General features: G+C 49.1%; 1 protein-coding gene and 1 pseudogene across 2 annotated transcripts; both read left to right on the forward strand.

The window, feature by feature from the left end:
* Window positions 1-13,809: 13,809 nt before the first annotated feature.
* LOC144805788 (uncharacterized) lies at window positions 13,810-120,967 on the forward strand (annotated as a pseudogene). Its single transcript, XR_013605599.1, has 6 exons — window positions 13,810-13,975; window positions 52,529-52,587; window positions 52,683-52,771; window positions 81,102-81,219; window positions 102,915-103,085; window positions 117,502-120,967. The product of XR_013605599.1 is annotated as an uncharacterized LOC144805788 (transcript).
* Window positions 82,895-109,123, forward strand: LOC144805792 (uncharacterized). Its single transcript, XM_078672276.1, has 3 exons — window positions 82,895-83,109; window positions 106,737-108,034; window positions 108,981-109,123. The coding sequence occupies exons 1-3, from the start codon at window positions 82,895-82,897 to the stop codon at window positions 109,121-109,123; spliced, it is 1,656 nt and encodes a 551-aa protein (XP_078528402.1).
* Window positions 120,968-144,179: the final 23,212 nt, after the last annotated feature.

The raw sequence follows: 144,179 nt of genomic DNA on the forward strand, positions 1-144,179 counted from the left end.
TTTTCTTCCTGACACATTCATGTTTTCTAAATCTTTGTCAGAAAATTCTGCTCTATATGCTTTCTGTAATACTTTGGATTTCCCTTTGTCAATTCCCATTTCTGAAGCTAAATTAATCAATTTCTCATGAAATATTTTTGTATTTCGGGTGATGCTTCTGCATATGAATAACAGCGCTTCTTCGCTGAAAGTATTTAATCTTTCTACACCTACATTTCCAGCCATAATTTCTTCCAATTCTACTCTTAATTTAAATAGAGCCAACAACTTTGGCTGTGTTTTTGGCTTTTCTATTTCTTGTGTCCATCTTTCTATTTCTTCCAGGGTTACTACAGTGGCATTTTTTGTTCCTGTGGGTGTTTCGATCTGTACCTCTTTTGAGCAGCCGGGTATGACTTTTCTGAATGAATTGTTTATTGGCTCTTTTATTGGCAAATCCATTACGGAAATTATCGACTCACACTCACTTGCCTGATCATCAATTATTATATTTTCTTTCCTTGGTTGTGCGATCGGTGTAGTCAGGATAGGTGTTTTAGGACAATTTTGCTTATCCCCATATAAGGGAACAACGGGACCTATAGTCACTTGTATCGTTAGTGCCTCAGGATTTGTATTTAACTGGGTTATTTTCTAAATTAACTCACTTCTATTGTTATTTATTGCTTCTCTTTCTTTTTTTTGAAGTACCCTTTCCATTGTAGTCTCATGTAGAACCTGTGGAACTAGAGTTGTTTTCAGAAGCGGGCACTAGGTGTAATTCTATTTAACTCTTCTTGGTAAGGTGGAGGATTTTTCACTAAAATATCTTCAAAATAATCATCTTCTGAATCTCCACTACCAGTCACTAAATGTTTTGTTTTCTCTGTACATTTACATCCTGTAGTTTCTTCTGTAGTCAGTACAGGATATAACCCTTCTACTACCATGGCCTGTCTCCATTGTTTCATCTGATTATCTTGAGTTTCTCGTGGGTATCTAGGATAAAATGTACTTATGTTACCACTACATCGTGATCTGTCTCGCTCAAAAGCCTCAGATTCCTATTCTTCTAAAGCTTCATACTGTGTTAATCTAGGTCTTGGTTCTAACTCATTCATGCGAATTCGTAAATTGTGTAACATTCTTCCATTAAATGTTCCGTACTCAGGGAATGCTAATACCCCATCATCCTTTGTGTATTCTATCCAATTTTCTAACCATACACAAGTGTGGTAGTCTCTTTCTATCATCATATACGATGCAGGTGTTTTCGGGGGAGGAATACTAATTCCGTCTCTAGTTTTAATGGGTTGATTCTTTTTAAAATAATTCTTGATTCTCTACATAAATGACATTTTCCTTTTCCCTCTGTACATTTTGGGTGGATTTCCTCTAATGAATTGCTCGCGGGCAAAACCTATAAGTCTTCTGTCTGGACGGGTCCCTATTATAGTAGGATCTTGGCTCCACATACAATTCCCACTGTCTATTAACACCAAAACTTCTAATTTGACAATTAATCAATTGTTTACTTCTACACTAAGGCTTCTCCAATACAAGCGCGTCTTTTATTCTGATGACCAATCAACGTTTAGTTGACTTATTTACTTTAACCAATGCTTGCGTGGCTTCTCTGTGATGTCAGTTTCGCTCCTTTGTACTCACCCCTCCTTTCTACAATTTTACCTCAGCTACACACCCGCTGCCTCAACCAATCCCAGAGCAGCTCTTAATGACGTCAGTGCAGCACCCGCGACTGACCCCTCCTTTGCAAGGTAATGTGAACACTCAATTTCTTTTAAATTTTAGTTCCACATTTCATTAATTAACAACGTAAAACATTTGCTAATGTGCCTGATTAACTAAATTCAAAGGAAAGTCAATTTCTTCCACTGCGAGTAAAACCTTTCCGTTTACCCTTCACACACTACGAGTAAAACCTCTTCCGTCTACTCTTCACTGAAGCATCAAAGAACCTGCTACTCATTCAGTATTGCCCTTTCTAGGTGATATAAGACCAAAGTTTCACCAGTGAACTCTTTTGCTACCAATCACTCTTACTTTTATACAAGAAAAAACACCTTACAAGTGCTTCAAGTTCTACCTAACTTTTCACACTTTCTTCATCAAGGCATGTAACCTCACTGCAGTGTGGCTTCCATTTATGTTATGTTATGTTATGTTGTCTTGTAAAGCGCATGGCTACCCCAGCAATGGGGCGTCCCAGTGCTGTAGACCACTGGGGAACCCGTCCTGGCTTTCCCTGTGAGATGATCCCTGCTGGGTATCTCCAAGGTAAAACCAGGCATCCCCGGTGTATGTGGGGGGCCGTTGTGGAGATGAGGCAAGCTAATGCCCAGAGTTGCCGAGTGTGATCCCTGGTTAGAGTAGGCACCGAAGCGAGAATTATCAAGTCCGCTGACCCTGGTCCACGACCCTGCCGCGTCGGGAATTGAACCCTGGTCCCGGGCCGTCCTCTGCTTCTTGGTCTGCTGCCTCTAACCAGTGAGCCACACCACCCACTATTCAATATGCCCGGGGACTTGTGGACAACATGAAACAATACATACGGGTTTTGGTTAATACATAAATCAATATTTTAATACACAATTTACTACCTAACTTAACTAAAACCTAACCATAGCTCTGCTACCAAGACAATACGCTAAAAGACCATACTCACCTGGGTCCATAAAATACGCGCTTACATAAGCTGGTAATCTACCGCTGACGATCAGGACTTATATTTACCTTGTGATAAAATTTACCTTAACACCATTTCTTATCAAACCTTATCAATTTAGTACTCAATTTCCTCTGGTCAATGGATCAGGTTGTTAGCAGAATAGGTAGAAATGACATTTACTTTCAATTCTTAGAAGGACCACAGACTCTAGTGAATTTTAAAACTTTATCTAGGCAATAATTTTGTGAGTCAAATACCAATACATGTCAAACAACAACTTTTAAGAAGAAAACAATCAGAGTAAAACATAAAGACTTAATAAAATCGCATGACGTTGGTACCTGGGAAGGGTGGAAAGGTAAAACCGTAAAGGACATACCACACAGATTTATATTGACCTAGGATGGTGTGAGGACCAACCCCTGGCCAAAGAGCTGGAAAATGGGACTCTCGAGTAGTCAGGAGCGAAACAGTTCAGAACAGTTAGGACAGGTAACCTCTTCTAAGTGCAATGCCAGCGTCGCACCCCTCTCTGGTACTGCTCTCCTCAATTCTTTCCCCATCTAGATGGACAGGTTCGTCTTCTCCAGCGATCTCTCCGATGACTCTTATTTCTCTCTCTCTCCCTGTCTCTCCTTTCTCGATTCTTCTGTCAGAGTGCTCGAGCAGCGTCTCTGACCTCCGTAGCATCCGCCGTCGTCTGCTTCAGTGATGGGTCGGTGACAGGTCTGTGACAAGTCTGACAAAGTAACTGACTGAGCCTACCTTAGTTATACTATTCTCAGTGTATGTACCACCCCCAATGTTTCAATATTCATGAATCCCCTACTGTTGATTGGACAATGGGATGGGGAGAGGTCATCACACCATACTAATGTAGTGTCATTTTCTTAGGTTTAATTGTTCTATGTTCCCTTGCCTTAATTTAATTTCCCATGCTTTATTTCTACCCGAATTTCATACTAGTTTTATCTACAATGTATACAACTTTAGATTTTTTTCTCCTTCCCCTCTCCGGGTCAAGAGGTGATGTTCCCAGGCACATCTTCTGGTTTAACTGTACTTGGCTGAGTTTCAATGTCACAGCTCGAAGTTTGACACAGTCCAACGCGCTTGCGCATAACCCCGCAAGATGGAGATTTTAGTCACCTTCCAGGCCCAAATACAAACTAATAATAAAGTCAATGAAAACCATGTTAGAATACAAAAATAAATTAACGCACTGTATACCACTTATTTCTATTCGAATCCCTTTAATTTATTTTAACTACTGCATTAGCAGTTTAGTAAGACGTGCAAGTGTTTAGTTTAAGCACAGCATGTGCATTAGCATGTGAGGTTCAAGCGGCCATCTTAAGTACTACTGCGCAGCTGCAAAGAATTCCCACCTAAGTGAAAGACGTCATACTACGTAGATGCAGTTGACGCATGTGCAGAAGATTCCCACGTTTTCTGCAGCCATATTAAGCCACTCTGATTTACTTGTTAGTAAGTGCATTTAAAAGCTTCCTCTCGATAAAATAAAATGTAGTGTAATGCAATTCTTAGTTTCCACAAAACATGTTGGTTACATTATTACATGTTATTCGAGAGGATTGCATCCGAGCAAGTTTCTAACGTATGAAACCTTGCTACATCACCTTCACGGGTCTTAATTAAATGACTGAGTTATCAAAGGCTTGATAAATTGCTCCATACATGAACCATACATTGTGATTCCTGCTTATCCATTGAAAAAGTTCATTCCCTTAAACTACATCATCAGGAATGCACAGCATAGATGGATTCCCTCTCGGAAATGAGCCCATAAGCTATTGGAGGCTTTGCTTGGACCACAAGTCCCAAGATCCCTTGTGGAATATTCAAAAGTTAAATGACTCTAACAGGAAGTGCCCCTGTTGTTACTCAAGCGGAGGAACATTGACACAGAAAGCTCTCCTATAATGAAGTAAGTTTGCAAGCTCCCATTGTATTCAAAACCAACGTTCCTACACGCGGACGTATTGGTGACTGTTTGTTTTACACTTGGTTTTTAGAAAAGCTAATTCACCTCGAGATCGAGATGGCAATGAGTTGCATGTAAAATTTAAAGAAGTACCGTTGAAGGTATGTCTTGTAAGCCTAAATGAGCATCTATACTACCTCAAAATTGTGTTCGACGAGAGTTGGTTAACCAGTAATTATCACATCTTTATTTCAGAACACGTCCCAACACTTCCGAGCTTGGAATTGCTCCAAGTTGCAGAATAATACTGGAAGGTACATGTTAACAACTACAGCTACATAAGTAGCGTACACTCCTCAGTTAAAGAGAGTCTTTTGTAATGCCCATCTCCTGTTTTCTGATTTTTCTAAAACTGGATCCTCACCGCGCATACAGAAAAATTGCCTGGAGAAAGCAGTAAAGCTTTCCTGTCCCTACAGCCAAGGTAGGATTTTTTACAGCGCGCGTCGATATGCGTGTTGTGAAATCATGCACATATGGATTTGATAATTAGTTCTCTATCCGAATAGGGCCAGATAGACCTTCCTGTCATCCAACTAACACGGGCAAACTTCTTCCGTCAGGTATCATTCCTTCTTTATATTGACTCTAGAGCACGGAGAATACTAGAGTAGTTCTAAAATTAGTGATATATTTGTTTTATGTTTATCTGTTATAGATCACACCAATGTTTATAATTCAGAAGCCCTGATGAGAGTCCCTGGAGGTTTCACAGGTCTCGAAAGGCGTCGGCATTTTACCCTGCGCCGAGGAACCTTAAAGGATAAATTTATGTGTAGTTTGAGGTATCTGGACTGAAAGTGGCATCCCCACCTGTCTGCATAAATTGTTCCCAGTGTTTGATATTCCTTTTTCTTGGTCTCAAAGAAATGCAGAGTAGGAAAGGGTCTATCAATTGTTGAATTAATATTGGTGGATGAACACACCTTTCTTCTTTGTTATTGTGTATATTTTGTAAATATATGTAAATTGTTCTAAATGTATGTTAAATTTTGGTATGTCTCTCTGGAATGAATAGGAGGTGTTCCTATTCACACATTTATGAATGTACATAAATACAAAAAAAAGTTTCCTAAAAAAGTTTAATAAATAACCAGATCATATGGAATGTTGTTCTTTTGATCTTTGCTGATAAGTGGCATAAAAAATTGAAAGATATCCAGGCCTCCCCCGTTTTTATACTTTAAGAAAGTGAACATTTCTTTCTCTGCTCTTACAACTCTATGGGCCTGAAGCCTGTCTCTAATACACATCTGGGGTGGGTGACAGCTACAATTTGTGCATTCCCTCTAGACAGCCAAAAACACAGGGAGGTTAGGTGTGTCTGCGTACTCATATGCATTCTGATGGCTCTTCCTGGGCAGGAAAGGAATGAGGTGCCGACACTTACACCTGAAAAGGCAGTGTTGTGTCCCCACACAAAGGGTTGATTCCCCCCACAGCTAGTCTAGAGCCAGAGCTGAGAAGAAAGGAAACTTGTGCACTTTGAAGACCATTCTTTGAAGTCAGCCCCAATTCAAAGGCACAACTGGGTATAAGTACTGGGTCTCTGACCCCACCAAATCAGACACTTCTGGACCTGTGTTGGACTTGGCCCTCCTGGCAGGTTCACCCCTAAACTTTTTGCTTTTAATGGTGACCTAGTGATGGTGATTTTTGGTTTCTGCGCACTTTCACTGTGTCCCAGTGGAAAGTGCGTGCGCACTCTGAGTGCATGTGGTGAGGTAGGCCTGCCCTCCCATAGGAATGCATGGGGAATGTATGTGTCCCTGGTAGTTCCTGATGAGTGGGGTGTGCAGGCTTGAGTCTGGTATGTGCGGACTCGTGTGATTGAATGCTGCACAATGATGTATGCAGCGTGTATGTGTCTAGTGTGGAAGTGCCACTTCTAGACATGGCTGTGCGTGTGCTGTAAAGGTGCTGGCGTGTGATTGGCTGGAGCTGGCTGGGGTGCCAGGCTCAATGAGTCATGATGGGTCTGCCCGGTGGTGAGTGTTGAGATTAGCATGTGTGATGTGAGGGAGTGGTGCATCTGGGTCCTGAATAGGGCTGGGCTTTCCCCACACAATGCGGGCTCCGCCCCCTGAGGTGTGTCTAACGACCCTAGCCCTGCCAGTGAATAGAGTGAGGGGCTGAGCACATCAAGAGTGCTCACAAACCAGCTGCGACTGTTTTTTCCCCTCACCCTGAGCTCAGACAAAGGGTTTAACTGTATAAAAAGGGGCTGTGTCCCCTTACAAACTGTTCTCTTCCAGGATCCTTTTGCTGAGGGGGGCTGTTGCTGTTGGGCGCCAGGAGGACCGCCACTTGGACTGCCTCCCTGCCTGGAGGCCCAGTGAGCTGGCTCTCGGCCCAGCCTTGTCCCCCTGCCTGCCTCCAGAACTTTGCTGGTGCTCTATTTTTGCTGATAGCGCCTGGGAGTGCTGTATTTTACTTATAGCGCCTGGGAGCGCTTTTCTCTTGTCCTTAGCGCTTGAGCGTGCTTCCCTTGTTCTTCGCCGGTGCCCATCCGGCATCTGACCCGTTTTTGCTGATTTGGTACCCCGAGCGAGTACCCACCTCGATTTATTATTTACTTAGGAAGAGCCAGTACCCACCCGGCATTCACCCCCGTGATTGTGCGCCTCTCGAGGGAGCGCTGCCAGTGAGTGCCAGGGCGGGCCGCCGCGCTGCCTGCGGTGACCCGAAAGCATTGCCGGGCAAACCGGAAGTCCCGCCCCGCAGCCGCGGAGCAAGGAGGGACCTGCGGCTTGTATCCTCGGCGAGGTTCTCACGAGGGAGAAGCCCGCTGCCCAGGAGAAGCGCCGCCCTGGGAAGCAGCTTGAGAGGAGGAGCAGCCCCCGTCCCAGCAGCCGGTGAGTGGGGCCGGGGGTCCGTTCCCTGAGAGGAGGGCGTCGGGGCACATTGCCGGTGCCCGCCCCTCCCCTCTAACGCGTGGGGCGCTGGTGGTCATAGAGGTCCCGGGAGGGCCCGGGCAGAGTCCTTGAGCGGCCCCGAGAGACAGCGGGCCGCTCCCACGGTGTCTCCGCTCCCCCAGCGAGGCCGCATTCTTGTTTGGCCCACGAGGGCCCCAGGGGCACTTTTGTTGGTTTCCGAGCCCTGCGGGGCTCAGTGGTATTTCTTTGAACCCCGAGGCTCTGAAGGGCATTGTTGATTTTGAGCCCAGAGAGGCTCAAGGGGGCCGATTTGTTTTACGAGCCCTGGGAGGCTCTGGAGTGCCATTTTGTGATTGAGAGCCCCGAGAGGCTCCAGGCATTCCTTAAGTTGCAAGCCCAGAGAGGCTAGTGGGGGCATTTCTTTCTTTAGAGCCACGGAGGCTCAGGGGGCACCTTTTCACTTAGAGCGGCCCCAGAAGGCAGCGGGCCGCTCCCACCCTGCCCACATTGTGTTTTTGAGCCCAGCGAGGCACCAAGGGGCCAGTCCTTTGTTTAGAGCCCAGAGGGGCTCAGGGGACAGTCATTGTTGTTCTTGGGCCCACGAGGCTCCAGCGTTGACCCAATCATTGTCTTCACAGCTGCCCAGCACTTAGTGGGCAGCTGCTCCGTTTAGGCCCCTGACTTTGGGACACAGGGCGTCCTAGCCCCAACAAGGCCAGTTGGCCTAGGGACTGCTACAGGTGGTGGCTTATGTGAGTACTGCGCAACTGTTCTTACACCGCTGAATGTTTTTAGGCATCATGTGTTTTCCTTCCCTGCACCTCTGAATGTGTTTTGATGCGTCATGTGCCTTGTCCTTACACCGCTGAATGTATGTTTATGCATCATGTGTTTAATGTTCCTATGCCTATACCCCTAAATGTATGGTGAAACTTAGGTGGTTGTTTTCTCCTAGTACAGGTGTTGCTAGGGAGGTCCTGGTTCCCTGCGCAATATTTTCCTAAGGTGGTTAGGGTTGCGTAGGTGGTACTTACCTGTTACCAGTGATTACTGGTGGTGTGCTCTATTTTCTAATTTGTGCCACAGTGGTTTTATATTCTATGTTCTAAGTGCTAGTTATTAAAGTGCCTATTCCTGACAGTGGTCCAGGTGGCCCTGTCTTGTACATATCCCCTGTAAATTCTGCCTGTGCCTGTTGGCACATTGTAAAGTGTGTGTTTTTATCTGATGTGTTTTGGTATAATACAAAGGCTATTTTTACATACAACCTTGTGTGGAGTTTCCTTTGTGGTGGGCCTTGGGTGTTGTTGCTGGGGGTGCACGCGCAAACACTTAACTCACATTGCCTCCGAGTTTAGCCTTACTGCTCGTGCTACGTTACCAAGGGGGTGAGCAGGGGTTATCTTGGCGTGTAACTCCCTTGCCCTGACATGGAAGTGGTGGTCTCTGACTGACTTTGGCGCAAGCCCTGGCCAGCCAGGGATACCATTTCTAACAACCTGTAACTACACTGTCGGAAAAACTGCTGAGCTACTTGAAGGACTGTCACTCTGCTTCGCAGCTGCCCTGGAAGTACTGCTTTTCTCATGTGCTGCCCTGCTGTCTGCTATTCTCTGACCCTGCTGAGCACCAAAGTGATCTCCAAGGGTTTGCTGGATTGCCTTCTGTTATTGAGACTCAGGGAGATCAACATCTCTACACCTGATTCTGTCCCTCATTTACTGGAAGCGTTTACTGGAAGCGGACGCAGATAATTGCTTCAGGGAAACTGGTGCGTCCACTGACTGCATGAGCAGAATTCGAATCATTGTCCCTGTGCCAGAAGCAGACCTAGTGCTTCGCATCGGAACCGAAGCATCGCCTGCAGAACTCATCCCTCGACTGTGTGGAGAAACCGGTGCATCACTTCGGAACAAACACATCTCGGTTTTGGAACTGACGCTTCACCACCACTGCGTGAAGAAAATCGACGCACCTCGCTGTTGTCCCAGGATAAGATGCTTTGTTCACCGAGGCCTGCTTAGGTTCTGTAGCCGCCCTTTGACTTTGCCTCTGTCCAGCATGACCAGATAACCCGCACTGGCACTTATTGCTTCTAAGCACTAGAACTCTTTTTATTCTTTAATAATTCACAACTCGACTTCTACTAATTGGATTTTTGTCTTTTTGATCTTAATTTATTTATTAATTTATTGTCTATTTTTCTAAATGTGGGTGGTGTGTGTGTGTCTGCATCTGCGTGCATGCATGTGTGTGTGTGTCTGTGTGTTGCACAAATACTTTATACATTGCCTCTTTAGATAAGCCTGACTGCTCTGTGCCAAGCTACCAGAGGGTGAGCACAGGTCCTCTTTTAATGTGTATCTAGGTTACCCTACCCTAGAACCACGCTAGTCAGTGGACATGGTGCTTACTTTTGCCATACAGAAACCCCTTCTCTCCCTGCCCTTTCCTGCTACATTTAATTCATGAGGAAGTTAAGTGTCTTTTTTTATTGTCACTTGAATACACATATTGCAGACTTCGTTTTAATTAGTATTTTTTTCAATCTGCTCAAATTGTGCATATAGCATATTTTTTATGTTATTTTACAACATCCAGTAGATAAATATTGTAGATTGAGATAATATCTCATAGCTGGAAGTTTTTTAAATATCTGTATATGACTGAGCATACCACCATCTGAGTGGAAATATTCTTGGACACTTAATTATATAGTAAATAACTATAACTCATTTAGAAATGGCAGCAGTTAAGCAGCAGTAATAATCTAGTGTAGTAAAGGGCTAAAAACATGGGAGCGTTGTTGTTTTGGTCTTTGCTAAACAAGGGTTTATTGAGTGACGCACTGCCTGCACGTAAAGTAAAGGACAAATGTATCCAGGTTGTTGTCAAATATGCACTTTCAGCCTGTTCTGTTTTTTTTAGCAACACATAAGCTTTCTGAAAACTTGTCAATTTACTTTTTCACTGGATCAAAACCATCAAAAGTGAGAGACACCATCTTGCCTGCCTCTTTCTTTGATGCTCAGCAGTCACAATGAGTTCCTCCAAGTTCTTTTGTGATATTTGCCTGTTATTGTAATTTATCCTGCATAATACTAGACAAAGCACGTTGAGAGCTGGAACTGTATCCTGTTTTTAATTACACTTATAGTGGACTGCTTGTTGCAAAGAAAGAGGCAGTAAGATGGTGCCTTGCTATTTTGTCAACACTGGACACTTCAAAAAGAAAACTCATAAAATAGTTTCAGAATAATTGTCCTCGTTTCTGTTCTGCTGTGAGACTTAGGGTGCATTGGCTGCCCAAACTGTTAGAGGTAAAGTCCATTTATGCATTACGGTATCCGCAGTCTCAAATTTCACTAGATATTTAAGACTGTCTTCAGTGAAGGGCATATTTCATGGAATGCTAAGAGGTTTGCCCTTGTACCTGCCTAAAGCTGAAAAATACGTAACATCGTTCCTGGCAATTACAACATTAATACTGTTTATTTTGTGTGTGCATTTCCTTGTTTTGTAATATTTGCAACATCAATACTGTTAATTGCTGTTGCGTGGCACAATGCTATATATTCTCGAGCGACACAGAAAGAAACAAGCAGACGTGCACACACAAGCATTCCACACATTTCCTTTAATATCTTTTCCAAGAGTGTCTCTATTCGCTCCCCTTTCTCTCATATTTCACTCACACAAAAACAAACACAGGCAAGCAGATACACATAAGCAGACACTTACACAAAAGAGTCAGGTGGAATTCAAGCCATTTGAGCCTTGTTACCCCATGGCTTTCTTGATAGCGCTGTCACCGGGCTGCCTCGATTTCTGTGTTTGCAACACAGCATGATGGCGAACACCCGGACGGTATGCGAATGAGCCCAAGCTGAATAGTTCAGCGGGGGCTTGGCTCAGGTCTACAGAAGTGCCTTGGCTGTCATAGAGGCCGCCAGCACCAGCGTTTCATGAGTACCAGTACTCTTCTCAGCAGAAGAGAAGTGCTGGTACTCAGAGTGATAAAACTAAGAAGTGCCGGCACTCAGAGTGATAAAACTAAGAAGTGCCGGCACTCAGAGTGATAAAAACTAAGAAGTGCCGGCACTCAGAGTGATAAAAACTACGAAGTGCTGCTACTCAGAGTGATAAAAACTAAGAAGTGCCGGTACTCAGAGTGATAAAACTAAGAAGTGCCGGTACTCAGAGTGATAAAACTAAGAAGTGCCAGCACTCAGAGTGATAAAAACTAAGAAGTGCCGCTACTCAGAATGATAAAAACTAAGAAGTGCCGCTACTCAGAGTGATAAAAACTAAGAAGTACTGGTACTCAGAGTGATAAAACTAAGAAGTGCCGGTACTCAAAGAGATAAAACTAAGAAGTGCCGGTACTCAGTACCTGTGAGTACCGGCCCATTTAAAGCTCTTATTTTAGCTTGAACTAAATGGGAGCGTCCCATGTAAATTGAAAGTGTTCGATTCTCTATAGGGTGTGTTCCTGCAGAAGCCGCAATAATACATGGGATACCTACACACCATGCACATACGTTGCACTCTTAAGCAGCTTCATCTTGGGACTTGCTGAGCGATTTATTTGATCAGCAGATGCAGAAAATGATGCTCTTGTCTAGTTCAAGAATAACAACATGAGTGCGGCCCCCTGGGGGTGCTCAGCTGTAGAATTTAAAAATATCCTGTCTGCAGTGAGACAAAGACCCTTGGTCCTCAAGAAACACGTGCCAAGTGTGGGTGAATCTGTTTTGATTTCAGATTCCACTGGGACGGACCCTAGCGGGCATGAATGAATGAATGGACACGTGAAAAGCGCATGGGTACCAAAGGCCTCCCACCGCTAGAGAGTGCATGGGAGTCTGTCTGCCAGTGCTGGTAGCTGCTCAGCCGTGGGGCTGCAGGATTACTTTCATGAAAACATCCTGCCTGCAAAAAGAAACTCTTTGCCACACTTCAGCCTGACCCATGACCTTCTCAATGCTGGTGGTCACCAGTGCAGCGCATGGACTTTACTGTATCACTCTGACTGGGGCGGGCATGGCAAGTTACCAGAAAGCTACCGCCTGTTAGTGGTCAATCTGATCCCGCGTGGCAACAGCTGGGTGGACGCCCTGTCGTAAAACAACAACAGGGAAGGCGCGGGCTCCCTGATCCAAGGGGGTGCTGGCTGCAGGACCTGGAATTGTTTGTGACAGATGCACTCAAGCTCAGCTAGAATCATTGATTCACCTGCAGGCACCAACATGCCTTTATGAGGCCCTGCAGTGTAAACAGTCACTGCCACGCGAGGCAGCAGGCTGTTGACCCAGCGCAGGCCAGGATGAGCAGGCAATACTGTGAAGCTGAGCAAATAGAGAGCGCCTCGTGCCGGGGTCAAGAGCACTATACAGGCAGGCTGATGCATGTTAGTGCAGTGAGGCAGTCACCAGCGTGAACATGCGTGAGTCTAACGCCGGATGCGTGACCTTGGCAGGGCTGCCCCTGCGCTCAGTCCAAACACTCCCGATTACCCAAGGTCCCAAGCGGCCACTTCAACATATTGTGGGCCTGGAGGCTCGAGGAAAAAAAAGACGAGCAGACTCAGATGCATCTGGACCCGCTTCCAGCCTCTGTAATTCCCACCGCTGTGCTGACCACATCACAACAGCTGCATCTTCCACGGGGCTCGAGACGCACCGCTGGGTGACGCTCGCGCCGGGTACATATACAATAAATACATACAAAGATGGCATACGCGGGCACAGTACAACTGTGCAATGTTGTCTCCGGCTCCACGCATGCGCACAGGTGGTTCAAGTGTCTCTGAGGTCTGAGCATGCGCAGAACAACAGGAAGCACGAGGTCTCTAAGAACGGGCGGAACGGCAGAGAGAATCATGCGCAGGCCTGCGAGACAAGAGCATGCGCAGAAGTGCCTGGCCTTTGAGTTATGGGCATGCGCAGTACAACGCTTCTAGGTCTGTGAGATAACGGCATGCGCAGAAGAAACTGCCCAGCCTCAGAGATGTGGGCATGCGTACGAACCGTGATTGTATAGTATTCCGTGTAAGGCACATGCGCAGTGCAATCATGCATAATTAGTATAACATTGTGGAGTTTGATAGTATACCTGCGCTGGACATGCGCAATACTGACGTTGGGAGCCCGTCCGTGCAGTGCGCATGCGCATTACGTCCATCAGTGATTAGTATTCCAGCTGTGATCCTGTGCCAAGAAGTCGTGAGGCATTAGTGTACCAAGCTGAGCGCATGCGCAGTATATTAGTAACTGACACCGCTCATGCCCGTCGGGAGGTTAATGTCGCCCGGAGCCCCCGTGGTCTCCTCCGCTCTCGGGATCAACTCGAACTCGGAGCTTTCCCCGCCGGAGATCAGGAGCGGAGGGATCCACCCGCCCCCCTTGGAGAGGAGAGACCGAGGAGGTGAGTCTGAGGGAGATCAGGGCCTCTCACTGACCCAGACTGACGTCACTAATGACCCCCAAGACCTGCTGACGTCACTACTGACCCCCACCAGTCCTGCTGACGTCACTACTGACCCCCACCAGCCATGCTGACGTCACTACTGACCCCCTCCCTGCTGACGTCACTACTGACCCCCCAGCCCTGCTGACGTCACTACTGACCCCCTCCCTGCTGACGTCACTACTGACCCCCCAGTCCCCCTGCTGACCCCATTACTGACCCCCCCAGCCCTGCTGACGTCACTACTGACCCCCACCAGCCCTGCTGATGTCACTACTGACCCCCACCAGCCCTACTGATGTCACTACTGACCCCCACCAGCCCTGCTGGCCCCACTGCTGACCCCCCCCAGCCCTGCTGACGTCACTACTGACCCCCACCAGCCCTGCTGCCGCCATTACTGACCCCCATCAGCCCTGCTGGCCCCACTGCTGACCCCCCCCAGCCCTGCTGACGTCACTACTGACCCCCACCAGCCCTGCTGGCCCCATTACTGACCCCCCACCAGCCCTGCTGATGTCACTACTGACCCCCACCAGCCCTGCTGCCGCCATTACTGACCCCCATCAGCCCTGCTGACCCCACTACTGACCCTCACCATCCCTGCTGACGTCACTACTGACCCCCACCAGCCGTGCTGATGTCACTACTGACCCCCACCAGCCCTGCTGCCCCCATTACTGACCCCCCACCAGCCCTGCTGACGTCACTACTGACCCCCACCAGCCCTACTGACGTCACTACTGACCCCCACCAGCCCTGCTGATGTCACTACTGACCCCCACCAGCCCTGCTGCCCCCATTACTGACCCCCCACCAGCCCTGCTGACGTCACTACTGACCCCCACCAGCCCTACTGACGTCACTACTGACCCCCACCAGCCCTGCTGACCCATTACTGACCCCCATCAGCCCTGCTGACCCCACTACTGACCCTCACCATCCCTGCTGACCCCACTACTGACCCCCACCAGCCCTGCTGACCCCATTACTGACCCCCCACCAGCCCTGTTGATGTCACTACTGACCCCCACCAGCCCTGCTGACGTCACTACTGACCCCCACCAGCCCTGCTGACGTCACTACTGACCCCCTTCCTGCTGACGTCACTACTGACCCCCCAGTCCCCCTGCTGACCCCATTACTGACCCCCACCAGCCCTGCTGATGTCACTACTGACCCCCACCAGCCCTGCTGCCCCCATTACTGACCCCCCACCAGCCCTGCTGACGTCACTACTGACCCCCACCAGCCCTACTGACGTCACTACTGACCCCCACCAGCCCTGCTAACGTCACTACTGACCCCCACCAGCCCCACTAACGTCACTACTGACCCCCACCAGCCCTGCTTACCCCATTACTGACCCCTATCAGCCCTGCTGACCCCACTACTGACCCTCACCATTTGTTATTTGTTATTTTGTTATTTGTTATTGCGGGTTTATATCGCGCCAAATCACCTGCAGGTCTCAGGGCGCTTTTACCTCATGACATAATAACCAAGGTACTGAGAAGGGTAGAGGAAGGGACAGGATTTACGCTAGGTTGTGTGCTGTTCTGAAAAGGTTGGTTTTCAGGGCTTTCCTGAAGCGGAGTAGGTTACCCTCCTTACGGAGTGCCTCAGGCAGGGCGTTCCATAGGTTCGGTAGCACGACCGAAAAAGATCTCCCTCCCATTGTAGCCAGTTTGAAACGTGGGCAAACAAGGAGTTGGGCGTCTGAAGACCTAAGGTTTCTTTCCGGTCTATATACCTCAATCCGTTCCTTGATGTAGGCCGGGGCCTGCCCATAGATGGCTTTATGGGCTATACAGAGGTTTTTAAAGGTGGACCTCTGCCCGATTGGCAGCCAGTGTAGACTCTTTAATAATGGGGAGGCATGCGCTCTCCTCGGGAGATTAAAAATGAGCCTGGCGGCATCGTTTAGGACTACTTGGAGTCTGTTAATTAGCGTCTTTGGCAGGCCTAGGTAGAGCGCATTTCCATAGTCGAGTCTTGACACTATGGTGGCAGAAACCACTGTGCGAAGCATCGGCTCGGAGAGGAGAGGAACTAGTTTGCGCAGCTGTCTTAAAAGACCAGTGCAGGTACCGACTACAGTGGAAACCTGGTTGGTCATTGAAAGAGCAGTGTCTAACTTAATGCCAAGACTTTTGACTGTAGTGACTGGCTGTGGAGTAGGGCCCAGCTCCTGGGGCCAGAACATGTCACTCCAGGAGGAGCACTTGGTTGGTACTATCAGCACCTCTGTTTTTTCCGGGTTAATTTTTAGCTGGTTAGTAGCCATCCAGTGAACTGTGTATCTAAGTATGTCCTGGGCGTGTGACTGGGCTTGTACGGTGTCATCTATGCCCAACAGCAGCTGTGTGTCGTCGGCATAGTTGAACACCCGACAGCCCATCTCCGCTAGTGTGTTAATCAGAGGCTGCAGATATAGGTTAAACAGGAGTGGGGATAGCGCTGAGCCCTGGGGGACACCACAGGTCAGACCTCCCACTCCTGATATGCTATCTCCCATCTGGATTCTCCCAGATAAGAAAGATTCCAGCCACCGAAGAGCTGAGCCCTGAATCCCAACCCCAGCCAGCCTGTCCAGTAGAAGGGTATGGCTGACAGTATCGAACGCCGCTGATAGGTCTAACAAAATCAGGGCGCTCGATCTCTTACTGTCAGCCATCCTTCTGAGCTCATCCAGCACCGAGAGCATGACAAGCTCGGTGCTGTGATGTGCGCGGAAACCTGCCTGCCTCTCATGGAGTAGATGGTTAGACTCCAGGAAGCTAGACAGAGATTTAAGCACATGTTGCTCAAGAACTTTGGACAGGAAAGGCAGCTGGGATATGGGCCTATAATTTTTTACGGCGTTGGGATCTGCCCCCACTTTCTTTAGCAACGGTCTTACACGAGCTTCTTTGAAGCTAGTGGAGAGCCTGCCGGTGCTCAAGGATTTATTCAGTGTGGCTAGGATATGGTCCTCTAGCATAGGTCGTGCCAAGCAGAAAATACTAGGAGGGCAGGGATCTGCTGGGGAACCTGATTTTGTCTTCCTCATCAGCGATTCGAGGGTTAGTGAGTCCATAAGGGGAAATGATGCTAGGCAGCTGGCAGCAGGGTTTAGGATAGCCTGTTGCTCGATGAGGCCATGCCCCATATTTTTTATTTCGAGCATAATGGCGTCTACTTTATCCAGAAAATATTTCTGGAAAGTATCACAGTTTATGCTGCTCTTTATATCCTGAGCTTTTTTAGTTAATTCCTTCAGGATTTTGAACGTTTCCTTTTGAACATTGGTCGCCCTATTTATACGAATCCCATAAAATGAGGCTTTAGTTTCCTGGGTGGATTTTTTATAGCTGCGAAGCGCCTTCTTATATTGTTCACAGGAGTCAATATCCTTATTTTTCCTCCAGTTTCTCTCCATGTTACGCAGAGCCTTCCTTTGATCTCTCAAGGCGGGTGTGAACCATGGGGCTCCCTTTATTCCACTATTTTTTGTTTGGAGTTTCTCGGGTGCTAACTGATCGATGGCTGTTACTAAATAGTCCATCATGTCCTTACAGTCTTGGTCTACATCTTTATTAGATGATGTCGGCTGGACAATTCCCCTGAGTGCCGTGGTCAGTGTGTGTTGGTCCACATTTTTCCACTGGCGGGTCAGTCTGGGTGTAGGTGCTGGATGGGAGGGTAAAGTATCCAGAGGGATGTCACAGTAGATCAGATGATGATCGGACCAGATACAGGGGAGGATTCCAGCTAATACCACCCTGAAATCTGTGGTCCATATCAGATCTAAGGTGTGGCCTTTTATATGAGTAGGGGCGTTTACGAGCTGCCTAAAGCCCAGGGAGGACATAGTTGTCTCTAGGGAGCTAGCTGCTGGCTGTTTCTGTTCTTTGTCCCAGTGAAAATTAAAGTCTCCTGTGACTATGATGTTTCTATATCTGGAACACATGTCGGAGACAGAGGACATAAAGGAGTCATTAAAGCCTGGGGTGGCATTAGGGGGGCGATAAACTGTAAGAACTGTAACACACATGTTATCAAGCATGATTTTTATCGCCAGCAAGTCGGCCAGATCCGCGGACTCAGACAGTATTTTGGTTGCTGCTAGATGTCTCTTAAATATTATTGCCACTCCTCCCCCTCGAGTATTCCCTGTACGATTCTGCCAGTGAATGTCGTAATTTACAGGGACGGCGGCTATAATGTCTGGTAGGGAGTTGTCCCCCATCCAGGTCTCAGTCAAGGTCAGGATGTCGATGTCTTCGTCTTGCAATAAGGTGAACATTTCAAGACTATGACAGCACAGTGACCTAGTGTTTAGGCTTACCAACTTTAGGGTATGGGGGGGGGCTGGGGACCTACCTATCTGCGGTGCCTGGATGGCCAGTTCCTCTATACGAGTGAGTATAGTTAGGTCTAGAGTTGTTGTGCCCCCATTCAGTTGACGAATTTCCTCCCCAGAATAGACATTCCGTTTGAAAAGGGTCCCTGCCCCTGAGCCCGGCCATGCGCGGACGGGCGCAGACGGGCTGGACTCTGGCTTGACTCCGGCGTGAGTACGGCGTGCCCGCTGAGCGCGTCCGCTGCGCGGAGTCATAGCCGTCTATTTTTATACTGTCTAGCCCTACCCAAAATGGCCGCCACCGTTTTCCTTCCGTGTCCCAGGCAAGCCCGCCCTGAACTGGCCGGTTGCTCTGGGGGGAGGCTGAGGTGCTGTCCGTGCAGCGCGGAAGACGGGGGGTGCAGAGGTAGATTTAAAATATTAATTAAGAACAATGCCTCCACCCTCAATTCGGTGGAGACACGCGCTGCGATAAATCCGCGCGCTGTGCAGAGGGGGGGGGGGGTAGGACACAGAGGAAGTAAATTCACACAAGGCTATTTAAAACAGAGTAAAAGCGTCTGCCCGGCTCAAGCCTCAGGCATCAAATGGCAAAGGTATCTCGAGAGCAGAATCCTTCCACTATTTTTATACTGTCTAGCCCTACCCAAAATGGCCGCCACCGTTTTCCTTCCGTGTCCCAGGCAAGCCCGCCCTGAACTGGCCGGTTGCTCTGGGGGGAGGCTGAGGTGCTGTCCGTGCAGCGCGGAAGACGGGGGGTGCAGAGGTAGATTTAAAATATTAATTAAGAACAATGCCTCCACCCTCAATTCGGTGGAGACACGCGCTGCGATAAATCCGCGCGCTGTGCAGAAGGGGGGGGGTAGGACACAGAGGAAGTAAATTCACACAAGGCTATTTAAAACAGAGTAAAAGCGTCTGCCCGGCTCAAGCCTCAGGCATCAAATGGCAAAGGTATCTCGAGAGCAGAGTCCTTCCACTATTTTTATACTGTCTAGCCCTACCCAAAATGGCCGCCACCGTTTTCTTTCCGTGTCCCAGGCAAGCCCGCCCTGAACTGGCCGGTTGCTCTGGGGGGAGGCTGAGGTGCTGTCCGTGCAGCACGGAAGGCGGGGGGTGCAGAGGTAGATTTAAAATATTAATTAAGAACAATGCCTCCACCCTCAATTCGGTGGAGACACGCGCTGCGATAAATCCGCGCGCTGTGCAGAGGGGGGGGGGGGGGTAGGACACAGAGGAAGTAAATTCACACAAGGCTATTTAAAACAGAGTAAAAGCGTCTGCCCGGCTCAAGCCTCAGGCATCAAATGGCAAAGGTATCGCTGCTTACCCCACTACTGACCCCCATCAGCCCTGCTGACCCCACTACTGACCCCCACCATCCCTGCTGACCCCACTACTGACCCCCACCAGCCCTGCTGACCCCATTACTGACCCCCCACCAGGCCTGCTGACGTCAGTACTGACCCCCACCAGCCCTGCTGACGTCACTACTGACCCCCACCAGCCCGACTGACGTCACTACTGACCCCCACCAGCCCTGCTGACCCCACTACTGACCCCCACCAGCCCTGCTGACGTCACTACTGACCCCCACCAGCCCTGCTAACGTCACTACTGACCCCCACCAGCCCTGCTTACCCCACTACTGACCCCCATCAGCCCTGCTGACCCCACTACTGACCCTCACCATCCCTGCTGACCCCACCACTGACCCCCACCAGCCCTGCTGACCCCATTACTGACCCCCCACCAGCCCTGCTGACGTCACTACTGACCCCCACCAGCCCTGCTGACGTCACTACTGACACCCACCAGCCCGACTGACGTCACTACTGACCCCCCACCAGCCCTGCTTACCCCACTACTGACCCCCATCAGCCCTGCTGACCCCACTACTGACCCTCACCATCCCTGCTGACCCCACTACTGACCCCCACCAGCCCTGCTGACCCCATTACTGACCCCCCCACCAGCCCTGCTGACGTCACTACTGACCCCCACCAGCCCTGCTGACGTCACTACTGACCCCCACCAGCCCTGCTGACGTCACTACTGACCCCCACCAGCCCTGCTGACGTCACTACTGACCCCCACCAGCCCTGCTTATCCCATTACTGACCCCCATCAGCCCTGCTGACCCCACTACTGACCCTCACCATCCCTGCTGACTCCACTACTGACCCCCACCAGCCCTGCTGACCCCATTACTGACCCCCCACCAGCCCTGCTGACGTCACTACTGACCCCCACCAGCCCTGCTGACGTCACTACTGACCCCCACCAGCCCGACTGACGTCATTACTGACCCCCACCAGCCCTGCTGACCCCACTACTGACCCCCACCAGCCCTGCTGACGTCACTACTGACCCCCACCAGCCCTGCTAACGTCACTACTGACCCCCACCAGCCCTGCTTACCCCACTACTGACCCCCATCAGCCCTGCTGACCCCACTACTGACCCTCACCATCCCTGCTGACCCCACTACTGACCCCCACCAGCCCTGCTGACCCCATTACTGACCCCCCACCAGCCCTGCTGACGTCACTACTGACCCCCACCAGCCCTGCTGACGTCACTACTGACCCCCACCAGCCCGACTGACGTCACTACTGACCCCCAGCAGCCCTGCTTACCCCACTACTGACCCCCATCAGCCCTGCTGACCCCACTACTGACCCTCACCATCCCTGCTGACCCCACTACTGACCCCCACCAGCCCAGCTGACGTCACTACTGACCCCCACCAGCCCTGCTGACGTCACTACTGACCCCCACCAGCCCTGCTGACGTCACTACTGACCCACCAGCCCTGCTGACGTCACTACTGACCCCCACCAACCCTGCTGACGTCACTACTGACCCCCTCCCTGCTGACGTCACTACTGACCCCCCAGTCACCCTGCTGACCCCATTACTGACTGACCCCCACCAGCCCTGCTGATGTCACTACTGACCCACACCAGCCCTGCTGACGTCACTACTAACCCCCACCAGCCCTGCTGACGTCACTACTGACCCCCACCAGCCCTCCTGACGTCACTACTGACCCCCACCAGCCCTGCTGACGTCACTACTGACCCCCAGTCCCCCTGCTGACCCCATTACTGACCCCCACCAGCCCTGCTGACGTCACTACTGACCCCCACCAGCCCTGCTGACATCACTACTGACCCCCACGAGCCCTGCTGATATCAATACTGACCCCCAACCCTGCTGACGTCACTACTGACCCCCACCAGCCCTGCTGAACCCTCTACTGACCCCCGACCAGCCCTGCTGCCCCCATTACTGACCCCCGACCAGCCCTGCTGACGTCACTACTGACCCCAACCAGCCCTGCTGTCCCCATTACTGACCCCCACCAGCCCTGCTGCCCCCATTATTGACCCCAGACCAGCCCTGCTGACCCCATCACTGACCCCCGACCAGCCCTGCTGCCCCATTACTGACCCCCGACCAGCCCTGCTGACCCCATTACTGACCCCCACCAGCCCTGCTGACCCCATCACTGACCCCCGACCAGCCCTGCTGCCCCCATTACTGACCCCCGACCAGCCCTGCTGACGTCACTACTGACCCCAACCAGCCCTGCTGTCCCCATTACTGACCCCCACCAGCCCTGCTGCCCCCATTATTGACCCCAGACCAGCCCTGCTGACCCCATCACTGACCCCCGACCAGCCCTGCTGCCCCATTACTGACCCCCGACCAGCCCTGCTGACCCCATTACTGACCCCCGACCAGCGCTGGTGACCCCATTACTGACCCCGACCAGCCCTGCTGCCCCATTACTGACCCCCGACCAGCCCTGCTGACCCCATTACTGACCCCCACCAGTCCTGCCAACCCCATTATTGACCCCCACCAGTCCTGCTGACCCCATTACTGACCCTCACCAGCACTGCTGACCCCATTACTGACCCCCACCAGCCCTGCTGACCCCATTACTGACCCCCACCAGTCCTGCCAACCCCATTATTGACCCCCACCAGTCCTGCTGACCCCATTACTGACCCTCACCAGCACTGCTGACCCCATTACTGACCCCCACCAGCCCTGCTGACCCCATTACTGACTGACCCCCACCAGCCCTGCTGACGTCACTACTGACCCACACCAGCCCTGCTGACGTCACTACTAACCCCCACCAGCCCTGCTGACGTCACTACTGACCCCCACCAGCCCTCCTGACGTCACTACTGACCCCCACCAGCCCTGCTGACGTCACTACTGACCCCCAGTCCCCCTGCTGACCCCATTACTGACCCCCACCAGCCCTGCTGACGTCACTACTGACCCCCACCAGCCCTGCTGACATCACTACTGACCCCCACCAGCCCTGCTGATATCAATACTGACCCCCAACCCTGCTGACGTCACTACTGACCCCCACCAGCCCTGCTGAACCCTCTACTGACCCCCGACCAGCCCTGCTGCCCCCATTACTGACCCCTGACCAGCCCTGCTGACGTCACTACTGACCCCAACCAGCCCTGCTGTCCCCATTACTGACCCCCACCAGCCCTGCTGCCCCCATTATTGACCCCAGACCAGCCCTGCTGACCCCATCACTGACCCCCGACCAGCCCTGCTGCCCCATTACTGACCCCCGACCAGCCCTGCTGACCCCATTACTGACCCCCACCAGCCCTGCTGACCCCATCACTGACCCCCGACCAGCCCTGCTGCCCCCATTACTGACCCCCGACCAGCCCTGCTGACGTCACTACTGACCCCAACCAGCCCTGCTGTCCCCATTACTGACCCCCACCAGCCCTGCTGCCCCCATTATTGACCCCAGACCAGCCCTGCTGACCCCATCACTGACCCCCGACCAGCCCTGCTGCCCCATTACTGACCCCCGACCAGCCCTGCTGACCCCATTACTGACCCCCGACCAGCGCTGGTGACCCCATTACTGACCCCGACCAGCCCTGCTGCCCGATTACTGACCCCCGACCAGCCCTGCTGACCCCATTACTGACCCCCACCAGTCCTGCCAACCCCATTATTGACCCCCACCAGTCCTGCTGACCCCATTACTGACCCTCACCAGCACTGCTGACCCCATTACTGACCCCCACCAGCCCTGCTGACCCCATTACTGACCCCCACCAGCCCTGCTGACGTAACTACTGACCCCCACCCGGCTGACGTCACTACTGACCCCCCACCAGCCCTGCTGACGTCACTACTGACCCCCACCAGCCCTGCTGACCCCATTACTGACCCCCACCAGCCCTGCTGCCCCCATTACTGACCCCTGACCAGCCCTGCTGCCCCATTACTGACCCCGACCAGCCCTGCTGCCCCCATTACTGACCCCCGACCAGCCCTGCTGCCCCCATTACTGACCCCAGACCAGCCCTGCTGACCCCATCACTGACCCCATTACTGACCCCCGACCAGCCCTGCTGCCCCCATTACTGACCCCCGACCAGCCCTGCTGACCCCATTACTGACCCCCGACCAGTGCTGCTGACCCCATTACTGACCCCCGACCAGCCCTGCTGCCCCCATTACTGACCCCCGACCAGCCCTGCTGAGCCCATTACTGACCCCCGACCAGTCCTGCTGACCCCATTACTGACCCCCACCAGTCCTGCCAACCCCATTATTGACCCCCACCAGTCCTGCTGACCCCATTACTGACCCTCACCAGCACTGCTGACCCCATTACTGACCCCCACCAGCCCTGCTGACCCCATTACTGACCCCCACCAGCCCTGCTGACGTAACTACTGACCCCCACCCGGCTGACGTCACTACTGACCCCCCACCAGCCCTGCTGACATCACTACTGACCCATTCCAGCCCTGCTGACGTCACTACTGACCCCACCAGCCCTGCTGGCGTCACTACTGACCCCCACCAGCCCTGCTGACCCCACTACTGACCCCCACCAGCCCTGCTGACGTCACTACTAACCCCCACCAGCCATGCTGACGTCGCTACTGACCCCCACCAGCCCTGCTAACGTCATTACTGACCCCCACCAGCCCTGCTGACGTCACTACTGACTCCCTCCCTGCTGACGTCACTACTGACCCCCTAGTCCCCCTGCTGACCCCATTACTGACCCCCACCAGCCCTGCTGACGTCACTACTAACCCCCACCAGCCATGCTGCCCCCATTACTGACCCCCGACCAGCCCTGCTGACCCCATTACTGACCCCCGACCAGCGCTGCTGACCCCATTACTGACCCCCAACCAGCCCTGCTGCCCCCATTACTGACCCCCGACCAGCCCTGCTGACCCCATTACTGACCCCGACCAGCCCTGCTGACCCCATTACTGACCCCCACCAGTCCTGCCAACCCCATTATTGACCCCCACCAGCCCTGCTGACCTCATTACTGACCCCCACCAGCCCTGCTGACGTAACTACTGACCCCCACCCGGCTGACGTCACTACTGACCCCCCACCAGCCCTGCTGACATCACTACTGACCCATTCCAGCCCTGCTGACGTCACTACTGACCCCACCAGCCCTGCTGGCGTCACTACTGACCCCCACCAGCCCTGCTGACCCCACTACTGACACCCACCAGCCCTGCTGACGTCACTACTAACCCCCACCAGCCCTGCTGACGTCACTACTAACCCCCACCAGCCATGCTGACGTCGCTACTGACCCCCACCAGCCCTGCTGACGTCATTACTGACCCCCACCAGCCCTGCTGACGTCACTACTGACCCCCTCCCTGCTGACGTCACTACTGACCCCCCAGTCCCCCTGCTGACCCCATTTCTGACCCCCACCAGCCCTGCTGACGTCACTACTAACCCCCACCAGCCATGCTGCCCCCATTACTGACCCCCGACCAGCCCTGCTGACCCCATTACTGACCCCCGACCAGTGCTGCTGACCCCATTACTGACCCCCGACCAGCCCTGCTGCCCCCATTACTGACCCCCGACCAGCCCTGCTGACCCCATTACTGACCCCCGACCAGCCCTGCTGACCCCATTACTGACCCCCGACCAGTCCTGCTGACCCCATTACTGACCCCCACCAGTCCTGCCAACCCCATTATTGACCCCCACCAGTCCTGCTGACCCCATTACTGACCCTCACCAGCACTGCTGACCCCATTACTGACCCCCACCAGCCCTGCTGACCCCATTACTGACCCCCACCAGCCCTGCTGACGTAACTACTGACCCCCACCCGGCTGAAGTCACTACTGACCCCCCACCAGCCCTGCTGACGTCACTACTGACCCCTTCCAGCCCTGCTGAAGTCACTACTGACCCCACCAGCCCTTCTGGCGTCACTACTGACCCCCACCAGCCCTGCTGACCCCACTACTGACCCCCACCAGCCCTGCTGACGTCACTACTAACCCCCACCAGCCATGCTGACGTCACTACTGACCCCCACCAGCCCTGCTGACGTCATTACTGACCCCCACCAGCCCTGCTGACGTCACTACTGACCCCCTCCCTGCTGACGTCACTACTGACCCCCCAGTCCCCCTGCTGACCCCATTACTGACCCCCACCAGCCCTGCTGACGTCACTACTGACCCCCACCAGCCCTGCTGACGTCACTACTGACCCCCACCAGCCCTGCTGACGTCACTACTGACCCCCACCAGCCCTGCTGACACCACTACTGACCCCCACCAGCCCTGCTGACCCCATTACTGACCCCCGACCAGCCCTGCTGACCCCATTACTGACCACCGACCAGTCCTTCTGACCCCATTACTGACCCCCACCAGTCCTGCCAACCCCATTACTGACCCCCACCAGTCCTGCTGACCCCATTACTGACCCTCACCAGCACTGCTGACCCCATTACTGACCCCCACCAGCCCTGCTGACGTAACTACTGACCCCACCCGGCTGACGTCATTACTGACCCCCCACCAGCCCTGCTGACGTCACTACTGACCCCTTCCAGCCCTGCTGACGCCACTACTGACCCCCACCAGCCCTGCTGACGTCACTACTTACCCCCACCAGCCATGCTGATGTCACTACTGACCCCCCAGCCCTGCTGACCCCACTACTGACCACCACCAGCCCTGCTGACGTCACTACTAACCCCCACCAGCCATGCTGACGTCACTACTGACCCCCACCAGCCCTGCTGACGTCACTACTGACCCCTCCCTGCTGACGTCACTACTGACCCCCCAGTCCCCCTGCTGACCCCATTACTGACCCCCACCAGCCCTGCTGACGTCACTACTGACCCCCACCAGCCCTGCTGACCCCATTACTGACCCCCACCAGCCCTGCTGCCCCCATTACTGACCCCCGACCAGCCCTGCTGACCCCATTACTGACCCCCGACCAGCCCTTCTGACCCCCGACCAGTCCTGCTGACCCCAATACTGACCCCCACCAGTCCTGCTGACCCCATTACTGACCCCCACCAGCCATGCTGACGTCACTACTGACCCCCACTAGCCCTGCTGACGTCACTACTGACCCCCACCAGCCCTGCCGCCCCCATTACTGACCCCCACCAGCCCTGCTGACCCCCACTACTGACCCCCACCAGCCCTGCTGACATCATTACTGACCCCCACCAGCCCTGCTGCCCCATTACTGACCCCCACTAGCCCTGCTGCCCCCATTACTGACCCCCACCAGCCCTGCTGCCCCCATTACTGACCCCCACCAGCCCTGCTGACCCCATTACTGACCCCCACCAGCCATGCTGATGTCACTACTGACCCCCACCAGCCCTGCTGACGTCACTACTGACTCCCACCAGCCCTGCTGACGTCACTACTGACCCCCACCAGCCCTGCTGACGTCACTACTGACCCCCCACCAGCCCTGCTGACATCACTACTGACCCCACCAGCCCTGCTGACCCCATTACTGACCCCCAACAGCCCTGCTGACCCCACTACTGACCCCCTCCAGCCCTGCTGACGTCACTACTGACCCTCACCAGCCCTGCAGCCCTGCTGACCCCATTACTGACCCCCACCAGCCCTGCTGCCCCCATTACTGACCACCGACCAGCCCTGCTGCCCCATTACAGACCCCCCACCATCCCTGCTGACCCCATTACTGACCCCCCAGCAACCCTGCTGCCCCATTACTGACCCCCAGCCCTGCTGACCCCACTACTGACCCCCACCAGCCCTGCTGATGTCACTACTGACCCCACCAGCCCTGCTGACCCATTGCTGACCACCCACCAGCCCTGCTGACCCCATTACTGACCCCCAACCAGCCCTGCTGCCCCATTACTGACCCCCCACCAGCCCTGCTGCCCCCATTACTGACCACCGACCAGCCCTGCTGCCCCATTACAGACCCCCCACCAGCCCTGCTGACCCCATTACTGACCCCCCAGCAACCCTGCTGCCCCATTACTGACCCCCAGCCCTGCTGACCCCACTACTGACCCCCACCAGCCCTGCTGATGTCACTACTGACCCCACCAGCCCTGCTGACCCATTGCTGACCACCCACCAGCACTGCTGACCCCATTACTGACCCCCAACCAGCCCTGCTGCCCCATTACTGACCCCCCACCAGCCCTGCTGCCCCCATTACTGACCACCGACCAGCCCTGCTGCCCCATTACAGACCCCCCACCAGCCCTGCTGACCCCATTACTGACCCCCCAGCAACCCTGCTGCCCCATTACTGACCCCCAGCCCTGCTGACCCCACTACTGACCCCCACCAGCCATGCTGACGTCACTACTGACCCCCACCAGCCCTGCTGACGTCATTACTGACCCCCACCAGCCTTGCTGACGTCACTACTGACCCCCTCCCTGCTGACGTCACTACTGACCCCCCAGTCCCCCTGCTGACCCCATTACTGACCCCCACCAGCCCTGCTGACGTCACTACTGACCCCCACCAGCCCTGCTGACGTCACTACTGACCCCCACCAGCCCTGCTGACACCACTACTGACCCCCACCAGCCCTGCTGACGTCACTACTAACCCCCACCAGCCATGCTGACGTCACTACTGACCCCCACCAGCCCTTCTGACGTCATTACTGACCCCCACCAGCCCTGCTGACGTCACTACTGACCCCCTCCCTGCTGACTTCACTACTGACCCCCCAGTCCCCCTGCTGACCCCATTACTGACCCCCACCAGCCCTGCGACGTCACTACTGACCCCCACCAGCCCTGCTGACGTCACTACTAACCCCCACCAGCCATGCTGACGTCACTACTGACCCCCACCAGCCCTGCTGACGTCACTACTGACCCCCACCAGCCCTGCTGACGTCACTACTGACCCCCTCCCTGCTGACGTCACTACTGACCCCCAGTCCCCCTGCTGACCCCATTACTGACCCCCACCACCCCTGCTGACGTCACTACTGACCCCCACCAGCCCTGCTGACCCCATTACTGACCCCCACTAGCGCTGCTGCCCCCATTACTGACCCCAGACCAGCCCTGCTGACGCCATCACTGACCCCCGACCAGCCCTGCTGCCCCCATTACTGACCCCCGACCAGCCCTGCTGACCCCATTACTGACCCCCGACCAGTGCTGCTGACCCCATTACTGACCCCCGACCAGCCCTGCTGCCCCCATTACTGACCCCCGACCAGCCCTGCTGACCCCATTACTGACCACCGACCAGTCCTGCTGACCCCATTACTGACCCACACCAGTCCTGCCAACCCCATTACTGACCCCCACCAGTCCTGCTGACCCCATTACTGACCCTCACCAGCACTGCTGACCCCATTACTGACCCCCACCAGCCCTGCTGACGTAACTACTGACCCCACCCGGCTGCCGTCATTACTGACCCCCCACCAGCCCTGCTGACGTCACTACTGACCCCTTCCAGCCCTGCTGACGCCACTACTGACCCCCACCAGCCCTGCTGACGTCACTACTGACCCCCACCAGCCATGCTGATGTCACTACTGACCCCCCAGCCCTGCTGACCCCACTACTGACCACCACCAGCCCTGCTGACGTCACTACTAACCCCCACCAGCCATGCTGACGTCACTACTGACCCCCACCAGCCCTGCTGACGTCACTAATGACCCCTCCCTGCTGACGTCACTACTGACCCCCCAGTCCCCCTGCTGACCCCATTACTGACCCCCACCAGCCCTGCTGATGTCACTACTGACCCCCACCAGCCCTGCTGACCCCATTACTGACCCCCACCAGCCCTGCTGCCCCCATTACTGACCCCCGACAAGCCCTGCTGACCCCATTACTGACCCATTACTGACCCCCGACCAGCCCTGCTGACCCCATTACTGACCCCCGACCAGCCCTTCTGACCCCCGACCAGTCCTGCTGACCCCAATACTGACCCCCACCAGTCCTGCTGACCCCATTACTGACCCCCACCAGCCATGCTGACGTCACTACTGACCCCCACTAGCCCTGCTGACGTCACTACTGACCCCCACCAGCCCTGCCGCCCCCATTACTGACCCCCACCAGCCCTGCTGACCCCCACTACTGACCCCCACCAGCCCTGCTGACATCATTACTGACCCCCACCAGCCCTGCTGCCCCATTACTGACCCCCACTAACCCTGCTGAACTCACTACTGACCCCCACCAGCCCTGCTGCCCCCATTACTGACCCCCACCAGCCCTGCTGACCCCATTACTGACCCCCACCAGCCATGCTGATGTCACTACTGACCCCCACCAGCCCTGCTGACGTCACTACTGACTCCCACCAGCCCTGCTGACGTCACTACTGACCCCCACCAGCCCTGCTGATGTCACTACTGACCCCCCACCAGCCCTGCTGACATCACTACTGACCCCACCAGCCCTGCTGACCCCATTACTGACCCCCAACAGCCCTGCTGACCCCACTACTGACGCCCTCCAGCCCTGCTGACGTCACTACTGACCCTCACCAGCCCTGCAGCCCTGCTGACCCCATTACTGACCCCCACCAGCACTGCTGACCCCATTACTGACCCCCAACCAGCCCTGCTGCCCCATTACTGACCCCCCACCAGCCCTGCTGCCCCCATTACTGACCACCGACCAGCCCTGCTGCCCCATTACAGACCCCCCACCAGCCCTGCTGCACCCATTACTGACCCCCCAGCAACCCTGCTGCCCCATTACTGACCCCCAGCCCTGCTGACCCCACTACTGACCCCCACCAGCCCTGCTGATGTCACTACTGACCCCACCAGCCCTGCTGACCCATTGCTGACCACCCACCAGCCCTGCTGACCCCATTACTGACCCCCACCAGCCCTGCTGCCCCATTACTGACCCCCACCAGCCCTACTGACCCCATTACTGACCCCTGACCAGCCCTGCTGACCCCATTACAGACCCCCCACCAGCCCTGCTGACCCCCCAACAACCCTGCTGCCCCATTACTGACCCCCAGCCCTGCTGACCCCACTACTGACCCCCACCAGCCCTGCTGATGTCACTACTAACCCCACCAGCCGTGCTGACCCATTACTGACCGCCCACCAGCCCTGCTGACCCCATTACTGACCCCCACCAGCCCTGCTGCCCCATTACTGACCCCCCACCAGCCTTGCTGCCCCATTACTGACCCCCCACTAGCCCTGCTGACCCCATTACTGACCCCCCACCAGCCCTGCTGATGTCACTACTGACCCCACCAGCCCTGCTGACCCATTACTGACCCCCCACCAGCCCTGCTGACCCCATTACTGACCCCCCACCAGCCCTGCTGCCCCATTACTGACCCCCCACCAGCCCTGCTGCCCCATTACTGACCCCCCACCAGCCCTACTGACCCCATTACTGACCCCTGACCAGCCCTGCTGACCCCATTACTGACCCCCCACCAGCCCTACTGACACCATTACTGACCCCTGACCAGCCCTGTTGACCCATTACTGACCCCCCACCAGCCCTGCTGACCCATTACTGACCCCCCACCAGCCCTGCTGACCCATTACTGACCCCCCACCAGCCCTGCTGACCCCATTACTGACCCCCCACCAGCCCTGCTGACGTCACTACTGACCCCACCAGCCCTGCTGACCCATTACTGACCCCCCACCAGCCCTGCTGACCCCATTACTGACCCCCGACCAGTCCTGCTGACCCCATTACTGACTCCCACCAGCCCTGCTGATGTCACTACTGACCCCCTCCCTGCTGACATCACTACTGACCCCCCAGCCCTGCTGACCCCACTACTGACCCCCCAGCTCTGCTGACCCCACTACTGACCCCCACCAGCCCTGCTGCCCCCATTACTGACCCCCACCAGCCCGGCTGACCCCATTACTGACCCCCGACCAGCCCTGCTGACCCCATTACTGACCCCACCAGCACTGCTGACCCCATTACTGACCCCCCACCAGCCCTGCCGCCCCCATTACTGACCACCCACCAGCCCTGCTGCCCCCATTACTGACCCCCCACCAGCCCTGCTGACCCCATTACTGACCCGACCCGCCCTGCTGACCCCATTACTGACCCCCACCAACCCTGCTGCCCCCATTACTGACCAGCCCTGCTGCCCCATTCCTGACCCCCCACCAGCCCTGCTGACGTCACTAGTGACCCCACCAGCCCTGCTGACCCATTACTGACCCCCCACCAGCCCGACTTACCCCATTACTGACCCCCCACCAGCCCTGCCTCCCCATTACTGACCCCCCACCAGCCCTGCTGCCCCCATTCCTGACCCCCCACCAGCCCTGCTGCCCCCATTACTGACCCCGACCAGCCATGCTGCCCCCGTCACTGACCCCCGACCAGCCCTGCTGCCCCATTACTGACCCCTACCAGCCCTGCTGCCCCCATTACTGACCCCCGACCAGCCCTGCTGCCCCCATTACTGACCCAGACCAGCCCTCCTGCTTAAATGAACAATGATTTCTGTGAAGACTATCAAAGAGGCTACCCCGATGCTGTTCATAACATCATCAATCCTTATCGCTATGTTGGGCCTCAATGTGATTGGTTGTTGTAGATGGAATTCCAAAACTGATGGCTTCTCTGTCATTCTATATGCCAATCTGTTGAAGTAGTGAAAAGCATAATATGTGTATGTGTAAAGTTCAAAGTGTTAGACCTGGCATCTTTTGGTGTGTTTCCCCTGTTTTTTTGCATTGACCGCCTGTTTTTTTCTCTGTTTTTGCTGGTTTGGTATCTCTTTGCACTTTCTCACTGCTGTCCAGTGTTAAAGTGCAAGTGCTCCTATTGTAAATTGTGTTATGGATTGGTGTTTCCATGATTGTCATATTTGATTTACTAGTAAGTCCGTAGTACAGTACACTGTGTGTGCCCAGGGCCTGTAAATCAAATGATGAGGGTGGGCCTGCAGCACTGATTGAGCCACCCACACCAGCAGCCTTTTAAAGGTGCCGCTGATGTGCCACTGCTGTGTATGCGCTCAGTTGTGACTGCCAGATTGACTTGGCTAGGGCACCCACTTGCCAAGCCCTAACCTTCCCTTTTATTGCATGTAAGGCACCCCTAAGGTAGGCCCAAGGTACCCCTCTGGGCAGGATACAGTGTATTTGAAAAGTAGTACATGTCCTGGTGTGTGTGACATGTCCTGATGGTGAACTACAGGGTCATTCGTTTTGAGGTCTCGCTGGCGTCGCAGCGCGAAGCGGCCGTCGCAGCGCGAAGCGCTGTCGCCAGCGATACTTATTGTCGCTGTGTAAGTAGCAAAGTGGGACAGTTGAGGTGCACAAGCTTAATAAACCCATTGCAGACTATGGCTGTGACCGCGCGCTTTATGAGACACGTGCTGTGAACACACGCGCTTTAGGAGACACATGCTGTAAACGCGCGCGTCTCTTCCTGCGCTCTCCCACACTTTCACTTTCACAGCTCGTGTCTCCTGCAGCACGCGGTCACATCCTTTGTCTGCAATGGCTTTAGTAAGCTCGTCAGCAATGCGTCCCCGGACTCAGATAACACCCCCTAACACTGCCCAAACTACTCAGCGGCAGAACTTGTTCTATATTGTGAGTATGAGGAAGTATACAGGTGTGATACACACGCTATACCAGCTCGGTTTACGTAAGCTAAGGAAAGCTTGCAATGCTGTTGCTTGTTTTTAAAATACATTTGAAACATTGCCATGGCTAAGACAATGCACAGCATCAAGGTAAGATTGCCGAATTAAATGGGACTCAAATTATTGTCATCGGAAGGATGAGAAGTCGAGATTGCCATCTCAGACATAATCTTGTGTCTTGCAAGTCGCGACAGATTGCAATAGGGAGTGCTTAACTCGCACGGCCTTAAGCAGATGTGCTTCTCACAACAAAGACCCATCAAGCGTTGCGGGGGAGCAAGAACACACTGTAAAATAATTAAACAAAACGGGCCCGCTGTTTTCAATACAGAACGTGACGCAAGCACATGAAACTTGGTAGATGCTAAGTTTGCTCTTATGCTTCACCACTTGTCTCTTCGGAAGTGATGATGTTTGGAAACAGACTCACTCTTTGTAATCTCGAGGATGCTTCCTTGTTCAATCAATCTTCAATGAAATAATTACTAGCTTTATGTTGGGAGCATTTAAGAACACACAAATTCAGCCCCTACAATACTGTTCATCTCCTGAGGTTTGTGTTGACCAGTATCACACGTAGCGCTCGTAAACAAAAGGTTACCCCTTCCCGTTGAGTCCAGTTTGCACCAGACATGGAATATTGACTCAAAAGGGATCTGCGTCACAAGGTCACACCTGCTCCTGGTAAAGTGGTATAACAAAGCTAAATCTTCTACACGTACCCCGTCTGAATGGGTCTGTTATGTTTGACATGCAGTGTGAAATCTCAGCTTGAGACTGATTTTGGAGAAGTCAGCACTAATGTTCATTAGACAGCGTCGTTGTTTAATTTGTACATCATTTTTTTTCAAGTGCTGAGGCAAAAAGTTTTTTTTCTTTTTTTAAGAGGCCGCCCTCGGTGCTGCCAAATGCCCAGTACGCCGAATACTGGGCCTGCCTAGTCCCGATTCGACGTCATGCCTCTTTCTTCCACCGCCTACACTTCCTTCATGTTTGTTTCACCTTGCATGTTCTTTTTCTTCCCTTTCTTGTCCCTTTGTCTCTCATTTGCTGCCTTTTCTATCTTTCTCTGGGAAACAGTCTAATGGTAAAATAGATATTACGCGCCCCGAAACTGAGAACCGGTGCCCAACACTTGCAACCACCGGCACCATTAAACCCTGACGCAGCATCCTTTGAGTACTGCACCATAAACAGCCATACAGGCAATTCCTAGTCGGTACTGTGCATTTCACCGTTTTTTGCAATCAGACCGGATAGGACGGGCTCAATTGCACTCGAAATAAAAATGAAAGCCCATTGTTGGACCCGGCCTCGTGGCGTGGTCCTACCCCTCCCGCATGGCGGGCCCCGGGCGACATCGGCCCTCCATCGACCTGCTGTCGACCCCCCCTGACACGAACCTTCACGAAACCTCGACGAGAGCAGCCCCCCTGGCAACCTACGGCTCTCCCCCTCCCTGGGACCCCGTCGGACCCTGCTCGCCAACCCTGCTGGTCCGGCGACCATGCCAGGCCACCATTTCCGGCCCGACTCCATCTTGGGCCCATCACGTCCCGAGCACGTGGCCGCAGCCGCCCTGGCCCCGGCCCCAGCAAAGCCCCGACATCGAGGCACCAAGATCCTCCCAGGTGGTAAAGTGGCCACTTGGCAGATCCCGAAGGAGGGGAGTTTCGATGGCCCTCCAGCCGTCCCCGGACGCCTGGTATCGATCGCCCTCCAGCCTCCCTGGGCGCTGGCTCCACCCCCCTGCTGGGTGTCTGGACACCTTCATCCCGGCCCCTCTGACCCCCAGGCGCGAGGGTCCGGACATCAAAGGCCTCCAGTCCTATATCTGGGCCAGCCCTGGATTAGGACTCTAGTTGTATCTTGGAGTCGAAGCCCTGCTGACCTCGTCGCGGCTGATCATGATCCGAACTCTTGCCCTGGAACCTTCGAGGCCCTGCTGACGCTGTCGCGGCCTGACCAAGCTGAACCACCTTCGAGGCCCTGCTGACGCTGTCGCGGCCTGACCGAGCTGAACAACCTTCGAGGCCCTGCTGACGCTGTCGCAGCCCGACCGAGCTGAACCACCTTCGAGGCCCTGCTGACGCTGTCGCGGCCTGACCGAGCTGAACCACCTTCGAGGCCCTGCTGATGCTGTCGCGGCCTGATCAACGCTGAACTATCCCGAGGCCCTGCTTACGCTGTCGCGGCCTGACCCCCTGAACTATCCACGCACCAATTGGTACCAAGACTGTCCCGCTACCCCCTTTTTCCCCAAAACCAAGACTTTACGGATCCCTCGATCCCTGTGTTATGCTACAACGAGAACGTGCCTTCATTTCTTATATAAAGATTCTTGAGAATATCCCTTCGTGTGGTGTCCGTCTGTGGTAGTGTGATTGCTCCGCTGATAAGATTGTAGGAGAGGAGCCTCGCCAAGGAGGCCTCCCTACGGCGCTCGGCCTATTCCATACAAAGAGGTGGGTCTCGGGTTGGGCAGTCAGACACCTTCTGTCTCCCCTGGGATCGCCTTTCCAACACCCATCATCTCCAAGCACCGAGGCGACCTGCAGCAGACAAATGATTGTTCGCTATAATTAAGGCCCTGGGGAGATCAAGTTTGAGGCTCAAGACTAATGCCTCGATAAAGAACAGCAATAATCTTGCAATCAGGCACAGTGTTAGTCATGCCCAAAACTGGACAGTGATGTCCAACTGTGAGGAGGGAACAGAACTCAGCACACCTCGCACTCTTCCTGTCTATACTCTGTAGCCAAATCATGTTACCTAAATTACCTTCTTTGCCTCTTTTTCTACCTAGCGCATATTGCATAAATATTTTTTTTCATAGTGGTGTATGTTCTTATTATAGTTATTTGGCAATTAGATAGCGTATAATTTGTCATTAGTGTGGTATTACAGCATTGTTCACTTTCTGGGCTGAGGTTCGTATCGCAGACCGGAGTATAACAGTCTGAATACGTTCCTGGAGATGTGCTGTCACTGTCAGCAGGGTAAGCGGCTCAGTTAGTCTAAGTTCCTCATAATCAGTGGCCAGGTAATGCTGACTGGGCCGGTAACAAGTGTTACCAGCCCTGTCAGAATTACAAGGTCCACTGCGCAGTGGAGCACTCTGGAGGGAAATGAAATGTACCTGATATTTCCAAATTTGCTGCTTATTGAACATTTCCAAGGAGACCTTCCGGGTCCACCTCGTTTATGTTAGCAGCGTCTATAGGAAGTTAGGTGTTTATATATAAAACTATATGTCGCCTTTCTATTGTTTCTAAGCACTATAAATGACTTGGTTGGCTTAACTCATAATGGTATAGGAGCCGGATTTCTTTGGGATACACAAACCATTTAAAAGTATCTTTAAGACGTAGAGACTGATACGGTCTGTGTCGTACCAGAAATAAAAAAGCATTTGCAATGCAACAGGTCTCGCATTACTAAATGTTTCAGTCATTGGCGTTGCATTATTATCAGCAATGCTAATAGCTCAAACTTTTACTAATGCGAGACCTATTGCATTGCAAATGCTTGTTCACTTTTGAAAGGTTATCTGTCCCATAGGATAGAATGGGGAATACTCTGTAAGATTTTACGAGTATATCTTCCCATTGGGACAAAATAGAGAAAGGGAGTTTAGTATGCCTGCACTCAGATGAGTAAAGATTAGTAAAGATGAGTTTTATGATCCTGTGTGCCTCTGCTGAGTTTTTGGATTGACTATCTGGCTTTGGAGTGACAGGGGCTGTGGGTGTGCATTCTCTTCAGACAGCCACTGGGGGGGGGGTCGAGGTGTGTCCTGCCTTCAATGGATGAGTCAGGGCTGGGCTGAATAGACCTGGGCTGCATTTAGTGTAGTGGGAGGAATTTCCCGGCACCTGAATGGGCCTGGTCTGCCTTGGACAATGCTGTCTCCACCTCCTGCCAGGAAGCCGGGCCAGGGAGAACAGAACTGGTATGGGCTGGGCACAGACACTCTCCACCCAAGGGAAGAAAGAGGAACTGAGTATAAATATTAGGGCCCACACCCCAGAACTTTAGAATTCGCTGGAATCAAGGAACCTGCAAAGAAGAAGAGCTGGAAGAACTGCAGGTTGAGTACTGCCCCTTTGCTGGGTTGTTGCTTTGTTGGGTTGGCCTGCAGTTGCTGCTTCTGCTTTGGGCAGTAATAGGACTGGACTGAGCTTTCTTAAACTTGTGCTGAGTATCTCCAAGAGCTTCAAACCAAACTTACCTCCTGTTCACGAAGTCTCCAGGACAGCAAAGACTTCACTTACCTCTGGGTACCACCTCTGGAATCGCAGTTTCAGTTGCCACAGAGGGGGAAAGCAGCAGACTTTGTCGCCGACTACATGTCCGGAAGGCACCGCAGAGGGCACAGCCGCATCTCGCACTGCAACTCTGGTCTTACCGACGACCATCGTCACCAAGCTGCTACCCGTACGAATCTTGAGGGCACCGCACGCTGCACAGCTACTCTTCACAACGCAACCACAACGGTTTCAATGACCGGCCTGCACCAACGTGATCGGCTGCAACTAAAAGGTACTGTTAACGAGTCTGCCGACCCCATGACCGATGCAGTCTGACGGAACTGTTGGATTCTGTTCTCAGCACCGCTGTAGCACCAAACGGAGCTACAGACTTCAAGGAACTGTATTTTAAGGTTATTCTGGAACAGTTGATATTTTGAAGAACTGTATGTTGGATTTGTATTGTTTTTGTTTTGAATATATAAAGTATTGGACATTTTTCTAAAGTGGTGTGGTGTCCTTTTGTGGTGTTTTCACTTTGTTACTGTTGGTTATGTGCTAATGCTTTACACACAGCCTCTGATATAAGCCTGACTGCTCGTGCCAAGCTACCAAGGAAGTGAGCTGGGGTTATTTCAGTAGTGTACCCCCTTATCCTGAAGGGTTCCTTTTTGGACAAAGGTGCAAATCATTGCCAACTAGAGACCCCCATTTCTAACACACGGTCACCCAGAAGGGCCTCATTGTGCTGAATAACAGATTATATTGTTATCCAAGTCACTGGTACACATTTTATCGACTTCAGAAGGATGAAAGAGTGAGTGGACCTGCCAGGATTTGAATCTGTGACCATAAGGTTAAATACAGGCCCCTACAGTTGGCGCATTCATCCAATGAACCACCAGACCCAGCTGGAAAAGCATGAATGACAAACTGTGACCAGGGACCCTAAACCGAGTGAGATCCTCAAGGCCAGCAGCATCCTACCAACATCCAGCAAGTGTAATCTGCTGACAGAAAGCATTAAAAAAAAGCAATTCTTGAAATCTTTTTATTGTAAGATCTGCTGTGATGCCTGCACCAGATATACACAGCCTTATCGCAAATCCCAAACTTCACACCCACCTCATCCCAGAGACTTGCCTTTTAGACTCCTGTGCCGTTTGCTGCAGCATCTCATGCTTCAGACATACTCCTTGAAACACATCAACAACACCATGGGGTTGTAGTAGCAGCAATACTCGGAGAAACCCTTTCCATGACCCACTTCACGCTAAAAAAAAACCAAAATCAGGGAGATTGTGAAGATCAGAATCACGCTGTGCCCCAATGTCAGCCTCAGAATCCTCTCCTGCTACTGCCACTGGCAACTTCATGAACCATTAGTGGTACAAAAGGGGGTGGTAATGGACGGAGCATCTGAACCAATCAAACACTCACACCCAGTCAAAAGATCTGGGTTTAATCCATCACCGTTCTTTAGCCCACTCTGCCACCCCAGTTCAGACATGGCTATATGCAAATCAGTCTGACCCTGTGCCTCATGGGAACAGTCCAGCCCGAACTGCCAAGCCATGCCTTCCAACTTCATGAACCATTCCTCCACCCCGATGACAGACGAGTACCTCCACCCACTCCTGATTACAGAAGACTTTGCGTTCTGGCTGGAGAATAGCACCGCCCCTCCTTTAAAGTATTCAGATAGCTGTGGGATCTTGCAACTGCAAATTGGGTCAACACTACCATCAGACAACAGGCAACACTGCCCAGATACTGTGCACACTCCCCTCAGACCTCAGATAGCACCACCCAGACATTGTAAACACTATCAATCAATCAATCAATACATTTATAAAGCACACTACTCACCCATAAGGGTCTCAAGGCACTGAGTGGGGGTTGGAGGGGTGCCGCTACTGCTCGAAGAGCCAGGTCTTTAGGTGTTTCCTGAAGGTGAGATGGTCATGGGTCAGTCGTAGGTGTTTGGGGAGGGAGTTCCAAGTCTTTGCTGCCAGGTAGGAGAACGATCTTCCTCCGGTGGTGGTTCTACGAATCCGTGGGAGAGACTGGTGGAGCGGAGCTGGCGGGTAGGGGTGTAGAACGAGAGGCGGCTGCTGAGGTATTCGGGGCCCGTGTTGTGGAGCGCCTTGTGTGCGTGGGTGAGCAGCCTGAACGTGATCCTTTTGTTGACGGGGAGCCAGTGGAGGTCTCTCAGGTGGGCGGATATGTGGCTGTGGCGAGGGATGTCGAGGATGAGTCGTGCGGAGGCGTTCTGTATGCGCTGGAGACGATTCTGAAGTTTGGCCGTGGTTCCTGCGTAAAGGGCGTTCCCGAAGTCCAGTCGGCTGGTATCGAAGGCCTGGGTGACTGTTCTTCTGGTTTCGGTGGGGATCCATCGGAAGATCTTCCGGAGCATCTGTAGCGTGTTGAAGCATGAAGATGAAACAGCGTTGACTTGCATGGTCATCGTGAGGGAGGAGTCCAGGATGAATCCCAGGTTGCGAGCGTTGTTCATGGGTGTCGGTGCGGTGCCCAGCGCCGTGGGCCACCAGGAGTCGTCCCAGGCTGATGGGGATTGTCCGAGGATGAGGACCTCCGTCTTGTCTGAGTTGAGCTTCAGACGGCTGTGCTTCATCCAGTCCGCTACCTCTTTCATACCTTCCTGAAGGTTGGTTTTGGCGATGGCTGGGTCTTTGGTGAGGGAGAGTATCAGTTGGGTGTCATCGGCGCAGGAGATGATGTTGATGTTGTGTTTGCGTGCGATGGTGGCGAGGGGGCTCATGTAGATATTAAAGAGTGTTGGGCTAAGTGAGGATCCTTGGGGTACGCCGCAGATGATCTCAGTGACCTCGGAGTGGAATGAGGTGATCCATTCCAGGGCCTTTCCTTGGATTCCAGTGTTGTTGAGGCGGTCTATTAGGGTGCGGTGGCAGACGGTGTCAAAGGCTGCTGAGAGGTCTAGGAGGATGAGAGCGGCTGTTTCCCTGCTGTCCATCAGGGTTCTGATGTCGTCTGTCGCTGCGATGAGGGCGGTCTCGGTGCTGTGGTTGGCTCGGAATCCGGACTGGCAAGGGTCGAGCGAGTTGTTTGCCTCGAGGAATGCGGTCAGCTGTTTGTTGACGGTCTTCTCGATGACTTTAGCCGGGAAGGGGAGAAGAGAGATGGGGCGGATGTTTTTGAGGTCTTTGGGGTCCGCTGTGGGTGTCTTCAGAAGGGCGTTGATTTCTGCGTGTTTCCAGCTCTCAGGGAAGGTGGCTGATGCGAAGGAGCTGTTTACGACGTTCCGAAGGTGGGGTGCAATGATGGTGTCGGCTTTGTTGAAGATGTGATGGGGGCATGGGTCGGAGGGAGAGCCGGAGTGGATGGAGTTCATGACGTGGATGGTGTCTTCACTGCTGATGGGGGTCCATACGCTGAGGGTGGTGGTGGGGGTAGCTGGTTTGGTGTCAAGAGATGGAGATTGGGGTCCGAAGCTGTCGTGTATATCTGCGATCTTGCGGTGGAAGAAGGTGGCGAGGGCGTTGCAGAGATCTTGTGACGAGGTGATGTCGTTGTTGCTGGCGTTGGGGTTGGAGAGCTCTTTGGCGATGCTGAAGAGCTCCTTGCTGTTGTGGGTGTTGTTGTCCAGTTGCTCTTTGATCGATGTCCTCTTGGTGGCCCGGATCTGCTGGTGGTATTCGCGGGTGGTGTTTTTGAGGGTTGTCATGTTTTCTGTTGTCCGTTCGTGGCGCCAGGTCTTTTCGAGTGTTTGGCAAGATTTCTTTGCGGCTTTGAGGGCATCTGTGAACCATGGGGGTTTTCTGTTGCCGGTCTTGCCTTGGGGGTTCTTCAGTGGAGCGAGGTTGTTGGCGCAGTTGGTGATCCACTGAGCGAGGTTGTGGGCTGCGTTGTTGGTGTCGGGTAGATTGGTGTCGGCTGGTGGGTTCTGGCTCAGCGATGTGGTTAGCTGGTCTGTGGTGGTTTTGCTCCAGCATCTGCGGAGGATCCGATGCGCGAGGTGGTGAGATGTAGTCTTCTTGAAGATGAAGTGTACGCAGCTGTGGTCGGTTCAGTGGAGTCTTGTGGAGTGGTTGAAGATGACGTGGTTACTGGCGGAGAGGATGGCGTCGAGCGTGTGGCCGGCGAGGTGGGGGGGTGTCCACCAGTTGCTTGAGTCCGAGGTTGGTGAGGTTGTCGAGCAGGGTGGAGGTGGCGTTGTCGTTGTTTTTTTCCAGGTGAAAATTCAGGTCTCTTAGGAGGATGTATTCTGGTGAGGCTAGGGCGTGCGGCTGATGAAGCCTGCGATGGTTTCGCTGAATTGTGTGCGTGGGCCTGGGGGTCTGTAGATGAGCGTTCCTCCGAGGGTGGTCTGGGGGTTGGTGTGGATTTGGAAGTGTAGGTGTTCGGCGGTGGGACGATGTCTTCGGCGTTGGTCGTGACGTTGATGGTGTTCCTGTAGATGACGGCGACTCCTCCTCCTGTTTTGTTGGTTCGGTCCTTCCGGGTGATTTTGTAGCCGTCTGGGATGGCTATGGCGATGTCGGGGGCTGAGGAGGCGTTCATCCAGGTTTCCGTGAGGAAACCGACGTCTGGTGCTGATGCGTCGAGGAGGTCCCAGAGTTCGATGGCGTGCTTGTGAACGGAGCGGGTGTTGAGGAGGATGCACTTAAGGTGGTTGTTGTTGGTGTTTGGTTTGGCGGGCAGGGTGCGGGGTCGAAGGCAGGTGAATTTTCAGGCTTGACAGGTGAAGGGTCCGTGGGTGCGCTTTGGGTTGGCTGGGTAGCAGGCGGTTGGTTGTCCGGTGTTGAGTGCGATGATGGCGGCGGTGTCGTATCTTAGTCGGGTGTCCTGGTGTCGGCGGGGTCCTGGTGTTCTGGCGCTGGGCGCGGTCCAGGCGCAGACGGGCTTGCCTTTGGCGCGCAATTGGCGCGTCCGCTGCGCTTCCGTGCGGCGTCCTCCATAAATGGCCAAGTGGGAGGGAGGAGCAGCTGGGAGGTGGGAGCGGGGTGGCCAATGGGCGACAGAGGGAGCGTGGCACAGAAGGAAAAGGGACGGGGCCGCAGGGGAGCAGCGATGGGAAGCGGGGAGCAGGGGGGCACAGAAGCGGGAAAAACAGTCACGGAGAAACACAAAATATACTGGCAACAGGCAATAAGCAGGGCACAATGCAAGTAAAACACTGGGTACAGTCAACAACAATACTCAGAAATACGGGTGCAGCGGCGAACTCGCGGCAGCAGCGGTGAAGGGCAGGAGTCCTGGTCACACACAGGGAGCCATGCGGTGTGTGGAGCGACCGGCCCTGCGAGCAGGGTCAAGGGTCACCACCACTACCCTCAGACAACATGAAGCACTGCCCAGACACTACATACTCTACCCTCAGACAACAGGTAACAGTGCCCGGACACTGTGAACTCTACCCTCAGACAAGAGATACCACTGCCCAGGCAACATAAACACTACCATAAGACAACAGGTAACACTGTAAACACTAAAAACACAATAGATTGGACACTGTAATCACTCCCCCTGACAACATGCAACACTTCATACACTGTACACACTACCCTAAGACAACAGAAACCCTGCCAAGACACTGTAAACACTACCCTCAGACAACATGAAACACTGCCTAGACACTACTAACTCTACCCTCAGACAACAGGTTACACTGTAAACACTAAAAACACAATAGATTGGACACTGTAATCACTCCCCCCGACAACATGCAACACTTCATACACTGTACACACTACCCTAAGACAATAGAAACTCTGCCCAGACACTGTAAACAGCACCCTAAGACAACAGTAAAACTGCTCAACACTGTAAACACTAAAAACAAACAAGGGATAGCACTGCCCAGACATTGTAAACTTACCCTCAGACAAGTAACACTGCCTGACACTGTAAACACTAAAAGCAGACAACAGGTAGTACTGCTCAGACATTGGAAACACTACCCTCAGAGGTAACACTGAACAGACACTGTAAACACTCCCGCCAGACAACAGATAGCACTTCCCAGACACTGTAAACACTCCCGCCAGACAACAGATAGCACTGCTCAGACACTGTAAACACTCTCGCCAGACAAAAGATAGCACTGCTCAGACACTGTAAACACTCCCGCCAGACAACAGATAGCACCCCTCAGACACTGTAAACACTCCCGCCAGACAACAGATAGCACTGCCCAGACACTGTAAACACTCCTGCCAGACAACAGATATCACTGCTCAGACACTGTAAACACTCCCGCCAGACAACAGACAGTACTGCCCAGACACTGTAGACACTCCCGCCAGACAACAGATAGCACTGCCCAGACACTGTAAACCCTCCCGCCAGACAACAGATAGCACTGCTCAGACACTGTAAACACTCCCGCCAGACAACAGATAGCACTACCCAGACACTGTAAACACTCCCGCCAGACAACAGATAGCACTGCTCAGATACTGTAAACAATCCCGCCAGACAACAGATAGCACTACCCAGACACTGTGAACACTCCCGCCAGACAACAGATAGCACTGCCCACACACTGTAAACACTCCTGCCAGACAACAGATAGCACTGCCCAGACACTGTAAACACTCCGGCCAGACAACAGATAGCACTGCCCAGACACTGTAAACACTCCCGCCTGACAACAGATAGAACTGCTCAGACACTGTGAACACTCCCGCCAGACAACAGATAGCACTGCCCAGACACTGTAAACACCACTCCAGGACAAGAGACAGCACTGCCCAGACACTATACACATTACACTCATGGGTAACACTACACAGACAATGTAAACTCTACTCTTAGACAAGTAACACTGCCCAACACTGCAAACACTGTTTTGCCTCTATAAAAGTTAATTGGGGGCGTGGCCAAGATGGTGGACAGCTAGGACGCGCTTTTAGATCACTCCGTGCCGCCGCCTAAATAAGCATATAATTCGAGCCCTTTGTTCCCCAGTAGGTGCCCCTGGGACTAAATACAAGCTCCTGAGAGAAGGGGGTACAAGCGGATCCTTGCGGAAGCAGCATAGAACCCTTTGTGCGAAAGAACGAAAGGCTAAGAGGACCAGCGGTCTCTGGACCGGGACCTGCGGCCTATAGTATACGGATGTCCACCGAACAAGTGATGATCCTCCATGGGGTAGAGCTCCGTGGACCGCGGAGACAGGGGAGCTGATTGATCCCCTCTCCCCCCAGGGGCTGTGTGGACAACCTGGACTGGTGAGGCGAACAGAGCTTGCGGACTGCGCCACGACCCTGGACCACAGAGTGGGAGAACTCTGGAGCGTGCAGGTGTCCCGGTGAACAGTAGGGATCAAAAGCGTGCCTACTCCTGTGGCGTGCTCCTGTGGCATGTGATGAGCAGCCTGCCCAAGTTTTGGCCCATCTTTCGCTTTGCAGGGTCACATCGAATAATTGGCACAAAGATAGCTATTCCCCTCAGCCTCAAAGCCATGGCAGGGAACATGTTCGGAAAGGCAAAATACAACAAGAGAAAAGATACCTGCCATATAGATTTAATATAGAACTCACAAGGAGGTCCTTTGATACATTTAGAACCACCCAAATCAAAACAGATTAATTCAGCACATAATGAAAAATAGATACAAGTTTTATTACATAGAAAAACATTTTATTCAATACATTAATGACAAACCACATGGGGATTTTTCTAAAAAAACTGATGATTTGACAAATATAGTCCCACATATCGACATCAAACAAAAAACTCTCATACCTTCATACATACCAGCATTTCAAACACTCTCATACCACAACCAGGCATCCAATACCAAGGTACATAATAGCCATGAGCTGATCTAATAATAATAGATGGAAAACAGTCATCAGGGGGATGGACAACAGATCAGCCAAGTAGACCCCAGATGACACAAAACGCCGACGCACGCTTAGGTGTAAGGCCCCCGGACGGGGCTACACCTTCTTCAGGGCGATGATGTACAGTTCACAGTGGGACAAACAATCAATCTAAAAAGTAGACACATCAACTCTCACGGGGGATCCAGCAATGCAGAGGTCCTCAAATAAGGAACTTCAAGAAATGCTCATAGAGGTTGAAGGTCATTCTTGTGGGCGACTCCCAAGCTGGGTTCAGTCCAATAATGCCAAGTCCGGGAGATGAAGAAGAGAGAAGGATGCCAATAGTTAAGAGGGTAATCTCCGCATATGAGTAGGGTTCAGGATGACTCCTTCATTTTCTACGGAGACGATAGAGAACCAGTCATGCACAGTCTTCAAATCGACACAGGGGGGTTCAACCGCTTCTCGTAATACAAGGCGTCATGTTGGGAAAGTCAGGCAGTTCCAGGATGGAAGATAAGGCTAGAAGCCAAGGGCATGAGGCTCGGCTAGACGCAGATGACTGAGAGGGTACGGTCACTAAGGCATTCCTTGAAACACTCTTCTCTTCACTACGTGCAGACATGCAGATGATGAAAACCGAATTAGCATCGGAAATCCGATAGGTGACATGCGAGGAGGCCGAGGTGGGCGAGAAAGTCGCCAAGCTTGAAGACAGGGAGCTAGGCCGGGAGGAGCAGTTCTTGTGGCTTCAAAAAGGGGAGCTACGGCTAAAAGAGCAGTAGCTGGCCCTTCAGGCTCGCAACGAGGACCTGCAGAACAGATCCAGGAGGTGTGCCATCCAAAGCAGGGGGCTCCAACCTACGCAAGTTTGTCACAGACCTCCTACGACATGTCTCCGGACTTCCTGAAACCTCTGCACTACAGCTAGACCGGGTTCGGTTCACAGAGTGGGATCTGAATGCCTGGGGAAAGGTCCCCCAGCCGATATACTGGTTTGCGTTCGCGATTTTCAGATCAAAGAGGACTTTCTTAGAAAAGCCAGAGGCTCCCACCGGTCCACTTCAAAGGCTATTCCCTAACCTTTTACCAGGATCTCTCCAGGATCAACTTGCAGAAACGTAGGACGTTCCGCTCTGTAACAGAACACCTACGGAAGGCTAATATGGAGCCACCCCTTCCGCATCATCTTCAAGTATGAAGGATCTCTCTATCAGATCAGATCACTCAGGGAAGCCTGTGCCCTCCTGCACATCACCACGCAGGATGATTCTGAGGAGTAGCCCGCCTCTCCTAAGTGTATACGAACTGCATGGCAGAAGGTAACAAGCAACCACTGCGGGCCCAGCCCGACTTGGCCACCATTAGTAAAAAGAGACAGGCGGTGCTACAGGTCCTATCAGCGGAATCCACCCTTTCAACTGCATCATGAGCTGAAGACGAACCTGCTCCCAGGGGTACGGAGGGACTTGCGAGGCACTGAAGGAGGCAGTAGAGGGGCTGTTGGTAGGATGCTCCCAGTACTGTACAATCTGCGGGTCGCTCAGGGGTCCCACACAGAATCTCTTGGAGGGTGGTCCTCCAGAACAGTCCTCCCTTGGCTGTCGTCGCCTCATACTGACTCTTGGGTCTTGACAGACTTGGCTCCTGTTGATTTCTTCAGTATATCCTTTTGTTGGTTATGGGTACATTCTATCTTCTTTCACTTCTTCTCCTCCGCACCAGCCAAGTCTCCAGAAGGGCTCCAAGAGTTCTACGAATTTCATGGTATGGCGCACCATCGCTACCTCGCAGGCGCGACGAGGACGAAGTGAACAAGCTGCATAGGGGCTTCCTAAACTTGTGCAATGCATAATATACGTTTGGTGAGCCTCAATGTTCGAGGCCTCAATAGTCAAGTAAAATGCAAAGCGATCTTATCTTATCTAGAACACTCCGGGGAGACATATGCTTATTGCAGGAAACCCACTTACTTGTCAGGGACACCCACCGCATGCGCTCACCCAGGTTTCCCAGACCATACTGGACCACTGACACAACAAAAAAAAATGGGGTTGCCATACTGCTTGCCCAGAGCTTCCAGGGAAAGGTCACTGATGTGATAGCTGAACACAAGGGCAGAGCATTATGGATTAGGCTCCAGTGGGGTCATAAACGGTTCACAGTGGCATCTATTTATGCAATGAACGAACACCAGGAACGCTTCTTGATTACCTACCTTACACAAGTCTTAGCCTCGCAAGACCGGGACGGGAGGTGGTGATAGGGTGGGGGGGCCTAACCTGGTAATGAATACAGACTTAGATCGCTCGGGGCATCCCGCTACACAAGCTGGGACCCTCACACAGACTGGACATCAATGGCGTATGAATTGCGTCCTTAATGATATATGGAGTCAGACACACCCCCCCGCCAAAGACTACACATACTTTTCTGCGGCCCATAGATCCTATGCCCCTATTGATCATTTTCTCATCACAGATGCACTATTGGGAATGCGTAGCTGAAGCAACAATTTAATCCCATTCCCTCTCTGATCATGCCCTGATAACGCTATCGCTGAACCTAGGTGCCTCTCAACCATGCCCGTCACGATGGCTTCTTCTTGACGCCATGCTTCACTCCGACCAGATAACTAAAGCTATTAGCAAGGCAATCAAAGACTATCTCACCACCAATGACCGAGACTAGGTTCGCCCGGCGTCCTTGTGGGAAGCGTTAAAACTAGTTATACGAGGGGAATTAATAGCCACATCAGCAAGCTAAAACAAGCTACGGAAGGAACAGAGGAAGTAAATAGCGGCATCAGTAGCAGAACTAGAATTCATACACAAACTCACCGGTGCCCCCCGCTCCTGGAGGGAATTGAAGAAGAAACGCTTAATTCTCCACCGATTGGACCTAGATAGAGCGGAATATGCCTTAGTGCATCTCCGGCACAAATTCTTCCTTAACAGAAATCCTTCTGGCTGCATGCTAGTCCATAAGCTACGCCAAAGAGAGGTTACCGTAACAATACCGGCAATCAAAGACCCGTCCGGGACTCTAGTATACGCAAAATTGCAGAAGCTTTCTGAGCCTTCTACAGCAAACTTAGTGCGGAGGAAGACTCTACACATAGAGACATAGGTAGTTACCTCCATGGTGCGCAGCTGACTGCGCTGCCTACTGATACTGCAACTTACATTGATGGCTCTATCCAAGTTGACAAGGTAGTGACAGCAATAGCCAGTCTCAAAACCTCCAAGTCCCCGAGCCTGGATGGCTTAACCCCCCCCCCCCCTCCCCGCCCCCCTCGTTCTATAACAAATTCTGTCAGATACTAGCCCCTGTTCTGAAACAGCTTTTTAACTCATTTCTTGATACGGGAGCACTCCCTGATTCCCTCTCGGAGGCCTCCATCTCAGTAATCATAAAACCATCTGAAGATCCCCTTGAATGTGCCTCCTATCGTCCAGTCTCATTGCTCAACGTCGATGCCAAATATGAACATATAGCATTGAGGCTATCCAAAGCACACCGTATAAGTTTCTTTTCAGTCCTAGCTAAGTAATCGCTTTTTAAGGGATCTGTATACCCTCAATTGGACAATGAGACAGATTAAAACCAACATCAATTCCAAGAAAGAAGATCCAGGCAGTTCAGAGTCAATTGAATGTCAATCTTCTTGTGATTTCATCAATTCTTTATTAGTATTAAAAAAATCGTATAAGATCTCCCAGCACGCAGTTTGCCAACACGTTTTTTGTCTTGCACTAAGACTTTCTCAAGGCTGGAAATATCAAACAATACTAGTATAAATATGACATACAAAATTGCATACATTGACAAAAACAAATATATAAATACCATACAATTCACTAACATATATAGAGATTGACATATTTAAAAACACATAAAAAACAACATTTGTGTATACATTTGAGAAACATAGATAAACCATATGTTATGTAAAACAAAACATGCTGTATACACTCCTTGACGTGTCTATACATCCAAAATTTAACAGAGTTTGTTGTAGACCTAAATACACATCTAAACAGTGTTAGTTTTAGACCTAAATACACATCTACACAGTGTGACTCAAGAATCCAAGAGTATAACAAAGGTGGAATTGACTGCAGTGTAAGTAAAACAAGCACCAGCCATCACCAAGTGAAAAAAAGATAAGTTTAACAGGAATTCTTTTTATATGTACTAAGAATAGAGTGACAAGAAAGTGAGGGAAGTGAGAAAACAGGAGGAGAGATAATGAAGATAAGAAAAGAACACCGATTGAAGATCGGACCCACCATAAGTACTGGTGGAGAATATCCAAATATCAGCTTGAAGAAAAAAGAATCACAAATCTATCCAAGCGGGATATACCAAATTCAGAGGTTAGAGACAACCCGTTGATCTCCGGGGTCCGCCTGGGGGCTGACATAGATACTATAAGCCTCTACGCTTACGACGTGTTCCTGTCCTTGACAAATCCCGAGACCTCGCTCGTGGCCCTAGTGGCAAATTCTCGTGGTTCAGTGAAGTGGCTGGCTTCAAGGTAAACCTTCCCAAGTTACAAATACTGAATCTGTCTACTACCCCTGGCACAGTAGAGGCCCTGTCCAGGCATTTCCCATTCACTTGGACCAGCAATCACATACCATACCAGGGGATTTTCTTAGTATGAATCCCTAATAAGACACTAACGGCTAACTACGGGCCACTTCTAGAACAGACTACTGAAACCCTCTCCACATGGTCATGATCGGGTCTCTCTTGGGCGGGTCATGTTGCAGCAGTTAAAATGACGATAATGCCGCGCATATTGTACATCTTTCAAACTAGCTCCCTTTCCCCAACTGCGGTTACATTGCGGAACCTACAGTGGGCCATCAACCACTTCATCTGGGGTGGGAAGCAACCGCGACTCAGCTTTGTGCAGATCACAAAACCCAAGTTAGGTGGGGGGCCCCTGTGTTGTCCAGGTATTTTCAAGCATCACAACTACCCTTCATTCTTGAGTGGAACCACCCACTTTCAGAGAAACATTGATCGTTTAGTAACCAAATAATTGCAGGAGCGAAGACTTGGGGAGAGATTTTGCTCCCGCGTAGGCATAACGCATGGAGGCTTTACCTCTCCCCGGTGATGACAACTACCCTAAAAGTATGGGACGCAACTGCAATCCACCATGGCTTTACTTCATTCCCCTCCCCACTCCATTGGTGGACAACTCTGACTTCCCGCCTGGGTGCAAATCAAAAACATTCCAGCAGTGGCTTGAGAAGGGGTGTAATCAAGAGAGGGCCTTTCCCTTTGATCAGCTTCAGAAAGATTACGAAATCCCAGCAACTGACTAGTACGCCTATAATCAAGCGTGTCCCTGGGGGTAAACAGCGTTTACAACTAATTTTTTACCCCGCAGGTAATCACAACGCAGTCATTACAACGACTGCGTTGTGATTCCGCACACCATTACTCCGCAAGTCGGAACAACACTTTGCGGGGGGCGGGGAGGTGTTGGATTTAAAATCCAACACCTTCCCTAGTGTCTGCACAGACTGGAGTTGGAATATACTATTCCAACTTACAGCGCCCCTCCTCTGCAAGTCGTTGTTCTGATTTGCGGAGTAATGGTATGCGGAATCACAACACGCTCGTTGTAACGACGGCGTTGTGATTCCCTGCGGGGAAAAAGAATGGGGGATTTAAAGGTATATTCGTCACTGGGTAACCTACCCGGAGATGAGACCAGGAGCTTCTCGTCCATTAACCCAGTATGAAAAGTGGCTTATTAGTAAAAGCGACGGCAAGCGCCTTATATCAAAACTGTATTCTTTCCTCTCAGTAGACACCACACCAACGAACTCTAAGGACAGTTAAGGTGGGAGGAGGAAATAGGCAGATCCCTCACAGACAAGGAGTAGCAGGACATATTTTTTTAGAACACATCACACTGCACACAACATCCCGGGTACGGAAGCAGCTTATAAAGTTGCCTCATACTGGTACTTAACTGCGGCCCGACAGAAGCACTCGAACAAAGACCGACCCCGGCTTACTGCTGGCGTGGCTGCGGGCAGGCAGGCTCATTAGTACATCTACTTTGGCATTGCCTCAAATTAGTAAGATACTGGGACCTGATACTCCAGGACATAAATGAAGCCTTCGAGACAGATATCCTGTGCTTCCCTGCCTATATTTTGCTGGGTCTCCCTAATCCACTAACATTTCCCTTGCGCTCTTTAAGAGGGAGGCAGATAGCCTTAGCCCTTAATGCGGCAAGTTTTATCACTGTTTTGGGTAATATGAGTGGTTATTTGGATTTCCTATTTGTATTAAATATTCACCTGGTATTCTTTTTTGCAGTCTGTTTCTGGACAACTGTCCTCCTAATACGGGTGTTCTTTTGAGGTGTCACTAGGTCTCTTCTCTTTGGTATCGAGGGCGCACAACTCAATCTTTCCTTTGGATGCATTGTCTTGTTTGTGGTTTCACGGTTCTTAACTATAATTTTAATCTCAAGAAAGAACATTTTGGAATGCGGTGTTACACAAAAGATCTTGCAGCAGGGATACCGTGGTTGATTACTACATAAGCATGATACTCTGTAGTTTATGTATGGTTTTCTGTTTATTTGTAGCCTGATGAAGTCGATGGTGGATATACCCTATTGACGAAACATATGTTGGCTGCAAAGGTTATCAATACTGCTGGATGCATGTAGAGATAGGAAATAAAGCACTGCTGATTAAATAGGACTATTGTACATGTAATAACTCTTAATTTTGTTGTTCAGGGGATCTTATATTTTAGAGTCGGAAGTGTTGGCCCCCTATTGGAGTGTATGGTGGCCACATCTTCTCCTTAGAGCACCTCTATGAATGAGGTCGTTCAGATAAATTAGGTACACACATGTTTCCGCAATCTTATGACCTTTCCACCTGTCTGTCTTGCATTGTGTGATGTAACTTTAGTTTGTTGCTGCAGACATGATGATGTAACTTTAATTCGCTCATAGCCCTTTTAATGGTAGAAAACTATATTGATTACTTCTTGATGTTTTTAGGTCCATCAATTAATTCACTGTCATCCATGTGTGAGTGGTGGCTAAAATATCTGGTATTGTTCTCCTGCAGATTGGTACGCCTGATATTGGAAGTGTCCGCTAATATATACTTTCAGCATTCCAAGCAAGGTAAGTAGCATCTAATGGGGAAGTGGAAATGGCACAAAAAGAATCACTGAAATGATTTGGGTTTTCTTTTTTCACATATGTTCTACTATGTGAAGGATCGTTGACTCACAAGCCTTCAGATGCTAAGGATTGCTGACAAGCGCAAAAGAAGAGGCCGCCTACAGTTAAGATAAGGTTCCTTAAGGTAGGGAAAAATCAATCATTGTACAGATTTAAGGCAACCACTCAATAAACAATAATTAAATGCTAATCAATAGACAAAGGTCAGAAAGAACCAAAGAGCACAAATTATTTATCAAGAATACAAAATGAGCATTTATTAAGTGTTAAACAATTAGAAAAAAAATAATAATCATTCATCCACTTTCATGTCCATCATACAAACTCACAGACATACTGAAGACACATTTAAAACATTGTTGGTATGATGAGATATTGCTCAACACTGATAGATTGACACAATATATAAAAAACAATATCACTTGGAGACTGAGTGGCACAAATTCAAATGACTGGTGGAATTCTACGTCTGTGTTGGCGCAACAGGGGTGCCTTCACCAGGATGAGAGCCACAGTACAAACAATTGATGAATCTGTGAAGTAAACATTGTCTTTATGAATGAGGGAGGTTCTTTCACGAATACAATGAGCGATAAGTATACAAGGAAGACATTTGCATTGGATGAAATAAGGGAGAAGAATGAGAGTAAAAGTGAAAATGGAAAGATATGACTCAAGATAATTACTTTAGAAGTGAATAGTAAGGTTAATGGAATAAAATTAGATGTGAAAAAGGCAATATATAAAGATAGTGAAGGGAACCCTATGTGAATGATTAAAAAAGGGGGGGGGGGGAGGAAGAAAGGAAAAGGCACCCAGAACATTTGTGTATGTATACGATGGTGACCCCTATTTGTATCAAAGTCACATGTTTAACTCATGGTGTCAGAAATAGTATACCTAGTATCGACGGGGTTTGGAGACCTGTCGTGTTGAACGGTAAATGAAGACAGTGCGATACTTCATGTATAATCTAAACGATGAAGGTAGAAGACGCATATTGATAGTTGCTCACATTTAATAACGTTTTTGATTGACAGTGATTCTAGGTATCTAACTAATATTTACCTCAGTTGCCAAGGGCAAAAAGACGCCGTCAGTACATTGTAAGCGGATGAAATATGTAAGTCCTCGTGGTGTTTCAATAATGGTGTACTAAAAATTATTAAACATATGTAAATGGACAAATGTGATAGAGAATGGGTCCTTAATTACAAATCCGAAAACTATTTTCTATTTATACCTGTATGCCTGATGGGCAATAGAGAGAGGAATCAGGCGACGCCAGAAAAACAAGATAGCACAGTGATGTCTGATAGTTACTGGATGTCACTGCTATATTTTCAAAGCTAAAGAATAAAGATACACAGGATTGTCCTGGTTAGTTGAAACTTAAAGCATGTTTGTATTTAGCGAAAATGTAATAGCAATGAGACCTACTGAAGATCGATAATAAATAGCTAGTCAATACTAGTATTAGGGATTAATGTAGAACGGCACAGCACTTACTTTGATGCAATGCGGTGCAGATGAAAGGGGTCAGTACAATTCTGTTTTGTGATTTCAAGGATTACTGCAATATAAATGAAGTAACTATAAGGCGAAAATGAAATTACAGTACAGCTTATATAATATACTTCGAAATCAAGCCTTTGAAATGCCTACAAAATGGAGGCTTAAACTAGCGGGTTTCGTTACACAGGTGTGTAATTTGCAGAGGAGAAAGAATGCACAATTGTACTTCACTCGTGCCTTTTACTATGACCGGGTAAAAATATAGGCAGAAGAATAATAAGAGTTACAAAATATCCACATATGTTAAGTTAAATGTGTTTTATAATGTCACGAGATAACGATGCGCCAGCAGGAGCTATGCAAACTTAATTAGGGTACTGTGAAAAACTATGCGGACTTGATTAAAGCTAGGGCGTGTCAATGGCTCGAACTTACCTTTTAGTCATTTGGAGCCTCCGGATATGAGGTTCCTTCTTTCTGCGAATATGCCCGGAAACTAAACCTGAAAAACAAGAAAGGGTTTGGCTCTTATTCAGTAAGGTTCGGACCAATATACCAATAGCAACCAAAAAAAATGCCAATACTGATACCATTCAAACTCAAGCAATTATCCCACACGCCAGATGACCTAAACACGCTGGATGAAAAAAGTCGAATTTTCTTTTTCTTTTTCATATACTCTTTTTTTACTTATTAGTTATCTTTTTGTTAATGAATCATTGTTTATAAATGTAAACAATACAAATCAAGAGAAAATAATAACTAATAAGTAAAAAAGTGTACTTGAAAAAGAAAAAGAGAATTCTACTATTTTCAACCAGAGTGTTTAGGTCATCTGGTGTGTGGGATAATTGCTTGAGTTTGAATGGTATCAGTATTGGCATTTTTTTGGTTGCTATCGGAAACTAAACCTGGCGTGATCCGGTTAAGGTGTTTTGACCTGCAGCGGGTGTATCACATGGTAAAAGATGGCCAATCGTCTGTGTACCTTGACAAAACTTTATTGGAACGATGTAAAAAACATATATGTGAAGCACAATGCCTAACTTTACGCAATATTACCACCTTATACTGTCTGTGACACAGCTAAAATGAATCAATTTTCATAATATAAAGAGCAATGTCACTCCTTATATGAAGCAGTATTCGTGCATCTGTTTGTTGAAACAGTATTGCAATCAGGAAAGTGAATAGCAATGTAGTCATAGCGTGCTACACATGTATTTATACAGTGTGGCCGACCTAATCCAAATTGACTGGGTGGTGTAGTGTTGCCGACCTAATCCGAATTGACTAGGCCGTGTACTAACAGGGAACTCCGTGGCAAGCGATGATAAGGACAGTATATGATGATTAATTGCGACGCGCAGGTATGTAACTGCTACATATATAAAGCTAAGAAAAATAAATAAATAAAGGAATAAAATATGAAAGATAATAGTAAGACTGAAGAAAATAAGGTGGAAGATGAAACATGTGCCACTAATAGATGTATTTTGCTGAGGTGTATATAGTATATAGGAATTGCAAAAAATAGAATTTGGAACAAACGCCATGGATGGTTTTATTTATTTATTTATTTATTTATTTGTGGGTTTATAACGCGCTTGAATCGACTCCTTCCGGAGTATCTCTGCGCCCAAAATACCAGAAGCATGGTCAAGCAGTCAGTGGATAGCAGATTAGTTCTGAAACAAGAATGTTTTGAGTTCTTTCTGAAGCTCAGATGTTCAGAACATTGCCTCAGCTCAAGGGGAAACTTGTTCCATAAAATCGGACCGACTACAGATAGGGTCTTGCCACCCTGTCTGGCCTTTCTCACAGCTGGCACTCTCAGGAGAAGCTGGTTACTGGACCTAAGGGACCTAACCGGGTTGTATGGAATGAATTTATCTCTCCAGTGCGATGGCCCCAGTCCATTTAGGCTCTTGTGTATTAAACAGCAGGTCTTAAATTTTACCTTGTTACGGACTGAGAGCCAATGCAATTTCTCCAAGAGAGGGTTAGACGGTGTTCTAGGGGGGGCATTTAATACCAGCCTGGCCGCAGTATTTTGAATCATCTGGAGTTTGGCTAGTACTCCATCATTGGCCGATAACAGGAGGCCGTTACAATAGTCGAAACGACTAAGTATCAGAGCTTGCACCAAGGTTTTCCTGGTGAAGTCCGGTAGCAGGGGAAAGACCTTTCGCAACAAGCCGATGACATGGAAGCAGGAACCCACAATGATGTTACAATGTTGCTTAAAAGAGAGTTCACGATCCAAGCGCACTCCTAGATTTTTCACAACCAATTTAGGGTCTGGGACCGGGCCAAGGTCTTGCGGCCACCAGTCCGGGGTCCACAGGATCTTTGCGCTTCCCCAAAGAATACAACCTCCGTTTTGCCTACGTTGCATTGGAGGCAGTTAGAAGTCATCCAATTTGCTACTGCCTTCATGCCATTGGAAAAAGATGTTTTCACTTCGTCGGTAAGAGTTTTAAAAGGAAACAGGAGCTGGGTATCATCCGCGTATGATACTGGGCTGAAACCGAACTCTCTAAAGATTTTAGCCAGGGAGGCCACGTAGATGTTAAAAAGAGTTGGGCTCAAACAAGAGCCCTGTGGCACCCCCTTGGTAATCTCAGTTTCCACCGAGCGAAATGTGCCCATTTTAACCGATTGAGTCCGGTTAGATAGGAAACTTCTTAGCCAGGCCAGTGCTGTACTCACAAGACCGATCTTAGCAAGCCGTTCGAGCAGAATATTATGAGATATAGTGTCGAACGCTGCCGACAGATCTAACAGTACCAGGACTACCGAATGACCCCTGTCCTGGTACATGTGTAGATCATCCGTTATTGACAGTGCCGACTCAGTACTATGCTTCGGCCTAAAGCCAAATTGCGAATGGTCTAGACTGCCGGCCTGTTCGATATATAGCTCGAAAGGTGCTTGTTTACATGTCTTTCAGTGAGCTTTCCCATGAATGGAGGTAGGGATATCGGTCTGAGATTAGACAAATCCGTCCAAGGGATTGTAGTATTCTTCCTAATAGGTCTTACTGATGCCTTTTTCCATGCCATGGGCACTCGGCCTTCGGTCAGTGATTGATTTACCATGGTAATTTAACTGGTATTGTATCACATGGCCTGTTCCCATTGAATTTCCTGGTTTAGACTATGTTTAACCGTATCTAAAATAAACATCCAAAAACTTCTCTGCTTTTTCTGATGGAGTCTAAACCGACAAAAGGAGTAAGCATGGGGGCTGCTTGTGCCCCTACTGGGCCAGTGCGCCTTCGGACCCTCCAGACTCGGCTGGGGGTTCTTGGCCTTCGATGCTGGCGGCTTCGGCTCCGCAGTGCTCCCATGGATCAACTCCTGGATCTGGATTGGGGCTGGTCGACATTACGACACCACCTCCGGCGTCTAATCCATTGACGACACCTCCACCCCTTCCACTGCAGGTTGTGTCCCCAACCGTTGTCTACCCTGGCCTCCCGCTCGACATGGACACGGAGCAGAACGGACGCTGATACAGGCACCACGCGGTACTTTTGTACCCTTGTTCTACCCTGGTGTTTACTATCACCCTGAATGGCAACCAGAGGAAGTTGAGGACTAGGAGGGGTCTGTGGACCCTCTAGCATACCAGTTGGAAGAACCAGACTGGAGAGAGGAGTTTGGTGTGGCCAGTGCTCTGGACACTTCTCCAGACCTTGGTATGCTTTCTCCCCCTACTCTGGCTACAGAGAAGGCTGCATCATACGCAGTGGTGTGGCGTAGGGTGGCTGAGGCCTTAAACCTTGAGCTTCCTATGGTGGCAATCAGTACTAACCTCCTGACCAAGGTCCATCAACCATCAGCGGCCTCTTCGGAGCTCCTGCTGCTGTTCAATATGGCCCTCACAGACATCCTTCTGGGCCCTTGGTCCAAGCCCAGCACAGGGGCTACTGTGGATAGGACGATTGCCCCACCCCACCGCCCTGCCCCGGGCAACCCCATTTTCGTCTCCCAAAACCCTACTCCTGAGAGCTTGGTGGTCCAAGCCTCTACTTCCAATGGTGCATTCCCTACTGCTCCACCTGATAGGGAATCCAAGAAGCTGGACCATCATGGGAAGAAGATGTTTTCTTTCGCCAGCTTAGGACAGAGGTCTGTGAACACTGCATGTCTCTTGGGCCGTTATACCCACTATGTGTGGGACACTGTCTCGCAGGTACTGCCTCAGTGCCCGGAAGAGTCACGGGACGTGCTCTCCCTTGCAGCTGCTGAGGGGAGATGTGCAACAAAGTTCACATACGATGTGGGCTGGACACCGCCGACTCACTAGGCAGGACGATTTCAACGTCATTAGCACTGAGACGCTTTGCCTGGCTAAGGTCTACTGGCTTTTCGGGCAATGTCCAATCAACTCTTTTGGACAGACCCTTTGATGGCTGTTGTTTGTGTGGTGACAAAGCGGACAACGCGCTCAAGCTTTTTAAGGATTCTAGGGCTAAGAATGATCCTTAAGCCTTGGTACTAACTCTCGCCCAGCGCAGTCTGCTTTTTAACTCTTTTTGTGGCTATGGAAGGGATGTCCCACCACGTTCCGCCCAGAGCCACAGGCCTGCGTATACTGTTCAGCCTCTGCGTGGCCAGGGACGTGGGACGCAGCGTCGTGGTCAGGGGCCAACGTGGGGGCCAGTCCACCAGTACCCCCTCTGCAGCAGCTTCTAAACCTTCATAGCCCGACCCTCCTGGGCCAATGGGCGGCAGGATTCGCCATCACCTCCCCCACTGGCAGAACCTCCTGTCAAATAGGTGAGTTTTGCAGATAGTCCAAAGGGGCTACCTCCTCCCCTTCGAGACTACTCCTCCATCAATGCCACCTCAATTCCATCACATGTCGGAGTATCACTTGGCCCTTCTCTGCCAGGAAGTTGCGGCTCTCTGGCCAAGAGAGCCATCAAACGCGTCCCTGTGCCAGAAGTAGGTTGTGGTTGCTACTCCCACTACTTTCTGGTACCCAAGAAGGACAAATGCCTGCGTCCTATCTTAGACTTGAGGGACGTGTGAGAAGTTGGCCTGGTAGGGGATGTTTCCAATTCTGGAACCACCTACTACCTGACCAAACAATCCCTTATGGTGTCTGGTTGTAAGTCAACCTTATTAGACAAGCTATCCTAGGGGTAGCATGGACTAAGCAGCCTAAAGGCTTAACTTTAGAGGTCGTGTTAAGCGAGCTGTTTTACCACATACAATCCTGTAATACCAAATGAAAGGACACCACACAAGTATATATTATAAAAATATATGTGTTTATTACTAAAAACAATCCCCAGTATTCTTTATGAATAAAGGGGCACAAGCGTTAAATCAAAAGCACTGTTTAAACATACAAGTTGCACAATTATGGATGAGGGCGGGTGGCCACTCAAACCATATACTAAACAAGTGGTATAAGAGAGACCACTCGAACAGTGGTTAGGCCTAGGGCCTAGGGAATCGCTGGGAGCAGTCAGGACAAGCAATGCTGAAGTCGGGAATGGCCCTCGGGATTCGGGAGATGTGCGGAAAGCGCACGCATGCACCAATGTTAACCAATGGTGCGTAAAAGTCAAAGAGTTAAAGTTTAAGGACACTTCCGCTGAACCTAGAGGAACAAAACTTAACACACAGACCCTAGAGGTGTGCACCAGTGTGGGAACACCGGCGGAGCAAAGTTACCTCACCCACAGGAAGTGGGTGCACAGGGTCGAAGTGGCGTCGGGTTTTGACACGCAGGCTCTTGGTGCTTGAAGCTGAAAGGGCTGCAGGCTGGTTAAAGATGAAGTGTCCGGTGGAGTCCAAGGGTGGACTCAAGTTGTAGAGTACCTGAAAGCAGAGGGGACAGAGTCTGGGTCACTCAGCAGTGACCAGGGTGGAACCAGGACGGAACCAGGCAATGTCGGGCGCAATCAGGTGGTCGTCGAGGAGCTTCTCTCCGCTGTCACGTGGGCTCTGGGGCATCTGCGACGTCCAGGAGCAGGTCACGATCTGTCCCACGCAGGCTCTCACCGTCGGTGCCGTCGGCTTCAAGTTTGGAGCAAACAAGCCTTGGTAAGAGCAATCCACGCAGGATCGGAAGATTGCTTCTCACTCGGACCAGGAAGGTCAGAGTCGGGGCTCCTTTTCAGGGGAGCTGGTGTGGATCTGGAGCAACCAGATTCACGAGTCTTCTTAGGTAGTTCGTCGGCACAGGGACCACAAGCCAGCTGGCAAGTGACCGGGCCAACGCGTTGAGCCAAATCGTGCCAAAGGGCCCCGCGCAGCACTCGTTGAGTGTGGAGGGCTGAACTTCGGCTCAGGAGTAGCTCAGGGTGGGGGCTTCTCAAACCCCGGTGCACAGCTTCGAGGGTCACTCGTGGGCTGCACGGTCAGCGTCTCGTGGTCACTTCAAGATGGCGTGCCCCACGCTTCCGGTCGCCTCCACGGGTCTCAGCTTTGCAGGGACTGTGGATCGGGCTGTTAGAAGCTGGGCAGGCTTGATCTCGTCGATCTCAGTCGCTCGAGTTCCGGCGGGAACTGCAACTAAGTAGACGTCGAGGGCTGGATGGTGCCTGCTGCTGCAGGGTGGTCACTCCTTGACCACAAGGGAGATTCTTCGGGCTTCCACGTTGAGATGGAGGGCGAAGGGTCCAGAATATCGTTTCAAATGTTTCTTCCAGGAAATCTGATGTGCATTGGCACTGCTCCCACTCTTATTCGAATCTGGTGGGCGTGATTACCTGCTAGGTCCCCTCCTATGGGTGGGACCCAGGAAGTGGGTGGATACACCCCCTTCCTTTGATCCAGGCCGCCCTGGCACGAGGGCTGGAGTGCCCCAGAACCGGTTTGGCCGGATTATGCAAGGGGCAGCCTTGTGCGCCCCAGGCAGTGTCTGGTTTCTTTCAAACCTCCCTGCTACAATACACTATCTCCTGTCTGGAGGGTGGTGACACCCTCCTGTGACAGGAAACCCTTTGTCCAGGCCCCATCTGCTGAGTTTCGGTCAACTGCAGGGGTCCAGACATTTGTCTGTGGCAGAGGCATCCATTTTGTGGATCTTAAGGTCTTTGGAGAAATTAACCGCATTTAGTAAAGGAACATGTCTTACCCCTCTAGAGGGGTGGAATGCCATCCCCGTCGCCAGAACTGGCGAGGGGATGGTATTCCAAAGCGTATGACACCTTACACGACATGTTTTGATAAAGCCAAACCAAAGTTGCTAAATAACCGCGAGGATTATAAGGCACTTAATAGTATATGGTATGGCATTATCCTGAAACAGCTTAGGGAGTTGTTCCCGACAGCTGCAGATAGGCTCAGCTCATGCTAGAGCTCCATCTCACATGAAACCACGCACTCTGCCTCCAGGATTGATGAGGCCTTCCATAGGAGTGGCTCACAGGTTAATATGTGTCCAGATATAGGTTTAGATATAGGTATACTATATCTAAGCAAGGGGTGATTACACCACCTTACCCCAGCTGAGTGATCAGCCAGTTGTGTCAATTTAAGAACCAGCCAGGGGTGGCAAAAGATATGCTGCAGCCCCTGGTAGGCCTTGGTGGCCCCTATGCCCTGGGCACCTATAGTGCATTATACAGGGGCTGACAAGGAGTCCATTTCCAATTGTGGTATGTACCTAGGGTACATGGAATCCATTTTACAGAGAGAGCAGATGGCCTGGGGCCCTGATTAGCAGGGAACCAGGTCAACTAAGTCAAAAAACCAGCTAAACACAGGCAAAAAATCTGGGGTAACCATAGTCAGGTAGCCACCTTCCTACATAACCCCCCCCCCCAAACGAAAGGAGATAAGGCTATCCTTGGCCAGGTAAGCCTATATTGCCTGAGTGGCCATATAAGGAAGTACCTGCACTAGCATGGGTACCCCCTGTCTCATGGTCCACTAAGCAGTCCCTCACCCTTTGGGTATTAGAGGGTCTCCACCATAGGGAATCACTACCTTGGGTGTGTTTATGCAAAGTTAAAGGCTGGTTTGGATATGGAGTATTGAAGTGAGGCTCTACTAAGTTAGGGCTTGGCTTCCTCCAATTATCTTCCACCATGTGTGCCTTTCTTTCTTTAACTGAGTTGCACTGTGCTCTCAGGGTCAACCTCTGGCTACCTAAAGCTGGAGGCGGGGTCCCTCTGTTTGGCTTGCTGGAGGGACAGTTCAGGTTTGGGCCCTTTGGGTCCCAGGTTTGGCTGTGCCCAACAGAATCCATCTGTGGGAGGTCCCTAACTGTTTTTAAGGGGGCTCCCTCAGGAGTTTTTAAAGTTTTCACCTCACTAGGGCTACTAGTTTTGGTGCACCTAATCTGTTGATGGGGGTGCTTTATTTGACAGGGGTCCCTCTGGGTCTCACTGTCCTTCTTGTCCTCTGCAGCCCTGGGCTGGCTAAGGCAAGGGAGAGAGGGGCAGGTTACCTGCTCCAGACTGGGTCCCACCTGAGAAGGGTCCACCGCCATCAGAGGCTCTGTCAGGCTAGGCCCAACCACCTCTGGGGCAGTTCCTTCATCAGGGGTAAGATCAGTTCCCTGAGGAGGCTGATCCTTTCCTAAAGTCTGGTGAGGGGGAGATTTCTCTTCCTCCTCCATGCTCTCAGTTTGTGTGGAGTTATCCATCATTTCAGGCTTCACAACACACACATCAGTTTGAGTTTGGGCTGTGGCCATCACAGCCCCACCAACCTTTTCAGGAGGAGACTCAGTTTGGGTTTCTGCTGTTATCATAACAGCTTTGCTATTCTGTTCAGGAAGAGCTTTTGCTAAAGATGGGGCAGAGAGTTTCTCAGCCCTACCAACCTTTTCAGGAAGGACATCTTGAATTGGGGCTGTAGCCATTACAGCCCCACTAACCTTTCCATTGGAATTCACCATTCTAGAATGGGTTTCCTGTTCAACCTCAGCCCAGGCTGAGATTTCCAAATCATTACCAAGTAGGCAGTCTACAGGCAAGTTTGGTGACACTGCCACTCTCTTTGGGCCAATGACACCTCCCCAGCTGAGACTTACTACTGCCATGGGATGATTTGTTTGTATTCCATCAATGTTTGTAACCTGGTATGTGGCACCAGGTAAAAGTTGCTTAGAGGGGACTATGCCATCAGCCACCATGGTAATGCTAGCCCCTGTGTCTCTAAAAGCTTCAACTTTCAAACCATTTATGATGGGTTCTTGTCTATACTTGCTCAAAGTATTTGGGCAAGCAGAGAAGTTGGCAAACCCCATGCCAGTCTCATAAACAAGATCATTGGGTGATGGGGACCTGGATAGGCCAGGGTCCACCTGAGCTCCAACAGTAAACCCACCCAGATTCCTGGGTGTGCTTCCACTTCCTGGGGAATTACTGCTGACAGTAACAGGAGGTGTTGAAGCGGGCTTTGGAGGTATATTTTCTTTATTGTTATTCTTGGGACAACAGTTGTCTGTTTTGTAATGCCCCACCTGTTTACAGGCATAACAATAAGGCTTTTTCTCAGTTGAAGAAGTGTCTTGGGACCCACCCCCATTCTTGGAGTTTTGGGGCCCTGGGGAAGTCTTTTCTTTATTTTTATCCCCACCCTTATCTTGAGGCTTGGTAGACTCCTTCTTCTGGTTACTGTCCTGATTCTTAGGCCTAATCCTGGTTCTGACCCATTTGTCTGCCTTCTTTCCCAATTCTTGGGGAGAGGTCAGATCAGAGTCCACCAGGTGCTGGTGTAAGAGCTGGTTCTGACAATTACTTAGGATCTGCTCCCTCATAATCAAATTATACAATCCTGTAAAGTCATGTACTTTGCTGCCATGTAGCCAACCCTCCAGAGCCTTAGTAGCACAATCTACAAAATCAGTCCAGTCCTGAGTCTGTGTCTTCTGGGTGTCTCTGAACTTCAACCTGTACTGTTCAGTGGTTAAGCCAAACCCATCTATTAGGACACTCTTCAGGACTTTGTAATTGTTTGCATCCTCATATCTAACAGTGAGGAGCTTATCTCTCCCTTTCTCTGAAAAGGAGTACCATAAGATTGCTGCCCACTGTTCCTCAGGAACCTGCTGTACCATGCAGGCTCTCTCAAGAGCAGTCATCCATTTGTGGATGTCATCCCCTTCCTTGAAGGGGGGCACAATCTTTGTCAGGTTTCTACTATCATAGGACCTGGGTTTCTCTTTAGGAATATTGCTGCCACCAGTGGCATCTAAGCCACACAATTTCTGCTCTCTTGCCAAGGCAAGTTTAGCTTGAGCTAAGGTAAGCTTAGCTTGACTCAGGGCTACCTCCTCTCTCTCTATCTGGAGTCTGACAGCCCTCATCCTAGCCCTATGCTCAGCTTTCTGAGAAGCACTCATGCCTCTCTCTGATTCTCTGGAGGCACTAGAAATATGAGAGTCCCCTGAGGGAGATCTCATTCTTCTGTTGCCTGGGAGAATCACATGTTGGGTTCTGGGGAGGTGCTGGCCCTCTCCATTCCCCAGTAGGTCCAAGTTGGCCTGGCTAAGCCTACCAACTGGAACCTGGCTACCCTGATCCTGTACTTCTAAGTCCTCAACATCTGAGTCCTCATCCAAGTCATCATCATCCTCCTCTTCAGGGGGATCAACTACAGGGGGTTCCCTCCATTTCCTGTGTCTAGGGAAGCTGCTTTAGCCTTCTCTAAGTCATCCTGTTCTAGGATTTCTACCAGGATTAGGCAGGTGGGGCTTCTGCCCCTTTTTAACCCTCTTGCTTTGCACAAGGCAATCAAGTCTCTGCGGGTTAGTTTGTCATATCCAAAAGTTGCCTGGGTAGGGTCAACTGTCACAGGAGCAGACCCTGAGGCTTTTCCTGTGTCAGACATGGTTACTAGTGAGGTGTAAGTGGTGCACTTACCTACACTAAGTGTTTTCCTACTGTACCTTGCTAGTTAGTTGTAGTCAGGGTGTGCTAATCCCTTCAACCTACAACTACTAAGTTCAGTAGAACTTAATATGCTAAGCTTTTGATTTTATATGTACCTAGAGGTACTTGATGTGATCTTTCAATTTGATACAAAGATTGCATTGGTAAAACAACAGCAAGCTCAAATCCGCACCGCTGCTCACCAATGTGAGAAGTTGGCCTGGTAGGGGATGTTTCCAATTCTGGAACCACCTACTACCTGACCAAACAATCCCTTATGGTGTCTGGTTGTAAGTCAACCTTATTAGACAAGCTATCCTAGGGGTAGCATGGACTAAGCAGCCTAAAGGCTTAACTTAAGAGGTCGTGTTAAGCGAGCTGTTTTACCACATACAATCCTGTAATACCAAATGAAAGGACACCACACAAGTATATATTATAAAAATATATGTGTTTATTACTAAAAACAATCCCCAGTATTCTTTATGAATAAAGGGGCACAAGCGTTAAATCAAAAGCACTGTTTAAACATACAAGTTGCACAATTATGGATGAGGGCGGGTGGCCACTCAAACCATATACTAAACAAGTGGTATAAGAGAGACCACTCGAACAGTGGTTAGGCCTAGGGCCTAGGGAATCGCTGGGAGCAGTCAGGACAAGCAATGCTGAAGTCGGGAATGGCCCTCGGGATTCGGGAGATGTGCGGAAAGCGCACGCATGCACCAATGTTAACCAATGGTGCGTAAAAGTCAAAGAGTTAAAGTTTAAGGACACTTCCGCTGAACCTAGAGGAACAAAACTTAACACACAGACCCTAGAGGTGTGCACCAGTGTGGGAACACCGGCGGAGCAAAGTTACCTCACCCACAGGAAGTGGGTGCACAGGGTCGAAGTGGCGTCGGGTTTTGACACGCAGGCTCTTGGTGCTTGAAGCTGAAAGGGCTGCAGGCTGGTTAAAGATGAAGTGTCCGGTGGAGTCCAAGGGTGGACTCAAGTTGTAGAGTACCTGAAAGCAGAGGGGACAGAGTCTGGGTCACTCAGCAGTGACCAGGGTGGAACCAGGACGGAACCAGGCAATGTCGGGCGCAATCAGGTGGTCGTCGAGGAGCTTCTCTCCGCTGTCACGTGGGCTCTGGGGCATCTGCGACGTCCAGGAGCAGGTCACGATCTGTCCCACGCAGGCTCTCACCGTCGGTGCCGTCGGCTTCAAGTTTGGAGCAAACAAGCCTTGGTAAGAGCAATCCACGCAGGATCGGAGATTGCTTCTCACTCGGACCAGGAAGGTCAGAGTCGGGGCTCCTTTTCAGGGGAGCTGGTGTGGATCTGGAGCAACCAGATTCACGAGTCTTCTTAGGTAGTTCGTCGGCACAGGGACCACAAGCCAGCTGGCAAGTGACCGGGCCAACGCGTTGAGCCAAATCGTGCCAAAGGGCCCCACGCAGCACTCGTCGAGTGTGGAGGGCTGAACTTCGGCTCAGGAGTAGCTCAGGGTGGGGGCTTCTCAAACCCCGGTGCACAGCTTCGAGGGTCACTCGTGGGCTGCACGGTCAGCGTCTCGTGGTCACTTCAAGATGGCGTGCCCCACGCTTCCGGTCGCCTCCACGGGTCTCAGCTTTGCAGGGACTGTGGATCGGGCTGTTAGAAGCTGGGCAGGCTTGATCTCGTTGATCTCAGTCGCTCGAGTTCCAGCGGGAACTGCAACTAAGTAGACGTCAAGGGCTGGATGGTGCCTGCTGCTGCAGGGTGGTCACTCCTTGACCACAAGGGAGATTCTTCGGGCTTCCACGTTGAGATGGAGGGCGAAGGGTCCAGAATATCGTTTCAAATGTTTCTTCCAGGAAATCTGATGTGCATTGGCACTGCTCCCACTCTTATTCGAATCTGGTGGGCGTGATTACCTGCTAGGTCCCCTCCTATGGGTGGGACCCAGGAAGTGGGTGGATACACCCCCTTCCTTTGATCCAGGCCGCCCTGGCACGAGGGCTGGAGTGCCCCAGAACCGGTTTGGCCGGATTATGCAAGGGGCAGCCTTGTGCGCCCCAGGCAGTGTCTGGTTTCTTTCAAACCTCCCTGCTACAATACACTATCTCCTGTCTGGAGGGTGGTGACACCCTCCTGTGACAGGAAACCCTTTGTCCAGGCCCCATCTGCTGAGTTTCGGTCAACTGCAGGGGTCCAGACATTTGTCTGTGGCAGAGGCATCCATTTTGTGGATCTTAAGGTCTTTGGAGAAATTAACCGCATTTAGTAAAGGAACATGTCTTACCCCTCTAGAGGGGTGGAATGCCATCCCCGTCGCCAGAACTGGCGAGGGGATGGTATTCCAAAGCGTATGACACCTTACACGACATGTTTTGATAAAGCCAAACCAAAGTTGCTAAATAACCGCGAGGATTATAAGGCACTTAATAGTATATGGTATGGCATTATCCTGAAACAGCTTAGGGAGTTGTTCCTGACAGCTGCAGATAGGCTCAGCTCATGCTAGAGCTCCATCTCACATGAAACCACGCACTCTGCCTCCAGGATTGATGAGGCCTTCCATAGGAGTGGCTCACAGGTTAATATGTGTCCAGATATAGGTTTAGATATAGGTATACTATATCTAAGCAAGGGGTGATTACACCACCTTACCCCAGCTGAGTGATCAGCCAGTTGTGTCAATTTAAGAACCAGCCAGGGGTGGCAAAAGATATGCTGCAGCCCCTGGTAGGCCTTGGTGGCCCCTATGCCCTGGGCACCTATAGTGCATTATACAGGGGCTGACAAGGAGTCCATTTCCAATTGTGGTATGTACCTAGGGTACATGGAATCCATTTTACAGAGAGAGCAGATGGCCTGGGGCCCTGATTAGCAGGGAACCAGGTCAACTAAGTCAAAAAACCAGCTAAACACAGGCAAAAAATCTGGGGTAACCATAGTCAGGTAGCCACCTTCCTACAGGACGTCAACCACTTCCTCCTGAGCCAATGTCAAGATGTTGACATTGGCTCAGGTTCTGTCTGCCCTCGACCCTGGAGACTGGATGGTAGCGCTGGACTTGCATGACACCTATTTCTACATTCCCGACCTGCCAGCCCACAGGCATTACCTACGGTTCACTAATTGGCCATGAGCATTTTCAGTTTAGCGTGCTCCCCTTTGGGGCCCTACCAGCGCCCCTCAGATGCTCATGAAAGTGATGGCGGTGGTTGTAGCTCATCTGCGCCGATCAGGGGTTCACGTCTTCCCGTATCTCAACGACTGGCTGTTGAAGGCGGGCTCGCCCCAGGCTGTCGTCTCCCTCCTCCAGACTACAGCGGACCTCCTGCATTCGCTGTGGTTCACTATCAACGTGCCAAAGTCACACCTGATTCCCTCTCAGAAGCTCCTTTTCATCGGAGCGGTTCTTGATACAACGCAGTTTCGGGCTTATCCTTCCAAACAGCGAGTCCGGGATATTCGGGCTATGATTCCGATCTTTAAGCCTCTATCCTAGGTTTCAGTCAGAATGATCCTCATGACCTCCTGCATCCTGCTGGTAGATTATGCCAGGTGGCATATGCGGCCTCTGTAGTGGGATCTGAAGTTCCAGTGGGCAAAACATCAGGGGAATCTTTCCGATTGTATCCAGATCACGGAGGGCTCTGCACGCCAATTGCAGTGGTGGCTAACGAACCACAATTGGGTCAACGGCAGGCCCCCCTCCCTACCCCAACCAGAGTTCACAATGGTGTCAGATGCATCACTTCTGGGGTGGGGTGGCTGCATGGGAGAGGCGGAGATCAGAGGCCACTGGACTCCAGCGGAGTCCGGGCTCCATGTCAACCTTCTAGAGCTTCGGGCAATTTGTCTTGCACTGAAACGGGAGCCCGTTAATCTTTGTTTGCTTGCCTGCCACAAACCTGTGACTGACAGGGGTGAGGAACTACATCTCCCGGCACCACTAAGCATTGAGCACGCCGTCCACGTTCCGGCCTGGAGGCACTTTATCATCGGCCAGGGCCCCGGCAGCAGCCGAATGAGGCTTGGCCAGGTCTTTAAAGTAAGTAATCTTTATTGTTTAAGTTATTTAAAACCATAACAATGTCATAATACAAATATTATATCCCTATAAAATGATTAAAAAAGAATTTTAAAAGATAAGAACAAACATGTTAAGTATATCGTTCAAACGAGCGGAAGCGGTATCCTTCTCATGATGCCAGTTTAAAGTATGTTCATAATTCTGCAACGTCATATTGTTATCGATTTATGGTTTTTGCACGTAGTGACATATAAAACTATTTTTTAGGTCGAGCTAGAACACATGCGAAGCATGTCTAGCTCGACAACTATTGTCACCCGTCTCCTGGGAATCTGAGACAGGGGCCGGGCACGAGCGTCGACTTCACCTTGTGGGCGCGCACGCCCAGCCCGGCGCCGTGCACATCCCCTGCCTCAGATTCCCAGCAAGTCAGCACACAGACACAGCACACACACGCACACGCACACACACACGCACCCCTCCTCCCACCCCACTCCCACACACAGCCCCCGACCCCACTCACCGGGTCCCTTGGGCTATTCTCGTCCCGTCCAACGCCTCTTGTATGCCATCAGCAAGCAGAGAAGCGGCCAAGAACACTCTGCGCCTGCGCGGAAGTGCGTGTGCCCGCCTGACGTCACTTAGAGGCTGAACCTTACGGTAGGCAGGGCCACAGGGTCCCTCTGACCAGATTCAGATCATCTTTCACTGCTGCTCCTGTCCAAAGAATCGGATCGCGTCGCGCGCCTCGTTTTTTGTGCGGATGGCTTCAGCGAGCGGACAATGGGAATTTCCAGGCTGCGGCTGCCGCATTCTTGGCGTGACGACTGAGGACAAGGGGCTGCCGTGCTGAGTGAGGTGGGGCAGGTAATATACGGCTATGTTATTGGTGGTGGGAACGCGGGGAGGGGGTGCACGGAGGTCCGGGTGGGAGGAGGGAGAGGGTTTCCTTATTTTTTATTGGTCTGTAAGTGCCGGTCTCGGAGGAGCCGCGCTATTAATCACCAAGTTTGTGAATGCTGGAGATGTAATACAGCACCAGACACACTCGGTGTAACTTTCTTCTAGTGCTGCATAACCCGAGCCTCGTGGCAGAATGTCTTGCAGCGTTGGTTTTCCTTTTCATGTAAATAAATATCTCTAAAGAATTGGTGGCAGCCCATTCTTGTTTGCTTTCTGAAACAATTCACTGCAAGGACTACCTTCCGTTAAGCATGTGTTATCTAAAAGCTCGTGCCCATTCATCAGCAGTGAGGTAAAATAATATATATATTTTAAATCTTAGAATCCGCCTGAATAATAGCGCTTTACCGCAGCTCCGTGTTATTACAGTGTCTAGTGACACGTGAATTTTAAGGTTTTTCACTGTCTGGTCTGTGTTCTACATTGAAAACGCGTTGTGCATTAATTTACTGTAATGCTTTGCGAGGAGCGGTTTCACTCGCACTGGGAAGGAACAGTGGCTTGTGGGGGTCTGTTGAACATACACGCAGTTCAGACAGATGTATTCAGTGAAACGAGTCAACATTTGCCTGGCGTACTAGGTTGTGCCGTGTAACTGGTTCTCACCTAGAGCGCTCCAGTACATTCGAGTCGCGTTCACAAAAACTAACAGAAATAAGATTAGTGTTCAGTGCTGTAATTGGAAAAACTTTACTTCGGGAACCCATAAACTGGGGGTCCAGATGTGGCAACAAACAGAGGGTTAAGTAATGAGGGGATGAGTCATGAACAGCAGTTTGACAGTCCTCTAATACACTTGCTTTTAAAAGTCTTCCACAAAGAAATAGGAAACAAGTAGAAATGTGACAGTAAATATGCTGTGGCTTAATGGGTTGCAAAGGCTGCTTTTTAAAATATCTTTTGAGATCAAGCCACCTGCGGCTGAGAGCTTTGTGTGCCATCTAAATCTCATGGAATCTCATGGAATAATAATAATAATAATAATAATAATGGTAAGGTAACTCTGGCGGCTATTGCTGCTGAGATCAGTGTTTTGTCTAGTCACACTTTACCTCATCATAAAGTAGTATAGAGGGCTAATGTGTCTACAGCGAAGCAAACGTGTATCATGCATATGAAAGATTTTTATTTTTAGCAGATAGCAGAGTTACTGCTTTTGACACCGAGATTTTTTTTATGACTTGCAGGTCATAAATTGCAATCCTTCAATTATAACACAGTGAGCTATAAACCAGCCTCAAGGAACTGCATGCAAACTTCAAGGTCTGTGATTTGTCTAGTCACGCTTTAACTCATAATGTAGTATAGAGGGCTAATGTGTCTACAGAGAAGCAAACTTGTATCATGCAGATGAAAGATTTTTATTTTAAAGAGATAGCAGAGTTACTGCTTTTGACACCAAGGTTTTTTTATGACTGCAGCACAGGAGAGGTCTGCACCAAGCAGTTCCTGGAGCAGGGTCATCTGATGAGATGCAAACAGCCCCTCAATGTGTCAGTGTATGCAAATCAAAGAGGGGCTTCGCGCATTCTCTTTCAGCCGGGGACACCAACTCTTCGAACCAGCCCTGTGGGTGTTCCTCTAGTCTGCACTGCCAGCCTCGCCACTCTCGGGTTTCGCCTCTGAATGCCCACCTGCTTTTCCCTACTCTCTCTCACTCGCCCGTGCATAGTGTACTCACAAGTGCATAAGTTACTCTTAAGCTGTGTAAAGTACACGATGTCGGATGCGAGTAACTTTGGGCGCATCACAATTCTGTGCTTTATGAATAATGAACATTTTGCACTTGCGGGAGATATGAATTTAATTTATGGCACGATCGGTCCTTTATGTTTCCGGAACGTCCTAAGTGGGACAGAAGACACCAATGTTGACCCAGTAATTTCCTTGTTTAAATCCTCCGAGTTGTACAAACGGTCTTGACCACGTGACAAAAACCAGTTGAGGCATCCGCTGTGTAACTATTGCTATAAGTACCCGCTCGTTGGATAAATGGCAAATGCCTTGCTGTTTCACAACACAATATGTGTACAGAGGGCTTATTTTTGGAAGTGTTTTCACCTCTTCAGGCTAAGTACACCCTCTTTGTCGACGAAAGGAACTTATTTATAAGGCAAACACTTCAAGCGATGTCATTACCTGTAGGTAATTAGGCACTTAGCAACAGCATTGCAAAACCGACGTTCCATCACACAACGACATTATACTGTCATTCACCGGTGGAATATGAAGCCCAGAGTGCTCAAACGTAGATAATATTGTTTTACCACACACCCTTAAATACTGTTGCCTGGCGCGGGATGAATAGCAGCGTGCAGTCTGCTCTGCAAGCAGCGCGCTGACGCACTTAGTTACACCCACGCCAGTGCACGCACTTGTGTTAGAAGAACAGGAGCACCGAACACTCTATGTGAGGAGGAGACAAGAGCATGGAAGACTCAACAACTCAAGTCATGTGAGTAGTCATTTATTAGGTGTTTGCCTACAATTCATTGAATGACGCAACATTTTTTTGAAATCCTCAGAGATACAGCATTCTTTGCAGCTACAAGTGAAGGGAGTGGTTCATTAGTGCTATGGACGTGTCACTGTCGGATTTCCAGAATAGGCGTTCACACACATTATGAAACAGAGCTACATGCCCTGTATGGGTATAATAGGAGTGATTGATTGTATTTCAGCTGTGTAAGAGCTGTGCTATGTACCTGGAGCTGTGGGTGTGCAGACAGCGCTTCCTTTATATGGACAGCACATGGAACAGAACACTTTTAGGGATAACAAATAATGCTATAAGTATAGAAACTAGACGCCTTATCCTCCAAATACGAATGCACAAGCCTTTGGAAGCCTTTGGAAAGAAGCTATTTTTGTTCTGTTTTATTCAACTGCAGACTCGCCTTGAGCTTTACAATGGCTAATCAACTGACTGTTAATTAGGCAGCAGAAGCAGGGAAATACATGCATATAATGGATTTCTGTAGTACTTAATTCATGCTTTTAAAGCATTTAGTTGAGGTGTGTGGTCGTGATCCGTGCAGAGTGGATTAGCACCTGACTGACTGGTCCAAAACATGGAAAGGGGATTAGAGGCATGCTCAACATACTATAATTAGCTAGTATCAGTATGGCAGGGTAAAAAATGCAGATTTTCTTTAGGAATATTATTTAACACATTTACACGTGTGCCAGTCACACATCACTCCTGCACTTTTGTCAAATGCACATATTGGTTCCTACCCCCAGTGAGTAGCTAGGGGCCTACAGTGAGCCACCATTCAAAAAGCCTGATGTTGTAACAGAAACAAGTTAATAAAAATGGAGGTTGCATCCCAACATTCATCCCGAGATTCTTCATTGTGAACTTAGGGGCTTAATTATGAGCCCTTGCGTCACTTTTGCGCCGCCAGTGCGTCACTATCTATCTATCACCCTCACTATCTAGCTAGCTAGCTATCGCCCTCACTCTAACTATCGCCCTCACTCTATCGCCCTTACTCTATCTATCTATCGCCCTCCCTATATCTATATCGCCCTCCTTCTATCTATATCGCCCTCCCTCTATCTATAGCGCCCTCCTCTATCTATCGCCCTCACTCCATTTATCGCACTCTATCTATCGCTCTCACTCTATCTATCGCACTCACTCTGTCTATCTATCGCATCACCACAGCATCACTCAGCACCACCACAGCATCACTCAGGGGCCCCACAACATCACTATGCGCTACCACAGCATCACTGAATGCCACAGCATCACTCGTCGCCACCACAACATCACTCAGCGCCACCACAGCATCAATCTGTGCAACCATTCAACATCTGGTTCAAATATGTTCTCTCAATGTTTCAATCTTTATTACAAATGTCACAAAAAGATGTTAATATTTCACTTCTGTTCTTGGATTTTAGTCACAATAAAATACACTGAACATAATCTTCACAAAAGTTATTTACAAAAGTTTAAGCTAATCCCATTATAAATTACAATCACTTTTATTTAAGTATTAATTATTACAAAAATTAAGTCATTGTTATTTGTAATATCAATTTATCTAAGTCACGTAAATACAACACATATTGCATTACAAATGCTATAGGTGTCACATTTGCGAAAGTTAAAACTATTGGCATTGTAAATGACAAAGATATTAATTTCACTATTTTCAAAACCAACACATAAATAAAAAAATTCTCATTTACAATACCAATAGCTCAAACTTTCCTAATGCGAGACCTATTGTATTGCAAATGCTTGTTATCTTCTGGAAGCAAAGCCAAAAGTGGCGCTATATCTGACCACATTTGCCTGTTAAAGCGGTTGAGTAGTGCCATAGCATTGGCATCTTTAATGGTAGACGCCACCATAACTGCGAATCTTTTTCCAGCTCCATCCATTCTCCTTCCTTCCTTATCCGGTGGAACCATAGAAGTGGAGACCAGATTTTTCTAATTTCTTTGCGCCGCCTGCGTCACCACCGATTCTGGGCGTGGATGCCCTATCAGACAGGCCGGAGAGGACTCTGGTGCACGGTATTTCTTTTCGATTCTAGGAACCGAAACAGAAATTGAAGCTGGCGTCTTCAAGATTTTCAGACCCTCATCCCAAATATGTTCAATAATTGGAATTGATCTTGTTGACTTTCTGGAGTCATCCTTAAAATCATATAGAAAACATTCAGTTTCCTGAACCGGCATCTCCAGATCAAATTGCTTAGCTGCTTTTTCCACGATATCGTGAAAACCTCCAATGTCCTGAGGAGTCGAAGGCGCTGGAGTAGGCGAAGGAGAAGGAGTTGTTGGTAACACATATTGATTCCATTCCTGTCCCTCTGTGGTATCCTATAGAAGTTCACCTTCTTCAGGTTGATCATCCCCATCACTGTCGGTCACAGCTTTTGCGTCTGAGGCGTAGACTGAGCCATTGGATCTTGCATTCGAGGTACTGTAGGCGTCGAGACCGGAGCATTAGCCTCGGGGAAACGACGATAGTAATCAATAATCATGAGTCTCAGATCCGTTACCAGTGATCCTATTCTATTCTATTCTATTCTTTATTTGGTAAAGCGCAAAACAGCTGCCCCAGCAATGAGGCGACCCGGCGCTAATGAAGTCACAGACCTGACCAGAGGCGTAGAGGAGAGGGAAGTTACGGGGCAGGGAATAGGTGAGTTTTAGTAGCTTTCCGGAAGGCAGACAAGCTCTCTAAAGAGCGAATGTTAAGGGGTAATTCTTTCCATAACTTGGCTCCCAAAACCCTAAAGGAGCGGCCGCCCATGCGGCAGAGTTTAGTGCGAGGAACACATAAAAGATGTTGATTAGATGATCGCAGAATGCGCGATGGGACATAAGGGGTGAGGAGGGGTCGGAGCAGTGTGGGACTGTCCAATTTAAGGATTTTAAAAGTCATGATTAGGGTTTTGAATTTAATTCTAGCGTCAACAGGTAGCCAATGTAGTTTGCGAATGGTAGCTCTGGCTGAGCATCTACGTGGAAGGCCGACCAGGGCTCTCGCCGCGGAGTTTTGTACACGTTGCAGCCGTGCTATCTCTCCTTTGTTAGCACCTAAAAGGAGAACATTGGCGTAGTCAAGACGCGAGAGGATGGTTGCTTGTATAATAAGCTGGCGGATTTTAGCATCAAAAAAGCCCAGTATATGGCTGAGATTTCTCAGCAAGCCGATGCACGTGCCGGCGACTTTTTTGGTGTGGGTCTGATAGTTAAGTGAGGCATCCATCCACACTCCTAGATTTTTAACTAGGGATTTGGGAGGTGGTATGGTGCCCAAGGAAGACGGCCACCAGTGCTCATTCCAATGGCTGGTGTTCTTACCAAGGAGTAGCACTTCTGTTTTTCCAGCATTAAGCTGTAAACAGTTGTCCGTCAACCATTGGGCAACTGCCGAGAGACCATTTTTTAATCTAGCAGCCGAGATGGACGGGCCTTCCGTAAGAGTAATGGCCAACTGTGTGTCGTCGGCGTACGACAACAGTGTCAGACCCCACTCTTTAGCCACTGTTGCAAGAGGTTGCACATAAAGATTAAAAAGAGATGGGCTCAACGCAGAGCCCTGCGGAACTCCCTGTGCAATTGGATGAGATTTCGATAGAAAAGGGGGTGCTGAGACCCAGAAGGATCTGTCTTTAAGGAAAGAATGGAACCACCTTAGAGCCAGGCCAGATACTCCGAATGTCTCCAGACGATCAAGAAGGATGTCATGAGACACCGTGTCAAAGGCCGCGCTGAGATCAAGAAGAATCAGCGCAGCGCTTTGACCGGCATCTAGGACCGTCCGGAGATACTCGGTAGTGGCCAAAAGAGCAGACTCCGTACTATGGCCCGGTCTGAACCCATTTTGGGATGGGTCCAGGATGTTATTCTGGACCATATGTTGGGACAGTACACTATTAACATGGGCTTCAGCAAGTTTAGCCAGCCATGGAAGCAGCGAGATCGGTCGGAAGTTTTCCAGTTTGGTAGGATCTAGGGAGGGTTTCTTGATGATAGGTGAAACCCAAGCTTGCTTCCATGCAGATGGTACTGTGGCTGAAGAGAAGGAGAGATTGAGAACAGAGGCCAGGGAAGGTAGGAAGAAGTCAAGAGACTCCAGAAATTGTGCCGGACGCATGGGGTCTGAAGGGGAACCAATTTTAATTTTACGACACATTTTGATGAGGTTGTCAACGGATATTGCTGGAATGTTGGTCATAATTGTGCCGTAAGGGTGGAGGTTAGTGCAATTGACACGATTAGGGGAGTGTTGTGGGAAGGAGCTGTAGATCTTTTGTACTTTAGCGACGAAAAACGTGGCAAGCTCCTCACATTGTTGGGCAGTGGAGATATTGGGGGAGGGGGATTTACAGCTCTGGAGTTCTTTAACAAGCTTAAAGATTTCTTTGGCGGGAGTGGCACTCGAGTTGATTTTTTCAGCATAGAAGGCGGATCGTGCTCCACGGATGGCTTTGTGGTACAATTTTTGTTTAGCTGGATAATTACTTTTGTCTTCGTTGTTGTATTCTTTTCTCCATAGACGCTCAGCTCTTTTACAGTCTTTGCGCATGGCTTTAAGGATGTCATTATACCAAGGGTTAGTCGGTGTACTACGTCCTTTCGTCCACTTCGCTGGAATGAGAGTATCAAGTCCTCCCGTGATCCAGCTATGGAATCTACTGTAGACTGAGTCAATGTCTGAGTTATTCTCAAGATGGATTTCCCCAAGAGTGGCCTGAAGATCACTAGTGGAAAGTTTGTGCCATGATCTTTTTAGCCGTTGGACTGGTGCGTTTTTGTACGTAGTTTTATTGATTAGAATAGTCAATTTAATGAGGTGATGATCAGTCCATCCCATTGGAAGGGGCACCTCAGTTTTAGCCTCTTCGATGTTAGTGAATACTGGGTCTAAGGTGTGTCCAGCTAAATGCGTAGAAGTGTGGATCAGGGGGTTGAGTTGCAAGGCGGAGAGGTCAGCAAGAAGACTTTTGATCGTAGGGTCATTAGGTAGATCAAAATGAAGATTGAGGTCACCTAATATGGTAAAGTTCGCTGTTTTAGTCACTAACGAGTTAGCTGTCTCAAGAAGAGCTTCAATGAATTTTGAGGCAGGTCCTGGAGGACGATAAATATAGAGACCTGACATAGTGAAGTTAGGGTTAATATTGATTTTGAAGTAAGCACATTCACAGTTAGTAAGTTCTTCTTTGGTGAATGTGCAAGTATAAATGTTCTTGTAGATGACAGCAATGCCTCCACCTCTCCCATCTCTATTCAGATTAAGCATATGGTATTCATCTGGAAGCGTAAGATTAGGTATGACAGAGATGTCATCACGTAACCAGGTTTCACAGAGGAACAGAATATCCGGGTTTTCATCCAGTAAGAGGGTGTTAACTTCGGAATAGTGTTTGGAGAGTGACCTAACATTGAGATGCAGAACCGTAATAGGAATAATTATAGGTGAGTTCTGGAGTTGTCGGATGCGGTGGGGGGTAGCAGTAGTAAAGTTACAGCTATTACATTTGAGGCATGTTTGACCAAGCGTACCTGTTAGGTGGACACAGGGACTTACCAGGTTATATGCAAGTAGTTGTTCCCTGTCATAGTGACGGGGAACTGATGATGTCCGGCCAGGGGGACTGGCGAGAGGCGATGACTTGGCGAGGACGGGCGAAGACGGGCTTGCCTTAGGCGCGCCTTCGGCGCGCACACGACGCGCCCGCTGCGCCCGTCCGCTGCGCGTCCGGTGAAAGCACATGTTTTATGGGGGCTAAGAGAGGCAGGGGGGTGTGGCCTCGAAGTGGGCGTGGCCTCGCTGCACGCCGTCAATGGCGGCATAGATAGAGTAAATACAGCCTCTGTGACAGCGCTAGCTCCGCTGCCCAGAACGCTCGAGCTGAAGGTGCCAGCAAACAAAGTAGGTGCGCTATAATTTTAAAAGCAGCAAGTTATCAGTGACAGAAAGGTTAAAAAATAGTAAATCTGTCTCCCGGCTTCTTTGCCTCAGGAGGGAAAGTGACTCATGCAAACAGCGCTCGCATTCAGCGCTTATATACACAGGGCGGGGGGCGGGGCCTCGAAGTGGGCGTGGCCTCGCTGCACGCCGTCAATGGCGGCAGAGATAGAGTAAATACAGCCTCTGTGACAGCGCTAGCTCCGCTGCACAGAACGCTCGAGCTGAAGGTGCCAGCAAACAAAGTAGGTGCGCTATAATTTTAAAAGCAGCAAGTTATCCTGGTAGCGAGACTGATTCCTCTCTTGCTTCCTCCTGCTGCTCCTCTTCATCATAGTCACAAGGTTCCTGAAAAGATTCATATCTCGAAGATTTGGATTGAGCAGTATCTTTAAAAGAAAAAACTCGCTCTTCATCCGTGTCTTGGCTCTTAATGTGAAGCTGAGAAGGACTATATGCCACTCCAGAAGCTTCCTCATCCTCAGAATCCTGCTCCAGTAATGTGGATGGAGGCAGAGGGGATATCTTTGTCCATGCCATAAATTCTGATGACTTCCTAATCGTCGACGATCCCGTCGACGATTGAAAAGATCTTAAAGAGATCACTGTCTTCGACTGCGGAGATTTAAAAGCCTTCGCAGTTGACACTATATTCATCGGCGACGGAGCTGTCGTCGACTGGGTAATCGTCGACGGAATTACTGTCGACGAGGAGGTCGTCGTCGAGGTCGTCGACGGCTTCGTCATCGATCCTGTTGTCGACGATGTGGTCGTCGAGTAAGATTGCCTCGTCGACGGGGTAGCTGGTCTCGACGGCGTAGTCGTCGTCGTCGACGGTATGGATTTGATCCCAGTCGTCGCCGTCGGAAAGGTCTTCATCGACACTGTAGTGGTCGACGGAGTCGTCGACGGTTTCACCACAATCTTAACAGGAGACACCATAGAACTGGTCGACGGAGCAGAAGATGCTCCTTTTAGACTAGACGGCTTCTTCAAGGGAGTAGGAGGAAGAGATGACGCCTCCTTTCCATTCTTTTTACCCTTTTTAGGATCCACCACCTCCTCAAAATGAGAAGTTTACCTCTTTTTGGGAGGCTGACTTGAGGATTCCTCTCCAGAATCAGAATCTGAGGTGGCCTTCTTCTTTTGAAGCCACAACAGAAGGCAAGCTTCTCTGTCCCCGTAAGGTTTTGGCAGAGAAAGTTCTGCAGTATTTACAGTCCTTAGCAACATGCTTGGGATGAAGGCAGTATAAGCAGTCCTTATGTGGTTCTTCAGAAAAAAGCCTAGCTTTCCCAACGGATCGGCAAGGCCTGAAAAGCTTCTTCTTTGAGCTTTAAGCCATTATAAGGTAAAAAGATAGATCACAATACCTTATATCCAGAAAGAATTCAGTTAGAAAGGTCAAAAGTTCACACTGGAACAAACAAACTGAGCAGAGCTCAGGGAGACCCCTTTCTCACACGAAGGCGGTTGGAAATCTGAGGCAGGAAGGTTCTGTTGGGGAGTGTGATGTCAGGGCAGGGGTGCTGATTGGCTGAGTTTTGGACCAAACAACTAGGAGGTCTGGTTACCAAATAGTTTCAGGCCCTATGGGCTTATCTATGCAGTTTTCTCTTCTCTATGATACTGCTTTGGTCATTCTGTTACCGTGAGACTCCCACCATGACGACGGGGAAGATACAAGCATGTGAACCTATGAAAGATTCAATACTGGAGAAATAATGCTCCTGTGTACTGTGGCAGACTCAGAAATATTGATAAACGTCATGATTTCTCTTTCAGCATTTCCTAGTTAAATCTTTCACTTTTTGACTCATACATTTGGCAGAAACATAACTTAGTACCATTAAAATAGTTGTGATGGGGAACATCCATGTGGGGTTAGGACTGGCTCGACAAGAGTGCTTGCTGACTTGAAGGAGCATGGAGTTGACCGCCTTGCCTGGTCCGGTGTGGAACCAAGCCAGCGAGGCTTTGCTGAAGGCTCATTTGCCCTGATAGCTGGGCGACAGTTTGAGGAGGAGGAGGTGAAGAGCTGTCTAAGTGTGCCATGAGGCTGGCTGTTCAGTACAACCCTGAGAAGTGAGCTTTAATTTGATGTAGTGTTCCTCTTATACCACGTGCAATTCACCCTCTCCAAAGCCTCAAGAATTCCTGGGTGTGAAGGGCGGCTGATTCTGATTGGGTGCTTGATAGTTTTCCAGAAACTCATGTTCTTGATTGTTCATGTTTGTCAGAAGTCAATTAAACACACCCAGGGGTTTTATCTCTTCAGAGGACAGAAGCTGCAATAAAAGTTTCTTTCCCATTGCAAAAAAATATAAGCGGCTGACGAGGCTCTGTCTGTCAAAGAATGGAAGGGCTGAGGAACTATCGTTCATCTCACTGCTAAGCAGAGCCATGTCATGCTTCACCCTCACTCAGGCCTCTGATTTTGACCAACATCGCTTAGAACACTGGGACTTTAGAGCCCATCCTTTTAATGAGGAAAACCAAACTACAAGTCCCATAAGCAATAGTGGTGGAAGGTGTCACGCATGACCTGGGACAACATCCGATTCAGCACATCCAGTTCCACTTTTTAAGTATTTGACACAATATTGAATTTATAACCTTTGTTTTTTATGGTCATGAGTCACCAGAATACTAAAAACATGTCTCTTATTTTCAAGGTCAATTAAGTAATGGTCACCAGCTTGGAAGCTCTGTTCATTCTTCAGTATTTGTCATTGATCTCCACGTGTGGCTGGTTTCGGTCTGGCCCTGCATCGTTCCCGATAACTCGCACAGGTAAGGAGCTTGTAGCAGCAACATGATAACCCCATACTCGTCTGTAAGAAGTGCGCTCCGAGGCAGGTATCCGATCATGTTTGTGAAAGAAGGAAGGACCAATATCTGCTATGTACATTTGTTAAAATAAAACACAATCAAATCACAGTATACTGTTCCGGAGGTTCAGTCCCAGAGACATTATCTGTAACTGAACGCAGACACCCTAGGAAGCATGTGCTTTTAAGACAAGTTGCCTTCACTCACCTGAAGGTGACATGCTTCATCATTGGGCTATACTCCTCACCAGGCCGCGCTACAATGCCTGGCGGGCAGCACAAGAGCGCACTTTGTCAGAGATCTTTTACTAAGTATGACGGATGAGCATAGTAGGACGGAAGATGTTGTGTCATAAGATGTGAGATTAGTGAAGTCTGAATATAAGATCAACTATCGACCAGTTGCCACAATATAATTAATGTGATCTTCCTGGTCCATGTTGCGATTAAAAACAGTAGCAGAGAAATTGAGGAACTAATGACCCCTATCACTGTGTGAAAGTGTCGATCACCTATAAGCCTGCTGGTAAGCTGGGGTCTATACTTCAGGTCAACGTTTTTCATGCCTTGTGTAGTCATGGAGCAATCTGTTGGCATTTCATCAGGACCAAGTATGGGAAAATGGGTAAATGTGACCTAATCTTCTTCACAGCGTGAGGAGCTCTGTAACTCAAAGCCCTGCACCGTGCATAGGTGATAAGGTGCCTATTAACATCTTACTACCACAGGTGAGCACTGCCTAACAGGGTGCACTAGATACGGTAACCCTCCTAAAATTCAGGACATACTGACTTATCCAATAACGAGGACAGACGCCGCATCAGAGGGCAACTGGTTTGAAAAGCACCTGCTTCCTAGGGTTCCCGCGTTCAGTTAGAGATAATGTCTGTGGGACTGAACCTCCAGAACAGTATACTGTGAGTTGATTTATATGAAGAATGTGTATACTGGACTGTCATTTTCCTCGTCATCTCTTGTGATATGTAAAATAAATCACAACACACTGGGAGGCCAACAAATCTATCATACATTTAATGCAAAAATAGCAAAAGGCCAAGCAAACTAACAAGTGACAATTGTCTTTGCAATGGACGAGAGCATCCACCCTAAAGCAAGTTGGAGTATATAATGCTAATGCTACACAATGTATTTTTATACACTTTTCTCCTAATACAAGACAATGAAACCTGAACACATGATAGAAACAGTTACTGAAACGACACTAATGAGTAGGAGGCAGGATCTTCTCTCGAGAGGAATGTGAGGAGTCTGTGAGGACTAGTGATCATACTAACCAGCTTCAGTCAGTATTGGCTCCCTGAGACCTATTATCCTGCTAAGTAACTCCAGTCAGTAGTGACCCCTGTACCTTAAATCCTGCTAATATTCAAAACCAGAGGTGAACTTGACTGCCAACCTGTTCCAGTCAATATTGACATGTATGGGGGCATGGCCAAGCAACATGGCCATCAGGACGTAGTCTCCCGCAGCTCCCGGCCAGCCTGACGTACAAATCCTGATTTAGACCAGATCCTGGTGCCTACGGACAACTATAATTGTGGATTTAGTGACTGGAATACCTGAGACACTCAGACAAGCTGGATGTTGAAGGATTGGGAAATGTCTTGGAAAACTCGATGTACCAGCTCCCGCTGGATGTGGAGGAGGCCACGACCATTTATAATAATTGGCTTTTGGATGCCTGTGATCAGCTTGTTTCTCACAAAAAGTGGACTCCCAAATGGGCCTCTCCTGCAGAGGTGAATTGGCGAAAATTTTATGACAAAGCAGAGGAGAATTTAAAAACTTGTATTTCCAGTTACAAGCAAGCTCTTTTGGAAGCTAAAAAAGAGTACTTCTTGTTACAAAATACCATGAACTTTAAATGATCAACCGCCCGCTCTAGCTCTGAGAAAACGGGAAGTGCAAACCAAGCCCGCATTAGCCGAAAGCAAAAGGCAGTCCGGTACATAATGGGCCAGCAGATTCGCCAAAATCTGCGGTCCTTGGTAGGTCAATATTTTGTGAGCCACACACAAAGACTTAAACTGGATTCTTTTCGCTATCGGTAGCCAGTGCAATTTTAGGCAGAAGGTGCGCGACTGAGCAAGATCTGGGCAAAGCTAGCAGGGCGCGAGCTGCTGGGTTCTGGATTCTCTGCAGGCGGACAATACAGGACTTGTTGACGCCTAAATATTAGGAGCTGTCTCTACCCAGCACTAGAATTTCTGACTTGGCAGCATTCAGCTGTAAACAACTAGCTGCCATCCAGTCAGAGATAGCTACCAAGTCCTCTTTCAATGTGATGAGATTGTCTTGGCAGTTCCTCGAAAAAAGTGATGACTAGCTGGGTGTCATCGGCGTATGAAACCAATGACAACCCTCTGCTTTTTGCCAGCAGGGCTAGGGGCTGTACAAAGATGTTAAAAAGTGCAGGGCTCAATATAGAGCCCTGAGGAACCCCGTGTTTAATAGCATGTATGTGAGAATGAAACGGTGGCGCCATCACTTGAAATGCTCGACAGATTGTGCCAGGACTGAGTTCACATATGCCTCAGTAACCTTAGCCAGAAAAGGAAGCTGGGAAATTGGACGGATGTTACTCGGGTCCGATGACTCCAAGGAAGGCTTTTTTAAAAGTGGAATGATTTTTCTAAACTAGCTAACCCCGCCACTCCAAAGAAACAGGGGGATGCAGAATTTTGTAATAAAATAGCTGGCTTTTTTAAAAGTAAAGTAGAAACAGTTTTTACCTCACTCGATGGTCTAATCAATGATACTCAGACTAATTTCAATCTAACAGATCATGAAGTTTAGGTGCCCCGGCAGAACTACTGGAGCATTTAACCCCAATTGAGAAAGCAGATTTGGTCAAATTGTTGTCTATGCTAAAATCGGGTGCCCCTAGTGATCCGTGTCCTGCTGGAATTGGTAAGCAAATTCCGGAAACTTTTGGAACGGCTCTCACACCCCTGCTTAATGCAGTTTTACGGTCCGGAATTTTTCCCAAAAATTGGAAAAAGGCTCTGTGCTTCCTCTTCTAAAGAAGTAATCTCTTGGCCCTAAGTACCCGAATAATTATTGCCCTATCTCTAGGCTTCCACTACCTGCCAAATTACTGGAAAAAGAAATAAATAGCCAAATCAGCAACTTTATCTCTGCCAATAACTCCTTGGACGCATCGCAATATGGGTTTAGAGCTTTTCACAGTACGGAACTGACTTTAATAAAATCAACCGAGGAAATCAGAGAAGCCGTGGATAGGGGAGGTAATGCCATCTTAATCCTCCTGGGCCTATCCGCGGCCTTTGATACGGTCCACCGTAAGGTCCTGCTGAACAGGCTCTCTGATATTGGTGTGAAGGGCTCAGCATGGAAACTGCTACATTCCTTCCTGTCAGACGGTAGATTTAGATGGCAACAGGGCTCGGCAGGGTGCCACAGGGCTCGGCGTTGAGCCCTACGCTTTTTAACATCTACGTGGTACACCTGGCCAGTGTCATCCAGTCGTTTGGTTTCCTGGTCACCTCCTATGCTGATGACACACAAATTGTGCTATCGCTGACAGAGGGAGCGGAAAGGGAGGCGGGGGAGAGGTTCTATAATTGCATGAGCTCTATTTCCACCTGGATGTCGTCCAACCGTTTAAAACTCAACTCGGCTAAAATTGAGGTGTTAAAATTTGGCAATAATCCCTGGGTCTGGACCCCGGACTGGTGGCCGGAGGATCTGGGATCGTGCCCTACACTCTCTAGGAAAGCTAAGAATTTGGGAGTCATGGTGGATAACAAATTCACCATAGGGGACCAAGTGAATCAGGCAACTTTAGCAAAAAAATGAAGTTCTTCCTATCGGCAGACAACCTAAGGACGGTTGTCACTGCACTCATTATGTCCCGTCTGGACTATTGCAACAGCCTCTATCTTAATGTTCAGAAACAACATATGAACAAGTTGCAACTGGTCCAGAACGCGGCAGCGAGAATGCTGACGGGAACCCGTAGGGTTGCTTTGGTCAAAGGAGAACTTAAGAACTGCATTTGCTCCCAGTTCCACTTATATCACGCTTCAAGGCACTTTGTGTCGTCTTTCGGGCCATTAATAGGATTGGTCCGGAGTTTCTTAAAACCAGATTTACATGGTATGTTCCTACGTTCCTCCGGATCCAAATTAGTCCAAACCTCCAACTTTAAGAAAACTAATTGGGGAGGCAGAAGTTTTCTCCACTGTGCCTCCAAAGCATGGAATGAACTTCCGTTCCCTCTCAGAAATGTGCTAAACCTTTTTTCTTTTCGCAAGGGTTTGAAAACATGAATCTTCTCCCACTAAACAGCTGATGCTCCCCAGGTCACCAGTACTCAGCGGCAGGACATCCTAGGGTAGCAGTGCGCTTTACAAGTACAAATAACATAACATAACATAGACACACAGACACACACACTCTCTCACTCACACACATTCTCACACATACCCACCCTACCACACATAAGAAACATATAATTAACTTCTAAATGACACCTTCAACTAGGACCATTAGTAAATAGGTTCATGCAGAATTCAAAAGATCCTACTTGTAAGGATATCTGTGCAGTCATCCCCATGACAGGAAAGAAGAAATTAAAATGAATTAATAAAATGCTTTAGGAGGCTAAGCATTCTTAAATTAAGAAATGACTTAAAGATAAGCCAGGAATAGAGAGAAACAGAAAAAGAAAGAGGATAAAAAAAAGTAAAATCTATCTAGATAAATAAAAATGTAACTGTTTGTTGTTCAAAATCTCAAATCTCCGAAAGTACTCCACCGATTGCTTTGAAATTTTGACACAACGTTGGATTCGAAAACGGGCGTGTTTTTATATACACAACGTTGGATTCAAATACGTGCGTGTCGAATACGTGCGTGTTTTTAATCGAAAGCCCGAACAGACCCTATCGATTTGGTTGATGCGCAACAACTACAAGGGACGCATAGAGACAATAGTCTACATATATTAGGATGGACAGTTGGTGTCAGGATGGCAGACCGTGAAGTGGGTGGAGGAAGGGGGGAGGAGTTGGTTCAGTTTGCAACATAATTTAAAAGAACACAATGCAACCGCGACCTGCGGTTCTGTTACATGTTATATATTAAGGATGCGCCCAAAAGCTACCATCTGTACTGTTTGTTTCTGTTATATTAACTGATGTGATGTGATTTAAACATGTATCAAATTGATATCGGTAAAAACTGGATAACAAGCAGCAAAAAAAACATGAGTACTTGCTATGATACATGTACTACAAACTGTGGTTTTCGAAACAGTTTCTTTAAAAACATTTAAAAAAAAAACTCAGGGCCAATCTTTAGAATTGTGCGGTTTAGATCTAGACACGGATTGCTTCTCACAGGGACAATTATATGTTGCGTGTTCTGGAGTCGGCAAACCAGACAATCTCTACATCTGCACAGACAATGGAACAACAAAAAATATTGTATACCCACAAGCATATTAGAAACGTGCGTTTACTCTTTTCTTTCTTTTCCATTTAACCAGACTGAGCCACAGCAACGCGTGGCCGGGTACAGCTAGTAAAGATAATAAAAACAAGGGAAATAGAAAGTACGAAAGAAAGAAATGAGGCTCTCATATATTATATTCAGTGGTGCTTGTAATACGGCGGCCAGGATATCCATCACGTTTGTGTCTAACTAACCCTGCCAGCAAACTCTAAATCAGGCTCTTGACACTTGCAATGTTGCTGCTGTTAACTGTGCACCATTACTTCCGCAGAAGTCACGGGCAAGAGACACCTGGCTGCCTGTAACATACTTTTTATAATTACAAGGGTGTGATAACACCGCATAAACAACAAGTGCAGATTAAACCGCAGGGTTCAAATAAACCCACACATACACCGTAAGATTACGCTGTACTAAACACACACGCCTCAATAACAAGTAACTAATACAAAGACTGATGGACATAATGAAGCAGAACTAGAGATACATGCATAGCACAGACAAGATAAAGGTCTTGATTTAGAGTTTGGTGAGCAGGGTAATCCTGCACAAGCGTGATGGAGTATCCTGTCCAACAAACCGATGGTCTGCCTGACCTAATGCAAGTCAGCTGGATTGTCATGTGTCCAGCCTTACTTGAGTGGCATTGATGTAAATACATTGGACGGCCCTTCCTCTCTAGATCAGGCTGTCTGATATATGTTTCTCTTATTCAGAACCGCCGCCGGGACGCTCCTTCGCTGGAGCAGCCGTGCGCAATACAAATAGCACTAACATAACATAACATAACATAACATAACATTCAGGACCACCAGGGAATACCTGGCAGTCGTGATGAGAATTTGTTTTTAAATGAATCCCACTTCCTGGGAGAAAATTAATCAGGGAGAAAGTTCCAAGAGTGTGAGGGTGATTAGTTATTGGTTTTTAAAAATCAACTCCAGATTTGGAACAAAAGTTGCTGAATGGCCGCCTGGAAACATCCCCAAGGGATCCAGAGAATTGTAGATCAACTTCCTATAGATGGTCGAGATTGCTTTTTCGGTTGGGGATTAGTTAGCAGCTGGTCCTCCAGTGGGGATGCATCAGGCAACTTCCCCCCTTCCCATATGTGACCTTGCAGAGCGTGACCCACCTGCAAATGTCAGAACCATCTTTAGTCACCTAATATACCTTTGTAGTAGGATTGTGAAGGACACAAGTGCCTGTCTCCTCCACACATCGCCCGGCCGTTCTAAGCTAATCAATCCCCATTTTGTAAAGCCCTGCAATCCTCCCACTGCACTTAAGAGATCACCATCCTACAGTGGAGTAATTTCAGTCAGCTTACCTTCTCAGCCTAAACACTTGGTAGCCTCTCTTCACACCCTTACCACTTTATGGGTATGAGTAGGTAGGGTGCACTCATACTTTCTTCGATACAGCACGGCGTGGGGTAACCTCTCTTGCCCATGGCCAATCTATCTACCCGGTAAGCAGGATCCTCACAGTCCGCAAAAACCCAGTTGTTGACTGCCACCAGCTGCGTGGCCCAATAATACTTGCGAATGCTCCGGACCGCCAGTCCACCTTAAACTCCCCTCTGCATCTTACTCAGTGCGAAGTGCCACCATCCCACAACAGGAGTGTAGGAAGGTAGATCCCTGACTATGGTTGCCCCCAACTTTTTGCCTGGTGTTTTGCTGGTTTTCTGACTTAGTTGACCTGGGACCCTGCTATTCAGGGCCCCAGGCCTACTGCTCTCTCTGTAAAATGGATTCCATGTACCCTAGGTACATATCCAATTGGCACTGGGCCCTCTCCAAGTCCCTGTACCCAGGGCTGAGGTGCACCCAGAAGTCTCCCAGGGGCTGCAGCATGTATTATGCCACCCCTGGGCTGACTAACTAAATCTGACACAACTGGCTGCACGACAGCTGGGGCAAGGTGGTGTAATCACCCCTTGTTGTAGATATAGTATTCCTATATCTAAACCTAAATGGGCACACAGATCTCCTATCAGTCACTCCTATGGCAGGCCTTAACAATCCTGGAGGCAGAGTGCTTGGAATCGTGTGAGATGGTGCTCTGGCACGAGCTGAGCCTGTCTGCGGCTTTCGGGATCCATCCCTTAGCCGTTTCCATGATATCGCATACCATATACTCTTAAGTGCATTATAATCCTCGCGGTTAAATGCCAACTCTGGTATCGCTTTATCAAAACATGTCGAGTAAGGTGTCATACGAATTGGAATACTAACCCCTCACCAATTCTGGCGACGGGGTTAGCATTCCACCCTTCTAGAGGGACACGACATGCATGTAGCCTGTAACCCCGGTTAAAGTCAAACAGAGCCTCAGCTCCACAAAATGGATGCTGCCACCGAGACACAAGTCTGCCCTCCTGCTGCTGGGAGTCCTCCCAGAGCAGGAGATAAGGACAAAGGGTTTCCTGCCAGGGGCGGTGCCAGCACCGTCCCAGACAGGATTTTGTGTATTGTAGGTAGGCAGGGCTTCAGACGAAGGTGACTGCACGTGGCACCCCGGTGCTCACTGTGCATAGGCTGGCTTGAACCAGTTCCAGGGACACTCCAGACCCTGTGCTGGGGAAAAGCCCGCCAAGGAAGTGGGTGTAACCACCCCCCTCCTGGTCCCACCCCTAGGGCAGGACCTAGTCGCGTGCCAGCCCCCTTTTCCCAGATAAAGGTAGAGACTGGCCCCCTTCCAAATCAGATCATCTTTGGAATCAAGATACGACTTTCCACGAAAGGACTTCACGATTTCTTCTCAAGATTCTCCCTTGTGGCTAAGGAGTAGTCACCCTGCATCCGCAGGCACCATCTAAGAACACTGCGGTCTGCTGCAAGTCCTTCCTCCGGAATCCGACTGCCCAGCTCGACGAGAACCGGCTTCCCTGGCACCTCTGACCTCTACCCACCTCTACAGCCCAGCTGAGAACCGTGGGTGCGACGAGACCTCGAGGGACCGGCCATCTGCAAGACTGCACGACTTCTGCACAGCAAGCCCGCCGAGTAATTTCCTGGTGAGTGCTTTGGGGTCCGAGAAGCCCCGACCCTGAGCAGCTCCAGCACCGAAGTGCAGCCTCCCAGCATCTCCACGATCTGCGTGGGGCCCTTCTGCTTTTTGCTGCTCACCGCGTTGTTTGGCTACTAGCCCGCTGGCTTGTGGCCTTCTGAACGACGCCCGACGACATTTCTGCTGCTGGTCTGGTTGCTCCAGACTGGCCCTCGCTCCCTTCCAGAAGAGGAGCACCCCGGACCCTCCTGGTCCACTCAAGACGCCATTTTGAGTCCACCGCGTGGGCTCGAATTAGCCAAGGCTTGTTGCCCCATCCTGGGTAACTTCGACGCCGACAGCTTCATCCATCGTGGGACAGCTCGTCTCTCCATCCTGGTCGCCGACAACGCCTCCTGGTCCGTGAGATCTGCAGACCCAGCGTCGCCCACTCACCTAGTCGAGGTGACTACCACCCGGTGCCCTCCTGGTGCCCACTGACTACTGGCTAGTAGTCACGAACTTGGTCCCCTCTGCTTTCAGGTGTCATCCCTCTTCGATCCAGGCTTGGATCCATCGAACTTCCTTCACTGGTCGCCTGCCAGCAACTCCTTTCTTCCAGGCTCCTGGTCCGGCAACGAGGATTCCCGACGTCTTTTGAGACCTATGCAGCTGCAGCCCCTGGGCTAGGTAACTTCGGCACTTCGGTGTCCCAGCATAGCCTCACTATCCAAGGGTCAGGATCCACTGTCGTTTTCTCCCTACCAGGTCGGGTTCGCCCGTGAACACTAACTTTAACTTTACTAGCTTCCATAGACTTTGTCCCGCATCCCGCGTGAGAGTGGACACTCTGCACCCGAGTCCCCTAGGCCTCCTAGAAGTAACCTAACGATTCTATAGTCAAGTCCTAGCGATTCCAAAGCCTATTAGTACTGTACTTACCTGCTAGTAATTTCGCATTCCACTTTTAGAGTATATGGTTTTTCGTGCCCCTCGGGCATTTGTGTATACTGTGCTAACTTAAGTATTTTCGTAAGAGTTTTGTTGTGTGCTTAGCACCCTGTCCTCATAAAGAGTACAGGGTTGTTGTGATTCTAATAAATACATTGTTTATTTTCATAACACTTGTGTGGTGTCCTTTCACTGGGTGTTCAAGGGGTAATGTGATGGTAAAACAGCTGGCTTAACACGCCCTCTAGAGTCTTAGCCTTAGACTGCTCGTATCCATGCTACTAGGATAGCTGGTCTATAAGGTTGACTTACAACCAATCATCAATAAGGGTTGTTTGGACTGATATATAGTGATCACTAGAATAGTGAGCACTGCACATCAGGCCAACTTCTCACATTGGTGAGCAGCGGTTGGGATTTGAGCTTGCTGTTGTTTTACCACACATATCCTAAGAATATCTTGTGAAAGATCACATAAGTACTAAAGGTACATATAACTTAGCTTAGAATACTCTGAGTTCTACTGAACCAGCTGTTGTAGCTCCTAGGGCTTAGCACACCCTAAACTACAACTCTAGCAAGGGATCAGTAGGCAAACATATAGTGTAGGTAAGTGCACCACTTACACCTCACTAGAAAAGCATGTCTACCCATGGAGAGTCCACTGAGACTCCCCTGGTAAGTGTTGACCCTCCACAGGTCACTTCAAGATATGCAGCTCTCAGTTTCCAGGAGATGAGACAAATCTGTGTCTCCAGGAAACTGAAGCAGGGGTCTAACCCCACCATTCCCTTTCTGATAGGTCTCTTAGAGACATATGATGCCAGAAAGATTTCTCAGTTACATGAGAATATGCCAGCCTTAGAGGGAACCTCTGGGGATCCAGACCTCCCCACCACTGCTACTGCAGTTGAGGAGGAGGATCAAGAGGAACTCTCTGGGGATGAGGTAGACAAAGGTCTTGAGGTAGTCAGAAGGCTAACTAGGGCCAACTTAGACCTACTTGGGGAAGGATCTGGGGGACCCCCAGTACTAACCCTAATGAGGCCTAACCTTGGAGTTAGGAGAGATAGATCTCCTTCTAGGGACTCCATTAGATCTCTGCACTCTAATGCCTCTTCTCAGGGGAGAAGGAACTCTCCCCAGAGGAGATTGACTTCCCCTCAGAGAAGAGAGCATGAAGCAAGGATGAGACAAGCTAAACTGAGGATTGAAAGGGAAGAACTTGCCCTGGCCAAAGAGAAGCTTGCCTTTGCTAGAGAGCAGCAGATGTGTGGGTTAGCTCCCACTGGTGGCAGCAATCTCCCAAGAGATAAAGAGAAGGGTTTAGATACTAAACACCTGACAAAGATAGTGCCCCCCTTTAAGCAAGGGGATGACATCCAGAAATGGATGGCTGCTCTGGAGAGGGCCTGCACTGTGCAGTGCATTCCCCAGAGTCAGTGGGCAGCTATACTGTGGCTCTCCTTTGATGGTAAAGGTAGAGATAAGCTCCTCACTACAAGAGTGGAGGATGCTAACAATTACCAGGTCCTGAAAAATGCACTGGTTGATGGGTTTGGCTTAACCACTGAGCAGTACAGGTTGCTGTTCAGAGACACCCAGAAAACTCAGACTCAGGACTGGTCTGACTTTGTTGATTGTGCCACTAAGGCTTTGGAAGGCTGGCTACTGGGTAGCAAGGTTACTGACTTCACAGTCAGTAACCCTCTATACTCCGGGACATCTGCCACTCTCTACCCGACTGCATTCTCCCTCTGCTAAACTCTTCTCTCTACTCTGGTACGGTGCCGGGCTCCTTTAAGGAGGCGGTGTTGGTGCCCCTCCTGAAGAAGCCGGGGGCTGACCCCGCTGTCCCGGCTAACTACCGTCCTATCTCCCTCTTACCTTTCTTCTCAAAAATCCTGGAAGCCCACGTCACCACCTGTCTCTCACAGTTCATCGAGAGTTCCAACTTTCTCGAGGTCAATCAGGCGGGCTTCAGACCCGGCCACTCTACGGAGACAGTGATCTTGGCCGTGCTGGATGCCCTGAGAGACGGTGTTGACAAGGGTGCCCCCCAGGCCCTGGTACTACTAGACCTGTCAGCCGCCTTCGACACGGTGGATCATAACATCCTTCTCCGCCGTGTCGAGCAGGCTGGCATCCAGGGCCTGGCGTTGGCCTGGGTCAGATCCTTCCTGACTGGCAGGTCTCAGACCCTCAGTCTGGGCGCCTTCAGGGCTCCTAGAGAGCACTCGCTCTGTGGGGTCCCCCAGGGTTCTTCTTTGTCCCCTCTTCTTTTTAACCTCTATCTTCGCCCCCTTCTCTTTTCTTTGAGGCAGTGGGACGTTACCGTATTTAATTACGCGGACGGCCTGCAACTCATCTTTTCTCTCAACTCCCCCTCTGCTATCCCCAACTTTCAGGCAGTCATGTCCCACATTCTCCAGTGGATGGGCCACAACCAGTTAAAGTTGAACCCCGGTAAGACGGAGCTCCTCCTTCCCGGTAGGAGCGCCACCTTCTGGGGGCCTCAATTCTGGCCGGCGGAACTGGGCCCCTCTCCCACCCCGGTAGCTTCGGTGAAGAGTCTGGGGGTCACCATTGATTCCGCCTTATGCCTAGGGCCGCAGGTGGGGACCGTGGTCTCGTCCTGTATCTACCAACTGCGCAGGATCAGGAAAGTGGCATACCTCCTTACACCTGATGCCCTCCTGCAGGTTATCATGGCCCTCGTCCTCTCCCACCTAGATTTTTCTAATGCGATCTACCATGGTCTGCCTAAAACATCGATGGCTAGACTGCAAGTGGTCCAAAATCAGGCGGCGAGATTGGCCTTAGGGATTCCGAAGTGGCAATCCGCCAGGCCCCTCCTTGTCAAACTCCACTGGCTCCCTGTCACCTCTAGGGCAGCCTTCAAGATCGGCTGCCTTACCTTTAAGTCATTAGCTGGCCCTTGCCCTGCCTTTGTGAAATCCCTCATCAGACCCTACGGTCCATCCCGCAACTTGAGATCCTCTCACCTCCACTTCTTGACTGTCCCCTCTTATAAGCTCTGCAGATCTGGAGGCCGGAGATTTGCCTACCTGGCCCCCAAGCTCTGGAACTCTTTCCCTCTTTCTCTTAAAATTTCTAATTCTTTGACTCTTTTTCGTAAATCTCTAAAAACTTGGCTTTTCCCCCAATCTGGTTAGTCTCTCTGTCCCCCTTCACTCCTGACCAGCGCCAGGAAACCCATGGTGTCAGTGCGCTTTATAAGCACCCCTTACGATACGATACGATACGATACAGGATTGTATAATCTTATTATGAGAGAGCAAGTCTTAAATAATTGTCAGAACCAGTTATTACACCAGCACCTGGTAGACTCTGATCTGACCTCTCCACAAGAATTGGGTAAGAGGGCAGACAAATGGGTCAGAACCAGGATTAGGCCCAAGAACCAAGGTGGTGACCAGAAAAAGGAATCAACCAAGCCTCAAGAGAAGGGTGGGAATAAATCTACAGATCAAACCACATCAGGGCCCCAAAAATCCTCTGAGGGGGGTGGGTCCCAGAATCCTTCTAATAACCAGAAGAAACCTTATTGTTATCCCTGTAAACAGGTGGGTAATTTGAAAACTGACAGCAGTTGCCCAAAGAATAACAATAAGGAAAACATACCCCCAAGTAACATTCCCAAACCTCCTGTTACTACTAGTAGTAATCCCCCAGGTGGTGGGAGTGCCCCCAAGAATTTGGGTGCATTTACTTTGGGAGTTCCTGGGGACTCTGGCCTAACCAGGTCCCCTGACTTAGATACTCTTGTCTGTGAGACTGGCATGGGGTTTGCCAACTTCACAACTTGTCCCAACACTTTGGGCAAGTACAGACAGGAGCCCCTCATCAATGGTATAAAAGTTGAGGCCTATAGAGATACAGGGGCTAGCATCACTATGGTGACTGAGAGTCTAGTCCCCTCAAGGCAACTTTTACCTGGTGCCACATACCAGGTGACCAATATTGATGGAGTGCAGAGAGATCATCCCATGGCAGTGGTTAATCTCAGCTGGGGAGGTGTCACTGGCCACAAGAGAGTGGCAGTGTCACCAAACTTGCCTGTAGATTGCCTACTGGGGAATGATTTAGAGCTCTCAGCCTGGGCTGAAGTAGAGCAAGAAACCCATTCTAAAATGGTAAACCTCCATGGTAAGGTTAGTGGGGCAGTGATAGCCACAGCCCCAGTCCAAGATGTCCTCCCTGAACAGGTCAGGAGGGTTGTGACAGTCACAACCCAATCTCAGACAACTTCCTTCCCAGAACAGGTTGTCAAGGCTGTGATGGTCACAGCCCATACCTAAACTGAGCCCCCTCCTGAAAAGGTTGGGAGAGTTGTGATGGCCACAGCTCAAACTCAGACAGATGATAGTGTTGTGAAGCCTAAAACTATGGATCACTCCACTCAGACAGAGAGTATTGAGGAGGAAGAGAAATCTCCCTCCCACCAGACTTTAGGAAAGGGTCAGCCTCCTCAGGGAACTGATCTGACCCCTTGTGAAGAAACTGCCACAGAGGTAGTCAGGCCTGGCCTGGCAGAACCCCTGATGTCAGTGGACCCTTCCAAGGTGGGACCCAGTCTGGAGCAGGTAACCTGCCCCTCTCTACCCTGCCTCAGTCAGCCCAGGGCTGTAGAGGTCAGGGAGGCCAGTGTTGGACCCCAAAGGGCCCCCTGTCCAAAAGAATTCCCCAATCAGCAGATTAAGGGCACTGAAGCTAGTAGTCCTAGCCAAGTGAAAATAAAACAAACTCCTGAGGGATCCCCCTTAAAATTAGTTAGGGACCTCCCACAGATGGACACTGTTGGGCACAGCCAAACTTGGGACCTGAGGGCCCCAGACCTGACCTGTCCCTCCAGTAAGCCAAACCGAGGTACCCAACCTCCAGCTGTAGGTAGCCAGAGGTTGACCCTGAGAGCCCAAAACAACTCAGTCTTGGAAAGAAAGGCCTCTATGGTGGATAATGATTGGAGGAATCTGAGCCCAAAATTAGTGGAGCCTCACTTCAGTACTCCATTTCAGCACCAGCCTTTTACTTTGCCAAAACACACCACAGGTAGAGATTCCCTATGGTGGAGACCCTCAGACACCCTTAGGGTGAGGGATTGCTTAGTGGACCATGAGATAGGGGGTAACCATGCCAGTGCTGGTACTTCCTTATATGGCCACTCAGGCAATATAGGCTTACCTGGCAAGGCTAGCCTTATCTCCTTTCGTTTGGGGGGGGGGTTATGTAGGAAGGTAGATCCCTGACTATGGTTGCCCCCAACTTTTTCCCTGGTGTTTTGCTGGTTTTCTGACTTAGTTGACCTGGGACCCTGCTATTCAGGGCCCCAGGCCTACTGCTCTCTCTGTAAAATGGATTCCATGTACCCTAGGTACATATCCAATTGGCACTGGGCCCTCTCCAAGTCCCTGTACCCAGGGCTGAGGTGCACCCAGAAGTCTCCCAGGGGCTGCAGCATGTATTATGCCACCCCTGGGCTGACTAACTAAATCTGACACAACTGGCTGCACGACAGCTGGGGCAAGGTGGTGTAATCACCCCTTGTTGTAGATATAGTATTCCTATATCTAAACCTAAATGGGCACACAGATCTCCTATCAGTCACTCCTATGGCAGGCCTTAACAATCCTGGAGGCAGAGTGCTTGGAATCGTGTGAGATGGTGCTCTGGCACGAGCTGAGCCTGTCTGCGGCTTTCGGGAACCATCCCTTAGCCGTTTCCATGATATCGCATACCATATACTCTTAAGTGCATTATAATCCTCGCGGTTAAATGCCAACTCTGGTATCGCTTTATCAAAACATGTCGAGTAAGGTGTCATACGAATTGGAATACTAACCCCTCGCCAATTCTGATGACGGGGTTAGCATTCCACCCTTCTAGAGGGACACGACATGCATGTAGCCTGTAACCCCGGTTAAAGTCAAACAGAGCCTCAGCTCCACCAAATGGATGCTGCCACCGAGACACAAGTCTGCCCTCCTGCTGCTGGGAGTCCTCCCAGAGCAGGAGATAAGGACAAAGGGTTTCCTGCCAGGGGCGGTGACAGCACCGTCCCAGACAGGATTTTGTGTATTGTAGGTAGGCAGGGCTTCAGAGGAAGGTGACTGCACGTGGCACCCCGGTGCTCACTGTGCATAGGCTGGCTTGAACCAGTTCCAGGGACACTCCAGACCCTGTGCTGGGGAAAAGCCCGCCAAGGAAGTGGGTGTAACCACCCCCCTCCTGGTCCCACCCCTAGGGCACGACCTAGTCGCGTGCCAGCCCCCTTTTCCCAGATAAAGGTAGAGACTGGCCCCCTTCCAAATCAGATCATCTTTGGAATCAAGATACGACTTTCCACGAAAGGACTTCACGATTTCTTCTCAAGATTCTCCCTTGTGGCTAAGGAGTAGTCACCCTGCATCCGCAGGCACCATCTAAGAACACTGCGGTCTGCTGCAAGTCCTTCCTCCGGAATCCGACTGCCCAGCTCGACGAGAACCGGCTTCCCTGGCACCTCTGACCTCTACCCACCTCTACAGCCCAGCTGAGAACCGTGGGTGCGATGAGACCTCGAGGGACCGGCCATCTGCAAGACTGCATGACTTCTGCACAGCAAGCCCGCCGAGTAATTTCCTGGTGAGTGCTTTGGGGTCCGAGAAGCCCCGACCCTGAGCAGCTCCAGCACCGAAGTGCAGCCTCCCAGCATCTCCACGATCTGCGTGGGGCCCTTCTGCTTTTTGCTGCTCACCGCGTTGTTTGGCTACTAGCCTGCTGGCTTGTGGCCTTCTGAACGACGCCCGACGACATTTCTGCTGCTGGTCTGGTTGCTCCAGACTGGCCCTCGCTCCCTTCCAGAAGAGGAGCACCCCGGACCCTCCTGGTCCACTCAAGACGCCATTTTGAGTCCACCGCGTGGGCTTGAATTAGCCAAGGCTTGTTGCCCCATCCTGGGTAACTTCAACGCCGACAGCTTCATCCATCGTGGGACAGCTCGCCTCTCCATCCTGGTCGCCGACAACGCCTCCTGGTCCGTGAGATCTGCAGAGCCAGCGTCGCCCACTCACCTAGTCGAGGTGACTACCACCCGGTGCCCTCCTGGTGCCCACTGACTACTGGCTAGTAGTCACGAGCTTGGTCCCCTCTGCTTTCAGGTGTCATCCCTCTTCGATCCAGGCTTGGATCCATCGAACTTCCTTCACTGGTCGCCTGCCAGCAACTCCTTTCTTCCAGGCTCCTGGTCCGGCAACGAGGATTCCCGACGTCTTTTGAGACCTATGCAGCTGCAGCCCCTGGGCTAGGTAACTTCGGCACTTCGGTGTCCCAGCATAGCCTCACTATCCAAGGGTCAGGATCCACTGTCGTTTTCTCCCTACCAGGTCGGGTTCGCCCGTGAACACTAACTTTAACTTTACTAGCTTCCATAGACTTTGTCCCGCATCCCGCGTGAGAGTGCACACTCTGCACCCGAGTCCCCTAGGCCTCCTAGAAGTAACCTAACGATTCTATAGTCAAGTCCTAGCGATTCCAAAGCCTATTAGTACTGTACTTACCTGCTAGTAATTTCGCATTCCACTTTTAGAGTATATGGTTTTTCGTGCCCCTCGGGCATTTGTGTATACTGTGCTAACTTAAGTATTTTCGTAAGAGTTTTGTTGTGTGCTTAGCACCCTGTCCTCATAAAGAGTACAGGGTTGTTGTGATTCTAATAAATACATTGTTTATTTTCATAACACTTGTGTGGTGTCCTTTCAATGGGTGTTCAAGGGGTAATGTGATGGTAAAACAGCTGGCTTAACACGCCCTCTAGAGTCTTAGCCTTAGACTGCTCGTATCCATGCTACTAGGATAGCTGGTCTATAAGATTGACTTACAACCAATCATCAATAAGGGTTGTTTGGACTGATATATAGTGATCACTAGAATAGTGAGCACTGCACATCAGGCCAACTTCTCACAAGGAGCCAAAGTTCTCAGTCTACCTTTTAAAAGAAAATGTCTGGTGGGATCTTAAAGGACGTTTTTGCACGATGTACAGGAAACCCTGGAGGGTCATCACTTTAAATAGGGCCACTCGGCCCAGTAAGGAGAGCGGGAGCGCCCACAAGTGTGGGGCATCCCAGCGAAGCCGGTCTAATTTCGGGAGTATGTTCCTGCCTGTGCTCTCTTGTAATGACCACAACCAAATATTTAAAGCCATGTAGTGCCACCCAAACTGTGCACCTAGAGTGCAGCCGCAGGGTCCCTGCCACCAGCAGGAATATTAAGGACGTCTTCCAATTGATCTTATATCTTTAATAATCTCCAAATATGTGAAAGATTTGTAGGATTTGTTCACTCGAGAAGGCTAATTACGTGTCCTACAGCAAAACATCACCGTAGACGGAGATTCTCTCATCCCACTCTTGATCAACTGGAATACCCCATATGAGAGGTCCTGGCGAACCCACGCATGTGTGAAGAGCATAGGAGACAAGGAACATCCCTGTCGGACGGCAAAGACTCGGGAGACTGTGTTATTGACGTGCATGCACTCTAGAGGGGCAGCATTCAAGAGCTTGACAGCAGTGCCACTGGTTCAGCAAAGGAATCCCCTGTTGCGTGTAGTAATCCATTAAGGTGTCAGAGATTTAAGCGCGTTCCCTGGTGTGGCATAAAGCTACTGTTCGCAGGCAGATCGCCGGGGCCTATTCAAGGACCTTAGTCTCAAAATTAAGCAGGGAGATAAGTCTATAAGACCCACACTCAGTTGCTGGTTCGTCCTTTTTGGGATGACCGCCACCTCAGACGTTTTTTGGTCCTCCGGGAGACACCCTTATTTTCAGGCAGTCTGAAACATACTCTGGAGGTACTCCCTGATTTTATCCACCATGCTTTTATATAATTCTAAAGGGAGCTCATCAGGTCCCGTTGCTTGCTCTTTTTGCAAGGTTCCTAATGTCTAATTTATTTAGTCTACTGTCAGGTCTTGGTCTAGTGCGTCTAGGTCCTTATTTGTTAGCATTGGCAGGGTCAGGTCTTTCAGGAAGTCTCTCCCAGTGTTTCTGTCCCCTTGTTGTCAGTGTCCTCAAGGATCCAGTTCCGTCCTTTGTCTGGTCTCTCTTACCATGTAAGCAACTCATTGGCTTTATCACCGACATCATATAGACAATGCTGGGTAGCCAGCGCTTTAGTGCACGCTATTTTCCATTAGTGCTTTTAATGTATGCTGCTTCAGTTGATGGTGCAATGGGAGAGAAACTAATTCCCCACTTGCCAAGCGAACCTCCAGGAAAGCACATTCCTTGTCCTGAGCCTCGCACTTCAATTTACGTTCCGTCGACATTCTCCCAATCAAGGCTTGTGTCTGGCCTCGAATCACTGCCTTGAATTCACCCTATAGCATGCAAGCTGATTCAACAGGCCGCCCATTCTCCTTAAAATAGAATTCTGCTCTATCTCTCATACAAGCTTTGAACGTCTTGTCTTTTAAATATCACGGATCAACCCCTGGGGGTAGGATGAAGTCCACAACCGGACCATCGAGTTGCACCTCCACCAGCGAATGGTCTGAGATTCCCCCTGCTATGTGCGTAACAGCTCTAAAATCAAATTTATGGACAGTCTGGGTGAAAGGATGGTGCAGGCATGCCAGACTACCATGTGCTGCAGACAGGTGCGTCCGGTTCTGATACCCTCTTCCCCTTTAGGGGCATTTAGGAGTATCATGAATATAGTATAGGGTCAGTTCTGTCATTCCAGTCACCCCAATGCTTGTATGCTCTGTTGTAAGCGTCTTACCCTTTCACAGGATGAGTCAGTCTTGCTTGAGTCTCTTTCCTGTTTCCCGACATTTGAATGGCACGCCCGAAGACTCGAGAGAGCAGTGACCCACCAGCAGGCTTTTGTGGAGTGCTTTTGTCCTGGATATAGTGCTGCATTCAGTAGGGCACCCACTCTGTCTTTTCATTGCAGTTGCCTGAAGATCAGCAGTCCCAAGGTAGCAGTCACAACTGGCCTGTCGGTAAGTGCAGCCGCCTCTGGAGGCCCGACCATCAGCAATTGAGCCCACACTGTGGCCGGCTGGACCACAGGCGTAAGCTCAGACAGGGTGTTCGACACTGGAGTAGTTGTAGTCCCTCATGGGCCTCTGACACAGAGTATTCAGAAATCCAGCAGCTAAAAGCCCAACACAGGCTCTACAGGAAGTCAATAGATTCAGACCCTGTTGTGTTAGGAATTTGACAAGTGAAACCTTGAACAGGCCTGTTGGCATCACACAATCGTCCTACTGGGCCTCAAAAATCATGTTGTCGTAGACTTTTATTTTCTGCCTTGAACTGTTGGGAGAGTCTTGGGGGGGGGGCGGGGTCCCTCAGACTAGCTGGTCCTGCTGGATGGCTTTCCGGCCCGCCCTACAGAGAATGAGGATGTGTCGGACCTTGCTTCTTCCCGGACAACCTTGTCCTCCTGCTGGATAGTCAAACTCCCTTCCTTTTCTTACCAGACATGCAGGCTTCTAGGCAGACTTCTAGGTTCTTCAGGACAGGTACGCAGCTTCTCCATTAAGTAATTCAGCCTGCAGGTGATGTCCCTGCAACTTAGATAGACTATCAGGCTGTTACCATCCCTGGTGTCACAGCAGGCACCTGGGTACTTTGTAGAGCACTTTATTCCTGGGTAACAGAGGACTTTGAACTAGGGTATAAAAGAGGGATAGATGGTCCCACTTGTATACATAACTGGCAGGCAGGAGATGCGGTTTACTCTGTCGCACTCTCACATTGCTTCTATGCTACGCATACCAACACCCTAAACACGCTCTTGATGTTAGCGCAAAGTCTGGACACAGGCATAGAAATGGAGCATTACATAAGTGTGTCAGCAGGACGCCACTCCACTGACCATGATGCAAAGATATCATAAGGCTATTGATCCTTACAACAGGGTGCATTGCCACCACCGCTCTAGCTGTTAAACCCATGACAGTACTCTGCCTTTACCCCTTCGGTGCTCATGACATAACGGTTCCGTCATGAGCTACGGCTGAGCTGTGCTCATGACGGAACCGTTCCGTCAGCTCATGACGGAACCGTTCCGTCATGACCACGCCCGTTTTCATTAGAGCTCAGCACCGGAGGGGGAAACGCGGCCGCACGCAAGGGGTTAAATAAGGGCACACGTGGTGTGACCCTCCAGGTCACAGGACCGGTCCAAGACCTCTCGTAGTCCCTTGTTAGAGGTTGCACAGTACTGGAGTGGCCGAAAAATCTCATGTAATTGTTTTGTGGTAGATTTATCCCAGTAAAGTTCAGTTACAAGTTTGATGCCGTGGACTGGGGAGTTGCCACGAGGAACAGATTCTTCTGCCTGTCAAACCACATGCCATTCACTATTTCATAGTGTTTTTCTGCTTTTACTTGTTTTAAGCAGGTGGTAGATATATGCATGTGGTTGGTTGGGGGTAGATGGGTGAAGCAGGGGAGGGAAGAGGAAAGCATTTTCTAACAGAGGGAAGAATTGTGTGTTTCCCCAGTTAGTAAAAAAACAGCATAATTCCTGGCTGCTTCTGCTGCACCCAGAGTCTGGTGCGTCATTTCAGTAAAATGTTTCTGTCTGGAAAAAAAGGATGTCCTATTTTTTCTGCACCCGGTACATCCGGGTGCAGAAAAACCTAACAACTGATAATCAGGTGGAATAAAATGAACACATGAAAGTACGCCTTAATTTCATTGCCCTTGATTCATACTCTGAACCATAGTTGAGGGATAGGTCTAGGCATAGTCCTCGCAATACACAATAGATTTGCATGCGGCAGAGTCCAGAGCTCAAAAGTCAGGATACCAGATACAAGTAGGTGGTAACACAGGGCAGGGGAAACGTCTGTTGTCCGTGGAGGGGAAATTCCCGTCCCAGAAATCTACATTAAAAATTAATTAATAGTATTCTTTTTTTAATATCTGTTTGGTGCCAGTCCATATGACTTTAATGTCTGCCTTTGGGATTCTATGTTACAAGTCCATAGGGTACATGTATCCTTTGTGAGCTTAATAAATTCTACAAATCCTCACTCCTACATCCAAGTACTCTCAGGCTACTATTCTACACTCTGCTCTGTCTGAAGAACAGCTGAACATTTTCAAAATTCTGCAATTCTGCATTGATATGGCTTGTAAATTATTTTTGGGGAAATCTACATGTATTAACTATTTAATTTTTATACTATAGGTGATTGAAATTACGGATGAAGAAAGCAAGATTTAGCACTAAGCAACTGAATGTTAGTGCCATAAGAAGGATTATTTTGAAAAACTGAAGGACATCCAGCATTCTAAGTTTGAACAATTTCCAAAATCTAGGTGTGGCGAGGAAGTGGGAGCTGAGGAAAGTACTATACCTGTAAGTGAAGTCTCTAATTTTGCATTTCATTAACCCAGAGCAAAGTCATATCTGTGCACACAGCATCAGAAATAATGCCAGAAAGACCAATCACAGCATCCTCATCTGAAATATTATCAGAAAGACAAATTGCCTCAGCATGACAGAATAACGTTCATCTAAAGCATGCATGATCTAAAGCATCATGTAATTCCAGAGAGGAAGCACACACTGCATTAAAGAAAGATATAACAAAAGGTTTCTTCTGCAAACCATCAAAGAAAAGACACTGAAAGAAGTCTCCGAAGCTGACACGCTAACAACCAAAAGATTGGAAAATCACCTTTGTGCAACAACTGTTTTTAACCAGTTACGCAAGTTTGAGACTATCTGCCTCGGGATATAACACCTCGACCCACTCTGCTCACTCTGGCGAAAACCTTAAAAATTCACCACTTTATTGTGTTCATGACCATCTCAGATTGTTTTCTTTTTATTGTGTGCTGTTCTGTAATTCTATGTAAATCGCCTCGACATTATCTGCTGTGCGTGAATGATATGTAAAACTGTTAAATATCAAAATGGATTAAAGGAGCACCGTTGCGCTATAGCTAATGTAAATAAATCCTCGTCTTCAGAACTACAAATCTTAACCTTACACCAAACATAGAAAGGGTAAAAGGAACTGATGTTCTGCGCCTAATGATCCACAATAGTACTGTGCACGTTCTAATGTTCTCAGTTACTGCCTTTACGCCAGTGCAAAAAGGTACTTCTCAGTTTAATTATTAAATATCAGACTAACACCTTATCACTGCATTGCTAAGAACCTATACAAATAGATTTGAGAAAAACTTCAGTCACAAAATAAGTTGCTGCCAGAGAGGCTACAACCAAAAGACTATTATCTGCTACAAACATTTCGACATGTGTTACAGGGCTGCATCCAGACATATTTTGCTCAATGCAAGTGTTAAGAAGATTACGCACAATGTCTTTTAGAGATAAATGCTGAACATTATCTAAACAAGCCCGACTCTAAAATCGGGTTCACTCTTACCGTGGCTTATAAGCAAGAGAAAACTAAATGTAGAGATATTAACTCTAGGAATACACCTTTTAAAAACACGGGCTGTTAAAACAATTTCAGTGTTCAAACCTGCCTCAATCAAAGCAAAATAACCCAAGTTGGGGAAAAAGTTACCTGTGCCAAAAAAGATGAAGCCATAAATCTCATCTCACTGAATTTGAGAGAATGCACACTGGGAAAATCCTCTCTCAGTGCTCAGAGTGCCAAAAAAAATTCAGCAGTAAATATTATCTCAATGAGCATATGAGAATCCACACTGGGGAAAAACCTTATCAGTGCTCTGAATGCCAGAAAAGGTTTTGTAACAAACAAAGTCTTTCTCGACATGTATTAATCCACTCTGGCGAAAAACCTTACCAGTGCTCTGAATGCCAGAAATGTTTCAGTTTAAAAAGTAGGCTCACACATCACATACAAATCCACACTGGGGAAAAACCTTATCAGTGCTCTGAATGCCAGAAAAGGTTTAGTATCAAAGCGAGTCTATATCGACATGCATTAACCCACTCTGTGGAAAAACTTTACCAGTGCGCTGAATGCCAAAAAAGTTTCAACCGTAAATCTTATTTCACTGAACATATGAGAATCCACTCTGGGGAAAACCTTTATCAGTGCTCTGAATGCCAGAAAAGGTTTTGTAACAAATCGAGCCTATCTCGACATGCAATAACCCACTCTGTGGACAAACCTTATCAGTGCCCGAATTGCCAGAAAAGTTTCAAAGACAAACGCAGTCTCACTCATCATACAAGATACCACTCTAAGGCTAAGGAAAAACGTTATCAGTGCTCTGAATGCCAGAAACGTTTCAGTGATCAAAGCACTCTGACTCGGCATACAAGAACCCACACTGGGGAAAAACCTCATCAGTGCACAGAATGCCAGAAAAGTTTCATTTACAAAAACAGTCTCACTCGGCATACAATAACCCACACTGGAGAGAAACCATATCAGTGCACGGAATGCCAGAAATGTTTCAGTTGCAAAAGCAGACTCACTGAACACAACAAGCGTCGGTCTTCAACAAGGCCGACGCTGTCATCGCACCCCACCTGCGAGACATCATCAACACCTCCCTCGACACCGCCATCTTCCCTGAAAGCTGGAAACACGCCGAACTCAGCGCTCTACTCAAGAAACCAACAGCGGACCCCACCGACCTCAAGAATTACCGCCCCATCTCGCTTCTCCCGTTTCCAGCCAAAGTCATCGAGAAGACCGTCAACAAGCAGATGGCCGCCTTCCTCGAGACGAATGGGTCCCTCGACCCCTCACAGTCCGGCTTCCGAGCCAATCACAGCACCGAGACCGCCCTCATCGCCGCCACCGATGACATCCGAGCCCTGATGGACAACGGAGAAACAGCGGCCCTCATCCTCCTAGACCTCTCCGCGGCATTCGACACTGTCTGCCACCGCACCCTAGTACAGCGCCTCAGCAACGTCGGAATCCAGGACAAGGCGCTGGATTGGATCATCTCCTTCCTCGACGGAAGAACACAGAGAGTCCGCCTACCACCGTACAAGTCAGAGGCCTCCGAAGTCATCTGCGGCGTCCCCCAAGGATCATCCCTGAGCCCCACCCTCTTCAACGTCTACATGAGCCCCCTCGCGGCCATCGTACGCAAACACCACCTCAGCATAATCTCCTAAGCCGACGACACCCAGCTGATCCTCTCCCTGACCAACGACCCCGCCGCCGCCAGAGCCAACCTGCACGAAGGGATGAAAGAGGTAGCCGAGTGGATGACGACCAGCCGCCTGAAACTGAACGGACAAGATGGAGGTCCTCATCCTGGGCTCCTCACCCTCCGCCTGGGACGACTTCTGGTGGCCTCCCGCCCTGGGCACCGCACCGCACCGCACCCAAACCGACAGACCATGCACGAAACCTGGGCTTCATCCTGGACTCCTCCCTCTCCATGACCAGGCAAGTCAACAGCGTCTCCTCGGCGTGCTTCAACATCCTACGCATGCTACGGAAGATCTTCTGGTGGATCCCCACAGAGACCAGGAAGACCGTCACCCAGGCCCTCGTCACCAGCCGACTGGACTACGGCAACGCCCTCTACGCCGGGACCACCGCCAAGCTCCAGAAGAGACTCCAGCGGATCCAAAACGCCTCAGCCAGACTCATCCTCGACATCCCACGATCCAGCCACATCTCCGGACATCTGAGAGACCTTCACTGGCTCCCCGTCAACAAGAGAATCACCTTCCGCCTCCTCACCCACGCACACAAAGCCCTACACGACCAAGGCCCGAGCTACCTCAACAGCCGAGTCAACTTCTACGCTCCCAAACGCCACCTCCGATCAGCCAACCACGCCCTCGCCGCCGTCCCCCGCATCCGAAGAGCGACTACAGGAGGAAGGTCCTTCTCCTACCTGGCCGCCAAGACCTGGAACTCCCTCCCGTCGGACCTGCGCCTGACCCAAGACCACCTCTCCTTCAGGAAGAAGCTGAAGACCTGGCTGTTCGAGCAGTAGCGGCACCCCCCCCCCAGCGCCTTGAGACCCTACGGGTATGTAGCGCGCTTTATAAGTGTCACTGATTGATTGATTGATTGACTGAACATACAAGAATCCACACTGGGGAAAACCCTTATCAGTGCTCTGAATGCCCAAAACATTTCAAACTTAAATCACTTCTAACTGCCCATGTGAGATTCCACACTGGGGAAAAACCTTATCAGTGCTCTGAATGCCAGGAAAGGTTTTGTAACCAACAAAGTCTTTCTCGACATGCAATAACCCATTCTGTGGAACATCCATATCAGTGCTCTGAATGCCAGAAATGTTTCAGTGTAAAACGTAATCTCGCACGGCATACAAAGATCCACACTGGGGAAAAACGTTATCAGTGCTCTGAATGCCACAAATGTTTCAGAGACAAAAACTGTCTCACTCGGCATACAAGAACCCACACTGGGGAAAAACCTTATCAGTGCTCTGAATGCCAAAAATGTTTCATTGACAAAAGCAAACTCATTCAACATACAAGAATCCACACTGGGGAAAAACCTTATCAGTGCTCTGAATGCCAGAAATATTTCCGAGACAAAATAAGTCTTTCTCAACATTCAATAACCCACACTGGGGAAAAACCTTATCCATGCTCTGAATGTCAGAAATGTTTCAGAGACAAAAGAACTCTTTCTCAACATATAAGAACCCACACTGGGGAAAAACCTTATCAGTGCTCTGAATGCCCAAAGGATTTCACACTTAAATCACTTCTAACTGGGCATATGAGATTCCACACTGGGGAAAAACCTTATCAGTGCTCTGAATGCCCAAAAGATTTCAACGTTAAATCACTTCTAACTGCACATATGCGATTCCACACTGGGGAAAAACCTTATCAGTGCACTGAATGCGACAAATGTTTCAGGATAAAAAGCAATCTCACTCAGCATATAAGAACCCACACTAGGGAAAAACCTTATCAGTGCTCCGAATGCCAAAAATGTTTCGGCCAAAAAACCAGTCTCATTATTCATATAAGAACCCACACTGGGGAAAAACCTTATCGGTGCTCTGAATGCCACAAATGTTTCAGTGAAAAAAACAGTCTCACTCAGCATATAAGAACCCACACTGGGGAAAAACCATATCAGTGCTCTGAATGCCAAAAATATTTCTGCCAAAAAAACAGTCTCATTATTCATATAAGAACCCACACTGGGGAAAAACCTTATCGGTGCTCTGAATGCCACAATTGTTTCAGTGAAAAAACCAGTCTCACTCAGCATATAAGAACCCACACTGGGGAAATACCTTATCAGTGCTCCAAATGCCAAAAATGTTTCAGCCTTAAATGTAATCTCACTAAACATATGATAATCCATACTGGAGAAGAAAATTATCAGTGCTCTAATTGTCAGAAAAGATTCAGAGGTAGAGATAATTTCAAGCGCCATAAGAAAACACATCATCAAAATATTTTAGTGCCAGAAAAGCATCAGTTTTAAACACAATCTCACTCTACATGAGCAGACGCACACAGGGAAAAAGCATTAGCAATGCTGTGAATGCCAGAAATTCCTATCTGATAGTCACAGCCTCACTAACCATAAGCGATTCTCCATATTGATGAAAAACCTTATGAGTGTTCTGAATGCCAGAAAAGCTGCAAAGAAAAATGCTATCTCACCATGAGAAACTCCACACTGGAGAAAATCCTTATGCCAAAAAAGCTAGTATCTGAAAGACAGAATCTGGAAGAAACACGTTAGTGTTGAATGAATGAATGAATGAATAGCATTTTTATACCACGCAAAACTTAGCCCCAAGGGGCATCAAGGCGCCAGACAAACAAACAAAAGGTCCACATTACCAGATAGATGAACCAGGAAGCCACAAAAGGCGCAGTCCCTAATATGCCTGGGAGAAAAGCCAGGTCTTCAGGTGTTTTTTGAAGACCGCTAAAGAGGATTGGCTAGTGAGCTCCAAAGTGAGAGAGTTCCAGAGTTTAGGAGCTAGAACAGAAAAAGCTCTGCCTCTCCACTTTGCCTTTGTGAACTTGGGGACCACAAGCAAATTCTTGGAAGAAGACCGGAGGGTTCTACTGGGGGAATACACACCCAGAAGGGCCCTGATACCTTCTGAGCCTGCGCCGTAAAAAGCACCATGGGCTAAGCACAGGAGTTTAAAGGTAATCCTAGAGGGGATGGGAGTTCCTGCCAAAAGTCTTGAATCATTTGAAAAGATACCATCCAGCGTATGGCCGGCCAAATGTGTGGGGCTAATGACCAGTTGACCCAAACCACATGCCGCTAGACCATCTACAAATACTGCAGTATCCTTCGATTCTATGGCCTCTAAGTGAAAATTAAAATCGCAGAGAATACTGAAGTGGGGCTTATCAACGTAGGGCTCTATCAATTTAAGGATGTCATGGGCAAAGGTCGTTCTGGGGCCAGGAGGTCTATAACAGAGAATACCAGAGAAAGAGGCCGAGGGAAGTAAATTAATAGAGATATATAAAGCCTCAAACTTAACAGAGGGTAAAGAAAGAGGCTTAGTGCTACAAGTAAAAGTGTCTCTGAAAAGGATACCCAGGCCACCTCCCTTTCGTCCTGACCTATCCATTCTGGCCAAAGAATAGCCCTCGGGGACTGCCTCTACGAAGTCAGGGCCGGAGGTTTCAGAACCCCAGGTTTCGGTAATAAAGTCCCAAAGGGGCCTTTTTTGAGAGACAAAGTCGTTGAAGGCAACATTATTACGAGCCAACGACCTAGCATTAAGGAGCAGGCCAGCCTCACTTAAATCGTTAGGAACGGGAAACTGACTTCCATATCTCCTAGATTTATTAAGACAATAATGGCGAGGGCGTATGGATCTAGAAACCCCTTTGCAACAGTTGAGATTAACCAGGTTGTCAGGAATAGAAGAGAAATGACACGGTTTAAACCCAGGTCTAAGTGCAAGAAGTGCAGAGTGGGAATATAACTCACGATTTATATGAAGAGTAAAACGTGGTCCAGCCCAACTAGCCCCTTGCGCGTCCTTAGCGCGGACGGGTGCAACTTCGGCGCACGCCTGCTGCGCGCGTCCGCTGTGCACGGAGAAAGTCATCCCGATTAAATATGGCCGGCCCGAGTCTGGCGCACCACCTGACCGGCACCAGCCAATGGGCGCGGGGGGACTAGCAGTCTGCCGCCGTGCCCTCCACGCAAACGGGAAAACCCGCGGTGGAACGGGGCACAGGCAGGTAGGGACCAAACAACACTAAGCAAAGCACCCAATGCACAGTAAAATAATTTCCAATTAAAATGCGAGAAGTTTTAAAATTCGGCGATATATGAAAAGTAAATTCTAAAATAGCAGCAGTAAAGACCAGTTAGCAGCAAGTCAATTCAAATTATTTTAGAGCAACCGGGCATAGTAAGTCATGCACCGGTAACGAGAACCAACCGAGGATTCCAGTCGTCCCGATTAAATATGGCCGGCCCCGAGTCTGGCGCACCACCTGACCGGCACCAGCCAATGGGAGCAGGGGGACTAGCTGTCTGCTGCCGTGCTCTCCACGCAAACGGGAAAACACGCTGTGGAACGGGGCACAGGCAGGTAGGGACCAAACAACACTGAGCAAAGCACCCAATGCACAGTAAAATGATTTCCAATTAAAATGCGAGAAGTTTTAAAATTCGGCAATATATGAAAAGTCAATTCTAAAATAGCAGCAGTAAAGACCAGTTAGCAGCAAGTCAATTCAAATTATTTTAGAGCAACCGGGCATAGTAAGTCATGCACCGGTAGATTCCTTACCTTAGAATTACCCCCAGGCGTCAGACTGGATACGGATAGTTTTTCGTCAGCAGTACCCCTGTGCGTCGGTAGGTGTCGTCTTCGGCTCCGTGTCGGTGTCGTGATCGCCGGAATGATGTCGCTGGAGTACTTAGAGGCCTCCCTCGTGCGCTGACGTCAGTTCTTCTTTTTTCCGCGCTAGCTAGCGCAGATCCGGGACGAGCACGTACCTTTAGTCATTTTTTGACTAACTTTTTGGACATTTTTGTCTATCTTTGTCGAGTCGACTCGACTCCTGGTGCCAGTAGGGATGCCCGGTTTAAAGCTGTGTGACACCTTTAACCGACTGAAGTCTGTTACCGACCCCCTCCGCCGGTGTCCCTACTGTTTGGGGGGCGACCACGATGACAAGTCGTGCCCTGACTGCCGGGCCTTGACGTCGAAGGCTAGGCGGGAGCGTTCCCGTAAGCTCCTCGAGCTCCGGCAGTCGGCTCTGTGCCGCTCGAGGTCCCAGTCGGGGAGGAAGTCGAGGAACTGGTCGCGGAGCCGCAGTCATCACCGATGATCCGGATCCAAGTCCTCGCACTCGGGTAAGTCGAGGCATGTCAAAAAGAAGCAGTGTTGCTCTTCGGACTCCCCTTGCCACTCACGCGGCTCAGGAGTCGCATCCTGTCCCACACCCTCCGCTCCCTGGACTCAATGTGACTCCGGGCGATATTAGAGACTTCCTCGTTGCCAAGAGGACTCTCTTCCCGCCGTCGACACCTGCCGGCGCGGCTTCGGGCCCCACTGGGAGTCCTAACTTGCTGGCGGCTTCGGCCCCGGTGCCGTCGGCAACTTCGGTCTCGGCGTGCAGGACCCCGTGGGATCCAGGCCTGGATCCCGGTCGACGCCAGTTGACCTTATGACTTCTCCACTGGTGCTGACCCCGGCGCCATCCTCGGACAACACCGTCCCTGGTTTTAGCCCCAGTACCGGTTCCGCGTCGGAGCAGCGCGTCTCTGACATCGATGGGTGAGCCCTTCACCTATGACCCGGCTCTGTCATTTATGCAAGTGTGGCTCACTGGTTAGAGGACGCAGACCCTGAAGCAGAGGTCAGACCTGGGACCAGGGTTCAATTCCCGACGCGGCAGGGTCTTGAGCCCAAATGTCCACGGACTCGACAATTCTCGCTTCGGTGCCTACTCGAATCACGGGTTCACACTCTGCAACTCTGGGCAATAGCTTGCTTAATCTCCACTACGCCCCCCCCCCCCACCGCGGCGGGATGCCTGGCTTTTACCTTGGGGATGCCCAGTAGGGGTTATCCCACAGGGAACAGCCAGGTTCCCAAAGCAAGCGCCTTGAGACCTATCGGTGATAAAGCGCTATATAAGAACCTTTGACATTTTACATTTGACATGCCTGTTAATCAGGACACGGATCAAGGGGAGGACTGGGAGGGGTCTGAGGACCCTCTGACACAGTGCCAGTTAAGTCAGGACTGAGCTGGGGATGCCAGTGGTCTAGACACTTTGCCTGACACTGGTTTTCTCTCTCCTCCCTCAGTGACTACGGAGGAGGGGGCTACTTATGCTGTGGTGTTGCGCAGGGCGGCAAAGGCCCTAGCCCTTGAGCTCCCTGCAGCAGCGTGAGGACTAACTTCCTCACCGAGGTGCTTCAACCGCCAGTCAGCTCTACGAAGCCTCTGCTGCCGTTTAATGAGGCCCTCACTGACTTTCTGATGTGCACTTGGTCCAAGCCCTCCACAGTTCTCCCTGTGGATCAGTATGTGGACCGACGCCAACCCCCCGCTCCGGGCGACCCCTGCTTTCTGTCCACCCACTCCACCCCCGAGAATCTGGTTATCCAGGCCTCCACGTCCCAGACCGCATTCCCGACCGCTCCGCCGGATCAGGAATCCAAAAGGCTAGATCAGTTTGGCAAGAAACTGTTCTTCTCGGTCAGCCTAGGATTGCGGTCCATTAACACTGCATGCCTTTTGGGCTGTTACACCCACTCTCTGGGATACGGTGGCGGACGTGCTGCCCCAGTGTCCGGCGGAGGCCCAGACACGGCTCGCCCAGGCTGTCGCTGACGGCCGAGACGCAGCACGGTATTCCATCCGATGTGGACTTGACACCACGGACTCGCTGGGCAGAGCAAATTCAACGACTGTGGCGATTACTCGTCACGCCTGGCTGAGGTCCGCCAGTTTTTCAGGAGATGTCCAGAACACACTCATGGACATGCCCTTTGATGGCCGTCTCCTCTTTGGCGACAAAGCAGATAGCGAGCTTGAGCGCTTTAAGGACTTCAGGGCTATGGCCAAGTCCTTGGGCCTGTCGGGCCAGCGCCAGTAAACTTCTGCTTTTCGTCTCTTTCGTGGCCACGGAAGGGGCACCCCTACACGTTTGTACAGCCTCAACGCGGTCGCGGACGTGCTGCCTGCCGTGGCGGAGCAGGGGGTCAGAGAGCCGGTCAGTCCACATCAGCTCCCGCAGCTTCTGCCTCAAAGCCTTCCTAGTCCGAGCTTTCAGGCTCATTCCACTCCAGTCGGAGGCAGGGTTTGCCATCACGTACTCCACTGGCGTTCCATCACTTCGGACAGGTGGGTGCTGCAAATCATCCGAAGGGGCTACTCCCTCCCCTTTGAGGCGACACCTCCAGCCATGCCACCACAGTATCATGTCGCGGGATCACTTATAACTTCTGCGAGAGGAAGTTACGGCCCTCTTGGCCAAGGGGGCCATCGAGCGCGTTCCTAGTCCAGAAGTAGGACGTGGTTGTTATTCCCACTCCTTTCTTGTTCCAAAGAAGGGTAAAGGGGGCCTGTGCTCTATCTTGGACCTCAGGAGCGTCAACGGCTTCCTCCTGAAGGAGAAGCTCAAGATGCTGACTTTACCTCAGGTTCTGGCTGCCGTAGACCCTGGAGACTGGATGGTAGCTTTGGACTTGCAGGACACCTATTTCCATATTCATGTCCTGCTGGCCCACCGGCGTTACATGCAGTTCATGGTAGGCCACGAGCACTTTCAGTTTACCGTGCTCCCCTTCTGCCTTACCAGTGCCCCCCGGGTGTTCACTAAAGTGATGGCAGTGGTTGCAGCTCATCTGCGCAGATTAGGGGTTCCAGTCTTCCCCTATCTCGACCACTGGTTGTTGAAGGCGGGCTCGCCCCAGACAGTCGTCTTCCACCTCCAGAGTACGGCCGGTCTCCTGCACTCGCTGGGGTTCTCCATCAACGTGCCGAAGTCACACCTGAGTCCCTCTCAGAAGATCCTCTTCATCGGAGCGGTTCTACACTCGCGCAGTTTTGGGTGTATCCTCCTGAGCAGCGGGTTTGGGATATTCAGGATCTGTTTCCAATCTTTCAGCCTTTATCCAGAGTTTCGGTCAGAATTACCCTGCTGCTCCTGGGGCTGATGGCCTCCTGCATCCTGCTGGTACATCACGCCAGGTGGCGGATGCGGGCTCTCCAGTGGGACCTGAAGTTCCAGTGGGCACAGCATCAGGGCAACCTGACTGACCACGTCCTGATCTCGAAGGGCACTGCGAGACAGCTGCAGTGGTGGCTCATGGACCGCGATTGGGTCAGTGGCAGATCCCTCTCCCTTCCCCAACCGGAGCACACAGTGGTGACGGGTGCGTCCCTCCTAGGATGGGGTGGCCACATGGGACAGGCGGAGATCCGAGGCCTCTGGTCTCCGGCTCCATATCAACCTTCTGGAGCTGCGGGCGATCCGACTTGCACTGAAGGCATTCCTTCCCTCTGTCCGGGGAAGTGTAGTGCAGGTGTTCACGGACAACACCACCGCCATGTGGTACTGCAACAAACAAGGGGGGGGTGGGGTTGTGGACCCTCTGTCAGGAGGCTCTGCGCCTCTGGACATGGCTGGAATTTCAGGGCATCACCCTGGTGGTTCAACACCTTGCAGGTTCGCCGAACACCAGGGCGGACAAACTCAGCCGCCGGTGCATGATCGGTCACGAATGGCGTCTGTACTCGGACGTGGTGCAAGGTCTCTTTCAGCAGTGGGGAGAGCCTTGGTTAGATCTATTCGCCACCGAAGAGAACGCGCAATGTCTTCAGTTCTACGCGTTGGAATTTCCAAGGCGGCACTAGCTCGGCGATGCTTTTCGTTGCGAATGGAGTTGCGGTCTGTTGTACGCCTTTCTGCCTATCCCACTTCTGCCCAGAGTGCTGAAGAAGATCAGGCACGACCGGGCCCAAGTCATCCTTGTGGCTCCGGATTGGGCACGAAGATACTGGTATCTCGAGCTACTCAGAATGTGAATCGATCCCCCGATTCGACTGCCTCTTCAGGAGGACCTTCTGTCATAGCAGCAGGGAACAGTCCTCCACCCGAACCTGTCCAGCCTCCACCTCCATGCGTGGAGATTGAGCAGCGACAGTTGAGGCCATTTGACTTGCCTCCTGAAGTCTGTGATGCTATTCTGCCAGACAGGCGCCCCCCCACAAAAACGGTATATGCCTGCAGGTGGAACAAATTTGTGGCATGATGCACAGCAAAGGCTGTGGATCCTCTCTCTGCCCCTCTTTCAGAGGTTTTCCTCTTTCTTCTTTCTGTCGCCCAGCAGGGCTCTGTCCTGGGCACTATCAAGGGCTATCTTTCGGCCATTTCAGCCTTCTTGTGGCTTCCTGGTCAGCCTTCTATTTTCAAGTTCCTTGTTGTAAATAGATCCTGAAACTGAACTCGGACAAGACGGAAGTCCTCATCCTGGGATCTTCACCCTCCGCCTGGGACGACTCCTGGTGGCTCCCAGCCCTGGGCACCGCACCCAAGCCAACCTACCACACACGCAACCTGGGCTTCATCCTGGACCCCTCCCTCTCGATGACCAGACAAGTCAACGCCGTCTCCTCATCGTGCTTCAATACCCTGCGTATGCTTCGCAAGATCTTCCGCTGGATCCCGACCGAGACCAGGAAGACTATCACCCAGGCACTCGTCACCAGCCGACTGGACTACGGAAACGCCCTCTACGCCAGAACCACAGCCAAGCTACAGAAAAGACTCCAGCGCATCCAGAACGCCTCCGCCCGACTCATCCTGGATGTCCCCCGACGCAGCCACATCTCCAGCCACCTGAGGAACCTGCACTGGCTCCCCGTCGACAAGAGGATCACGTTCCGGCTCCTCACCCACGCACACAAGTCTCTCCACGACCTGGGCCCCAAGTACCTCAACGACCGCCTGACCTTCTACACACCCACCCGCCAGCTACGGTCCACCAGCCTCGCCCTCGCAGCCGTACCACGCATCCGAAGAGCCACCGCCGGAGGAAGATCCTTCTCTTACCTGGCTGCCAAGACTTGGAACTCCCTCCCCATCCACCTTCGGCTGACCCAGGACCATCTCGCCTTCAGGACACAACTCAAGACCTGGCTGTTCGAGCAGTAGCATACCACTCCCCCAAAGCGCCTTGAGACCCTCCCGGGGCAGTAGTGCGCTATACAAATGGCATGATTGATTGATTGATTGATTGATATATATTACACTGATAGAAAATCCACCTCAACTCAGGATAATGCTCCAGTCTTCCAGGTTAGAAGGATCCAGAAATGCTTGAACCAGGAGGGCTGTAAAATGTGTTGAAGGTGACTTAGGGCTTTATTACGAGTGTGGCGGTCTTCCAATGGGACTAACACAGCGGAGGTACCAGGCAGACTGCCAAGCCCATTGAGAGCCCGCCGCCAGATTATGACCTAAATCCAGGGTGGGTGGGCGGTGCAACAGCGGTCTCGCGGCGGCTGTATTAGGCTCATTAGAGAGCCTAAACAGCATATAACCACCTTAAGAGTGCCTGCAGCATGTTCTTGCACCATGTCATGCATGTGCTGGAACAAGGGTGCAATTCCATGGGGTGGCGCAACATGTGCCCCCCGCATGCAACCCCAGGAGCAGAATCAGCCGGGGCCCTGTGAGGACCCCCATACCTGCATGTCCTTTATCCTTTTCATGGTGGGGTCCCTGCCATGAAAAGGACGGTAGATATGCAGACCGTAATATGCTCAGCGATGTCGGCATCGGCACTGCCAACATATTCGGGGTGTTTGCAGACCGCCTCCACAGCGGGATCCTTGATCCTCGCGGGGTGGCGGTCTGATGGCACTGGCGGTCCCACCACCACACTCATAATACGGCGGTCAGACTGCCAGGATGGTGGCAGTTGGACCGCCACCGTGTGTACGGCGATCATGAGGGCACTCGTAGTGAGGCCCTTAATGAGCTGCAAGGTAAAGGCGGGAGTTGGAATTTTAGCTGATCCAGTGTGAACAGGAAAGCATTGTGAAAAAGGTGTCTGGAGTTACCTTTGTCATGTATACTTCCTAAAGAGTTACCTTTGTTATACACTTCCTAAAGAGTTACCTTTGTTATTCACTTCCTGAAGAGTTACCTTTGTTATACACTTCCTGAAGAGTTACCTTGGTTAAATACTTCCTGAAGAGTTACCTTTGTTGTACACTTCCTGAAGAGTTACCTTTGTTGTACACTTCCTGAAGAGTTACCTTGGTTAAATACTTCCTGAAGAGTTACCTTTGTCATATATACTTTCTAAAGAGTTACCTTTGTCATGTATACTTTCTAAAGAGTTACCTTTGTCATGTATACTTCCTGAAGAGTTACCTTAGTTAAATACTTCCTGAAGAGTTACCTTTGTTGTACACTTCCTGAAGAGTTACCTTTGTTATACACTTCCTGAAGAGCCACCTTTGGTAGATACTTCCTGAAACTGAATTAACGGCAGCGCTTCCTGATTCCTCTCTTTTTCCACAATCTGTTCTGGTTAATTGAAATCTTATCCATGTGTATCTACCCAAAACTCTACCTGTAGCACGAGTGCTCTGCGGCTGCCCTTTCTTTAGTAAGTTACTCAGTGAATAATGGTAAATCACTACCTTTTCAGAAGTAAATACAATGTGACATGTTCAACCACAGTTTTAATGAAATATCCATGTATGCTAAAATATTCCTCACTAAATTTCAAATATGGTAGAGAAGAGATGTCTTCTACAGCTGGTTAAATATTGTGTATTCACATTCTATTACATTTGCATTTAGTAATATTGCATTTCTTTACATCCAACAGAAAATAAGCCTTAAATGCACGGATTGATTATGAATAATGAAGATAACACATCAAACCTGCAAAAATTATCAAAAATAAGGAGCTCCAAAAACATCAGTGCTATCAGAGGCAGAGGACGATCCAGGAAGACGCGGTCAAAGGCAATTCAGTGAGTGTCTGAGTCTGAGATCTGCACCTCGACACCCCAAGACGAAGAAATGACCTCTACAAAATTAAGGCAACAAAACTGACTAACCACCTGCTGTATAAACAAGCGTCCAACACCAGCTTTGATCATGAGGCCGGTATGAGAGTTGGAGGAAGGTCTCGTGTCTATTTGGGATCCATAGCTTGGAACAAACTCCCTCTTCAGTTTTGAGCTGTTAGCAACATGAAAATGTTTAAAAAAGGTTAAAAACTTGGCTTTTTGTCCATGTTTGAAAACAAACAGATTTACTTTCTTTTCTGACCTGTGCTTTGCCCCGGGACACTCTTTGGAGTAGCTGTACACATTACAAGTCGCTTCACCATCATGATATGGCTAGAGCAGTGCTTCGCTATCTAAACTGGCAACACACCACCATTCAGTGCTCTAGGTGTATTGCAAACACTTTCTAGCCAAACCGCAGGCATCAGGGAAAAGCACAATGAAGTGGAGCCTAACAACTAAGGCTAAAGGAAAGCGGAGTTCTGCTCTCTGAAGTACAGAGTATTGTCCCAAGTTGCACCTACCGGAAGGAATATTAGGCTTTACCCGCAAGCATGCAAAGCCATTATCCAATCTAAAGATGCAATCACCCACAAGGAAGTCTTACTGATATTATGAATGTGGCAGGTATTTAGTGACTCTTGTATATTATTGTTAAATCGGAAATCAAGCGTCCAAAATAAATCAAGTGGTTTATTAACTATGCTGACCCTTCAGGAAACACGGTCAGGAGAAAAATCGTGCAATTGCACTGAATATGTCAAGAACTTTAGCCAATTAGAAACCATAAAAGAGCATCAGCGAATACAAACATGGGAAAAACCATACCATTGCACTGAATGTGTGACGAGCTTCAGTCAGTTATCACATCTCCAAAGACATCAGCGAATACACACAGGGGAAAAACCATACCATTGCAATGAATGTGTGCAGAGCTTTAGTCAGATATCAAACCTCCACACACATCAGAGAATCCACACAGGGGAAAAACCATACCATTGCAATAAATGTGTAAAGAGCTTCAGTCGGTTATCACATCTCCAAACACATCAGCGAATACACACAGGGGAAAAACCATACCAATGCAGTGAATCTGCGAAGAGCTTCAATCAGATTTCACAGCTACACACACATCAGAAAATACACACAGGGGAAAAACCATACCATTGCAAGGAATGTGTAAAGACCTTCTGCCGGTTACAAGAACTCCAAACACATCAGCAAACCCACACAGGGGAAAAACCATACCATTGCAAGGAATGTGTGAAGAGCTTCAGTCAATTATCAAACCTCCACACACATCAGAGAAAACACACAGGGGAAAAACCATACCATTGCAGTGAATGTGTGAAGAATTTCAGTACGTTAGCAAAACTCCAAACACATCAGCGAACACACACAGGGGAAAAACCATACCATTGCAAGGAATGTGTGAAGAGCTTCAGTCAATTATCAAACCTCCATAGACATCAGAGAACACACACAGGGGAAAAACCATACCAGTGCAGTGAATGTGTAAAGAGCTTCAGTCAAATTTCACAGCTCCACGCACATCAGAGAATACACACAGGGGAAAAACCATACCAGTGCAGTGAATGTGTAAAGAGCTTCAGTCAGTTAACAGACCTCCGGAGACATCAGCGAATACACACAGGGGAAAAACATACTATTGCATTGAATTTGGAAGTAGTTTTACTTACTCTTCAGCATTAGGAAATCATCAGCGAGCTCACAAAGGAGAAAAACATCTTTTAAATGCCATGAATGCTTGAAAAGCTGTAGTCCATTATCAATCCTAAACAGGCATCAGCGAACACACGCAGAAGAAAAGCCTTCAAGTGCAATGAATGTTTAAAGAAATTTAGTCAATTGTCAAGCCTATATAGACATCAGCTTACACACACTCTGTAAATACCATACAACTGTAGTGAGTGTAGAAGTACCTTTAAGAAATCTTTTGCATTAAGGATTCATCAGTTAATGCACACAGAGAAAAAACCTTTCAGGTGCAGTGAATGTGTGAATATCTTCTGTCAGGTATTAAACCTACAGATACTCTACAACTAACATACACAGAGTAAAAAAGAGCATTGCAATGAATGTCAGAAGTGATTTTGTCAATTGCAAACACACCTGGGGTAAACCTTACAATTGCACTAAAAGTGTGACGAGCTTTTGTCAATTTCTGATCCATAGCCTCAGCGAACACACACCTTCAGGGAACTCACTTCGAAATAATCCCAGAGATGCAGTGAATTCAGAAAGAACTTAAGAACATTAACAATAATATTGACTCAACTGAGGACATAGACAAGAGCAGAACAGTGCAGTTATTGTGAGATGAAGGAATTACAGGAACAAATATATAATTATGTGGGATATTCAAATACCAGATGAATGAAGACACGACTAGAAGAAAAGAAGAAAACCAAAGATTTGTAGAATATTGAAAGTGTCTGTTCCCAGTGATTGTTCACTTCGGTACACATAGAAAAAATGTGATACAACAGGAAATCCACTGGGAGACTAGCACAATGTGGAATAAAAGAAAAGAAACACTGGTAGTTTTTATTTGGCAATGAAGAGTTACAGAGAAAAACATCCAGGTGTTCCTGTTCATGCTACCTGTAAAAGTGTCGGGATGAATATGATTCTGCCTGCACACATTGCTATATTAGCATAAGTGCGTTAGTTACTCAAACACCATTTTGCTGCTTTTGCACATGACACTACATGTCTCTGTTTTTATAAAGACAAACTGTTTGCTTTTCCTTCACATGCGAACGGTCGTTTTTCACATCTCTAGACTCACACTGCGACCTCAAGGCTGCACAAAGTGTTCAAGGTTAAAAAACAATGTATGCTGTTGGTGCAGGTTGATCGGCCCACGCTCTAGACACAACACAAACACAACTGCTCATTTCTGAAACTCAGGTGCTTTGAATATTGCACTGCATGCAAGAGTCTAGCACTTGGAAAAAACCTTTCCATCGACAAAGAGCTGTGCTGATCTGGGATGTGATTCACTTCACCTGACTTTGGAGTTATGGGGTTCCCAATTTTAACCTAGAGATCTTCTATTATTATAATACCTAGCTCCTAGCAAAGGGAGGGTGGTACACAAGGCGCTATAGACCTGGTTCCACTATCATTATAATATGATTTCTCCCTTTGTATTTTATGGAATTGTAACAATGCTGATTGTATTGATTTTATGCATCTTTTTACTTATGTTATCAAAGATACTGCATCTTAGAGCACGTAGTTGAAATAAATATTTTAAACTATACCGTGTCTCTGATTGCTCACGTTGTGGACATTTATGAGAATAAAAACAAAAGAGTGTTCTTGATTCCCAGTATTCCTGAGAGGTCCCAAAGTCACTTCTTCTGGGTTGTCTAATCATTGGTAGCTTCGCTGTAGTACGGAGAATGAATGAGACACTGTTGCTAGTTTGATCGGGGTTCTGGGCACTGAGGTGGATTTTTGGTACACCACAATACACTGAGGTCCTGGATTCCTGAGCATAGTTCTGTGCATTAGCAGAATCCCCGCAACAAAAGCAGAAACAATGCTTGGACTAAGAAGGGTATTTTCAGCTAACTTTAGGGATCAGTGATAAAACCTATAAACTCAAGACACTTGGACTGAGTCCCTGCAAGAAGAACTAATTTAACAAGCACACACTGGTGAATAGTCACAGCTGATTGTGGTGTTTGGTTGTTTTCTACAACAGTAATGATTCAGTGACAGCGGCAAGAGAACAGTGTCCAAAAGCAAAGTGAAATGAGAAGAATGTGAACTGTCACTCGGATATATTGCTTGCAGTACACAACATTTACCACCCAAGCCCTGACGCGGAACAAGTGAAAGGATCAGATCGAGAGCTGCGGCTCTCTGTGGTAATGCTTGCAGTGCACTGCATTTACCACTCAGGCCCTGACATTAAAAAAAGAAAGGAGAAGAATGTGAGCTGTGACTCTCAGGGTTAATGCTTGCAGTGCACGGCATTCACCACTCAAGCCCTGATGTGGAAGAAGTGACGCCATTGTCCATCATTGCATCTGTAAATGCACCCATCATAGTGGCCCTTTACCAGAGGTGTTTATCATCAAGCTGGATCTTAACGCACCGCTGACTATGTAGCTGATTCACGATTAGATGGAATGTATACAACAGAGGTGTTTATCATGAAGCTGGATATTAAGGCACCGCTGACTATGTAGCTGATTCATGGTTAGATGGATTGTATACAACAGAGGTGTTCATCATTGAGCTGGATTTTGGTCACCGCTGGCTGTGTAAATGAGTCACGGTTAGATGAATTGTATGTAACAGAGGTGTTTATCTTCGAGCTGGATCTTGGCTCACCGCTGGGTATGTAAATGATTCATGGTTAGATGAATTCTATATAACAGAGATGTTTATCATCGAGCTGGATATTGACTCACCACTAGTTCTGTAAACGAGTCATGCTTAGATGAATTGTATATAACAGAGGTGTTTATCATCGAGCTGGATATTAACTCACCAACCGCTGATTATGTAACTGATTCACTATTATATTGATTGTATACAACAAAGGTGTTTATAATTGAGCTTGAAATTGGCTCACCACTGGCTGTGTAAATGAGTCGGGGTTAGATGAATTATATATAAGAGAGGAGTTTTTCATCGAGCTGGATCTTGGTCACAGTTGGCTGTGTAAATGAGTCCCGGTTAGATTCATTGTATAAATATATGTTATGAGTTTCTTATTTACAGAGACTCATTCAACCAAATTCTAACTGGTTATATGACAGAATCAATGCATGACGGCAAAATTATTGATAGGAATTATTGTGGAATGGAGGAGCTCAGTACAAAGAGCTTCTCACAAACCTATGAGCACCAAGTAAGGGTGAAGGGTCAGCAGTTATAAAGTAATGATTATTTGTTTTTTTTGTTTTTGTTGAAATGCTCAGCAAATGTCATAATCCAGAATGTTGCTCCTCCTAGGTTATGAGTTTGTCTAGGGGCTAGTAATTCCATAGTTCTTTGGATGCTTAACTATAAATATTATATATATATTTATATATTTATCCCCTGAAAAAAAAACAAAGTTTACAGGCACGTTATAGTTAGGAAGTAGAATTTTAAAAACCTGAGAAATTAGCTAAAAAAACAAAGGTTATAGGGACGGTATAGTTCAGTTCACAATTTATACACAAAACCATAGAAATGCAGCAGTAATGGTTAAAGTTATCTCAAGAAACTATAATTCGTACCCTCGGGCAACTTTAACTTGCGCGCCCACCATGCATAATTTCCCTGCAAATTATATCATCAATGATGGCATAGAAGTTATCATGAGTGATGTAATATGTGGGTAATTAGCAGTGCATGACCAGGGTGCGAGTAATAGTTACCTTAGGGTACTGCCTCAGATGCTCCATGCCTACGGCATGAACTAGCATTGCTCCCGCTCGCAGGGACAAGCTACAAATGCTGCTCCCTGCATACGAGAGCAATTTTTTCATCTGTTTCTCTGCCCACTTCACAGCGGGCAGGGAATCAATTATAAAGTCTGCTCTCAGCAGCCAGGTGCATTTCTCAATGCTCCTGCCTGCTGGGAGCAGATATAGTGTTTGTTCTCGCTTTGCAGGAGCTTTAAAATTGCTCCCACAAAGCGAGAGCAAACACAGGTTTCCGTGTTCGGACCAGTGCGGGCAAGGAAACTGCTATGCTCTGGGTGTGGGCACCCCAGGGCATAGCCAAGCTGGCAATGGAGTATGGAGTCCCCAGGCTTAATATTGGCCCTGGGAGGGGTGCATGTTGCCCCATTCCCATTTGCTTTTACAGCCTGCCCCATGGATGGGGTCCCTGGGGCTGAAATTGACCTGGGGAGGGGGCTGCGTGTTCCCCTCCCTCATGATTTTTGCTTCATGCCTGGGGATGCCCCCCTGTTAATCCGAAATCGGCCCGGGGAGGTGGGCTGCATGGCTACCCTCATTACAATTACGGCTGGGCCCCAGGTAATGGGGTTGCCTGGTCCTAAATTGGCCCAGGATGGAGGAATCTGCCCCCCTCCTCTCTGGGTTGGATAGCTAGGCTCTGGGGGTGGTCTCCAGGGTCATAACTGGCCTGGGGAAGTGGGGCCATGTGTGCGCCCTCTCTCCTAATTCTGAAGCTTATTATCCCCCAGGATCTGGCCGACCCAGGGGCATTATAAAAAACAAGTAGGCCTCTCATTTCAGCTCCTTCCTGGAAAATTTCGAGGTGATCCATCAGGAGGGGGCCGAGAAAAACAGGGGTCTCCCCCTTGTATTTTCCATAGACTTCTTTAAACAGTGCTGTAACAAAAACTGCTGAACAGCATTACACTAACTTTGGCATGAAGCTAGATCTTGGCCCACAGATTTAGCTTTTTGTTATTTGGTGTAAATCCAATCAGTAGTTTTTGAGAAATTAAGTGTCAAAAATAATTTTATATTTAGACAGTTGGTGTCCAGATGTGCTCTGATTGACCAAATTAGGAGGCAGTAGTCAATCCTGATTGGTTGGTTTCAACCTGAACAATATGTTTTGGCAGCCTTTACCAGACTCAGTGACATAATAAATTAATTAAACAAGCATTTTCAATGCAATAGGCTTCGCATCTGCAAGAGTTTAAGTTATAAGCATTGTAAATGACAATGCCTTTTATTTATGTTTTAAGAAACAAAACTCAAATAAAAGGGATTATCATGTACAATGCCAATAACACAAACTCTCGTAAATGCGAGACCTAGTGCACTGGGAATGGGAACCAGCAGAGAGATATAGGGAAAGAGAAAGATGGAAAGAGCGAAGGAACAACTAAGTTCAAGTTCAAGTTCAAGTTCGGGCATTTGTATAGCGCGCTACTCACCCAGAGGGTCTCAAGGCGCTTGGGGAAGGGGTTCATTATTTGTCGAATAGCCAGGTTTTCAGTTCTTTTCTGAAGGAGATGTGGTTTTGAGTAAGGCAGAGGTGTGTTGGGAGTGAGTTCCAGGTCTTGGCAGCCAGGAAGGAGAAGGACCTGCCACCCATGGTGGATTTCCGGATGCGTGGAACTGTGGCGAGGGCTTGATTGGACGATCTTAGTTGGCGGTTGGGTTTGTAGAAGGATAGTCGAGTGTTGAGGCATTCGGGTCCTATATTGTGGAGGGCTTTGTGTGCGTGGGTGAGAAGGCGGAAAGTAATTCTTTTGTTGACGGGGAGCCAATGAAGGTCTTTTAGATGTCCGGAGATATGATCTTGGCGCGGGATGTCTAGTATGAGTCTCGCTGATGCGTTTTGAATACGCTGGAGTTTTTTCTGTAATTTTGTTGTGATTCCGGCGTAAAGTGTGTTACCATAGTCCAGTCGGCTCGTGACCAGAGCATGGGTGACAGTCTTTCTTGTCTCGAGTGGGATCCAGCGGAAGATCTTTTTGAGAATGCGAAGGATGTTGAAGCAGGAGGACGAGACGGCGTTGACTTGTCTGGACATCGAGAGAGAGGAGTCCAAGATGAAGCCCAAGTTGCGTGCGTGGTCTGTGGGTGTGGGTGCTGTGCCCAGAGCGGAAGGCCACCAAGAGTCGTCCCAAGCTGAGGGTGAGGATCCTAGGATGAGCACCTCGGTTTTGTCTGAGTTGAGTTTTAGGCGGCTCTGTTTCATCCATTCGGCTACTTCTTTCATGCCTTCGTGAAGGTTGGATTTGGCTGTGTTGGGGTCATTGGTGAGGAAAAAGGATTAGCTGGGTGTGCTCGGCGTAAGAGATGATGTTGAGGTTGTGTTGACGCGCGATGGAGGCGAGAGGACTCATGTAGACGTTGAAGAGGGTGGGACTGAGTGAGGAACCTTGAGGTACGCCGCAGATGACTTCGGTGGCCTCTGAGTAGAATGGGGGAAGTCGGACTCTTTGAGTTCTCCCAGCGAGGAATGAGGTGATCCAGTCCAAGGCTTTTCCTTGAATGCCGATGTTGCTGAGTCGTTGTATAAGGGTGCTGTGGCAGACTGTGTCGAAATCGGCGGAAAGGTCGAGTAGGATGAGGGCCACTGTTTCACCGTTGTCCAGGAGTGATCGAATGTCGTCGGTCGCTGCAATGAGGGCTGTTTCGGTGCTGTGTTTGGCTCGAAACCCGGATTGAGATGGATCAAGGGAGTTGTTGGATTCAAGGAAGGCAGCGAGTTGGCTGTTGACGGCTTTCTCGATGACTTTGGCCGGGAATGGGAGGAGGGATATGGGTTGGTAGTTTTTCAGTTCTGAGGGGTCTGCTGTGGGTTTTTTCAGAAGGGCGCTGAGTTCGGCGTGTTTCCAGCTTTCTGGAAAGGTGGCAGAGTTGAAAGAGCAGTTGATGACATCGCGGAGTTGGGGTGCGATGATGGAGTCAGCTTTGTTGAAGATGTGGTGGGGACAGGGGTCAGAAGGCGAGCCAGAGTGTATTGAGTTCATGAGGCGGATGGTGTCTTCAGTGGTGATTGTGTTCCAGGCACTGAGGTTGTTAGTAGGGGGAGTAGGGTCTGGAGAGGGTGGGGCGTGATGATCGCTGGGAGAGTTCTTGAAGCTGTTTTGGATGTCGGCAATTTTGTTGTAGAAGAAGGAGGATAGCGCGTCGCAGAGGTCTTATGAGGGAGTGATGTCGTTGGAAGCTGCGGTGGGGTTGGTGAATTCTTTGACGATATTGAAGAGTTCCTTGCTGTTATGGGTGTTGTTGTCGAGACGATCCTTGAATGCTGATTTCTTGGTGGAACGAATCAGTTGGTGGTGTTTGCGGGTGGCTGCCTTGAGGGTGGACATGTTGTCGGTGGTTTGGTTATTTCTCCAAGTTTTCTCCAGGGTGCGGCATAGCTTCTTGGAATTTTTAAGGTCATCATTGAACCAGGGAGCCTTTTTGCTGGTTGATTTGATCTGGTGCTTTTTTAAGGGCGCTAATTCGTCAGCGCTGTGGGTGATCCATTGCTTGAGATTGGTTGCCGCTTGGTTTGGGTCCGATGAGAGGGTGGGGGGTTTTGGTTGAGTGATGTTAGGAGTTGTTCGGAGGTGATTTTGTTCCAGTTTCTTCGGGGAATTGGTTGTGGGCTGATGTGGGTCAGGGTGGATTTGTAGCTGAAATGAACACAGCTGTGGTCCGTCCAGTGGAGAGCTGTGGTGCGATCGAAGGAGATGTGTTTGCTGGAGGTGAAGATAGGGTCGAGCGTGTGTCCGGCTACATGGGTGGGGGTGTCAACAACTACACATGTGGATACAGAGAGGAAGAGTGAAAACACTGTGACCATAGATACATTTCATTCTACTGAAACTAAACGCAAATGTAAATCTTCAAAACATGAAAAGCATAATTATTCCACTTACCTTGGAGAAGTTGATTGAAGGGGGTAATGAAGCCCATGGCTGACTTGGTGACCGGTTTCAAACGGAGTTGCAGTTTGAAAAGTGCAGGACACTGTAAACAATTTAGAATAACACTGAAAGTGTGATTTGCGGGAGCTAAAGCAACCCAAGGCTGGGTAACCAAAGCTGTTTTCATTGGCCGATATAAGTCCTGCAGTGGAGCAGCGAGCACTAGTATTGGCTGATGGCTTTCAAGCCAATCATAGTAGCTCTCTACAAAAAGTCTGGGGCGACCATTAGAGGGTGAAACACACCGCTTCATTGGCTGTCACCCAAAATAATGAAAATTATAGACGTGGCTTCGTATAAAGGCATTCTTATGGAGAGCCCGTAAAAAGTAGGGCCGGTTAGTCACCATGGGTGTTGATGGGATTTGTGTGGAGAAATGAGGGATGGAGGAGCACATATGAAGCACCACGGCCACTACGGTGGTGATGAGAAGTCAGTTGTTATTCCGGATGCGATTGCAGTCGCAACCACCTCCGCTGTTTCTTTTGTGTTGTTTTGTGGCCACTATTTTAGCTTCTGTGGTGATGGCAGTGTAAAAGGATACATGTGATGATTTGTATGAGAGAGGCCTGGGCATGAATGACTTTGCGTGGTTGTGTGTGGCACTGAATAGGCAACTGTGTGCAAGAAAGCGTGTTTGCATATTGCTAGCGTTTGCACGGTACATTGCGTGCGTGTTAATGTGCATGAAGTGCAAGGGCCGTTGGAGTTCGGTGTTCTGTGCACATGCGAGGAGGGGGCAGAAGGGGAGCTGAAAACGACGGAATGCTGGCTTTGCGCTGCCTTTGTCTCAGTCTGCTTCGTACAGCCCTGTGCTGTGAATGCTTTAGTAGCGGTAGCAGGCTCCTGCTCACCTTTCCCATCCTACACTGGCACCACCAGCCTCTATGACCTCTGAAGAGGTGGTGACTAAGAATAGTACAAAACAAAGAAGCACATTTTCTAAAATGCTTTATTATCGCTAAAATCAAATTTCATGTTGCCAGGTAGCACCCAAACAAACTGTTTTCTTGTGGAAAATGGCTTTGTATGGCTTAAATAACACTGTTATTTATTGTTGAAACATCAAGTTACCATTTGATGAGATTAGGAACGGGAATGACTGCCTTGCACGGAGGCAACTTCTGAACCGTAACAATAAACTAAATAAGTAGAAACGGGCGCCCTGCGAAACATGAAGCATTGCGCACGTGTGGAGAAAAGTAATACGGGTGTGGATATAAAAGCAGTAGTCCCCAAAGGAGCATATGTACAACTACAGCGTAACAAAACTGTAGTTGGCCGGTGCTCCTGAGAGAAAACACCAAGTGATGTTACAGGAGTGCCAACCAATCAGAAGCCAACAAAGAAGAGTGATGGAGGAGTAAACCAATGGCAAGCAACCAGGTGGGATCACACCCCTTGTAATGATTACAGCAGGTCTTGCAGACAGCGCATGCGCTGATGCTCAACCTAAAAAATATGTTAGGGGGCAGAGTGGGCACACCGGAAAGGAACCCCCCTTTACAGGCTGGCCAAAACATGGACAACATGCCGTGGCAGCCATTACAGGACTCTTGGACATGGAGCCAATTGAAATGAAAAGATGATAACAGTTACAATATAAATTATTTGTTGATGGTACCAAACTAATTTTAGGAATTGTCTGTTTTAAGGTGATTTTACCCGGTGAAATTAAAGGATGCTAACTGTTTCTGTTCTAAGCTATGCTAAGCTGATTTTACCCTGCGAAAAATGCTGACCCTCATATGAGATTTCATAAATCATATTTAAGAGAAAACAGTTTTCTCATGATTTCCTCAGAGAGGTATGGAAGGTGCTCCAAAAGCTAAAATGCAGAGCATGTTTCCTGTAAATCCACACTGTCTTTCTCAGCCATGTTAGAATAAAGTCTGACATTCTCAGTAAATTGTTTACTACCAGCAATAGCAGCGTATGCCAGCTGATATACAGTGTTCTACTGCAGCTTCCCAGGGTGTGCTAAAGAACAACTAGAGCGCTAACAGTCTTACTTATGACAAAACTGTGGCACACCTGAAGCCATGTTGATTGAATCAAACTGATAAACCTAAAAACATTTAATTTAAAAAGGAACAAAAAGAGGCAGTTAATTTTGTCATAGAAATGATTGTTAGTGCTGTAGAAAGCAAAATTAGAAAACTTTTTAAATGAGTTTTCACATATCTTCTTCTATTTCATTAAAACGTTTTGGCATGCAGACTGAAACATGCACTTTCAACGCCAGCAGCAGATTGCCAGTTAACTCCCTGATGTCAGCAGCTTTACCACAGTGTTCTAATGAGCAACTAGAGTACTGACTTTCTGAAATTATTCCAAAAGTGTGGCACAGCTGAAATTCATCTTGATGGAATTGAAGTGGAAAACTGAAAGCACTTTCTACTGAGGATACTGCAGTAAGGTAAACATTTCCTAGCTAACGAAAAGGAAAGTTTAGATTCTATTAAGACAAAGAGGCGATGATTATGCATATCTTTCATCACTTTATTAATCCAGCAGCATTCAAAGAACATCTTATTAAAAAACCGCCTTAACTACATTTCCCATGAACCACCAGCGAATCCAAGAAAGGCATCGAGCAGCGCAGAGGAAGCAGGGAATCCTAGGAGCAGCATCGAGCAGCACAGAGGAAGCAGGGAATCCTAGGAGCAGCATCGAGCAGCGCAGAGGGAGCATGGAATCCTAGGAGCAGCATCGAGCAGCGCAGAGGGAGCATGGAATCCTAGGAGCAGCATCGAGCAGCGCAGAGGGAGTGGGGAATCCAAGGAGTGTTATCAAGCAGCACAGAGGGGTGAAGGAAGTAACCCGTTTAGGGTCACCTGGGTCACTAATGACCACCTCTTAGCCTACCACACTAAATGAAGATTCGCTCAGACATTGGAGAATACAAGCCAATAACTGTTTATTCAAAGTACACTCAGAGCAGAACCCGGTCTGCCCAGTCGATAGGAGTGCTGCAGAGGGACTGACATCAGCAAGCATAAAGATACATTATGTACATTTCAGAACCAGTGAAGGCACGCCCATCATGGAATTGTCCAAGCAGATGTAGCTAAACAGTGAAATACAAGGAGTAAGTTTCCATTCTGAGACCGGGCACCCATTATCAGCTAATCATGGTCATTCTGCCCGTCCCTGCCACTAGACAAGTGGGAGAAGGCCTCTATCTGGTGGGAAAGGTATGTGTTAATAAGAATAGTGTATTCATTAGTGAAGCAAAAACTCAACCCCGGAGAAATACAACTCAGAAAAGGTCATTTCTCGGAAAAAGCAAAGGATTCGTTTTGGTCATGATTCAAAATGGCGCCCAAATAGAAAATGGTGCACCAAATGCTAACTTACATATAACAATACATAAACAAAATAATTTCTATTCTAACAGGGGGTTGGGTATCCAAGGAGGGGCATGGAGTAGTGCAGAGGGAGTAGGGAATCCAAAGAGCTGCTCAAGTAGAACATCGGAGGAGCAGCAACCAGCAGCGCAGAGGGTGTAGGGAATCCAAGGAGCGGTATTGAGCAGTGCAGAGGGAGTAGGAAATAAAAGGAGTGGCATTGAATAGAGCAGCTGGAGTAGGGAATCCAAGAAGCAGCATTGAGCAGTGTTGAAGGATTAGGGAATGCAAGGAGCTGCGTCGAGCAGTACAGAAGGAGTAGGGAATCTAAGGAGCAGCATTGAGCAGTGTTGAGGGATTAGGGAATGCAAGGTGCTGCGTCGAGCAGTACAGAGGGATTAGGGAATGCAAGGAGCTGCGTCGAGCAGTACAGAAGGAGTAGGGAATCTAAGGAGCAGTATCGAGCAGTGCTGAACGACATTCAAGGAGAGCTGAGACAACCAACTCTGATCACCACCATCTCTTCTAAACGTTCTACAACTTTAGGGGATACATACATCTAAGTGGGGACCCAACCGTCTCATGTTACCTTAGCAAGCACCTATGTATGACATTCTACACAGATTTATAAGTCATCTGTCAGTCTCCCCACTGTGGCTCAAGTACAAACGTCTGTACCCACTGCAATAAATGACTGTCACCAGTCATCAGCTGTGTCGTGGCCTGGCCATGGGTACAGTAATCACTGTTGTTTAATAGTCACTAATGTTTAACAAAAGTTCTGCTTTGGGTGGACCCAAACTACCTTCCAGAGTCTAAAACGCTACAGGTGAACAGCACACTATTTTAATATTGTGCACTTGTCAGGATATTTGTGACTCTGATCACACACAGAAGAAAACTTTCTGGGTCTGCCAGAATGATGAGATGAGGTACAAGCTGTCACATGGACATTGGTACAGGGACTTTCTACCCCATGTACAACCTACGTGTCTGTGGTGACTTCCTAATGCCGAGATTTTTGATCTTACTAGTGCTCGTCTCTTAATATGGAGTCTGATTCTTGTGTACATTTCTCGATGGTTAAAACACCAGGTGGAACCATTAGTTATTGTTGCGGTGCACCTCGCTTGCAGCACTGCACACTGTTCACACTTTTGGAGTCACTTTACTATTGCACGTTGTACCGAATTCTGTCTCTGCTGGTGTCTTTGACTGTGCCTTGCCATACTCTGTGAAACACAGGGGTAATAATAGGTGATATGAGGTACATACCAAATCTATTTGCAGGACATAATATATCCGACATATCTCACTTTTTTCCTGTAAAGAGGCACAGACTATTTGCATGTTTCCTTGCCAAGTCTTCTAACTTTTCACACACTGTCAGAAAGTAAGTTATGTCTGTTACTATCTCTCTTCCTGGTCAAGAGCCTGGTCAGTCTGCTCACAGAGGGCCCGATTCACAGAATGAACATAAGACTCAATCCTAAACTTACTACTATTTTGGTATTCACAGAATGAACTTACTACTTTTGGTATTCACAGAAGTTAGGATTTTGTCTTAAGTTTGTTTTAAGACAGACTTAAGACAGACTTAAGACAAAATCCTAACTTCTGTGAATACCAAAAGTAGTAAGTTCATTCTGTGAATACCAAAAAAGTAGTAAGTTTAGGATTGAGTCTTAAGTTTATTCTGTGAATCGGGCCCAGAGTGGATGTAAAGTTGGTCTCCATGGACCTCTCTGCCATCAAGCAGAGTGAAGAGCTTGGCCTCACCAACTCTCTCTCCCCCAGGACTCTGGGTTTATAGCCTGGGTCTCCCCTCCATCACACTGATTGCGAAGCTTGTCCTCTCCAGGTCTCTACTCCATCACACTGGCTGTAGAGCCTGACCTCTCCAGGTCTGTCCCCCATCACACTCTCCATCAACTCGATGGCCGAAGCAGCCAGATTCCACCTGAGCTACCTATGGAAGCTGAAACCTTTCAAAGGCCTAAAAATGGCACTTCAAGCTCTAGTCAGCTCTAGATTGGAATATGGATGTTCGACCCTTACCGGTCTACCCAAGATCTCTTTAGCACCTCTAAAAGCCTGCCTCATCACACCCGCCACACTGCTCACTGGCACCAGAAAATTTGACCACATCTCTAAACACATGAAAGCTCTGAACTGGCTCCCGCTAGAAGCCAGAATCCAGTTGAAACTGGCATGCATTACACACAAGGCCCTATACACAAACTCCCCTGCCTATCTGTCACAGAAACTAATGGTATCTGGAGGAAGCAGAAATTCCCGGTCCGCCAAAAACCTCTTACTCCAACCTGCCTTTTTTCAGAAAATAAGGACATACAATAGGGCGTTCACTGGGGCCGTACCAAGAATTTGGAAGTCTTTCCCACCAGACATCAGAAAAATCCCTTCTCTCGCACGCTTCAAGAAGGAGGCCAAAACCTTCCTCCTGGGTAAATTCCTCGTCTAATGCTTGCCCTCACCCACCACATTATGCCTGATGAATCTAAGACTATCACTTCCGGAAGAATCTAAGAATATTGCCTCATCCCCTGATCACTAATTATCCTGCAAAGAATATGTAGGCCTCTGTTTTTACTGTCTCTAACTATGATTGTAATCATTCACTTGTATACCCATTCCCCACATCCAACACCCCTGCCCCGCCAATCTTTTGTATAGTTCTGTATTTCTCTGATTTGTATGTTGGTTTGTTGACCTTGTATACCATGTTAAGCACTCTATAAAAGACTAAAAATAAAATAACATAACATTAATTAAAAAACACTGGTTGTAGAGCCTGACTTCTCCAGGTCTGTCCTCCATCACAATGATTGCAGAGCCTGACCTCTTCAGTCTCTCCTTCGTCACACTGGGAACAAAGCCTGACCTCTCCAGGACTGTACTCCATCACATTGGCTGTAGAGCCTGACCTCTCCAGGCCTTGTCCCTCTCACTAGTCCCCTGCCTTGCACCTTTCACCCTAGGATTCTGCAACCACTTCCCTTGTTGTTGGCACAAAGCCACAATTCTAAAATTCCAGGTTTGTCCATTCTGTAACTTGACCCAACTTCCTCCTACCGATTTCACCTGGAAAGGACCCCTGAATTTGTTGAAGCATTTAGTAACACCCCCTGGTTTGACCTTTATCCAAGGTGAGTAAGTAGGGACCCCACAGAGAACGGGTGCTGTGTGGGAACACGACTTCATGCTCCGTACAATTCTATGTGGAAGTCGCTGTTGAAGTTTTAAAGTTTAAGGATCCTTCCCAATGGACTTTGAAGAAACCCCGGGCAAGTTAGGAGGTTGGAGTGTCGTGTATTTCTATAGGTTCTGAATCAGTCCCCCTATTCCTGACCCTATTCTGGTTAAACTAACTATCAAGTTAACTAACAGTCAGCCCATGAGGCAAGAAAACCCCCATGATGCAGATACCGTTATCTGACGCAGTCACACTACGGCACAGGAAAGTGTTATCTGATTAGGTCATAACGCTTTAGATCTAATTAGACAAGCGACATTCCTCCAGCCCCTGATAAGGCATACGACGTTCTCATAACAAATCAAACCTATGACAACCTGGATAATCCGTGCGGCCATTGTTTTGATTTCACAGAGAACTTTAGTAAAGAATGTGCTAACGAGCAAGTCGTATGACATCTTTATTGACGTATCTATGTCCATCCTTACGTCAATCTCGGCACCTTTAAGGTATAAATATTGCCGACCTTGCCCTATGCAAACACACGCGTGGTGACAAGACGGAGCAGCCATACTTGCCGAAGCCGAGAGCAGAAGCAGACCCCGCTGACAGCCGCCCCGCCTTCCCGACGCGCTGAGAGACGCGCTGCTATCTCAAGCCGAGAGACCCAGCACCGGCGTTTCTGGGCAGCCCTCGCAGGCAGCCTGGAATATCGAGAGCAGAGAAAGAGATACCATTCCTCATTCATCCTAACTTCCAGGTACAGAACTGAATAACCCCTCACAGAGAATTCTTTAGTTATTCACTTGGCAAAAACAAACTTAACTTAAACTGTAACTTTCTATTCCCGCCCACGCATTAGACTTAGGTCAGGTACACGGGGTAGGCGTATTTAGAAACACCAGATGAGTACGTTTAGTCAAATGTATATGTGTATGTAAATATATTTTAATCATTTTAAACATCATATGGCTCAGAAACCATATCAATGTTTTTACAGTATTCTTTTATACTATTGCTTTTAATGTATGCACTTTACTTAACTATAAGTATTGCAATAATATCGATCCATTTCTCTTGTACGAGAAAAAAGACTGATCAATAAATAACACCTTTTTATTGAACACGCCCGTCTCTTCCTTTTCTCTACATTCTGATGAGACTAAGAATGCACGTACTGACTGAGTAAAATAATTGCATTGTGCTCACACGACTCTTGAGATTGACTCTTGATTAGGGGAGAGCAAAGTTGTCATGTTCTATGGTTGTCAGAAACTAAATCCCTTCTTGTCTAATCAGGGGAGTTAATTCCTTCCTTGAACATTCGAGAAAGTTTCTAGCGAACTCTGAGCTTAGCTGGAAAACCCAAAAATTAAGTCTAGTATTGACAGTAGTAGACCTAGTTAACGTCTGGCCTAGGCCTTTACTGCTGTAGGTACTATTCCAATGCGCAGAGCCTATTGGGAAAATAGGAGCTACACTACATGGCGCCCAACGCGTTTGGAAAGGGCGATAAAACTAACGTAAGACATTTAGAGTAACTCAGTCGTGCTTTCTCACTCAGACCCCTTTTCCCAAATACTCCAAAGACGTCTGGAGTGGGTGAAAGGTTATATCCTCCAAAACCTCGCAGGAGGGAACTCCTATGTATGGTTCTTGGTTAAGTCAACGTTGAAGGATAAAAACAGTTCCAAAATATTGTGCATCTAATCTCTGTTTCCATAAAGAAGCCTGATCTGCAAATAAACATAATACCATCCTGTCTGTAAAATGGCAGAGAGTGATGATGAAAGAGAGGCAGTTAGATTAGCTACTGAACTCGCAGATGCTGATGCTACCATGCAAGCAGCAGACCCGAATATAACACTCATTCCGGTCATCAAAAGGAGATCTATAACTCTAAAACTTATAGAAAATGGACTGACACCTAGAGGTGGCACAGTCATATTCGTAATCGAGGCACACGAATATCGGCAGACAGAGGTATACTATTCATGGATACATTTTCCAGCAGCAAATGCTGTAACAAAGTACTTCCACTATTACAAAGTAGAGGAACCTCCTGAAACATACACTCCGTTCGAGGAGGTGGAAGTACCACTCAAATTCCAAGAGCATTTGCTCTTATTTGATGGCGCCCTAAAACACAATAATCACATTACAAGGCTCGGTCCTTTAGGAAGACCAGGAGCAACGTGGCCGGTCTTAGCCGGATACACACCACATCCAGACATCGATAGAATGCCTGCAGCAGAGCTGTTAATACAGCTAAAACAACTACTAAAAATTCATAGACAATTAGTTCAGTATGTAATGCGGACTTCAACAATTCAGCCAGCGATTAAACTTCCACAGCTGACCCCTCACCAGGGGAACACAAATAAAATTACACCACAGAACATCCAATCCTGCCTAGGTAAAGTTCCAGCTAAACGGGAACAAATACCATTCTGGTTGGCACAGAAAATCACCCAAATAGAGGCGGTGTTTCCTGACACCACCCCGCTGGAAAAACACAGGATTCTGACTATATGTCTCCCAATGGGAATCGCACCACACATTGAGGACTGTGACACTTGGGGTACAGTCTTTGCTTCCATCTATACAAAAACGCACGGTGTCCCATCCATTTCGGTGATACCAGATGTGCTAAAACAAATTCAAGATGAATACGGTCCAGAACCTGCTTTAACTCTTGGTATGAAATTACTAAAAGACTTCAAGCAGGTCTCGGCTATATTACTAGCCAACATAAAAGGTGAAGCAGCTAACGTGGCGATCCGCCAGAGGTTAAAAGAGACAGACATAGCAGACCAACCAGCCGAAATTGCCAGAATCATAGAAAAATCCTATGAAGAACTAGGCAGAGATAGTCTAGGTGGAATACCAGTAAAACCGCAACTGACTACAAGTCCAGAAAAAATATTTTTAATAATAATAATTCACCAAAAAAGAACTGGGATGGAAACAAACAATCCAATCCTAAAGAAAAGAAATTCCAGTCCCGAGGAAGGTCTCCTAGGCGAAGAGAGAAATCTCCAAACCTAAGACAGAGGTCACCGCAGAGTGACCCCTCGGGGAATAGATATAACCTTAGAAATAGGGATAATATTAAAAAACCTGATAGATATCAAGACACTGATACACGTCCCTCTCAATCTTTTCAGAATTCCTCGCAGAAATCGGAAAGAAGAGGACGATCAGAAGAGCACGCCAAGTCCAAAGACAAGGAACCTGCTCAGCTAAAAAAGAAATTACAATTTCCAAAAAAGAAGGTAGCCAGTATCAAGGTAGTTAACAATGCCGAGAATACTGAGGACACAACTGAAAAACGGAGAGTGGGCTCAGACAATGCTAGACAGCGCAGCAGAGGTGAGCATAGCTCGCAAAGTCCTTATGAATCATCTGGAGACAGTGGACACGAATGAATACCTTCAAGTGGAAACTGCAGACACCAGAGTTAGCAAGCCCCACAAGATATACGAGATAACATTACGTATAGAGGGAGATAAGACTAGGAAAATACGGGGACTATTTTGGGATAATCTCTCCAAGGGCTATGATATCCTTCTAGCTGAAAAAGACTGGCCACCAGAGTTTGTCAGGGAGTGCCCTCATGGCGAAGAAGTAATTATGCCGGCCTTCTCGAATCAAATACCGATTCATAAAAAATATACACTTGCTAGAAAGTGGGCAGTGGCCTTAGCACCTGCTTTATATAAAAATCATGTAGGATGGGATGAGGATTCTCCTCCTCACAAAATCCAGTTAAAATCACAACCAACTGCACAAAGGCAGTACCCAATTAAGCAAGAAGCTAAAAAACAAGTAAATGAAATACTAGATCAGCTAGAATACCAGGGGGTGATGTAGTGTAGCTCCTATTTTCCCAATAGGCTCTGCGCATTGGAATAGTACCTACAGCAGTAAAGGCCTAGGCCAGACGTTAACTAGGTCTACTACTGTCAATACTAGACTTAATTTTTGGGTTTGCCAGCTAAGCTCAGAGTTCGCTAGAAACTTTCTCGAATGTTCAAGGAAGGAATTAACTCCCCTGATTAGACAAGAAGGGATTTAGTTTCTGACAACCATAGAACATGACAACTTTGCTCTCCCCTAATCAAGAGTCAATCTCAAGAGTCGTGTGAGCACAAGGCAATTATTTTACTCAGTCAGTACGTGCATTCTTAGTCTCATCAGAATGTAGAGAAAAGGAAGAGACGGGCGTGTTCAATAAAAAGGTGTTATTTATTGATCAGTCTTTTTTCTCGTACAAGAGAAATGGATCGATATTATTGCAATACTTATAGTTAAGTAAAGTGCATACATTAAAAGCAATAGTATAAAATAATACTGTAAAAACATTGATATGGTTTCTGAGCCATATGATGTTTAAAATGATTAAAATATATTTACATACACATATACATTTGACTAAACGTACTCAACTGGTGTTTCTAAATACTCCTACCCCGTGTACCTGACCTAAGTCTAATGCGTGGGCGGGAATAGAAAGTTACAGTTTAAGTTAAGTTTGTTTTTGCCAAGTGAATAACTAAAGAATTCTCTGTGAGGGGTTATTCAGTTCTGTACCTGGAAGTTAGGATGAATGAGGAATGGTATCTCTTTCTCTGCTCTCGATATTTCAGGCTGCCTGCGAGGGCTGCCCAGAAACGCCGGTGCTGGGTCTCTCGGCTTGAGATAGCAGCGCGTCTCTCAGCGCGTCAGGAAGGCGGGGCTGCTGCCAGCGGGGTCTGCTTCTGCTCTCGGCTTCGGAAAGTATGGCTGCTCCGTCTTGTCACCACGCGTGTGTTTGCATAGGGCAAGGTCGGCAATATTTATACCTTAAAGGTGCCGAGATTGACGTAAGGATGGACATAGATACGTCAATAAAGATGTCATACGACTTGCTCGTTAGCACATTCTTTACTAAAGTTCTCTGTGAAATCAAAACAATGGCCGCACGGATTATCCAGGTTGTCATAGGTTTGATTTGTTATGAGAACGTCGTATGCCTTATCAGGGGCTGGAGGAATGTCGCTTGTCTAATTAGATCTAAAGCGTTATGACCAAATCAGATAACACTTTCCTGTGCCGTAGTGTGACTGCGTCAGATAACGGTATCTGCATCATGGGGGTTTTCTTGCCTCATGGGCTGACTGTTAGTTAACTTGATAGTTAGTTTAACCAGAATAGGGTCAGGAATAGGGGGACTGATTCAGAACCTATAGAAATACACGACAGGAGGGCCACCCTACTCGTGGATATCATAGTACCAGAGTTACCTATCCCAGGAGAGCTGGTGCATAGATTGGAAGTGGCTTCGGAAACTGCTGTCGATCTCAATGGGAGACTTCAGGAAAGAGTCATTGCTGGGAAGGAGAAAAGTGTCCGGCGGAATCCAAATGTGGATTCAGGATAAAGAGTACCTGAAAGCAGAGGGGAGAGAGTCTGGGTCACTGGGAGTGACCAGGGGCTCGTTAGATGAATTCCCACCGATGCCTGGTGCTTCAGGTGAGTTGAAGGGGCTCTTGACTCTTCAGCCACGGGGACCCATAGATGTTCGAGACAACCAGGAGCCGGTTGCGAGCTGCCCCACGAAGGATGTCAAATGCTGAGGGGTCAGTGTCCTGCGGGAGCACCAACAAGCCATGGCAACGGCAACCCACGCAGAAAGTCAAGAAGTGTTACAGTTCAGACGAGCAAGGCCCAGGACACTCACCAAAGCAGAGAGAGTCATGGCAAGCCTGGAGCAACCAGGAAAGCCACAGGAAAACAAAGTTGACCCTCAAGTGGACTCACAGGCCAGAGCCACAGGAGTTGCATGAGTACCTCTGGCGGTTTCATTAAACAACAGCTTGCAGGACACAGAGTACCAGAAGGCTGAAGTCCTTGGTATGAAATGTGCACACAGGTTGGGGCTATCGATAGCCCAATGCACGAAGTTGGGGAACACCAACAAGCATATGCACTTGTAAATATACGCAGTAAACAGGTGTTCAAGTTATGAGGTCCCCATGAGGAATACTGGCCTCAAACTGGTGAGAGGCCAGCTCAGCCTCAAGAAACATCAGAATCCACCCCCTGTATAGCTGGAGCCTTCGGAGTCCTTAGGAGCTCAGGGACAGTAGACCGGTCAGTTGTGTTTTGGTGCCTGCATATGCAGGGGAGTGACTCCTTCACCCCAAGGTCGATACTTCAGTTGTCCTTGATGCTCCACAGGTCCTGCACAGAGCCTGTCTGGAGCATGGGCACAGACAATGCTTTGAACAGAGAGGGATATGAAGTGCGGCCCAGTCGAAGTCCAGAGTGTCCAGACGGTCGAAGGTCAGTGGTTTCTTCATCAGAATCTTGTCCATGTCGAATCTAATGTCTTACAGCCAGGTAAGCCCTTTTGTACCCAACGGAGAGGGTTGGACAGATTCAGGGGACCCTCCTATGGGATTGACTGGACAATTGGGAAGATACTCCCCTGTCCTTTGTCAGGGGATCGGCTGAATGGAACACCAGGGGCAGAATCTCTTGCCTGACCCCAACATGGACGCCACAGTGGTCCTTTGCCAAGATGAGCTACAACTCCCACATTGGTGTGAAGATCCACAGGCTTACTCCGAATGAAACACCAGTGGCACCATTTGTTTGCTGACTGTTGCACTGTACTAGCCTTTCACAACGTTCGATCCAGGGATGCTGCCTGTCCCTGCCTTCTATTGAACTATGATGATGCCCCACAGGCTGAAACTATTAACTGTCTGTATTTATTGCGGAGCCCAAGTATCCTTGGCAGCAGCCCAGTGGAGCTGCCCTATACAGCTATAGCGGAGCTTGGCTCTGGGTCACCCCCTCGGCCGTCACCTACCCAGCCGGACATCGGACATTGTTTTTCACGGTTCTTCTCGGTTTTATCTGTCTCTCGCCTCAACTGCCGTGACCGCTTTGTTCCCCAGAAGTACATTCCCCCTTCAGATCTACCTGTCTGCTTTCCTCTCCCCTGTCTACCTTTCCCCCACTACCTTCCATTTACCCTGCTTACTTCCCTAGACAGCTGAGACCTAGTTACTTTTGTATGATGCCCGGTGGAGCTACCTCGCGAGCTATAGGGGAGATGGACTTTGGACTACCTCCTTTGACTATCACCTACCCAGCCGGACTTCGTGCAAACGCTTCTGCGTCTCTCCTGACCTTATCTTCCCCCTCTCCCTTCCTCCACCCCTCTCCCCTCTCCGCTCCTATTCTTTCCAGCGTCAGTCCTCTGCTATAACCTGCCCTTGCCCTATGTCTCCCAAAAAGTTTTTATGTGAACCTCTTCCTTTGCCACTTGAGACCGAACTATTTTGTCTGATGCCTGATGGAGCTACCTGGTTTAGCCACAGGGGAGATGGGCCGTGGATTCCCTCCATGGTCGTCACCTACCCAGTCGGTCTTTAGACAGACTTCCTTTCGTCTCTACTGTTGTCTCTTCCCTTATCCTCACTTTCTCACCTCCCCTACCCCCACTACTTTTCTCTCTCCTTTCTCTCCTCTCCTAATGTATTGCTGATTGTTTGATGTAATGTATAATTGTTGATCTTTTTCTGTTACATTAATGAACCTCATGTAAAGCGCTCTAATACCTTCAGGTCTAGCCAGCGCTATATAAACTCTTTAAATAAATAAATAAAAATGTGTCCAGTTTTGCACCAGTTTCCAGTAAAGAATTGGCTTGGTAGTTTGGTCTGCCCTGTTCCCATGATGCACTGGGCCAGGGACAGATTAATTTGCATATAGCCAGGTTCTGAACTGGGATGGTGCAGTGAGCTAACAAACGGTGATGGATCAAGCCCTGATCTGTTGACTGGGTAGGAGTGTTCTGATTAACTCAGATATTCTGTCCATCACCACCCCCTTTTTGAATCGTTATGGCCACCATAAGCGTGGAAGGGTATGCTCAGATGTGAGTCCCTTGCTCACTGCACCATCAGGATTCAAGCAAGCCGGGCCGAAGTCGGCTGTAATGCCAGAAACCGGTCCCCGGAAGCTTGTTTCCTTTCCAGTAAAGAATTGGCTTGGTAGTTTGGTCTGCCCTGTTCCCATGATGCACTGGGCCAGGGACAGACTAATTTGCATATAGCCAGGTTCTGAACTGGGATGGTGCAGTGAGCTAAAAAACGGTGATGGATCAAGCCCTCATCTGTTGACTGGGTAGGAGTGTTCTGATTAACTCAGATATTCTGTCCATCACCACCCCCTTTTTGAATCGCTTTGGCCACCATAAGCGTGGAAGGGTATGCTCAGATGTGAGTCCCTTGCTCACTGCACCATCAGGATTCAAGCAAGCCGGGCCGAAGACGGCTGTAATGCCAGAAACCGGTCCCCGGAAGCTTGTTTCCTTTCCAGTAAAGAATTGGCTTGGTAGTTTGGTCTGCCCTGTTCCCATGATGCACTGGGCCAGGGACAGACTAATTTGCATATAGCCAGGTTCTGAACTGGGATGGTGCAGTGAGATAAAAAACAGTGATGGATCAAGCCCTGATCTGTTGACTGGGTATGAGTGTTCTGATTAACTCAGATATTCTGTCCATCACCACCCCCTTTTTGAACAGTTTTGCACCAGAGCAGGAGCCAACGGCTCACAGAACTGGGTTGACCTGGACTATGCACAGAGACACCAAGTGTGCCCCTCGTGCAGACTTTCAGGCACTTTAGAAGTGCGCCCACCCAGCCCCAATACACTAAATCCTGTCTGGGAGGTGGTCACTCCTTCCTGTGACAGGATGCCTATTGTTCTGCCTTTCCCTCCTCGAGCTTGGCCATGCAGCAGGAGAGCAGAAATGTGTCTCTGGTTGGCAGCAACCATTTTGTACTGTCAGGCTCAAGGAGGCTAGTACACGGAAAATCAGGGACTCCACGAAGCTCGCTTCAGAAGGGAGGTATGATTCCAATGTGTTTGATACCAAACAAGACATGTTTTGTTGCAGCTGTTTTCGAAATAGCATTTAACGCAAGGATATAATGCACCTCTACCTATATGTATGGCTGCGTGACAGACAACCCGGGAGAATGGTCTCCAAAGGCTGAAGAGAGGCTCTGCTCATGCTGGGGCACCCTCTCATGTTAAACCCAGTGTTGGACTTGGCCCTCTTGGCAGGGTCATCCCTGAACTTTTTGCCTTCCTCCAATATTTTCTCTGACCTGTTTTTGTTGGTTTAATGACTCTGGGCACTTTACCACTGCAGACCAGTGCTAAAGTGCATATGCTCTCCCTGGGTAAAATGTGTATGTGATTGATTTCCATGATTGGCTCATTGTATTTACTGTCAGTCCCCAGTAAAGTGCACCAGGAGTGCCAGGGCTTGTAAATGCCAATACTGCTAGTGGGCTTGCAGCGCTGGTTGCGCCACCCACAGAAGCAGCCTTCTAAAATGTGTCTAGGGTCTGCCATTGCAGAACCTGCGTGCAGTCTGGTACTGTCATGCTGGCTGTGCAAGTGCACACACTTGCCAGCCTCAAAACCTTCCCTTCCTTTGCTTCATGTTAGTCACCCCTATGGTAGGCCCTAGGGCAGGGTGCCTTGTAAGTGTAAGGTAGGACAAGACCTGATGTGTGTGATTACAAATGCTTAACTCAATAATGCCTGAAGATTAGCCTTGGCTGCTCACGCCACGCACCTAGAGGGTGAGCAAGGGTAATTCTAAGGGGTCATCCTTCGCCCTGACTTAGAGGAGAGGGTCCCTGCTTGTCACAAGTGAATACTTGCGCCAACCAGAGACCCCCAATTCTAACACCCAGCACCCTGCCTTCAGGATTGATAAGGCCTGCTATAGGGATGACTTATGTTATGTTATGTTATTTATTCTTTTGTATAGCGCAACGGTTACTCAAAAAGAGTCTCCCGGCGCTTTAGGTAAGGAGAACTACTTCACCATAACATAACACAGTAAAAAGAGAAGAAAAAACAAGACAGACACAATAAAAAGGCTACTGAGAGGCCTACTGGGTGAACAACCAGGTTTTAAGACCTCTCCTAAAAGCAAGAAGACTGGTAGCCCCCCGAAGTGAGAGCGGAAGCGAGTTCCATATCTGTGGAGCCAGCAGGCCGAAGGAACGGCCGCCCAGGCGCGCTCTCTTCACACGTGGAACAACCGCCAGGAATAAAGATTCTGACCTCAAAGAGCGAGCCGGATGGTAAAAGGCAAGTCTCTTTTGGAGGTACTTTGCTCCCACCGCGTGGAGAGCCTTATAGGCCAAAGTCATTGCCTTAAAGGCGATCCGTTTGCGGATGGGTAGCCAGTGCAGCGTCAGCAATAGACCCGAAGCGCTAGCTCGTCTATTAAGACCAAAAATGGCCCTGGCCGCCGCGTTCTGCGCGACTTGGAGCCGCTGCAACAAGTACTCTGGTAGGCCCAGGTACAGAATGTTGGCATAATCTAACCTGGAGCCTATCAGAGCCTGCACGGTCAGCTTCCTGTGTTCCTCCGACAACAGAGGTAAAAACCTCCGCAGCATCTTTAGTAGGCCGAAACAGGTACCAGTCACCCCAAGGATCTGGGCCTTCATCGTCAG

The sequence above is a fragment of the Lissotriton helveticus genome (genome assembly GCF_964261635.1).
Source record: "Lissotriton helveticus chromosome 1_1 unlocalized genomic scaffold, aLisHel1.1 SUPER_1_unloc_25, whole genome shotgun sequence".
Lineage (NCBI taxonomy): Eukaryota > Metazoa > Chordata > Amphibia > Caudata > Salamandridae > Lissotriton > Lissotriton helveticus.

Excerpts from the sequence above, each read along its gene's own strand:
- LOC144805792 (XM_078672276.1), top strand. The coding sequence starts at position 82,895 with ATGTACCAGCTCCCGCTGGATGTGGAGGAGGCCACGACCATTTATAAT. Across the intron at positions 83,110-106,736 it reads CTTTTGGAAGCTAAAAAAGA|AATCCACACTGGGGAAAACC; the intron begins GTACTTCTTGTT and ends TGAACATACAAG. Across the intron at positions 108,035-108,980 it reads AAATTATCAGTGCTCTAATT|TGAAAATTAAAATCGCAGAG; the intron begins GTCAGAAAAGAT and ends ATGGCCTCTAAG.